The sequence below is a fragment of the Heterodontus francisci genome, chromosome 28 (genome assembly GCF_036365525.1).
Source record: "Heterodontus francisci isolate sHetFra1 chromosome 28, sHetFra1.hap1, whole genome shotgun sequence".
NCBI classification, from domain to species: domain Eukaryota; kingdom Metazoa; phylum Chordata; class Chondrichthyes; order Heterodontiformes; family Heterodontidae; genus Heterodontus; species Heterodontus francisci.
Genome location: NC_090398.1, coordinates 18,728,693 through 18,872,871, shown reverse-complemented (window position 1 = coordinate 18,872,871; position 144,179 = coordinate 18,728,693). Strand labels below are relative to the sequence as shown.

The following is a 144,179-nucleotide window of genomic DNA, read 5'->3' as shown; positions in this document are numbered from 1 at the left end:
CAGTCCAAGCCTGGATATTGTCCAGGTCTTGTTGCATTTCTACACAGACTGCTTCAGTATCTGAGGAGTCGCGAGTGGTGCTGAACATTGTGCAATCATCAGCGAACATCCCCACCTCTGACCTTATGATTGAAGGAAGGTCATTGATGAAGCAGCTGAAGATGGTTGGGCCGAGGACACTACCCTAAGGTACTCCTGCAGCGATGTCCTGGAGCTCAGATGATTGACCTCCAACAACCACAACCATCTTCCTTTGCGCTTGGTATGACTCCAGCCAGCGGAGGGTTTTCCCCTGATTCCCATTGACCTTAGTTTTGCCAGGGCTCCTTGATGCCATACTCGGTCAAATGCTGCCTTGATGTCAAAGGCAGTCACTCTCACCTCACCTCTTCAGTTCAGCTCTTTTGTCCATGTTTGAACCAAGGCTGTAATGAGGTCAGGAGCTGAGTGGCCCTGGCAGAACACAAACTGAGCATCACTGAGCAGGTTGTTGTTAAGAAAGTGCCGCGTGATGGCACTGTAGATGACACCTTCCATCACTTTACTGATGATTGAGAGTAGGCTAATGGGGTGGTAGTTGGCCAGGTTGGATTTGTCCTGCTTTTTGTGCACAGGACATACCTGGGCAATTTTCCACATTGCAGGGTAGATGCCAGTGTTGTAGCTGTACTGGAACAGCTTGGCTAGGGGCATGGCAAGTTCTGGAGCACAGGTCTTCAGTACTATTGCCGGAATGTTGTCAGGCCCCATAGCTTTTGCAGAATCCAGTGCCTTCAGTCATTTCTTGATATTACGCGGAGTGAATCGAATTGGCTGAAGTTTGGCATCTGTGATGCTGGGGACTTCAGGAGGAGGCCGAGATGGATCATCAACTCGGCACTTCTGGCAGAAGATTGTTGCAAAAGCTTCAGCCTTATCTTTCGCACTAATGTGTTGGGCTCCCCCATTATTGAGGATGGGGATATTTGTGGAGCCACCTCCTCCAGTTAGTTGTTTAATTGTCCACCACCATTCATGGCTGGATGTGGCAGGACTGCAGAGCTTAGATCTGATCTGTTGGTTATGGGATCGCTTAGCTCTGTCTATCGCATGCTGCTTATGCAGTTTGGCATGCAAGTAGTCCTGGGTTGTAGCTTCACCAGGTTAACACCTCATTTTGAGGTATGCCTGGTACTGCTCCTGGCATGCCCTCCTGCACTCTTCTTTGAACCAGGGTTGGTCTCCTGGCTTGATGGTAATGGTAGAGTGGGGAATATGCCGGGCCATGAGGTTACAGATTGTGGTTGAGTACAATTCTGCTGCTGCTGATGGCCCACAGTGCCTCATGGATGCCCAGTTTTGCATTGCTAGATCCGTTCAAAATCTATCCCATTCAACACGGTGATAGTGCCACACAACACGATGGACGGTATCCTCAATGTGAAGGCGGGACTTCGTCTCCACAAGGACTGTGTGATTGTCACTCCTTCCAATACTGTCATGGACAGATGCATCTGCGGCAGGCAGATTGGTGAGGACGAGGTCGAGTATGTTGTTCCCTCGTGTTGGTTCCCCCACCACCTGCCGCAGACCCAGTCTAGCAGCCATGTCCTTTAGGGCTCGGCCAGCTCGGTCAGTAGTGGTGCTACCGAGCCACTCATGGTGATGGACATTGAAGTCCCCCACCCAGAGTACATTTTGTGCCCTTGCCACCCTCAGTGCTTCCTCCAAGTGTTGTTCAACATGGAGGAGTACTGAGTCATCAGCTGAAGCGGGGGCGGTAGGTGGTAATCAGTAGGAGGTTACCTTGCCCATATTTGACCTGATGCCATGAGACTTCGTGAGGTCCGGAGTCGATGTTGAGGACTCCCAGGGCAACTCCCTCCCGACTGTATACCACTGTGCCACCACCTCTGCTGGGTCTGTCCTTCCGGTGGGACAGGATGTACCCGGGGATGGTGATGGCAGTGTCTGGGACATTGTCTGTTAGGTATGATTCCGTGAGTACGACTATGTCAGGCTGTTGCTTGACTAGTCTGTGGGACAGCTCTCCCAACTTTGGCACAAGTCCCCAGATGTTAGTAAGGAGGACTTGGCAAGGTCGACAGGGCTGGGTTTGCCGTAGTCGTTTGCGGTGCCTAGGTCGATGCCGGGTGGTCTGTCCGGTTTCATTCCTTTTTATAGACTTTGAAGCAGTTAGTTACAACTGAGTGGCTTGCTTGGCCATTTCAGAGGCATGTAAGAGTTAACCACATGGAAACTAAGGAGATGACAAATGAATTGAGGATGTATTTTTCACTGATCTTCACTATCGAGGATACAAGTAACATAAGAACATCAGAAAAAGGAGCAGGAGTAGGCCATTCAGCCCCTCAAGCATGCCCCGCCATTCAATAAGATCATGGCTCATCTGTCCCAGGCCTCAACTCCTCTTTCGGGCCTGACTCCCTGAGATTTCAAAAATCTATCTACCTCCTCCTTAAATCCATTTAGTGATCTAGCCTCCACAACTCTCTGAGGCAGAGAATTCCAGAGATTCACCACCCTCAGAGAAGAAATTCCTTTGCATCTCAGTTTTAAATGTGTGACGCCTTATTCTGTAATTATGTCCCCTAGTTCGAGATTCCCCCACCAGTGGAAACATCTTCTCAACATCCAGCATGCCAAACCCCCTCAGAATCTTATATGTTTCAATAAGATGAACTCTCATTCTTCTAAACTCTAATGAATAAAGGCATAACCTGTTTAGCCATTCTTGATAAGACAACCCCTTCATCCCAGGAATCAGCCTAGTGAACTTTTTCTGAACTGCCTGCAATGCTAGTATATCCTTCCTTAAATACAGGGACCAGAACTGCACACAGTACACCAGGTGTGGCCTCACCAACACCCTGTATAGTTATAACAAGACTTCACTATTTTTAAACTCTAACCCCCTGGCAATAAAGGCCAAAATTCCATTTGCCTTCCTAATTATTTGCTGCACCTGCATGCTAACCTTTTGTGTTTCATGTCCAAGAACACCCAGATTGGCGGCACAGTGGCGCAGTGGTTAGCACCGCAGCCTCACAGCTCCAGGGACCCGGGTTCGATTCCGGGTACTGCCGGTGTGGAGTTTGCAAGTTCTCCCTGTGTCTGCGTGGGTTTTCTCCGGGTGCTCCGGTTTCCTCCCACAAGCCAAAAGACTTGCAGGTTGGTAGGTAAATTGGCCATTATAAATTGTCACTAGTATAGGTAGGTGGTAGGGAAATATAGGGACAGGTGGGGATGTTTGGTAGGAATATGGGATTAGTGTAGGATTAGTATAAATGGGTGGTTGATGTTCGGCACAGACTCGGAGGGCCGAAGGGCCTGTTTCAGTGCTGTATCTCTAATCTAATCTAATCTAAATAGTTGTAAATCAGGAAATGGAAGGGAGGGAGGAACTCAATAAAATTACAATCACCAGGGAAGTAGTCCCGAGCAAACTGTTGGAACTGTGGACTGACAAGTCCCAGGGTCCTGGTGGACTTCATCCTAGATCCTAAATAGTGGCTAGGAAGATTGTTGATGCATTGGTTTTCATTTTCCAAAATTCCCGAGATTTGGCGAAGGTTGTATTAGATTGGAAAATAGTGAATGTAACTCCTTTTATTTAAAAATGGGAGGGAGACAGAAAGTCGAAAACAACAGGCCAGTTAGCTTAACATCTGTCTTAGGGAAAATGTTAGAAGCTATTATTAAAAATGTTACAGCAGGGCACATAGAAAAATTCAAGGTAATCAGGCAGTCAATATAGTTTTGTGAAAGGGAAATCATGTTTAACCAATTCGAGTACTTTGAAGAAGTAACATGTGCTGTGGATAAAGGGAAACCAGTGGATGTATTGTACTCAAATTTCCAGAAGGCATTTGACAAGGTGACGCATCAAAGGTTATTGCGGAAAATAAAAGCTCATGGTGTAGGGGGTAACATATTGGCATGTATAGAAGATTAGCTAGCTAACAGGAAACAGAGGCATAAATGTGTCATTTTCTGGTTGGCAAGATGTAACGAGTGGTGCGCTACAGTGATCAATGCTGGGCCTCAATGCTTTACAAATTATATAAATGACTTGGATTGGATGATGGACCCCTAGGTCTGGTTGCTATATTTGCTGATGACACAAAGATAGGGACAGAAAGTAAGTTGTGAAGAGGACAAAAGGTGACTACAAATGGATATAGCTAGGTTATGTGATGGGCAAAGATCTGGCAAATTAAGTAGAATGTGGAAAATGTGAAATTGCCCATTTTTACAGGAAGAATAAAAACAAAGCCTATTATCTAAATGGTGAGAGATTGCACAGCTCTGAGATGCAGAGGGATCTGGGTGTCCTAGTGCATGAAACGCAAAATGTTAGAATGCAGGTACAGCAATTAATTCAGAAAGCTATTAGAATGTTATCGTTTATTATGAGGGGAATTGAATACAGAGGTAGGGAGGTTTTGCTCCAGTTATGCAGGGCATTGGTGAGACCACATCTGGAATACTATGTACAGTATTGGTCTCCTTTTTGAAGGAAAGATGTAAATGCATTGGAAGCAGTTCAGAGAAGGTTTACGAGATTAATAGCTGGAATGGGTGAGTTGTCTTTTGAGGAAAGGTTGGACAGGCTAGGCTTGTATCTGCTGAAGTTTATAAGAGTAAGAGGCAACTTGATTGAAACATGTAAGATCCTGAGGGGTCTTGACAGGGTTGATGTGGAAAGGATGTTTCCTCTTGTGGGAGAATCTGGAACGAGAATTCACTGTTTAAAAATAAGGGGATGCCCATTTAAGACAGAGATGAAGAGAATTTTTTTCTCTGAGGGTCATTAGTTTTTGGAACTCTCTTCCTCAAAAGGCGGTGGAAGCAAGACTTTGAATATTTTTAAGGCAGAGGTAGATAGATTCTTGATAAGCGGGGGGGGGTGACAGGATCTTGGGGGTAGATGGGCTCAGCCTTGATCTTGAAGAATGTCGGAGCAGGCTCGAGGGGCCAAGTGGCCTCCTCCTGCTCCTAATTCGTATGTCCATGTAGGTACCAACGATATAAATAGGACTAGGAAAGAACTTCTACATAGGGAGTATGAGGAGCTCGGCACTAAATTAAAAATCAGAACCTCAAAGGTAAAAATTTCTAGATTATTAATCGAGCCACGTAGGATTAATAAGATTAGAGAGTTAAAAGCTTGGCTCAAAGATTGGTGTGGGAGAATTGGTTCCAGTTTGTGGGGCACTAGCACCAATCCTGGGGAAAGTGGGAGCTGTCCTGCTGGGACAAACGTTACCTGAATCCAAGGCCCAAAAACACTCCTTTCAGGTGAAGCAGCGATTTACTTGTCCTTCTTTCAATTTGGTATATTGTATTCGCTGCTCACAATGTGGTCCGCTCTGCATTGGGGAGATCAAACACAGATGGGGTGACCACTTTGCTGAACACCTCTGCTCAGTCTGAAAGCATGAGGGTCGTGAGCTTCCGGTTGCTTGCCATTTTAACACTCCCCCCTCCCCCCCCCCCCCCCCCCAGCCCCGACCCCTGCTCTCATGCCAACATTTCTGTCTTTGGCCTGCTCTAGTGTTCCAGTGAACATCAACGCAAGCTCGAGGAGCAGCACCTGATCTTTCGATTAGGCACTCTACAGCCATGCAGACTGAACATTGAGTTCAATAACTTCAGAACATGACTGGCCTTTTTAAAATATTTTATTTAATAACCCTGTGCCTGCTTTTCATGTGGTCTGAGCTGCTCATTATTCAGCTATTAACAGTCTCACTGGACTAATGCTTTGTCTTTCACCACAAGCATTAATACACTCTTTGCCTTTGTCCCAGGACAGCGTTGTTATTTCATCTCTCCTGCCCTATCAAACACCTTCCTCTTTGTTCTCTCCCACACACCCATCCCCTTCACTTGCTTCAAACCTAATTCTTTTCTAACCTTTACCAGTTCTGATGAAAGGTCACAGACCTGAAACATTAACTTTGCTTCTCTTTCCACAGATTCTGCCAGACTTGCTGAGTATTTCCAGCACTTTTTGTTTTTGTTTACCTGAACCATGCTGGGACCAGTGTTCCAGTGAGTCACATAACTAGTGAAGTAGAGAGGGCTTTAAACTAAATAGTGTTGGGGGGAGGGGGGGGTGGGATCATGTAGGGGAAGATTAACTAAATTAAAGGGAAATGACAAGACAATAGATCAAGGTAGCAACGAAGGTAATGATAATCAGAGTATGGTTGGAAGGGATAGTGATTGCAAACTTAAAAGTGTGCCAGCGGCTAGTGCCAGAGTTTACAAAAACAGTAAAAACAAAATGAATTAAAGGTTCTGTATCTGAATGCTTGGAGTACTTACAATAAAGACAGATGAACTGTCAGCTAAAATAGAAATTCATATGTTGGACCTGATAGCAATTAGAGAGACGTGGCTACAAGGAAACCAAAGCTGGGACCTGAATATCAAAGGGTATGTGACATTCAAGAAGGACAGGAAGATGGGAAATGGTGATGGGGTAGTTCTCTTAATTAAAGAGGGCATTCGTACTGTAGAGAGAGATGACCTTAGTTCTAAAGATCAAGATATAGAATCAGTTTGGGTGGAACTAAGAAACAGCAAGGGACAGAAAACATTGGAGGGAGTTGTTGATCGGCCACCAAACTGCATTGGTAATGTAAATCATAGAAAAAATCAGGAAATCAGAGGTGCGTGAAACAAGTATAATACAGGAATCATGGGGAATTTCAATCTACATATAGACTGGGTAAACCTAATTTGTACTAATGTTGTGGAGGAAAAATTCTTGGAATGTATGCAAGATGGTTTTCTAGAGCAGTACATTGAGGAACCAACTAGGGAATGGGCTATTTTAGATTGAGTATTGTGCAATGAGAAAGGGATAATTAAAAATCTTGGTGTAAAGGAGGCTTTAGGAAAGAATGACCATGACATGATAGAATTTTACAATCAGTTTGAAAGTGATGTTAAACAATCAGAAACTAGGGTCTTAAATCTAAACAAAGGAAACTATGAGGGGAAAATTGGCTATGGTAGATTTGGAAACTACGTTAAAAGGTATGATGGCAGATAGGCAATAGCTAACATTTAAAGAACTAATACATAGTTTACAACAAAGTACATTCTGTTCATGCAAATTAACCCAGCAAGGAAAGTGGTCCAACCGTGGCTAACAAAATAAATCAACGATTGGATTAGATCACAGGAAGAGGCGTATAAAGTTGCCCAAAAAAATGGTATGCCTGAGGATTGGGAGCATTTTCGAATTCTGCAGAAGACCAAGAAAAAGATTAAGGAAGAGGAAAAAAAAAATGAAAGTAAACTTATGAAAAACATAAAAATGGACTGTGAAAGCTTCTATAGTTATGTAAAGAGGAAAAGATTAGCAAAAACAAATGTGGGTCCACTACAAATGGAGTCAGGAGAAATTATAATGGGGAATAAAGAAATGGTAGAGAAACTAAACAAATACTTTGTGCCTGTCTTCATGGAGGAAAATACTAAAAACCTCCCAGAAATAATGGAGAATCAAGGGACTAGCGGAAACAAGGATCTGCAAGATATTAATATTAGAATTAGAACATTACAGCACAGTACAGGCCCTTCGGCCCTCGATGTTGCGCCGACCTGTGAAACCATCTGACCTACACTATTCCATTTTCATCCATATGTCTATCCAATGACCACTTAATTGCCCTTAAAGTTGGCGAGTCTACTAGTGTTGCAGGCAGGGCGTTCCACGCCCCTACTACTCTCTGAGCAAAGAAACTACCTCTGACATCTGTCCTATATCTATCACCCCTCAACTTAAAGCTATGTCCCCTCGTGTTTGCCATCACCATCCGAGGAAAAAGACTCTCACTATCCATCCTATCTAACCCTCTGATTATCTTATATGTCTCTATTAAGTCACCTCTCCTCCTCCTTCTCTCCAAAGAAAACAACCTCAAGTCCCTCAGCCTTTCCTCGTAAGACCTTCCCTCCATACCAGGCAACATCCTAGTAAATCTCCTCTGCACCCTTTCCAAAGCTTCCACATCCTTCCTATAATGCGGTGAACAGAACTGTTCGCAATACTCAAGGTGCGGCCTCACCAGAGTTTTGTACAGCTGCAGCATGACCTCGTGGCTCCGAAACTCGATCCCCCTACTAATAAAAGCGAACACATCATATGCCTTCTGAAAAGCCCTATTAACCTGGGTAGCAACTTTCAGGGATTTATGTACCTGGACACCAAGATCTCTCTGCTCATCTACACTACCAAGAATCTTCCCATTAGCCCAGTACTCTGCATTCCTGTTACTCCTTCCAAAGTGAATCACCTCACACTTTTCCGCATTAAACTCCATTTGCCATCTCTCAGCCCAGCTCTGCAGCCTATCTATGTCCCTCTGTACCCTACAACACCCTTCGGCACTATCCACAACTCCACCGACCTTCGTGTCATCCGCAAATTAACTAATCCACCCTTCTACACCCTCATCCAGGTCATTTATAAAAATGGCAAAGAGCAGTGGCCCCAAAACAGATCCTTGCGGTACACCACTAGTAACTAAACTCCAGGATGAACATTTGCCATCAACCACCACCCTCTGTCTTCTTTCAGCTAGCCAATTTCTGATCCAAAGCTCTAAATCACCTTCAACCCCATACTTCCGTATTTTCTGCAATAGCCTACCGTGGGGAACCTTATCAAACGCCTTACTGAAATCCATATACACCACATCCACTGCTTTACCCTCATCCACCTGTTTGGTCACCTTCTCGAAAAACTCAATAAGATTTGTGAGGCACGACCTACCCTTCACAAAACCGTGCTGACTATCGCAAATGAACTTATTCTTTTCAAGATGATTATAAATCCTATCTCTTATAACCTTTTCCAACATTTTACCCACAACCGAAGTAAGGCTCACAGGTCTATAATTACCAGGGCTGTCTCTACTCCCCTTCTTGAACAAGGGGACAACATTTGCTATCCTGCAGTCTTCCGGCACTACTCCTGTCGACAATGATGACATAAAGATCAAGGACAAAGGCTCTGCAATCTCCTCCCTGGCTTCCCAGAGAATCCGAGGATAAAACCCATCTGGCCCAGGGGACTTATCTATTTTCCCCCTTTCCAAAATTGCTAACACCTCCTCCTTGTGAACCTCAATCCCATCTAGCCTAGTAGTTTAAATCTCAGTATTCTCCTCGACAACGTTTTCTTTCTCTACTGTAAATACTGATGAAAAATATTCATTTAACGCTTCCCCTATCTCCTCTGATTCCACACACAACTTCCCACTACTATCCTTGATTGGCCCTAATCTAACTCTAGTCATTCTTTTATTCCTGATTTACCAATAGAAAGCCTTAGGGTTTTCTTTGATCCTATTCGCCAATGACTTCTCGTGTCATCTCCTTGCTCTTCTTAGCTCTCCCTTTAGATCCTTCCTGGCTAGCTTGTAACTCTCAAGTGCGCGAACTGAGCCTTCACGTCTCATCCTAACATAAGCCTTCTTCTTCCTCTTGACAAGTGCTTCAACTTCTTTAGTAAACCACGGCTCCCTCGCTCGACAACTTCCTCCCTGCCTGACAGGTACATACTGATCAAGGACACGCATTAGCTGCTCCTTGAATAAGCTCCACATTTCGATTGTGCCCATCCCCTGCAGTTTCCTTCCCCATCCTACGCATCCTAAATCTTGCCTAATCGCATCATAATTTGCTTGCCCCCATCTATAATTCTTGCCCTGCAGTCCCTGCCCATCGCTAAGGTAAACCTAACCGAATTGTGATCACTATCACCAAAGTGCTCACCTACATCTAAATCTAACACCTGGCCGGGTTCATTACCCAGTACCAAATCCAATGTGGCATCGCCCCTGGTTGGCCTGTCTACATACTGTGTCAGAAAACCCTCCTGCAGACACTGGACAAAAACAGCCCCATCTAAAGTACTCGAACTATAGTATTTCCAGTCAATATTTGGAAAGTTAAAGTCCCCCATAACCACTACCCTGTTACTCTCGCTCCTGTCGAGAATCATCTTCGCTATCCTTTCCCCTACATCTCTGGAACTATTCGGAGGTCTATAGAAAACTCCCAACAGGGTGACCTCTCCTCTCCTGTTTCTAACCTCGGCCCACACTACCTCAGTAGACGAGTCCTCAAACGTCCTTTCTGCCACCGTAATACTCTCCTTGATTAACAATGCCACACCCCACCCCCCCTCTTTTACCATCTGCTCTGTTCTTACTGAAACATCTAAATCCCGGAACCTGCAACATCCATTCCTGTCCCTGCTCTACCCATGTCTCCGAAATGGCCACAACATCGAGATCCCAGGTACCAACCCATGCTGCAAGCTCACCCACCTTATTCGTGATGCTCCTGGCGTTGAAGTAGACACACTTTAAACCAAGTTCTTGCTTGCCAGTGCCCTCTTGCGTCCCTGTAACCTTATCCCCTACCTCACTACTCTCAACATCCTGTACACTGGAACTACAATTTAGGTTCCCATTCCCCTGCTGAATTAGTTTAAACCCCCCCGAAGAGCACTAGCAAATCTCCCCCCCAGGATATTGGTACCCCTTTGGTTCAGGTGAAGACCATCCTGTTTGAAGAGGTCCCACCTACCCCAGAAAGAGCCCCAATTATCCAGGAAACCAAAACCCTCCCTCCTACACCATCCCTGCAGCCACGTGTTCAACTCCTCTCTCTCCCTATTCCTCCTCTCTTCGCTAGCACGTGGCACAGGCAATAACCCAGAGATAACAACTCTGTTTGTTCTTGCTCTAAGCTTCCACCCTCGTTGCCTGAATTTCTGCCTTAAATCCCCATCTCTCTTCCTACCGATGTCGTTGGTGCCTATGTGGACCATGACTCGGTGCTGCTCCCCCTCCCCTTAAGGATCCCAAAAACACGATCCGAGACATCACGTACCCTGGCACCTGGGAGGCAACACGCCAACCGTGCGTCTCTCTCGTTCCCACAGAACCTCCTATCTGTTCCCCTAACTATGGAGTCCCCAATGACTAATGCTCTGCTCCTCTTCCCCTTTCCCTTCTGAGCAACAGGGACAGACTCTGTGCCAGAGACCTGCACCCCATTGCTTACCCCTGGTAAGTCGTCCCCCGCAACAGTATCCAAAATGGTATACCTGTTGTTGTGGGAAACGGCCACAGGGGATCCCTGCACTGCCTGCTGGTTCCCTCTCCTTCCCCTGACGGTAACCCATCTGCCTACTTCTTTTACCTGAGGTGTGACTGCCTCCCTATAACTCCTCTCAATAATCCCCTCCGCCTCCCGAATGATCCGAAGTTCATCCAGCTCCAGCTCCAGTCCCCTAACGCGATCTGTGAGGAGCTGGAGTTGGGTGCACTTCCTGCAGATGCATTCAGCAGGGATACTCTTGGCGACCCTTACTTACCACATTCTGCAGGAGGAACATTCAACTGCCTTAACCTCCATTCCCACTATTCTAAATTCCCAACAAATCTACTGAAAAACCAAAAAAAAAGTCAAAACATGTTAGCTGTAAAACTGCTGTAAATGCTGCAAACTGGCGAGATCGATTTGGAGTGAGCAGAATCGGATATCAGGCATGGTGTATAATCGGCGGCTAATTCATTATCACCCAGTTATACCACTGGCCAATGTTCAAATTAGTCAGTTCCTTCAGCTTTGGAGGTTCCGCAACTAATAACGACTGATCCCATACCTAGCGACCAAACCCGCTTTCTTCCATTTACTTCCATTAAATGGTGCAGGCCCTCGTCCAAAGTTAAAATTATGTCCAGAATTTCCATCCGCTTAGCGGTGTACAGCGAAGTTAAATAACCTGCTAGTGTTATGACAATTAACATCCTGCAATGTGCTTCACGCAGCTCAACAAAGTTCAATGAAATGGTTAGTGTAGTCTGCAGCATCATGCAGTTAGAAATTGACTCTTTAAAACATTCCACAATTTAAACATAGTGAGATGTGATGGAGACATTGCTGATCTGTTGAGCTCCCGACTTTTATTCGTGTAATGTGATGAGAAGTATTTCAAAATGACTTTGACAGAAACATTTTGCCACAATAAATAATGATGTCCATTATTATGGTCATGTTGTGGTTATGTGTCTGGGCTGGCAATTCAGAGCTTTTGGCTAATAATCCAGAGAATGTGAGTTCACATCTCACCATTTCCAGTTGAGTATTTGCAATAAGTTTCAGTCTCGAAATAATAAAAATAATCAGCAAAAATGATCACGAAGCTGTCATATTGGTGAAAGTAAAGAGAAACGGTGGTCCTTGTCCGGTATTCCCTATGACTCCAGTTAACTGCTGTCTGAAGTTGTTGAGAAAGTCATTCAATTGTATCAAGGCAATAAGCGATCGACAATCAAGGCCAGCATTGGCAGTGACTTTCACATCCCATTGTAAATTGTTAATAAATCAAATAAACAAAAATAGCAAGTACACGGTCACAAATTCTCAAATATACCATGGGTCGCTTTCACTACAAAATATAATGATACACATGGCACGTTGGTGAACTTGAGTGCGTTAAGAGTAGAAAATCGACTTGAGCAGAGGTGCAAAATGGATTATTTCACATCGGCCGCTGGTGAATACCCAGCCCCATATTCAGTTCCACTGACTTCAAGGGAACGGTGTACGGTGTGGCAGGTATAACAAACGGCCAGTGCAACACTGCCCATACTGTGCTTCCATCCAAATGATTTTCTCCCCACATTTCAATTGATGTTGCTGATTTTAGGCGGTCTTTTTAAATACGAACACGATTCAACAGATGGTCTCGAAATGTAAACAGCGATTTCTAATCTCACATTCAGACATTCAGATAAAAATGCTTCCTCACCGCGCAAGCAGCAGGTTTTAGTTTCAACAAGTCCTAACGCAAAAATGTAATTGTTATAATAAAATACCAGGAGTGCCGATGGCTGAGAGGATGGGATAATAAATGGAACAATACAGTAATCATGGGGAATTCTAATCTTCATACAGACTCTGCAAACCACATTTGCAGGAATAATGTGGAGCATGAGTTCATGGTATTTATAAAAGATAGTTTTCTTGATCAGAATGTGGATGAACAAACTAGAGAAACTGCTATTTTGTATCTAGTATTGTGCAACGAGAACGAGTTAATCAATAAACTTGTAGTACAGAGATCTTTCAGAAAGGGTAACCGTGATACGATATAGTTTTAAACTGAGTTTGAAAGTGATTTCGTTAAGTCTAAAACTAAGGTCTTAAATCTAAAACAAAACAAATCACATAGGTACGAGGGGAGAGTTGGTAAAAGAAGATTGAAAAATATATGAAAAGGTATAATGATAGACAAACAATGGCTAGCATTTAATAGATGAATGCATAATTTGCAACAAATATACATTCCTTTATGGCATAAAAACTGTGGCTTAGAAGAGGAGTTGTTAGATAGTAATGGATCAAGGGAAGAGATTTGTAATGTTGACAAAAAGAGTATGAAGCCTGAGGATTGGCGGGGTGGGGGATTTGCAATTCAGCAAAGGATGATAAATAAATTGATAAGGAAAGAGAAAAGAGAATATGAGAGTAGTCTGGGTAGAGACACAAAAGAGATTGCAAAGATTTCGATAGGTATGTTAAGAGGAAAAGATTCTTGAAAGTAAACATTGGCCCATTAGAGACAGAGACAGGTGGCATTATGATGGAGAACAATGAATCAAGAGTCTAACATGAATGGGAACTTACAGAAATCAGTGTAATTACAGAAGTATCACTGGACAAATTAATGGGACTAGATGGTTAAAATACCCTACAGCTGACAACTTGCCTCCTAGGCCTTTAAAAGAGGTAACTCTAGAAATAGTGGATACACTGATTTTGATCTTCCAGAATTCCTTAGATTGTAGAAAGATTCGCAAGGATTAAAAAGTACCAAACATAATGCCATTTTTTAAGAGTACAGGAAGAGTGTAAATGGGCAACTATAGCCCCATAACTGGGCATCATTAGTAGTCAAAATTCTAGAATCTATTATTATGGACATTACAACTGGGCATGTATAAATCATAATATGAGGAAGCAGCTTCAACATGGATTTATGACAGGAAATTGTGTTTGACAAATCTCAGCTTTTGAAATATATAACTAGTAAGAGGGATAAGATGGGCGTAAACTATTTGGATTTTCAAAAATGATCTCACACAAAAGGTTACAACACAAAATTAGGACTCATTGAATTGTGGGTTAATATATTAGCATGGGTGAGCGCTGTTCATGGAAAGAAAACAGAGAGTAGGAATAAATGGGACATTTTCAGGTTGGCAAATTGTAACTAACAGGGGGAAACAAGAATCAGTACCTGGGCCTCAACTATTCACAATCTGCATTAATGACGTAAGGTCATAAGGTCATAAGAACTAGGAGCAGGAGTTGGCAATTCAGCCCCTCGAGCCTGCTCCGCCATTCAATACAATCATGGCTGATCTCATCTCCACCTCAACTCCAATTTCCTGCCCGTTCTCCACAACCCTTCAACCCTTTACTAATTAAAAAAACCTGTCTATCTCCTCCTTAAATTTACTCAATGTCCCAGCATCCACCGCACTCTGGGGTATTGAATTCCACAGACTCACAACCCTTTGAGAGAAGTAATTTCCCCTCATCTCTGTTTTAAATCTGCTAGCCCTTATCCTAAAACTATGACCTCTCATTCTAGATTGCCCACAAGAGGAAACATTCTCTCTACATCTACTTTGTCAATCCCCTTAATCATCTTATATACCTCAATTAGATCTCCTCTCATTCTTCTAAATGCCAGAGCGTAAAGGCCCAAACTGCTCAATCTCTCTTCAAAAGACAACCCCCTCATCTCTGGAATCAATCTAGTGAACCTCCTCTGATCTGCCTCCAATGCAACTACATCCCCCTCAAGTAAGGGGACCAAAACTGTATGCAGTGCTCCAGGTACGGTCTCACTAATACCTTGTACAGTTGCAACAACACTTCCCTACTTTTATATTCTATTCCATTAGCAATAAATGCCAAAATTCCATTTGCCTTCCTTATTATCTGCTTTACCTGCATATTAGTTTTCTGTGATTCATGCACGAGGACACCCAGATCCCTCTGCACCAAAGCATTCTGAAGTTTCTCTCCATTTAGATAATAATTTGCCTTTCTATTCTTCCGACCAAAGTGGATAACCTCACACTTATCCACGTTAAACTCCACCTGCCAAATTTTGGCCCATTCACCTAACCTATCCATATTCATTTGTACATTTCTTATTTATTTATTGCAACTTACTATTCCACCTATTTAAGTGCCATCTGCAAATTTGGCTATAGTACCTTCTATCCCTGAATCCAAGTCATTTAGATATATTGCAAATAGTTGGGGCCCAAGGACCGAACCCTGTGACACGCCACTAGTTACATCTTGCCAACCAGAAGAAGACCCATTTATCCTGACTCTCTGTTTTGTGTTGCTTAGCCAATCCTTTATCCAAGCTAATAAATTGCCCCTAACCCCATGTGATCTTACCTTGTGTTTTAACCTTTTGTGCAGCACCTTATCAAATGCCTTCTGGAAGTCCAGATAAACGACATCTACAGGATCCCCATTATCCACTTTACTTGTTACAGCTTCGAAGAACTGTAGCAAATTAGTCAAACACGATTTACCCTTCATAAAACCATGCTGACTCTGATGGATTGCATTTTGACTTTCTAAATGTCCTGTTATTACTTCCTTAATAATGGATTTTAACAATTTCCCAATGACAGATGTTAAATTAACTGGTCTATAGTTCCCTGCTCTCTGCCTCCCTCCCTTTTTGAATAAGGGCATTATATTAGCTTTTTTCCAATCCACTGGTACCTTTCCAGCACCCAAGGAATTTTGGAATATTATAACCAATGGATCCACTACCTCCACTGCCACTTCCTTTGGGGTGGCACAGTGGTGCAGTGGTTAGCACCGCAGCCTCACAGCTCCAGCGACCCAGGTTCAATTCTGGGTACTGCCTGTGTGGAGTTTGCAAGTTCTCCCTGTGTCTGCGTGGGTTTCCTCCGGGTGCTCCGGTTTCCTCCCACGTGCCAAAGCCTTGCAGGTTGATAGGTAAATTGGCCATTAGCAATTGCCCCCAGTATAGGTAGGTGGTAGGGAAATATAGGGACAGGTGGGGATGTGGTAGAAATATGGGATTAGTGTAGGGTTAGTATAAATGGGTGGTTGATGGTCGGCACAGACTTGGTGGGCCGAAGGGCCTGTTTCAGTGCTGTATCTCTAAAACTAAAAAAACTAAAACTAAAACACGAGGATGTAGGCCATCAGGCCCTGGGGACTTGTCTGCCTTCAATCCCAATAGTTTTCTCAGTACTTTTTGCCTAGTGATGATGATTTTTCTAAGTTCCTCTCTTCCTATAACCTCTGCATTTCCTGTTACCATTGGGATGCTACTAGTGTCCTCCACCACGAAAACTGTGGCAAAAAACCAAGTTAGTGTCTCCACCATTTCTGTGTTCTCCTCTATTAACTCCCCAGTCTCATCCTCCAAAGGACCATTATTCACTTTCGCTACTCTCTTACCTGTAATATACTGATTGAGAACCCTTAATTCTGACAATGCAAAATAATTACTTTGGTCAGGTTTAAAAATGTTCACTACGAAAATAACATTGTTATAATTTTGATGACCAGTTTACATTCAATCAATCATTAAATCCAATAGTAAGTGTTCAATCGAGAAATAGATGGAATACTGGGAAATAAGCGAATAGCAAAACTCAGCTTTTGGTTGCGACTTGTCCGTTTATTTTGACAGTTGGATATGAAATGCATATTACTTCAGTAACATGGCTGGCACAACAGAAACATGCAGTGTATTATCAATATAATGATGGGCAATAAACGCTGTCCGAGCCAGCGATGCCCGTATCCCATGAACGAATAAAAAAAATGACAGGGACCATAAAGATTGTTTTTTTCCGAGTTGGTGCTTTTGGCATGGACACTGTACACCAGAGAATGGTGGATTCTCTGCCCAGGATTTTCTGTCCATTAACCAATGGCAGCGCACCCGGAATTTGCTGATGTTTGTCACCAATACACAAGACTTGCAGATTGATAGGTAAATTGGCCATTGTAAATTGCCCTTCGTGTAGGTAGGTGGTAGGGGAATTGTGGGGATGTGGTAGGGAATGTGGGATTAATGTCGGATTAGTATAAATGGGTGGTTGATGGTCGGCACAGACTCGGTGGGCCAAAGGGTCTGTTTCAGTGCTGTATCTTTCTCTGACTCTTTGACTCTCAGGCTCACTGGCATCAGCATAAATTAAATAATCCACCACAGTGTACAGGGGAGGGGTGGTTCTGTGGTCCCGGCTGTGCAGTGCCCTAACCCGGCACATCTGTAGCTGGTCCAACCCACAAAATACAACCAGAGATCAGTTTATTATCATGCATTCCCTGCTGGGTGACAGTACTGAAAGGAACATATTCAAGTTCACTGATGAAACAAAGTTAAGTGGACATTAAGCGGTGAGCAGGAAGCAAAGAGGCTGCACAGGGATGTAGACAGATTGAGTGAGTAGGCAAAAACATGGCAGATGTAATTCAATGTGGCAAAGTCTCATGTCCTCCATTTGCTTCAGAAAAAAATGTTTTAAATTGTGAGAGACTGGGAAATGTTTGCAGTTAGAACGACCGAGGCATCCTTGTATATGAAGCATATAAAGTTAACTTGAAGGTACGGCAAGCAGGTAGAAAGACAAATTATATTATTAATATGACTATTGTTATTATTCTTTCATGAGATGGAAGCATCGCTGGCTAGGCCAGCAATCATTGTCCATCCCCAATTGTACTTGAAAACTGAATAGCTCACAAGGTCACTTCGGGGAGTGGGGACGCAGTTAAAAGTGAACCACATTTCTGTGAGTCTGGAGTCACATGTAGGCCGGACCAGGCAAGGCCGGCGGATTTCCTTCTCTTGAAGAACATATGTTTTATTTGGTTGCGAAGGGATTGGAGTATAACAGTAATGAAGTCTGACTAGGGCATTGATGTGGCTACACTTGGAATACAGTGTGCAGCTTTCGTTTACGTACCCAAGGAAGGAAATACTTGCCAAGAGTCAGAACAATTTATGTTCTCAAGTTAGGGTTCCTGGAATGAGAGAATTGTCTTATGTATTCTGCTCCAGAAAGCAAGTCGATGAAGTATAGAACTTGAATAGATCCTTAGGCATTTATATATTTATTTGCAGAGTTATATATTGCAAGCATACACCTCCTACCCCCGAAACTGTTTTAGTCTGTGTCCATTAATAGGGAGTTAAGTGAATCACTAATTAATGCTCACTACCTGCACACAACTAAACAAAATTAACATGCAATTAACACTATAAGCAGAGACTGAGTAGGCTGGGTTATCAGCCCTGGAGTTTATAAGCATGAAAGGTAAACGAATTGAAACAGATAACATTCTTAAAGGGCTTGAAAGGGTAAACGCTGACAAAATGTTGCCCCTGGCTTGTGACTCTGGAATACAGGGTCAACATCGCAGAATAAGGGCTCAGTTATTTATGACTGAGATGATGAGAAATGTCTTCATTCAAGAGTTGTGAATCTTTGGAATTCTGTAACCCAGAGAGTTATGGGTATTCAGTCGTTGAGTATAGATTGGAGGATAATAATGGAATTCAGGGTTTTGGAGGAAATGCTGGAAGGAGGAGCTGAAGTAGAAGATCAGCCATGATATCGTTGAATGGCAAAGGAGGGTCTAAGAGATAAATGACCTACTTCAGCTGTTCAATGTAAACCTGAGTTGTTCTGTGTGGCTTGGTTTCACAAGCGTTTTTTTCAGCACGGGCGCACTCACATGTTAGTTGCAACAAAAGGTCTGCATGGTACCTTTTAGGCTGCTGTATGGCGGGTGCAGGTTATTGCGAACATTTCCAGCTCCTATTACTTATGTTCTTATATTGCACACTTTCTGATCTCACTGAATCCATCCTCCCCGGGTTACACACTGTCTGATCTCACTGAGTCCATCCTCCCCGGGTTACACGCTGTCTGATCACACTGTGTCCATCCTCCCCGGGTTACACGCTGTCTGATCACACTGGGTCCATCCTCCCCGGGTTACACACTGTCTGATCACACTGGGTCCATCCTCCCCGGGTTACACACTGTCTGATCACACTGGGTCCATCCTCCCCAGGTTACACGCTGTCTGATCACACTGGGTCCATCCTCCCCGGGTTACACACTGTCTGATCACACTGGGTCCATCCTCCCCAGGTTACACACTGTCTGATCACACTGGGTCCATCCTCCCCGGGTTACACACTGTCTGATCACACTGGGTCCATCCTCCCCGGGTTACACACTGTCTGATCTCACTGGGTCCATCCTCCCCGGGTTACACACTGTCTGATCACACTGGGTCCATCCTCCCCAGGTTACACGCTGTCTGATCACACTGGGTCCATCCTCCCCGGGTTACACACTGTCTGATCACACTGGGTCCATCCTCCCCAGGTTACACACTGTCTGATCACACTGGGTCCATCCTCCCCGGGTTACACACTGTCTGATCACACTGGGTCCATCCTCCCCGGGTTACACACTGTCTGATCACACTGGGTCCATCCTCCCCAGGTTACACACTGTCTGATCACACTGGGTCCATCCTCCCCGGGTTACACACTGTCTGATCACACTGGGTCCATGCTCCCCGGGTTACACACTGTCTGATCTCACTGGGTCCATCCTCCTCGGGTTACACACTGTCTGATCACACTGGTCCATCCTCCCCGGGTTACACACTGTCTGATCACACTGGGTCCATCCTCCCTGGGTTACACACTGCCTGATCACACTGGGTCCATCCTCCCCAGGTTACACACTGTCTGATCACACTGGTCCATCCTCCCCGGGTTACACACTGTCTGATCACACTGGGTCCATCCTCCCTGGGTTACACACTGTCTGATCACACTGGGTCCATCCTCCCCAGGTTACACACTGTCTGATCACACTGGGTCCATCCTCCCCGGGTTACACACTGTCTGATCACACTGGGTCCATCCTCCCCGGGTTACACGCTGTCTGATCACACTGGGTCCATCCTCCCCCGGGTTACACGCTGTTTGCTCTCACTGGGTCCATCCTCCCCGGGTTACACACTGTCTGATCTCACTGGGACCATCCTCCCCAGGTTACACACTGTCTGATCACACTGGGTCCATCCTCCCCGGGGTACACACTGTCTGATCTCACTGGGTCCATCCTCCTCGGGTTACACACTGTCTGATCACACTGGGTCCATCCTCCCCAGGTTACACACTGTCTGATCACACTGGGTCCATCCTCCTCGGGTTACACACTGTCTGATCACACTGGGTCCATCCTCCCCGGGTTACACACTGTCTGATCACACTGGGTCCATCCTCCTTGGGTTACACACTGTCTGATCACACTGGGTCCATCCTCCCCGGGTTACGCACTGTCTGATCTCACTGGGTCCATCCTACCTGGGTTACACACTGTCTGATCTCACTGGGTCCATCCTCCCCAGGTTACACACTGTCTGATCTCACTGGGTCCATCCTCCTCGGGTTACACACTGTCTGATCTCACTGGCTCTGTCTTCACTGGCTTACACACTGTCTGATCTCACTGGGTATATCCCTCCTGGGTTACACACTGTCTGATCTCACTGGCTCTGTCTTCCCTGGGTTGCACACTGTCTTATCTCACTGGGTCTATCCCTCTCGGGTTACACACTGTCTGATCTCACTGGGCCCATTCTCCCTGGATTACACACTGTCTGATCTCACTGGCTCTGTCTTCCCTGGGTTACACACTGTCTGATCACACTGGGTCCATCCTCCCCGGGTTACACACTGTCTGATCTCACTGGGTCCATCCTCCCCGGGTTACACACTGTCTGATCACACTGGGTCCATCCTCCCCGGGTTACACACTGTCTGATCACACTGGGTCCATCCTCCCTGGATTATACGTTGTCTGTCTGTGTGTTACGCTTGAAGTTTTTTGTTCTCTCAAAGTCCATTCATCTGACACAGCTGTATTTTCACTCATAGAAGTGCAAATGTGTCATTTTCTGTAAACTACACACTAACCATACCAAATCCCATTCCCACAATGTCCCCTCTTTTCTGACCAGATTCAGCCCATCCCCTGGGGTTTATATCCCAGACAATGCTCTGTGTTCTGGCCCATTTCAGTTCATTCCTCTCGGTTTTATATCTTGGACCATCGCCTTTACTGGGATCTGGTTCAGTCCATTCCCTGGGCTTTATAGAAACCTAGAAGATGGAAAACATTATGGTTCTGAAGGAGACCATTCAAACCATAATGTTTTTGTGCCTTCAGAAAAAGTGTTATGCAGTATCAATGGCACTTTCCAGTTCTTGGTCCATAGCCCTGCTGGTTTCAGCACCTCAAGTATATATCCAGAAACTTACTGACCGAAAACCTGCTCACTGATGTCCTGCTTGGATTCTGCCAACACTGGTAAGCTCCAGACCTCATTGCAGCCTTGGTCCAAACAAACAAAAGAGTTGGATTCCAGAGGTCAGGTGAGAGTGACTGCTCCTGTCATCAAGGCAGCATTTCACTAAGTGTGGTAATAAGGGGCCATGGTAAAATATAAGTCAGTGGGAATCGGGGAAATCTATCCACTGCCTGATGTCATTCCTGGCATAAAAGATGTTTCTGGTTGTTGAAGGCCAATCATATTAGCCCTAGCACGTGCTGCAGGAGTTCCTCAGGGTAGTGTCCTACACCCAATCATAGTCTGCTGCTTTTGACCTTCCCTCCTTCATCAGGTCAGAAGTGGGGATGTTCGGTGATGATTAAAAAGTGCTCAATTCCATTCTCAACCATTCAGACACTGAAGAAGTCCATGTCCTGCATGAAGCAAAACCTGAACATTCCGACTTGGGCTGAAAAGTGTTCAGCAAAATTGTGCCACACAACTGGCAGGCAATGAGTACCTTCAAATTGAGAGAGTCTACCCATCTACCCTTGTCTTTCAATGAAATTACCATGGTGGAATCTCACACCATCAACATCCTGGGCGTTGTCATTGATCAGGAACTTAACTGGACCAGCAAATGACTCTCCTCCTGACTATCAAAACCTTTCCACTACCGAGAAGGCACAAGTCAGAAGTATGGATGAGTGCAGCTCCAACAACACTCAAGGAACACGACACCATCCAGGACCAAGAAACAGCCTGCATGATTGGCATCCAATAAACATTAACTCTCTCCACCAGCAACGCAACCTGCTTTTGTTGTGCATTATCTCCAAGATGCACTGCAACAACTCACCAAGGATACTTTGACAACACATTTCAAACCTGCGACCGATAGCAGATAAAGAACAAAGCAGACAGGCACATGGGAATAACACCACCTCCAAGTTTCCTTCCAAGCACACACTGTTCGCTCATTGTCACTGGGTCAAAATCCTGGAGCTCCCTATCAAACAGCACGATTGGAGTAACATATGAGTAACACGCGCTGCAGCAGTTCAAGAAGCTGGCTCATTACCACCTCCTCAGGGACAATTAGGAATGATTAAATAAACGTTTGACTTTCCAACCACGCCCACATCCCCTGAATGAATAAACAATGTCTGACTAAGTTATAACCTCAGAGGCTGGTTGCTGTTGTACTTAATGTCCAGCACTCTTGGATGTTCATAGAGACATGAGGTCATCGGGTTATACAGCACAGAAACAGGCCATTTGGCTCATCGTGTCTGTGCCAGCCATCAATTCTAATCCCATTTTGCAGCACTTGACCCGTAGTCTTGCATGCAACCACCCTCTGAGAGAAAAACATTTCTCCTGATCTCAGTTTTAAATGGGATGCCCCTAATTTTTAAACTGTGTCCCCTAATTCTAGTCTCCCCAACAAGTGGAAACATCCTCTCAGAATCCTCCCTGTCCAGTTCCCTCAGGACCTGAGATGTTTCAATTAGATCACCTCTCATTCTTCTAAACTCCAGTGGGTATGGACCCAACCTGTTCAACCTTTCCTCATAAGATAACCCCTTCATCCAGGAATCAGCCTAGTGAACCTTCTCTGAACTACTTCTGATGCAATTATATAATTTCTTAAGTAAGGAGACCAAGACAGTCCACAGTACTCCAGATGTGCTCTAACTTATGCCCTGAACAGCTGTAGCAACACTTCCCTACTATTCTCAAATTTGAAGTTGGTAAGAAGTCCTGAGATGTACTTGTTAAGATAATGTATCATTTAATTCAACATCACACAATAACAATTCTCATCAGTACTGTTACATCATCCAGGAGGCAGTGATACAGAGGTGAAGTTTAATAAAACATTTCCAAGTGGAAGTCATTATACAAATCCAGGTGAGTACAGGTAACAAGTCCGTTCATCGACCCCTCAGTTTCCTCAGGATGTTTCACAGGGTCATTGCACCTTTTCACAATCTCATGGTTTACAGTCTCAGGTGATTCCGTTTGAAAATTCAGTCCACAGTAAGGACACAATGTTTAATTTCCATGGTAACACCAGTACCTGCTCCCATGTTGGTGCCAGAAACACATTAAGTTCAGGATCCTTAAACACTACAAATGCTCACGGTCACCCAGACAGAACAGTGGGATTCCCGACTGGCACTTTCCCCATTTCTCCTCTCGCAGTGCTGACCCATCCTGGGTGCACCAGTTTCAGGAACCTCCCCAACAGGATACTCTCTCTGGGTGACCCCAGACACTGGGTATTGGTATCTATTGGACGGTGGGATCTATCCAAGCTGAACAGAGCCTGTCTCCATCCTGAACACACACAGGTTCACTTCCCAGCAGGGTCACTGGGTCCTGATACTGAGTGTGAACCCTGGATAATGTAATTCCCAAACTCAGGGATATTGAGTGTAATTACCAGTGTCCCACTGCAGCCCAGACTGAGCCCCACCCTGGACCCTTCCTGTCTGTACATTTCCCCAGTGCCCCATTGGGGAACATTCAGTCCCGGATATCCTGCAGAAGCAGCGCTGTGGGGCCGGATGGCTGAGTCACGTGACCCTGTTACTGGGCCTCTGATGTCACAATGGGAGATGACACTCGCTCAGCTCGAACCAGAAACAGTGAAACAGCCAATAGGATTTAAACCTGGAGCGCGGCCAATTAAAGGGGAAGGACAGAAAATTGGCCGAAAATGTTCATATAGAGAGACCAGTGATGTTTACAAATTGAAACGCTCACACATCCACATTCAGTCTGGGTCTTGTATCCTGCAGCGACTTCAACTGATTCACTCCATTTGAACTGAACTCATTCCCCCGCAACCTGAAACAGATTAAAGATTAAACAGGAAATAAACAGATTGAACAATAGTGTAAATAACAGGGAGACTGGGATTAATATTTCAATAATAATTAGAGATATTACTGATAAGAGTGACTGAATCCCATTTATATTTTATTTATTACATTAAACATTAACACAAACACTCACTGGATTCGCTCCAGACTCCTGCAGTTCAGTATGAGGCGGCGGAGAGCGGGGACAGATCGATCTGTGAAGGAGTTTGATCTCAGGTCCAGATACTTCAGTGACTGGTTTGTACTGAGAGCAGAGGCACAAGAATCTGTGAGACTGACATCCGATAGACTGGGGATCAGAGAGAGAAATAACAGGAATCAGTGTAAATCTCCAGTGTTCATTAATAACACTATTACTGATATTAATAAATAATAATTATATAATAATTAATAATATGAATTAGTAAAGATATTGAAAGATTCTTCACCATTTCCACAAAGTAGATGGGATTTGAACAAACTAAACAGGAAAGACTGGACTAAGAGCTGCAGCCAGGGAGAGCAGGTGAGAGAGAAATTCAGGCTGGAATACACAAGAATGTACAAGAGCAGCTTTAATGTTCAGCTATTTCAGTGAACCCTTCATTCATCTACTGGGAGCTCGATGGGGAGGAGCAGGTGGCCCGAGTGCCCATGAGGTGGTCGCCGAGACTCAGGACCACATTCCGGCCTCGGTCACCCTTCCACCGTCACAGCTGGGAGCCGGGAAAGAAGTTCCACCGTGAGCTGGATGGCGACCAGGAGGGCAGAGTCAGCCTGGAGGACGGCAACATGGAGGAGGTTGTGGGCTGGCCCGCTGGCCAGGGCCGCGACCTCCGCCGGACGCCTCCCCTCTTCCCTCCCTTCCCCCCTCGCACCCCCTTCCCCCCTCGCACCACCTTCCCACTCCCCTCCCCCTTGCACCCCCTTCCCCCCACACAACCACTGCCCCTCACTTCCCCCTCGCCTCCCCCCTCGCACCCCCTTCCCCCCTCGCACCACCTTCCCACTCCCCTCCCCACTCCCCTCCCCCTTTCACCCCCTTCCCCCACACAACCACTGCCCCTCACTTCCCCCTCGCCTCCCTCCTCGCAACCCTTCCCCCACTCCCTCCTCGCTCACCCTTCCCCCACCCCCTTCCCCCTCGCACCCCATCCCCACCCCCTTCCTCCTCGCACCCCTTCCCCCACCTCTTCCCCCTCACACCCCTTCCCCCACCCCCTCGCACCACTTACCCCACCCCCTCCCCCTCACACTCACACCCACTCCCCCTCGCACCCCCTCCCCCCTCGAGCCCTCTTCCCCCCTTCCCACTCGCACCCCCTTCTGCCCGCCTCAAACCAGGCAGCCCCTGGTCACTAAGGTTCTGTCCTGCCACAGTCCACTTGCTTCAATGGGTGCTTGGAGCTCAGGGTCATTGCCTGACAAGTGAACTGTAACATTGCACCAAACAGCACGACCAAAAAAAGGGAAAGAAGGTACTAGCCCTTCGTTTTGAAAACTGGAACGTCAGAACTATATGTCCTGGCCTGTCGGAAAACCTTACACAAACCAACGATTCTCGGAAGACCGCCATCATTGACAATGAGCTCAGTAGACTCAATGTAGACATTGCAGCACTTCAGGAGACACGCCTGCCTGCGAGCGGATCTCTAAGAGAGTAAGACTACACCTTCTACTGGCAGGGTAGGGATCCTGAAGAACCAAGACAACATGGAGTGGGCTTTGCCATCAGAAACTCTTTGCTCAGCATGATAGAGCCACCTTCAAATGGCTCAGAATGCATACTGTCCATTGGACTGCTCACTGTCTCTGGTCCAGTACACCTACTCAGCATCTAAGCTCCAATACTCTGCTCCCCACCTGAAGTTAAAGACCAGTTCTACAAGGAATTCCATAATGTCATTAGTAGCATTCCTAATACCAAACATTTGTTCCTGCTGGGGGACTTTAACGCCAGGGTTGGGGCCGACCATGACTCATGGCCCTCCTGCCTCGGGCGCTATGGCATTGGAAGGATGAATTAGAATGGACAGAGACTGCTGGAGTTGTGTATCTATCATAACCTCTGCATCACAAACTCGTTCTTTCAGACTAAACCGGCATTTCTTTCAAGCCAGCAAGGTCGATCTGGAACCTTTTCTGACACTTTTAGTAGAATGTGCATCAGCCAACAATGAACAATTATCTACATAACATTCAATGAGTATGTGATCTTCAGTAAACCCCTTGTATAGAATCTCACTTACAATATTTGACAAATAGAATCCCATATCCACTGTCTCCACAAGGGTCAGTGTGTCAATCAGCTGAAGTACTTTTAACAACCCTTTTTATTTTCGGAGCTTCCCAAGCTGAAGGACAGTATCTCCCATTTTCACCCATCAGTAATATTATGAAACCAGCTGCACTAGAATACCCATCAGGAAGATTAGCATGTGAACCATCGCTAAAAATGACTAGTTTCATGTTCTTTGGGTCACCTAGGGATGGGAACTTAAACACACATTTCTCCAGATTTCTCATCGGGACACAACCCATGTCCACATCTCCACTTCATTCTTCCACTGGTTATTTTTTATACTTATTTGTTTTGTGGGATGTGGGCGTCACTGGAAAGACCAGTATTTGTTGTCCATCCCTAATTGCCCTTGGGAAGGTGGTGGTGAGCTGCCTTCTTGAACCTCTGCAGTCTCTCTGGTGTAGGTACATCCACAATGCTGTTAGAGAGGGAATTCCAGGATGTTGATCCAGCAACAGTGAAGGAACGGTGATATATTCCCAAGTCAGGATGGTGTGTGGCCTGGAGGAAAACTTCCCACGCATCTGCTGCCTTTTCCTTCGAGGTGGAAGAGGTCGTGGGTTTGGAAGGTGCTGTTGAAGGAGGCATGGTGAGTTGCTGTAGTGCGTCTTGTATCTGGTACACACTGCTGCTATTGTCCGTCCCTGGTGGAGGGAGTGAATGTTTAAGGTGGTGAATGGGGTGTTGATCAAGTGGGCTGCATTTATCCTGGATGGTGTTGAACTTCCTGAGTGTTGTTGGAGCTGCCCTCATTCAGGCAAGTAGACAGTATTCTATCACACTCTTGATTTGTGCCTTGTAGATGGTGGACAGGTTTGGGGAGTCAGGGGGTTGACTACTCACTGTAGAATTTCCAGCCTCAGACCTGCTCTTGTAGACACAGTATTTATAATGCTGCTCCAGTTCAGTTTCTGGTCAATGGTAACACCCAGGATGTTGATAGTGGGGGATCCAGTGATGTTAATGCCGTTGAATGTCAAGGGGAGATGGTTAGATTCTCTCTTGTTGAAGATGGGCATTGCCTGGCACTTGTTTGGCATGAATGTTACTTAGCACTTATCAGCCCAAGCCTGGATGTTGTCCAGGTCTGGCCTCATGGGGACATGGACTACTTCAGTATCTGAGCAGTTGAGAATGGTAGATGGAATATAATGTAGGGAAGTGTAAAGTTATTCACTTTGGTTGTAAAAATAGAAAAGCAGAGTGTTTTTTAAATGGTGTGAAACTTGTAAGTGTTGATGTTCGAAGGGAATATATTTATACTCTCGCATTTCAACCTGTGTGTTAATAACCTTTGTATCTTTATGAAATGAGTCTTGTTTTATAATAAATTAATAATTTTGTTTATTATTAAAGAAACTTGGTTGGTAGATTTTTATTCAGAAACTGAAATAGATGAAGTATATAATTGGCTGTATCAGTAACTGGGTAAAACATTTAAATATATGTTGTGACCTGTGGAGAAGTGGAACTAGAGAAAGACAGTGCACTCCTCCATCCTCGCTCATAACACCAACCAGTGGAGAGTTTTCCCCCTGATTCCCACTAACTTCAATTTGCCTCGGGCTCCTTGATGTCACACTTGGTTAAATGCTGCCTCGATATCAAGAACAATCACTTTCACCTCACCCGGTCATATGGTTCAGATTCCGAGAACATCGGAGGGTAATCAAAGCCCAACAATTTACACTTGCTTTCGGCTATTTCTGATCATTGCTGCTAGGATTGTAGTTTTTTGTCTGTTATTTTTTTCGGAATATCTCCCGACAATGCAGAGCATGTGCAGATCGATCACTGACGTCATCACTGTGTCTGAACATTTGTCAGCTTGCCAGTATGGGTCTGTGCACGTGTGTGTCAACGTCACCACGTAATGACATCAGACGTAATAATGTCCGAGTGTTGCTTCACCCCTCAATGGCCGTGTTCACAATCTCTATCCCTCCAACAGTACCCCACTCCCTCCCACCATCACGCCTCAGTCGCTGCTTCTCTTCCTCACTCTCTCCCACTGTTCTCTCCCGTGCCCGCCTGCTCGTCACTCCCGACTACTCGCTGCTCCATCCTGCCTCGCTGCTAAATCCCCATCCACACCCTCCAACTACCCCGGCCATTTCTGCTGCTCCATCCCGCCACTCACTTCCTGCCGTTCTCACTTCTGTCACCCACACACACAGCCCCAGCACCCCCGCTGCTTCTCTGGGTGGTGAGGTGGGGATCGAGCAGCGGGAGGGAACAGCGAGCAGACGGGTACAGGAGAGAATGGTGAAATGGAGTGGTGAGCAGTCGGGAGTGGCAGGAGGTTGTGTGTGGGAGGGAGCGGGAAAGAGAAGCAGCAATCGCGGGAGGGAGTGGTGTATTTGACGGGGGGTGGAAGTGGTGATCGCTGCTATTGAGGGGTGAGGCAGTTCGGGTTCAATTGTTCTTGTTTTGTGTTGAATTGAGCAGCCTGACATCATCAGACTACACCGAGCTGTACACATGTGCAAACGGGCTCCTACTCTCTGCACGTGTGTGGCATTCCGCATTGCCAGGACTGGTTGGTGCATGGGCAGAAGATGTCATCACGTAACGCGGGGGAATGGGGAGAAAGCGGGGGAGGGGGCGGGGGAAGCGGGTAGAGAGTGAGGGGAGGGAAATGGGGGAGAGAGCGAGGGGGGAAGCGGTGTGAAAGGGGGGAAGGGGGAGAGAGCGAGGGGGAAGCAGGGAGAGGGGGAAGCGGGGAGAGAGCGATGGAGAGAGCGGGGGGAAAGGGGGAGAGATGAGGGGGGAAGCAGGGAGAGGGGGGAAGCGGCGAGAGAGCGATGGAGATAGCAGGAGGAAAGGGGGAGAGAGCAGGGGAAAAGGGGGAGAGAGCAGGGGAAAAGGGGGAGAGAGCGGGGGGAAAGGCGGGAGAGAGCGTGGGGGAAGGGGAGAGAGCGGGGGGGGAAGGGGAGAGAGCGGGAGGGAAGGGGAGAGAGCGGGGGGAAGGGGAGAGAGCGGGGGGGCAGGGGAGAGAGCGGGGGGCAGGGGAGAGAGCGGAGGGCAGGGGAGAGAGCGGAGGGCAGGGGAGAGAGCGGAGGGCAGGGGAGAGAGCGGGTGGCAGGGGAGAGAGCGGGGGGCAAGGAAGAGAGCGGGGGGCAAGAAAGAGAGCAGGGGGCAGGGAAGAGAGCGGGGGGCAGGGGAGAGCGCGGGGGGAAGGGGGAGAGAGCGGGGGGAAGGGGGAGAGAGCGGGGGGAAGGGGGAGAGAGCGGGGTGAAGGGAGGAGAGTGCAGGGGAAGGGAGGAGAGAGCGGGGGGAAAGAGCGGAGAGTGCGGGGTGAAGTGCGGAGAGTGCGGGGTGAAGTGCAGAGAGTGCGGGGGGGAGGTGCAATGGGGTGAAGAGGGTGGAGTGCGGAGAGGGAGAGTGTCGAGATGGGGGACTGCGGAGAGTGCGATGGCGGGAGTGCGGAGAGTGCGGTGGGGGGAAGTGGAGAGAGAGCAAGGTGGAGGTGGGAAGAGAGCGAGGGGGAAGCGGTGAGAAAGGGAGCGAGAAGCAGGGAGAGAGTAAGGAGGAAGGTGGGGGCGAGCAGCCCAAAGAACTTGGTGGCGGCGGGTGCGACTGCGACTGCGCACTCCTCCTCCCCACCTCCCCGGCCACTGACTGCAGGCTGCTCACACCCCGCTTCCTCCAACCTCGCCCACTCACTCCCTACTTCCCCCCTCCCACTCACACCCCCTTCCCTCTGCTCACCCATTCCCTCCCTGCTCCCGCCACCTGCACTCGACCTTCCTCACTCGCTCCCTGCTCGCCCCCAACCCGCTCCTCACCTCCCCTCGCTTCCCACTCCCACCCCCTCTTCGTTCCCCGCTCCCCACCCTCCCTTTGTTCCCCGCTCCCCACCCTGCCTTCGTTCCCCACTCCCCACCCTGCCTTCGTTCCCCACCCCCACTCTCCCCACTCCCTATCCCCTTGCTCCACACTCCCCACCCTACTCCCCATCACATCCCCCCTCCGCCCCTGCCCGTTCCTCCCCCCCCCGCCCAGTCCTCACCGCCCCCCATCCTCTCTCTGGCCACACGCTTCCCCACCCCGCCCACTCTCCGCTACTTCCCCCACCCGCTTGCCCCCCCCCTCTCGCCCCTTCCCCCCCCACACCCACTCCCCGCTTCGCCCGAGCTCCCTGTCCAGTGATTGTGTGCTGCCATGGGTTTAGGTTTCCTTTCTGTGATTATTTGAGCAGCGCCATCTTTATCCTGGCAGGTACCCGAACGCCACAGACAGTGACGTTTCAGTGCAGCAGGCTGCATTTACACATGTGCCAGTGCAGCGCCACCTAGTGGTTACATTGTCAGCAAACGCAGCCTTTTTTTCGTAGCCTTTGACCTTCACCTTGAGGCGCCCATTCTCTGTTATCATATTCTACTCTGGAAATCCAGTTGGTGAAGAATATTACTGGAGCTAATCTTTACTCAGTCTTACATTAATTTAGAGTTTAGCATTACAAACATACACCTCCTCACTCAACCACACCACAATATCAATAAGTGTCTCTTTATACATGCTCAAGTGAAACCCCAGTTACTGCCCACTACCTGAACACAATTAATATATAATTAGCACTTACTCCAGTCCCTGTATTTTGCAGTCCGGGTTCCTCAGAGCCTCAAACGGTAGTTTCACTCCTGAATCTCCCAGTTTATTATCACTCAGGTTCAGATCCGTCAGTGACCGCTTTGTACTGAGAGCGGACGAGAGATCTTCGATACAAGAATCTGTGAGATTGTTTCTTTCCAGCCTGGGATCAAAGATGGAGAAATAACAGGCATCAGAGTAAATCCCCAGTGTTTATTAATAACATTATTACTGATGGTGTTATTACTAGAGTAATATGTAGTGCTTAGTAATAACACCATTGCTGATACTAATAATAATGCACAGTGTTTATTAATAACACCATTACTGATATTAATAGCAATGTACAGTGTCAGATACCAAATTATTATAAACACAATCTCACACAGTCTGGTACTTACCATAGTTTCTGTATTTTACAGTCCGGGTTCCTCAAAGCCGCAGACAGTAGTTTCACTCCTGAATCTCCCAGTTTATTGGAACCCAGGCTAAACACAAACAGACAGAGAGTGAGAAACAAACTGAATCAAACCCTGGACCGGATACAATTCACTTTCTGTTGAATGTTACAGGAAATACTTAAAAAGCCTTGAGGAAATTAACAAACAGATTTTCCTTTCACTGACAATGAATCTCACACTGTAGAACTCCTCAGATATTCAGGAGCTGTCAATAAACATCAAAGAGGGAAGTAACAGGACAGAAGGTAGGTGATTGGTTGTTGAGTATTACAGTGTGTTTTTGTCTCTCCAAGTGACAGCATTTGAATAAAGTATTGCTTGGGGAAATAAATCTATTACTTTATTAAATTAATCAGATAAATCAATTATTTAATACATTTATTGTGAATTGTTTTTAAAGACCTAATTACATTTATTCAGGTTATCAATAAGCAAATTAATTATAAAAGACTAGAGATGACAGGGCAGGCTACGTGTTGGGACTGTAGGATGTGGGAGTTTGTGGATAGCGAGACTGTCCCACATTCCCACACCAGCAGGAAATGTCTCCGTCTTTTGTCATTCCAGCTCAGAGTCAATGGGCTGGAATGTGAGTTGGAGACATTCCCAAACATAAGGAAGGGGGAGGAATTTCTTCAGTTTTATCCAGAACACAGTCACAGCTCAGAGAAAATCACAGGTTCAAGAAGAGGGTGTAACCATTAGGGAGCAGCATGGTGAGGACTGAGGAGAGATTGAGAAGGAGGTTCCTCAAACACAGGTGTTGTCCAAAAGGTACAATGTACTTGTTACCTGTGAGGACAAGGAGAAAGACTGTGGGGAGGACAGTCACAATGTAGACCAAGGTACTGTGGCTCAGAAGACTGTCCAAGGGGGAAAAGAACAGAAGAGAATGTGGTAGTGATATCTTCTTTGGCCTCCTTGTCTCGAGAGACAATGGGTAAGCGCCTGGAGGTGGTCAGTGATTTGTGAAGCAGCGCCTGGAGTGGCTATAAAGGAAAATTCTACAGCGACAGACTCTTCCACAGGTGCTGCAGATAAAATTGGTTGCCGGGACTGTTACACAGTTGGCTCTCCACCTTGCGCTTCTGTCTTTTTTCCTGCTAAGTCTCTTCGACTCGCCACACTTTAGCCCCGCCTTTATGGCTGCCCGCCAGCTCTGGCGATCGCTGGCAACTCACTGCCACGACTTGTGATCACTGTCACAGGACATCATGTCGCGTTTGCAGACGTCGTTAAAGCGGAGACATGGACAGCTGGTGGGTCTGATACCAGTGTCGAGCTCGCTGTACAATGTGTCCTTGGGGATCCTGCCATCTTCCATGTGGCTCATTTGGCCAAGCCATTTCCAGCGCCGCTGGCTCAGTAGGCTGTATATGCTGTGGATATTGGCCGCCTCGAGGATTTTTGTGTTGGAGATATGGTCCTGCCACCTGATGCCAAGGATTCTCCGGAGGCAGTGAAGATGGAATGAATTGATACGTCGCTCTTGGCTGACATATGTTGTCCAGGCCTCGCTGCCGTAGAGCAAGGTACTGAGGACACAGGCGTGAAACACTTGGACATTTGAGTTCCGTATCAGTGCGCCATTTTCCCACACTCTCTCGGTAGTGATAAGGATTTCTATAATTAGAGGGATGGATAGTGTCCTCTGCAGACACGAATGAGAATCCTGTCGGGTGCGTTGTCTACAAGGTGCCAGGGTAAGGGATATCTTATGGTGGCAGGAGAGCAATTTGGAAGGGGAGGGAATAATCCAGTTGTCGTGGTCGATGTTGGAACAAACGACATATGTAGGAACCGGGAGGAGATCCTGCTGAGGGAATATCAGGTGTTAGGAGCTAAATTAAAAAGCAGGACCTCAAGGGCAATAATCACTGGATTATTTCCCAATCCACATGCAAATTGGCAAAGAAACAGTCAGATCAGGAGAATTAAAGTGTGGCTAAAGAGCTGGTGTGGGAAAGAGGGGTTCCTTTGGGGCGGCACAGTGGCGCAGTGGTTAGCACTGCAGCCTCACAGCTCCAGTGACCTGGGTTCGATTCCGGGTACTGCCTGTGTGGAGTTTGCAAGTTCTCCCTGTGTCTGCGTGGGTTTTCTCCGGGTGCTCCGGTTTCCTCCCACAAGCCAAAAGACTTGCAGGTTGATAGGTAAATTGGCCATTATAAATTGTCACTCGTATAGGTAGGTGGTAGGGAAATATAGGGACAGGTGGGGGATGTTTGGTAGGAATATGGGATTCGTGTAGGATTAGTATAAATGGGTGGTTGATGTTCGGCACAGACTCGGTGGGCCTGTTTCAGTGCTGTATCTCTAATCTATCTCTAATCTTTAAATGAAACACTGGCACCGGTACCAGCACAGGAAGGAATTGTACTGAGTTTACAGACTGCACCTGAACCAGGATGGGACCTGTATCCGAGTGGAAAGGGTAAATAGGGAGGTGGTAAAGGTTTTAAACTAATAAGACGGGACAGGGTGGGGGTGTGGGGGAGATGGGGAGGGATGAACAGAAAATGAAATCAGCCTGAATGTAAACAAATCAGAAAAGCGGAGTATTGGAAAGAAAAAAAAAGAGAGGACATCGAGGTAAATAGAATTATGGAGTGTGATTATAAAAAGATGGTTAAAAAAAGTAAGAGGAACTGTTATTACAACTGAGTTAAACTTTTCACACAGCAATACACACAGTGTAATAAAACAGGGGAACTGGAGACAATACTACATTGTGAGGAACCATATTAGGGATTACTGAGACATAGCTATGGAAAAATCTGGACTGAGCATTAAACATTGCAGGATATAAACTACTTAGAAAAGAGAGAGAGGAAATTGGGGAGGTGGAGTAGCTGTACTTAATACTGAAAACAATGGCAGGAGCAAAAAGTGACACGGCCATCAGCAAGACAGAAATAGAATCCACATGGATAAAGATAAAAGATAATAAAGGATCAACCACATTCACAGGGATAGTCTATGGACCACCTAATAGTGGAAGGAAAGTCAGGAAGAAGTATACAAAGAAATTAGGGAAATGAATAAAAAACATGGAATAATAATAATGAGGAATTTCAACTAACATGAGATTCATTGGCCAGAAGAGATATGTAAAGGAAATAAGGGAATGGAGTTCCTACAATGTGTACAAGACTCCTTTCTAACCCAATATGTAAGAAGCTCAACAAGGGAGGATTCCCTACTGGATCCAGTAATGGGGAATGAGCCAGAGGAGATAAAAGAAGTAAAAGTAGGGGAACATCGAGACAATAGTGAACATTAATATTATATACTTTAAGATAATAATTGAGAAGGAGGTAAGTATGACGAAGACCAGGGAATAGATTGGAGAAAAGTGGATTTTGAGGGGCTGAGAATAGAGCCGAGGAAAATAAAACTGACAACAATATTGTCAAACAGTGATATAGAACAGCAATGGGAAACATTTAAAACCATGTTCGACATAGTCCAGGAAAAATATATTCTGCTAAAAAGACAAGAACAAGTGAAACACTAATGAGTTACCATGGATAAATAAAGACATCAGATAAAGAAAAATGAGGTCTTGGAAAAAGACAGACATTAAGTATATGAGCAGCAGGGGAGAGCACGACAAAGAGATTAGAATTTTGTTTTAAAAAGGACAAAAGGGAACAATTAAATTATCAAGGAGCAAATAGTAAAATATTTTATTGGCATATAAATAAAAAAAGGAAAATCATGATGGAAAAGGGTCAATTATTGATGGTCAGGATTATATCACAACAGGCAATGATAGAGAAATGACAGAAATATTAAATAATGACCTTGCTTCAATATTTACCAGGAAAACAGGATAGGTGGACAGATTAGAAATCAGATAACAGCATTCAAAATAAAAAGGTGAAGTTTTAAATAAACTAATCAAACTCAGAGGATAAAAACCCCTGGTCCAAATGGATTACATCCACACATTTTAAAAGAATCTAGGGAAGAGATAGCAGAGACATTACTACACATTTTTAATCATTCTTTAGAGAAAGGTGTAGTGTCAGAAGACTGGCCGATAGCTAACATTATACCGATATTTAAGAAAGGAGATAGAACATGTACAGGGAACTATAGACCAGTTGGCTTAACATCAGTGGTAAAAAATAATGGAATCTCTACTAAAGGTGGGAATAGAAGAATATCTCGAAAACAAAGATATAATAATGAAAGGTCAGCATGGATTTAAAGAGAAAGTCTTGCTTAACCAACCATGTTGAATTTTTTGAAGAGGTGACAGAGAAAGTAGACAATGTTAATGCAGTAGATGCAATTTATCCAGATTTTCAAAGAGTCTTCGATAAGGTATCACAGAACAGACTAATGAATAAGGTCAGAGATTGCAGGATAAGGGAACAAGCAGAATGGACAGCTAGCTGGCTTCAAAACAGAAAGCAGAGAATAGGGATAAAGAGTAGTTACTCAGAATGGCAGAAGGTGGAAAGTGGTGTTGCACATGGATCAGTGCTGGGATCACTGTTTTACAATTTATATTAATGATTTAGACTTTGGAATCAAAAACACAATTTCTAAATCTTCAGATGGCATCAAACTTGGGGTTGGGGGGATAGTTAATCTGAGGAGGATAGCAACAAATTACATGAAGATACTCACAAACTTGCCGAATGGACATGTAATTGACAAATTAATATCAACATAGATAAATGTGAGACATCACATTTTGGAAAGTAAGGAGGTTACATATTACTTACAAAATAAGAATCTAAATGGGGCAGAGGAGGTAAGGGACCTGGGAGTACAAATACACAAATCACTAAAAGTAGTTACACAGGTTAACAGTAAACCAAGCACTAAGGTTTATTCCTAGGGGGTAGAATTGAAAAGTATAGAAGTTATGCTAAACTTGTGTCAAACCCTGGTTGGACCACACCTGGAATACTGCAGACAATTCTGTTCACAATATTATAAAAAAGATATGGAGGCACTGGAGAGGGTGCAAAATATTTACAAGGATGATACCAGAAATGTAGGGAATACCGATCAGGAGGGAATGAACAGGCTGGTCTCTTTTCTCTAAAAAGAGAGCAGGCTGAGGGGTGACCTAATAGAGGTGTTTAAAAGTATGAAAGGTTTCGATAGAGGAGATACAGAGAGAATGTTTCCACTTGTGGGGAAAAGCAAAACTAGAGGCCATCAATGTAAGATAGTCACCCACAAATCAAACAGTGAATTCAGATTGGTCAGTCCTGTATGATGTGTTACCTCCCTGGTACTGGGGTAAAGGACATCACGGAGAATGGGCTAAGTACATTCCAACAAGCTGGAAAGGTCGGGGAAACAAAGCCAGGGCTCCTTGGATAATGAGGGAGATAGAGAATATGACAAAATAAAAAAACAGTGTATGAAGCATGTCAGGTGAATTCTTCAAGCGCAAAGCAGGCCAAACACAATGGGCTGGATTTTACCGAGCCCCTGATTTCAGGCTCCATGGTGGGGAAGGCCGGAAGATGCTTCTGGCAGAGGCTCACCATGGAGCCCGACTCCGGGAGGGCCCGGCCTGATCCTCCTGGTGGTGACAAGGCTCTGTGACGGCACCCCTGTCGCTGGGCAACGGGACCTGCATTTAAATATTATAATGAATAGATTGAAATAAACTTACCTCGAATCTTCCGGGCCCACCACGATCTCCAGTGCAGCAGCCGGCACTCCCACACCTTCACTTCCCCGTCTGGGAAAAGCAGGCAGGACACTGGTGCGGGGTGGGGTGGGGGAATTAAGATTTTTCGTGTGGGGGGGGGAGCAGTGATGGGGGGGACGGGGTCAAATAATCATCATCAGTATAGGGGATTGTGGGAAGGGATGAACTTTAAACATTGTACAGTCTGGGGGGCAGGGGTGAAAGGTCACATTTCAAAGGTAAGTGTTGTGTGCAGGGAAAGGGCAAATAGTTAATGTAATTCTTATTGGGGGTGGGAAAGGGGCGTTACAATTTTATTTGGTTAATTTTGGGGGCGGGGATACTTCTTTAAAAATTCAAATTGGCGGCAGAACTGGCTGCCCTTGAAAGATGGCGGCAGTGCCTGTGCACAGATATCTGACACCATTGACGATGTCAGACAGCTCACCCTCTCCACGTTGTCGGGGGAGGCCGTACCGGCTATTTAAATGAGCTGCCGTGCGGGAGATTGCTGTGGCTCTGATGTGTGTGGTCATCTGAGAATGGAATGGCAGTTAACATAAAAGGGAACCCAAAAATCTTCTAATGGTTTGTAAATGGTAAGAAACATAGAAACACAGAAAAAGTACAGCACAGAAGGAGGCCATTCAGCCCATCGTGTCCGTGCTGGCCAAACAAGCAATCCACCTAAACTCATCCCACCTTCTGGCACCTGGTCCACAGCCCCGCAGGTTACAGCACCCTCGGTACATGTCCAGGTACCTTTTAAAAGAATTGAGAGTTTCTGCCTCCACCACCATTCCTGACAGTGAATTCCAGACACCCATCACCCTCTGGGTGAAAACGTTTCTCCTCATGTGCCCTCTAATCCTTCTACCAATCACATTAAGGGCTTCAGGGGGTAGTAAGATGTGGAGTGAGGACTCTTAGGGTCAAAGAGGGTGATATATGCTCAGAGGTGCAGGGCAAGGCTAGAACATGAAATGAATATTTCGTATCGGTGTTTACTATGGAAGTGGAATGTGACAAAATAGCGGTTGAAGTGGAGATGGTAGGGGTAATGGATGGGAGATATGGAAGGGCTTTCCCTAAACTTCCAATCTTCACCAAGATATGGGGAAGCTGCAAGAGGATTGGAGAGTGGCAGATGTGACACCCTTGTTCAAGAAAGTTTGTAAGAACATGTGTAGTAACTATAGAACAGACAGTTTAACTGTTGGGTCAGATTTTGGAACCAATGATCAGGGAAATTATTAACAGGTATTTGGAGAGGTTTGAGTTCATTAAGGAGAGTCAGTACGGATTTGTAAAAGGCAGATCATGTTTGACTAATCTAACTGAATGTTTTTAATGATGTAAGAGAGAAGGTTGATGAGGGGAATTCGGTGGACGTTCTCGATATGGATTTTAAAATAGCTTTTGACAAAGTTGCACATAAAAGGCTGGTTAATAAAAAAAAAATCGAGGTGCCTGGAATAGAAAGGTCAGTGTCAGCTTAGACAAAAAAACTGGTTTAAGGATGGAAACCAGTGAGTGGTGGTAAATGGTTGTTTATCAGACTACTGGATGATAGACATTGATGTTCCCCAAGGGTCAGTGCTGGTGCACTGATTTTATTTGTGACATTTCTAAATGACTTGAATGTTGTAACACAGTAAAATTTCAAAATTTACTGAACATTCCAAACTCTGAGATGGAGCAGACCGTGAGGATGTCACCAATCGACTGTAACAGGGCAGTGATAGACTAGTAATATAGGCAGACAAGTGGCAGATGGAATTTAATACAGTGAAGTGTGAGGTGATGCATTTTGGCAGAATGGGGAGGGAGAGGCAATATAGACTTAATGCCATAGTTCTAAAGAGTGTGGAGAGACAGAGGGACAATGTCTTCCCTAATCAGTACTGTCACCACACTTCCCTTTTATCCTTCCCTATCTTTACATCAGTTCTGATGAAAGGTCACAGACCTGAAACGTTAACTCTGCTTCTCTCTCCACAGATGCTGCCAGACCTGCTGAGTATTGACTGCACTTTCTGTTTTTATTTCATATTCCCACATGCTGTTTGTATTTGAAGTTCAACAAACTGATTCACCACACTTTGTGCTTATACACACATGTCTAAACATGTTTTTGTAATCCATGTAATCCTTCTTAATCTCTCTATCTCTGTAATCTCCTCCAGCCCCACAACTCTCCGAGATATCTGTGCTCCTCTAATTCTGGCCTCTTGTACATCCCTGATTTTAATCGCTCCACCATTGGTGACCTTCAGTTTTCTAGGCCCCAAGCTCTGGAATACCCTCCCCAGATCACTTTCCTCCAATAGGACACTCCTTCAAACCTACTTTTGACCAAGCTTTTGGTCACCTGATCTAATGTCTCCATATAAAGAAAAAGACTTGCATTTCTATAGCGCTTTTCGTGACCACCGGACGTCTCAAAGTACTTTCCAGTCAATGAAGTAAATAAAGAGTCTACAAAGAGATATAGATAGGTTAAGTGAGTGGGCAAACATTTGGCAGATGGAGTATAATGTGGGAAAATGTGTACTTGTCCACTTTGGCAGGAAGAATTGAAAAGCAGTATATTACTTATATGGAGAGAAATTGCAGAACTGCAGTACAGAGGGATTTGGGTGTCCAGGTTTCATGGAGATACCCAAGATCACGTCGTTGGCATCAGCTGGACCTCATCGTCACAAGGCGAGTCTCTATAAGCAGTGTCCAAATCACATGCAGCTTCCACAGTGCGGACGGTGACACCAACCACTCCCTGGTGTGCAGCAAAGTTAGACTCAAAACAAAGAAGCTACATTACTCCAAGCAGAAGGACCGCCCACGCATCAACATTAACAGAATTTCTTATCCACAGATGTTACATAAGTTTATAAATTCACTTGAAAAAGCCCTTCAAAACACTCCGACAGGGGATGCAGAGACCAAGTGGGCCGACATCAGAGATGCCATCTATGACTCAGCAATGACTACCTTTGGCAAACGTGAGAAGTAGAATGCAGACTGGTTTCAATCTCACTTTGAAGAGCTAGAACCTGTCATAGCCGCTAAGCGCATTGCACTGCTGAACTACAAGAAAGCCCCCAGCGAGTTAACATCCGTAGCAGTTGAAGTAGCCAGAAGCGCTGCACAAAGAGCAGCCAGGTGCTGTGCAAATGACTACTGGCAACACCGATGCAGACGTATTCAGCTGGCCTCCGACACCGGAAACATCAGAGGAATGTATGATAGCATTAAGAGAGCTTTTGGGCCAAATATCAAGAAGATCGCCCCCCTCAAGTCTAAATCAGTGGTCACGATCACTGACCAACACAAGCAAATGGACCGCTGGGCGGAGCACTACCTAGAACTGTACTCCAGGGAAAATGTTGTCATTGATTCTGCCCTCAATACAGCCCAGTCTCTGCCAGTCATGGATGAGCTAGACAAACAGCCAACAAAATAGGAACTCAGTGATGGCATTGATTCTCTAGCCAGTGGAAAAGCCCCTGGGAAGGACGGCATTACAACTGAAATAATCAAGAGTGCCAAGCCTGCTATACTCTCAGCACTCTATGAACTGCTTTGCCTGTGCTGGGATGAGGGAGCAGTACCACAGGACATGCGCAATGCCAATATCATCACCCTCTACAAGAACAAGGGTGACCGCGGTGACTGCAACAACTACCGTGGAATCTCCCTGCTCGGGATAGTGGGGAAAGTCTTCGCACAAGTCGTTTTAAACAGGCTTCAGAAGCTGGCTGAGCGTGTCTACCCTGAGGCACAGTGTGGCTTTCGTGCAGAGAGATCCACCATTGACATGCTGTTCTCCCTTTGCCAGCTACAGGAGAAATGCCGCAAACAACAGATGCCCCTCTACGTTGCTTTCACAGATCTCACCAAAGCCTTTGACCTCACCAGCAGACGTGGTCTCTTCAGACTACTAGAAAAGATCGGATGTCCACCAAAGTTACTAAGTATCATCACCTCATTCCATGACAATATGAAAAGCACAATTCATCATCGCGGCACCTCATCAGACCCCTTTCCTATCCTGAGTGGCGTGAAACAGGGCTGTGTCCTCGCACCTACACTGTTTGGGATCTTCTTCTCCCTGCTGCTCTCACATGCATTCAAGTCTTCAGAAGAAGGATTTTCCTCCACACAAGATCAGGTGGCAGGTTGTTCAACCTTGCCCGTCTAAGAGCGAAGACCATAGTACGGAAAGTCCTCATCAGGGAACTCCTCTTTGCTGACGATGCGACATTAACATCTCACACTGAAGAGTGTTCGCAGAGACTCATCGACAGGTTTGCGGCTGCCTGCAACGAATTTGGCCTAACCATCAGCCTCAAGAAACCGACACATCATGGGACAGTTCATCAGAAATGCTCCATCCATCAATATCGGTGACCACACTCTGGATGTGGTTCAAGAGTTCACCTACCTAGGCTCAACTATCACCAGTAACCTGTCTCTAGATGCAGAATTAAACAAGCGCATGGGAAAGGCCTCCGCTGCTATGTCCACACTGGCCAAGAGAGTGTGGGAAAATGGCACACTGACATGGAACACAAAAGTCCGAGTGTTTCACGCCTGTGTCCTCAGTACCTTGCTCTACAGCAGTGAGGCCTGGACAACGTATGTCAGCCAAGAGCGACGTCTCAATTCATTCCATCTTTGCTGCCTCCGGAGAATACTTGGCATCAGGTGGCAGGACCGTATCTCCAGCACTGAAGTCCTCAAGGTGGCCAACATCCCCAGCTTGTACACACTACTGAGCCAGCGGCCCTTGAGATGGCTTGGCCATGTGAGCCGCATGGAAGATGGCAGGATCCCCAAAGACACATTGTACAGCGAGCTTGTCAATGGTATCAGACACACCGGCCGTCCATGTCTCCGCTTTAAAGACGTCTGCAAATGCGACATGAAGTCCTGTGACATTGATCACAAGTCATGGGATTCATTTGTCAGTGATCGCCAGAGCTGGCGGACAGCCGTAAAGGCGGGGCTAAAGTGTGGCGAGTCGAAGAGACTTGGTAGTTGGCAGGAGAAAAGACAGATGTGCAAGGGGAGAACCAACTGTGTAACAGCCCCGACAACCAATTTTATCTGTAGCACCTGTGGAAAAGTCTGTCACTCTAGAATTGGCCTTTATAGCCACTCCAGGCGCTGCTCCACAAACCACTGACCACCTCCAGGTGCTTACCCATTGTCTCTCGAGACAAGGAGGCCAAAGAAAGAAAGATTACCTTCGCGGTCTGACTTTTTAACTTCCCCCTGAGCTCCTGAAAATCAGACTATAGGACCTCAATACCTGCCCTCTCTATGTCATTGGTACTGATGTGTACCACAACTTCTAGCTCGCTTCCTTCCCCCTGCAAACTATTCGACACTCTCTCCTTTACCCCGGCATTAGGGAGGCAACACACCATGTGGGACTCACAATGAGAGTTACAGAAATACCTGACTATGGAATCTCCTATAACCACTCTACACTTTGCTGTTCCCCCCTGTGCAGTCCCTTGCTCATTGGTGCCATGGTCTGGACTGCTCTCCAATGTGTTGTCATTCTCAGCAGTCTCCAATGGGAGGAGATGTTTCAGGTACAGGTTCAGTCCATTCCAACAAGGGTAAAAGTTAGTGGAACCAAAGCCAGGACTCCTGGGATGATGAACGAGATAGAGAATATACTGAAACAAGAAAAGGGTGTATGATTCATGTCAGCTGGATTCTTCATGACAGAACCAGGACAAATACAATAAGTTGAAAGGGGAAGTGAAGAGCAAAGTAAGACTGGCAAAGAGAGAAGATGAGAATAGAATGGCAGTTAATATAAAAGGGAATCCAAAAATCTTCTACCAGCATGTAAATGGTAAGAGGGTACTCAGAGGCAGGGTGGGGACTATTAGTAACTAAGAAGGTGATATATGTTTAGAGACACAGGGTAAGGTTAAAATACCTAATGAGTACTTTGTATTGGTGTCTGCTAAGGAAGATAATGCTGACAAAATAGCAGAAATGGAGATGCTGGAAGTAATGGACGGGTGAAAATTGCTCGGCCGGATGGACTAGAAAGGCTGGCTTTGCTTGGAGTGGATAGGTCGTCTGGTCCGGATGGCTTGCATCCCAGGTTGCTCAGGGAGGTGGGGTGGAGAGAGCAGAAGGGCTTGTTATAATCTTCCAATCTTCCCTAGATACAGGGGAGGTGCCAGAGGATTGGAAAGTGGTAAATATGACACACTGACTCAAAATAGGGTGTAAGGACATTCGTAGTAACTACAGGACGGGCAGTTTAACATCAGTGGTGGGTAAGGTTTTAGAAACAATAATCAGGGAAAAAACATTGATCAGCACTTGGAGAGGTTTATGTTAATTAAGGAGAGCCAGCATAGATTTGTAAAATCTATGAGCCTTGTTGTTTTTCAGAGTTGAGGATGGTAGACAGGAGTCAGTACTGGGACCACTGCTTTTTTGATATATACAAATGACTTGGATATTGGAATACAGAGTAGAATTTCAAAATTTGCCAATGATACCAAACTTGGAGATGTGGAAAACAGTGAAAATCAGGAGGCAAAAGGGAGGGAGGAATTTAAAACAATCACTCTCATGAGAGAAAAAGTAATGGGAATACTAATGGGACTAAAGGCTGACAAATCCCATGGACCTGATGGCCTGAATCCGAGGGTCTTAAAGGAAGTGGCTGCAGAGATAGTGGATGCATTGGTTTTAATCTTCCAAAATTCCCGAGATTCTGGAAAGGTCCCAGTGGATTGGAAAAAACACAAATATAACACCTCTGTTCAAGAAAGGAGAGACAGAAAGCAGGAAACTACAGTCCAGTTAGCCTAACATCTATTGTTGAGAAAATGCTAGAATCCATTATTTAAAGAGGTAGTAGCAGGACATCTGGAAAAATCACAATACAATCAGGCAGAGTCAACATGGTTTTGTGAAAGGGAAACCGTGTTTGACAAATTTATGAGAGTTCTTTGAGGATGTAACAAGCAGGGTGGATAAAGGGGAACCAGTAGATGTAGTGTATGTGGATTTCCAAAAGTTATTCAATAAGGTGCCACATAAAAGGTTACTGCACAAGATAAGAGCTCCTGGTATTAGGGGTGATATATTAACATGGATAGAGGACTGGCTAACTGACAGGAAACAGAGAGTCAGGATAAATGGGTCATTTTCAGGATGGCAAACTGTAACTAGTGGAATGCCACAGGGATCAGTGCTGAGACCTCAACTACTTACAATCTATATTAATGACTTAGATGAGGAGACTGAATGTATTGTAGCCAAATTTGCTCATGATATGAAGATAGGTATGAAAGCAAGTTGTGAGGAGTCTGCAAAGGGATATCGATACGTTAAGTGGGTGGGAAAAAACTGTTTGTGAGTCATGTACAAGGTCACCCAGGTCCCTCTGGACCACAGCATTCTGCAGTCTCTCTCCATGTAAATAATTTTATTCCTGATGGCAGATGGAGTATAATGTGAAAAATGTGAAGTTGTCCACTTTAGCAGGAATACAATTATTTACATGGAGAGAGACTGCAGAATGCTGTGGTCCAGAAGGACCTGGGTGACCTTGTACATGACTCACACACAGTCAGCATGCAGGAACACCAAGTAATTAGGAAGGCAAATGAATGTTGGCCTTCATTGCAAAGGGGATGGCGTATAAAAATAGGCAAGTCTTGCTACAACAGTACAGCGCATTGTTGTGTCCACATCTGCAGTACTCTGTACAGTTTTGGTCACCTTATTTAAGGGGGGGCACACTTGCATTGGAAGTAGTTCAGAGGTCACTAGGCTGATTCCTGAATGAGGGTGTAGGCCCTGAAAAGTTGGTCAAGTAACACTTTATACCCAGCATGCTCTTGGGCAGCTAAAGATAATTGCAGAACTTGCTGAAGTAAGCTAACAGACATGTTGAAGCTTGTGGTTAGGGATATGTGACCATTAGACTGGAGTGTTGAACAAGAAAAGATAAAAGAGGAACAGATATAAGGGAATGAACGGTGGTTATTGTAAACAAGTCTGGACTTCCGTCCAGGTGGCTAAATGGCTAATGTTGTCCAAAGATGAGATAATGCTTGAAGATTTGTGCAAAACAAGATCATGTGAGTCATGGATTGAACAAGGAGCCTTCAAAGAATATATAAGGGTTAAAACTGGAGGGTATTCTCGGCGAGAACCCGGGAACAACTCTCGAAGACAGGACCCTGAGTTTGGAGGCTCAGTGATCAACCGTGACAAGAGACTGATCACCTCTGTGTTGACGGGTAGTATCTTGTACAGGAAGTGAGACTTGTACTTATTTGGTGTCTAAATAAAACTGTTGTAAGCTTTTGTATGCTTTAAGTGATTCTAGTACTAATAAAGTGAAGAGGTTGAGTAGATTAGGATTATTTTCATTAGAAAGACAGAGGTTGAGGGGGGACCTGATTGAGGTGTACAAAATCATGAGAGGTATAGACAGGGTGGATAGCAAGAAGCTTGTTCCCAGAGTGGGGGATTCAATTACTAGGGGTCACGAGTTCAAAGTGAGAGGGGAAAAGTTTAGAGGGGATATGCGTGGAAAGTTCTTTACGCAGAGGGTGGTGGGTGCCTGGAATGCGTTGCCAGCGGAGGTGGTAGACGCGGACACGATAGCGTCTTTTCAGATGTATCTAGACAGATACATGAATGGGCAGGAAGCAAAGAGATACAGACCCTTCGAAAATAGGCGACATGTTTAGATAGAGGATCTGGATCGGCGCAGGCTTGGAGGGCCGAAGGGCCTGTTCCTGTGCTGTAATTTTCTTTGTTCTTTGTTTTTTGTATACGAGACTTTGGTTTCAGTGAATCTTTGTCTGTCACATCAGTTGATACCCTACAGAGAAAAAGGGTCAGTAAGGGGTTTGTCTGATGAGGAAAGGTTGAGCAAGTTGGACGTATACTCATTGGAGTTTAGAAGATTGAGATGTGATTGAATTGAAAAATATAAGATTCTGAGGGGACTTGACAGGGTAGATGCTGAGGGGTTGTTTCCCCTTGTGGGGAATGTAGAACTGGGGGGGGGAAGCAGGGAGTGGGGGAGCACAGTTTCAAACTAAGGGGCCTCCCATTTAAGACAGAGATGAGGAGGAACTTCTTCTCCGAGGGTTGTTAGTGTTTGGAATTCTCTTCCCCAGAGAGCAGTGGAGGCTGGATCATTGAATATATTCAAGGCTGAGTTAGACAGATTTCTGATTGATAAGGGAGTCAAGGTTTATTTGGGGCAGGCAGGAAAGCGGAGTTAAGACCACAATTAGATCAGTCATGATCTTAGTGAATGACAGAACAGACTCGAGGGGCTGAATGGCCTACTTCTGCTCTTATTTCTAATGTTCTTATGAGGATGATACCAATCGCCTGCATCAGGACATAGATAGGCTATCAGAATGGGCAGACAAATAACAGATGGAATATCATACAGAGAAGTGTGAGGTGATGCATTTGACAGAAGGGATGGGGAGAGGCAATATCGACTTAATGGCACAGTTCGAGAGTGTGCTGGAACTGAGGGACCTGGGGATTCATGTGCATGGGTCTTTGAACAAGGTAGGACATATTGGGAGAGTAGTTAACAAAGCTTATCGGATTTTTAAAATGATTTTCATTCATTCATGGGATGTGGGCATCACTGGCTATGCCAGCATTTATTGCCCATCCCTAATTGCCCTTGAGAAGGTGGTGGTGAGCTGCCTTCTTGAACCGCTGCAGTCCATGTGAGATAGGTACACCCACTGTGCTGTTAGGAAGGTAGTTCCAGGATTTTGACCCAGCAACAGTGAAGGAACGGCGATATAGTTCCAAGTCAGGATGGTGTGTGACTTGGATGGGAACTTGTAGGTGGTGATGTTCCCATGCATCTGCTGCCCTTGACCTTCGAGGTGGTAGAAGTCGCGGGTTTGGAAGGTGCTGTCGAAGGAGCCTTGGTGCTTTGCTGCAGTGCATCTTGGAGATGGTACACACTGCTGCCACTGTGCGTCGGTGGTGCAGGGAGTCAATGTTTGTGGATGGTGTGCCAATCAAACGGGCTGTTTTGTTCTGGATGGTGTCGAGCTTCTTTGTTCTGGATGGTGTCGAGCTTCTTGAGTGTTGTTGGAGCTGCACCCATCCAGGCAAGTGGAGAATATTCCATGACATTCCTGACTTGTGCCTTGTCGATGGTGGACAGGCTTTGGGGAGTCAGGAGGTGAGTTACTCGCTGCAGGATTCCTAGCCTCTGACCTGCTCTTGTAGCCGTGGTATTTATATGGCTACTCCAGTTCAGTTTCTGGTCAATGGTAACCCCCAGGATGTTGATAGTGGGGGATTCTGCGATGGAAATGCCATTGAATGTCAAGGGGAGATGGTTAGATTCTCTCTTGTTGGAGATGGTCATTGTCTGGCACCTGGATGGCACAAATGTTACTTGCCACTTATCAGCCCAAGCCTGGATATCGTCCAGGTCTTGCTGCATTTCTACACGGACTGCTTCAGTATCTGAGGAGTCGCGAATGGTGCTGATATCACGCGGAGTGAATCAAATTGGCCGAAGTCTGGCATCTGTAGTGCTGGGGACTTCAGGAAGGGGTCAAGATGGATCATCAACTTGGCACTTCTGGGTGAAGATTGTTGCAAATGTTTCTTCCTTATTTTTCATACTGATGTGCTGTGCTCCCCATCATTGAAGATGGGGATATTTGTGGAACCACGTCCTCCAGTTAGTTGTTTAATTGTCCACCACCATTCACAACTGGATGTGGCAGGACTGCAGAGCTTAGATCTGATCCATTGGTTATGGGATCGTTTAGCTCTGTCTATCGCATGCTGCTTATGCAGTTTGGCATGCAAGTAGTCCTGGGTTGTAGCTTCACCAGGTTGACACCCCATTTTGAGGTATGTCTGGTGCTGCTCCTGGCATGCCCTCCTGCACTCTTCATTGAACCAGGGTTGGTCTCCTGGCTTGATGGTAATGGTAGAGTGGGGGATATGCCGGGCTATGAGGTTACAGATTGTGGTTGAGTACAATTCTACTGCTGCTGATGGCTCACAGCGCCTCATGGATGCCCTGTTTTGCATTGCTAGATCTGCTTGAAATCTATCCCATTTAGCACAGTGATTGTGCCACACAACACGATGGACGGTATCCTCAATGTGAAGGTAGGACTTCGTCTCCAGAAGGACTGTGTGGTGGTCACTCGTACCAATACAGTCATGGACAGAAGTATATGCGGCAGGCAGATTGGTGAGGACAAGGTCAAATATGTTTTTCCCTCGTGTTGGTTCCCCCACCACCTGCCGCAGACCCAGTCTAGAAGCTATGTCCTTTAGTACTCGGCCAGCTCAGTCAGTAGTGGTGCTACCGAGCCACTCATGGTGATGGACATTGAATTCCCCCACCCAGAGTTCATTTAGTGCCCTTGTCACCCCCAGTGCTTCCTCCAAGGGATCTTGGGCTTCATAAATAGAAGTATTGAGTACAAAAGCAGGGAAGTTATGTAGCATCTTTATAAAGCTCTGGTTAGGCCACTACTGGAGTATTACGCCCAGATTTGGTCACCACACATTAGGAAGGATGTGAGGGTCCCTGAGAGGGTGCAGTGGAGATTTAGCAGAACAGTTCCAGGGATGGGGGATTTTTGCTACAAGGTTAGATTGGAAAATCTGGGGTTGTTCTCCTTACATAAGAATTAGTCGGCGGAGTAGGCCACTCAGCCCCTCGAGTCTACTCCATTCAATAGGATCATGGCTGATCTCCTGCCTATCCTCAATAACCTTTCACCCACTTGCGTATCAAGAATCTATCTACCTCTGACTTCAAAACATTCAAAGACTCTGCTTCCACTGCCTTTTGAGAAAGAAAGTTCCAAAGACTCACGAACCTGAAAGAAAAAAAAATTCTCATCTCTGTCTTAAATAGGCGATCCCTTATTCTTAAACAGTGACCCCTGATTCTAGATTCTCCCACAAAAGGAAACATCCTTTCCACATCCACCTTGTCAGGACCATCAGAATCTTATATGTTTCAATCAAGTTACCTCTTACTCTTCTAAACTTCCAGCGGATACATGTCCAGCCTGTCCAACCTTTCCTCACAGTACAACCCACCCATTCCAGGTATTACTCTAGTAAACCTTCTTTGAACTGCTTCCAATACATTTCCATCCTTCCTTAAATAAGGAGACCAATACTCTACACATTACTCCAGATGTGGTCTCAACAATACCCTGTATAACTGAAGCACAACCTCCCTACTTTTGTATTCAATTCCCCTCACAATAAAGGATAACATTCTATTAGCTTTCCTAATTACTTGCTGTACCTGTATACTAACTATTTGTGATTCATGCACTAGGACACCCAGATCCCTCTGCATCTCCGAGCTCTGCAATCTCTCACCATTTAGATAATATGCTTCTTTTATTCTTCCTGCCAAAATGGACAATTTCAGAATCACAGAATTGTTGCAGTGCAGAAGGAAGCCATTCAGCCCATCGTGTCTGCACCAGCCCTCTGAATGAGCAATTCACCTAATGCTATCCCCCCGCAAATCTTTCCTTTCAAGTATTCCCTTTTAAAAGTTATGATTGAATCTGCTTCACTGTCATTTCAGGCAGTGCAATCCAGATCACAGCAAATGACTGTGTAAGACTTGTATAAGACACTACTTCAGCCTCAGCTGGAGTATTGTGTCCAATTCTAGGCACCACACTTGAGGGAAGACGTGAGAGCTTTGGAGAAAGTACAGAAAAGATTAAAAAGAATGGTTCCAGGGATGAGGAACTTCAGTTATGAAGATAGACTGGGGAAGTTAGGACTGTTTTCCTCAGAGAAGAGAAGGCTGAGGGGTGATTTAATTGAGGTGTACAAAATTATGAGGGGCCTAGATAGAGTAGACAGGAAGGACCTGTTTCCACTAGCGCAGAGGTCAATTACCAGGGGGCACAGATTTAAGTGATTGGTAGAAGGATTAGAGGGACATGAGGAAAACTGTTTTCACCCAGAGGGTGGTGGGTGTCTGGAATTCACTGCCAGGAATGGTGGTGGAGGCAGAAACTCTCAATTCTTTTAAAACATACCTGGACTTGTACCTGAAGTGCTGTAACCTGTGGGGCTATGGACCAGTTACTGAAATGTGAAATTAAATTGGGAGGATAGTTTTCGGCCGACAGGGACATGACGGGTTTAATGGCCTCCTTCTGTGCTGTAATTTTTCTGTGGTTCTATGATCACATACATTCCTGGTCTGGTCCACCAATCACTGCACAAACCTGAGCTGGGAACCAAACACCTGAAGAATTTTGGATTTTTCGATGCCAGTTTTAAGGATTAATTACCTGCGAAAGGATCTGAGTTTGTTTCAGGTATTAATTTAACAAAGGAACTGTTAAATAGACTGATCAACAGCATGATGGTAAGGGTGACTGCATTCAAAATGTCTTATTCAGCAAACTGTCTAGAAAGTTAAAGATAAGACAGTTGCAAGGTTTTGAAAATCTGTGAGAAGCTCTTGTAAGCATCAGATGTTGTAGTTACAATCTGTTTGAAACTATGAGAAAGAGGGAGAGTGTGTGGAAAAGTATAAACTGTATTTTTCCAGTAAGATTATAAAACCAGGATTTCAGCAAGTTCGAGTAGACAGTTCATTAGGAGATCACAAAAACAATCCAACAGAAAACCACACGGGATGTCGATAGAGAATTCGGACTGAATTTTATCAGCAGCTAAGAAATCCCGTCGCCAGGACTGAAAGTGAGACCTGACCCCGTGCCGGTGGGTGACGGGACCTGACCCCCTGTCGGTGGGTGGTGGGACCTGACCCCGTGTCGGTGGGTGACGGGACCTGACCCTGTGCCGTTGGGTGATGGGACCTGACCCCGTGTCAGTGGGTGACGGGAACTGATCCCGTGCCGATGTATGGTGGAATCTGACCCTTTGCCAGTGAGTGACAGGACCTGACCCCCTGTCGGTGGGTGGTGGGACCTGACCCCGTGTCGGTGGGTGATGGGACCTGACCCCGTGTCGGTGGGTGGTGGGACCTGACCCCGTGTCGATGGGTGGTGGGACCTGACCCCGTGCTGGTGGGTGACGGGACCTGACCCCATGCCGGTGGGTGACGGGACCCGACCCCGTGTCGGTGGGTGACGGGACCTGACCCCGTGCTGGTGGGTGACGGGACCTGTCCCCGTGTCGGTGGGTGACGGGACCTGACCCCGTGCTGGTGGGTGACGGGACCTGACCCCGTGCCGGTGGGTGGTGGGACCCGACCCCGTGCCAGTGAGTGACGGGACCTGACCCCGTGCCGGTGGGTGGTGGGACCCGACCCCGTGCCAGTGAGTGACGGGACCTGACCCCGTGCCGGTGGGTGGTGGGACCCAACCCCGTGCTGGTGGGTGACGGGTCCTGACCCCGTGCCGGTGAGTGACGGGACCTGACCCTGTGCCGGTGGGTGACGGGACCTGACCCCGTGTCGGTGGGTGACGGGACCTGACCCCGTGTCGGTGGGTGACGGGACCTGACCCCGTGCCGGTCAGTGACGGGACCTGACCCTGTGCCGGTGGGTGACGGGACCTGACCCCGTGTCAGTGGGTGACGGGACCTGACCCCGTGCTGGTGGGTGACGGGTCCTGACCCCGTGTCGGTGGGTGACGGGACCTGACCCCGTGCCGGTCAGTGACGGGACCTGACCCTGTGCCGGTGGGTGACGGGACCTGACCCCGTGCCGGTGAGTGACGGGACCTGACCCCGAGTCGGTGGGTGATGGGACCTGACCCCATGCCAGTGGGTGACAGGACCTGACCCTGTGCCGTTGGGTGACAGGACCTGACCCCGTGCTGGTGGGTGATGGGTCCTGACCCCGTGTCGGTGGGTGACGGGTCCTGACCCCGTGCTGGTGGGTGACGGGACCTGACCCTGTGCCGTTGGGTGGTGGGACCTGACCCCGTGCAAGTGGGTTGTGGGACCCGACCCCGTGTCGATGGGTGGCGGTACCTGACCCCGTGTCGGTGGGTGACGGGACCTGACCCTGTGCCGTTGGGTGGTGGGACCCGACCCCGTGCAAGTGGGTTGTGGGACCCGACCCCGTGTCGATGGGTGGCGGTACCTGACCCCGTGTCGGTGGGTGGTGGGACCCGACCCCGTGCCTGTGGGTGGTGGTACCTGACCCCGTGCCGGTGGGTGACGGGACCTGACCCCGTGCCGGTGGGTGCTGGGACCCTGGAGCAGCATTTTAACAGAAGCAGCCAATTCAGACTTTAACTCTTTAACTCCGCCGGTGCCCGACAGGCAGGCAGACCTCGGCGATCGGGAGGAGGGGGAAATTCCTCTTCCATCGTTGGTGCTGTAGCCACGAGGGTGACCATTGTGTGCAGGAGGCCTCTTCATGGACCAAGAGCAGCCATAAAGGAGGATTTACCTGGCACTCTCCCCATATCAGCGAGGGTGGGAGGTGCTTCTTCATTAGGCACTTAATTGCCTCAATTGGCTGCCCGGTGGGTGGCAGTGCCACTGAGGTTCTCACTGCTGGTAAAATGCCATGGCACCAGGAAGGTTGTGAGGAGATCTGATAGAGATGTACAAGATTATGACAGGTTTTGATAAGGGAGACAAAGAATATTTGTTCCCATTAGCTGATGGTACAAGGACTGGACAAAGTTTAAGTTTTTGAGCAAAACATACATGAGGAGTAACTTTTTTTTGACAGTGAGAAACATAGAAACATAGAAAATAGGAGGAGTCGGCCATTCGACCATTCAACCCTGTTCCACCATTCAGAAAAGATCATGGCTGATGTTCTAATTCAGTACTCTGTTCCCACTTTCTCCCCATATTCCTTGATCCCTTTGGCACTAATATATCTATCTCCTTTTTGAATATATTTAATGACTTGGCCTCCACTGCCTTCTGTGGGAGAGAATTCCACAGGTTCACCACCCTCTGAGTGAAGAAATTTCTCCTCATCTCGGTTCTAAATGGCATACCCCGTATCCTGAGACTGTGACCCCTGGTTCTGGACTCCCCAGCCATCGGGAACATCCTCCCTGTATCTAGCCTGTCTTGTCCTGTTAGAATTTTATAGGTTACTATGAGATCCCCTCTCATTCTTCTAAACTCGAGTGAATATAGACCTAGTCAACCCAATCTCTCCTCAAACATCAATCCTGCCATCCCAGGAATCAGCCTAGTAAATCTTCTTTGCACTCCCTCCATGGCAAGAACATCCTTCCTCAGATAAGACCAAAACTTCACACAAAACTCCAGATGTGGTCTCACCAAGGCCCTGTATAACTGCAGCAAGACATCCTTGCTCCTGTACTCAAATCCTCTTGCAATGAAAGCCAACATACCATTCGTCTTCCTCACTGTTTGCTGCATCTGAATGCCTGATTTTCGCAACTGGTTTACAAGCACACCCAGGTCTCATTGCACCTCCCCCTTTCCCAATCTATTACCAGTCAAATAATCTGCCTTTCTGTTTTTACAACCAAAGTCGATAACCTCACATTTATCCACGTTACAGTGCATCTGTCATGCATTTGCACACTCACCCAACTTGTGCAAATCCATTGGACCCTTTTGGAAAGTCCTCACAGCTCACATTCCCCCTCCAGGTTTGTGTCGTCTGCAAACTTGGAAATGTTACATTCAGTTCCCTCACCCAAGTCATTAATATATATTGTGAATAGCTGGGGCCCAAGCACTGATCCCTGCGGTACCCCACTAGTCAGTGCCTGCAACCCAGAATAAGACCTGTTTAATCCTGCTCTCCGTTTCCTGTCTGTCAACCAATTCTCAATCCATGCCAGTATATTACCCCCAATCCCATGTGCTATAATTTTGCACACTAACCTCTTATGCGGGACCTTATCAAAAGCCTTCTGCAAATCCAAATACACCACATCTACTGGTTCTCTCTTATCTATTCTACTAGTTACATTCTCAAAAAACTCCAGTAAATTTGTTAAGCATGATTTCCCTTTTATAAACCAATGCTAACTCCAATTCCGTTTATGCTTTCCAGGTGTTCTGTTATCACATCTTTTATTATAGACTCTAGCATTTTCCCCACTACTGATGTAAGGCTAACTGTTCTGTAATTCCCTGTTTTTTTCCCTCCCTCCTTTTTTAAATTGTGGGGTTACATTTGCCACCTTCCAATCTGTAGGAACTGCTCCAGAGTCGACAGAATTTTGGAAAATGACCACCAATACATCCACTATTTCCAGGGCCAATAATGAGTAGGAATGACTTGGAACTCACTGCCTATGAGGGTGTTGGAAGTGGAGATGATCAAGGATTTCAAAAGGGAATGGGATCGGCAATTGATGGAAATAAACTTGCAGGGCTATGGGGATAGAGCAGGGGACTGAGTGAACTACAATACAGGGAGCTGGCATGGACTCAATGGGTCAAATGGCCTCCTTCTGTGACATAAAGACTCTCGAATGAGAATGTGGAACCTGCTACCACAGTAGGTATTTGTGGTGAATAGTTTATATACATTGAAGGAGAGTCTGGATAATCAGATGAGAGAGAAGACAATAGAGAGTTATGTTGATAGAATTAGATGAGGAAAGACGGGAGGAGGTTCGAGTGGAGCATAAATGCCTGCATGGACTGGTTGGGCCGAATGGCCTGTTTCTGTGCTATATATCCTATGTAATACAGTACTGTCTGTGTGAAGTCTTTAACTGTCCCTCAGTCTGGTCTCATTACCTGATGATCAGAATTACTCTCCTGGAGATTAGTGACCAGCCTCGTCATGTTTGGGGGAAATGGTCTCATTTCTGTCACTTCTTAAATCCTGGATTTTATGGGAATGGGGTGATTTCACCTGAATTAAATGATAAAACGGTGATTTCCTGTACTTTTTACTCTGTACAGTATATCTTCTTCTTCTTCTTTGGCCTCCTTGTCTCGAGAGACAATGCGTAAGCGCCTGGAGGTGGTCAGTGGTTTGTGAAGCAGCGCCTGGAGTGGCTATAAAGGCCAATTCTAGAGTGACAGACTCTTCCACAGGTGCTGCAGATAAAATTGGTTGTCGGGGCTGTTACACAGTTGGCTCTCCCTTTGCGCTTCTGCCTTTTATCCTGCCAACTGCTAAGTCTCTTCAACTCACCACACCACTCTGTATTAAATGCATTAAAGTAAATCCAGACCCTGAATTAAATGATAAAACGGTGATTTCCTGTACTTTTTACTCTGTACAGTATATCAATCTGTATAATACCTGGGGTGAGTTATATTGTGAAATGGTGCTAACTGCTGCTGTAAAATCCATTCCCCAGGACTTTGTATAACAAGGAGAATTGATTCTGTCCCATTGTAAGTTTTAAATGTGCCTGTGCTCCTATTTTACAGGGGAGGGGAGTCTCTCACTTTATTCCCCATTAAACTGGCACTGCATTTATTTCAAACATTAACTGATCCGACAGTTTGGGGGAATCTTTGGGAGTTCCCTTCCCGATTGGGGCTTCACACCAGGGGACAGATTATGGGTAATTCCCGGACTCAGGCTCCCGGTTTTTCCCAGGAGCTGCTGCTGTGAGGCCCCACCGCTGACCGGTGTGTGTCTGTACTCCGGGTTTAATACCCCACAACACGTTAGATTGGAACCTTTTTATCAGCAAGTTTAACCTCCCAAATGTCACTCTTTACTTAATGTTCAGGACTGTGAATAATTCTAAACATTTACTGCTAAAATAATTCCTGTTTTCCCAATACTCCCAATCCAGGAAATGTCTCCCTCGACACACACATCCTGCATGGGATTGGATTAAATATCTAATGTTAATTATTTAAACTCGGGTTTCTGTCCTGTTTCTAGTTAAAATGATGGATGTGGAAAATATTTGACATTAATTTTCTGTTCTGCTGGTTTATATTTTATATTTGCATTCTGCTGTCCAGCCTTATTAATAGAACAAAGAGAACAAAGAAAATTACAGCACAGGAATAGGCCCTTCGGCCCTCCAACCTGCACCGATCCAGATCCTCTATCTAAACATGTCGCCTATTTTCTAAGGGTCTGTATCTCTTTGCTTCCTGCCCATTCATGTATCTGTCTAGATACATCTTAAAAGACGCTATCGTGTTCGCATCTACCACCTCTGCTGGCAACGCGTTCCAGGCACCCACCACCCTCTGCGTAAAGAACTTTCCACGCATATCCCCCCTAAACTTTTCCCCTCTCACTTTGAACTCGTGACCCCTAGTATTTGAATCCCCCACTCTGGGAAAAAGCTTCTTGCTATCCACCCTATCTATACCTCTCATGATTTTGTACACCTCAATCAGGTCCCCCCTCAACCTCCGTCTTTCTAATGAAAATAATCCTAATCTACTCAACCTCTCTTCATAGCTAGCGCCCTCCATACCAGGCAACATCCTGGTGAACCTCCTCTGCACCCTCTCCAAAGCATCCACATCCTTTTGGTAATGTGGCGACCAGAAGTGCACGCAGTATTCCAAATGTGGCCGAACTAAAGTCCTATACAACTGTAACATGACCTGCTAACCCTTGTACTCAATACCCCGTCCGATGAAGGAAAGCATGCCGTATGCGTTCTTGACCACTCTATTTACCTGCATCGCCACCTTCAGGGAACAATGGACCTGAACACCCAAATCTCTCTGGACATCAATTTTCCCCAGGACTTTTCCATTTACTGTATAGTTCACTCTTGAATTGGATCTTCCAAAATGCATCACCTTGCATTTACCCTGATTGAACTCCATCTGCCATTTCGCTGCCCAACTCTCCAATCTATCTATATTCTGCTGTATTCTCTGACAGTCCCCTTCACTATCTGCTACTCCACCAATCTTAGTGTCGTCTGCAAACTTGCTAATCAGACCACCTATACTTTCCTCCAAATTATTTATGTATATCACAAACAACAGTGGTCCCAGCATGGATCCCTGTGGAACACCACTGGTCACACGTCTCCATTTTGAGAAACTCCCTTCCACTGCTACTCTCTGTCTCCTGTTGCCCAGCCAGTTCTTTATCCATCTAGCTAGTACACCCTGGATCCCATGCAACTTCACTTTCTCCATCAGCCTACCATGGGGAACCTTATCAAACTGAAGTCCATGTATATGACATCTACAGCCCTTCCCTCATCAATCAACGTATTCAATTCCTCAAAGAATTCTATTAAGTTGGTAAGACATGACCTTCCCTGCAAAAAACCATGCTGCCTATCACTGATAAGCCCATTTTCTTCCAAATGGGAATAGATCCTATCCCTCAGTATCTTCTCGAGCAGCTTCCCTACCACTGAAGTCAGGCTCAGCGGTCTATAATTGCCTGGATTATCCCTGCTACCCTTCTTAAACAAGGGGACAACATTAGCAATTCTCCAGTCCTCCGGGACCTCACCCGTGTTTAAGGATGCTGCAAAGATATCTGTTAAGGCCCCAGCTATTTCCTCTCTCACTTCCCTCAGTAACCATGGATAGATCCCATCCGGACCTGGGGACTTGTCCACCTTAATGCCTTTTAGAATACCCAACACTTCCTCCCTCCTTATGCCGACTTGACCTAGAGTAATCAAACATCTGTCCCTAACCTCAACATCCGTCATGCCCCTCTCCTCGATGAATACCGATGCAAAGTACTCGTTTAGAATCTCACCCATTTTCTCTGACTCCACGCATAACTTTCCTCCTTTGTCCTTGAGTGGGCCAATCCTTTCTCTAGTTACCCTCTTGCTCCTTATATATGAATAAAAGGCTTTGGGATTTTCCTTAACCCTGTTTGCTAAAGATATTTCATGACCCCTTTTAGCCCTCTTAATTCCTCGTTTCAGATTGGTCCTACATTCCCGATATTCTTTCAAAGCTTCGTCTTTCATCAGCCGCCTAGACCTTATGTATGCTTCCTTTTTCCTCTTAGCTAGTCTCACAATTTCACCTGTCATCCATGGTTCCCTAATCTTGCCATTTCTATCCCTCATTTTCACAGGAACATGTCTCTCCTGCACGCTAATCAACCTCTCTTTAAAAGCCTCCCACATATCAAAAGTGGATTTACCTTCAAACAGCTGCTCCCAATCTACATTCCCCAGCTCCTGCCGAATTTTGGTATAGTTGGCCTTCCCCCAATTTAGCACTCTTCCTTTAGGACCACTCTCGTCTTTGTCCATGAGTATTCTAAAACTTACGAAATTGTGATCACTATTCCCAAACTAGTCCCCTACTGAAACTTCAACCACCTGGCCGGGCTCATTCCCCAACACCAGGTCCAGTATGGCCCCTTCCCGAGTTGGACTATTTACATACTGCTCTAGAAAACCCTCCTGGATGTTCCTTACAAATTCTGCTCCATCTGGACCTCTAACACTAAGTGAATCCCAGTCAATGTTGGGAAAATTAATATCTCCTATCACCACCACCCTGTTGCTCCTACATCTTTCCATAATCTGTTTACATATTTGTACCTCTATCTCACGCTCGCTGTTGGGAGGCCTGTAGTACAGCCCCAACATTGTTACCGCACCCTTCCTATTTCTGAGTTCTGCCCATATTGCCTCACAGCTCGAGTTCTCCATAGTGCCCTCCTTCAGCACAGCTGTGATATCCTCTTTGACCAGTAATGCAACTCCTCCACCCCTTTTACCTCCCTCTCTATCCCACCTGAAGCATCAATATCCTGAGATATTTAGTTGCCAATCATGCCCTTCCCTTAACCAAGTCTCAGTAATAGCAATAACATCATACTCCCAGGTACTAATCCAAGCCCTAAGTTCATCTGCCTTACCTACTACACTTCTTGCATTAAAACAAATGCACCTCAGACCACCAGTCCCTTTGCTTTCATCATCTGCTCCCTGCCTACTCTTTCCCTTAGTCACGCTGACTTCATTATCTAGTTCCTTACAGGCTTTAGTTACTACCTCCTTACTGTCCACTGACCTCATTTGGTTCTCAACCCCCTGCCACATTAGTTTAAACCCTCCCGAAAGCGTTAGCAAAAGCACCCCCAAGGACATTGGTTCCAGTCCGGCCCAGGTGTAGACCGTCCAATTTGTAATAGTCCGACCTCCCCCAGAACCGGTCCCAATGTCCCAAAAATCTGAACCCCTCCCTCCTGCACCATCTCTCAAGCCACACATTCATCCTGACTATTCTTTCATTTCTCCTCTGACTATCACGTGGCACTGGTAGCAATCCTGAGATTACTACCTCTGAGGTCCTACTTTTTAACTTGGCTCCTTACTCCCTAAATTCTGTTTGGAGGACCTCATCCTGTTTTTTACCTATATCATTGGTGCCTATGTGCACAACAACAACTGGCTGTTCACCCTCCCCTTTCAGAATGTTCTGCAGCCAATCTGAGACATCCCTGACCCGTGCACCTGGGAGGCAACATACCATTCGGGAGTCTCGTTTTCGACCACAGAACCGCCTATCTACTCCCCTTACAATCGAATCCCCTATGACTATAGCCCTTCCACTCTTTTTGCTGCCCTTCTGAACAGCAGAGCCAGCCACGGTGCCATGAACCTGGCTACTGCTGCCTTCCCCTGGTGAGCCATCTCCCTCAACAGTATCCAAAACGGTATACCTGTTGTGGAGGGAGATGACCGCAGGGGACACCTGCGCTCCCTTCCTACTCTTTCTCTGCCTTTTGGTCACCCATTTCCTTTATCCCTCAGCAATCCTAATCTGCGGTGTGACCAATTCGCTAAACGTGCTATCCACGACCTCCTCAGCATCGTGGATGCTCCAAAGTGAGTCCATCCGCAGCTCCAGAGCCGTCATGCGGTCTAACAAGAGCTGCAGCTGGACACACTTCCTGCACGTGAAGGAGTCAGGGACATCAGCCGTGTCCCTGAGCTCCCACATTGAGCAAGAGGAGCATAACACGGGTCTGAGATCTCCTGCCATTTTTAATCTTAAGCTTAACTTAGTCTGAAACTTAGAAAAAAATGAAAAAGGAACGAAAAGTTTTTACCAATCACACGATAAAAAAGTAGAAAAAGCCTTACCTTATCTACACACAACCGAGTCCTTTTTTGATGATGATTTATTGTAATTAAATTATCAGACCCTTTCAGTGACCTGTATTTACTGATTCCATACAGATTGTAAAATCCCTGATGGTTCACAAGGATCCATTTTAGATTTTCCAGTCCTGGTGGTAAAACTAAACAATCCTCTTATTATTTGTCATCGTTGTGTCAAATCTGTTTCTCTCTGGTTCAACTGAACTGCAGCCGAAGGTTAACAGCTAAAACTGTGCAAGGTATGATGGGAAAAGTTGCCAGCTTTGCACAAGGAGAAGGAGCTGTGAAGCAGCTGAAGTCATTATTTTCCAGCCTGCTAGGCAGTGGGTGATAAAACATTCAATGAGACTGTGGGATGCTGTGATAACAAGGTTACAGATAAGAAGGAAGGCCAGCAGATGTATTTTGATTTTAAAACTAAGCAGACAGACGACTCCAGGCCCTGAGTGTACGTGACAAAGAACATTTGCGATGCTGGGAGAAACTGGATAAGAAGGGGAGGCTAGGAGCCCCGAAAGGAGAAGACCTGCAGGACCATCACGGAAAGGGAACCCTGAGTCCACTTCAGTGAAGAGAACCCATCAGAGGGAGACTGATTACCTCACCTCACAACGGGTAGTATTGAAGTCCAAGCCGTGAGTCTTGTGATTTATTGTAACAAGTAGTTTAACAAGTGAAATAACAAGTAGTTAAGTGATTTAAGTAACAATAAAGGTGTTTATACCAAGTGTCTCGTGCAGGTGTCTTTTGTCTGCCACGTCAGTTGACACCCGAGTTTGAGGGTCAACAGAACTGTTTCTTTCACTTCATTACTGAGCGACAACACAATCTGTGACTGTTCAACATTTCAACAGTTAGAGACAAATAAACAGTTACCTCAACTCCTGGAATTTGTGCAGTACGGGTCCCAGCCGCTGGAGTCCTTCACACTGAATGTTGCAGTCATATAGATTAATGTTTTTTATGGTATCACAGAAACCAATAATGTGTGACAGGACCGCACAGTCAATTGGGGTCAGTTGCAATCTATTAAATGTAAGTTTGTGCATAGATCCCACTGTGTCCTGAACCAGTGCTTTATTCTGAGACTCAAACAGGTAGTGCAATGTGTTCAGGAGCTTCCTTTTACCAGTTTCACTCTCTGTGTTTCCAATCTCTCCTTTAACCTTCTCCTTCACCCAGTCAATCACTTGGCAAGTTGTTTGATGAAGAAATGGACGCAGAAACTCCTCCAGGGGTCGAGCTGCCTGTGGGGAGGAGAGACCAGCGACAAAACGCAGAAATATCTCAAATCTCCCATCCTTCGTCCTGTGGGCATCACTGAGGAGTTTCCAGATGTCCCCGGGATTTGGAGTCAGGAATTGTGTGAGTGCGGCTACAAACTCTTGGATGGTGAGGTGCGGGAAGGTGTAAACCACACTCTGGACAGAATCATCTCTCTCCAAAAGTTCCATCAGGAATCCAGACAGGAACTGGGAAGGTTGCAGATTGTACTTGATCAAATCTCCATTTCTAAACACAATCTTCTTCCTGGAGACTCCTGTGAAGGCCATCTCACCGATCTTCAGTAACACATCACGGAAGTTTTCAATCTCTCGGCTATGGTTTTTCAGAATGTTGTAAATATAGTAGGAATATAGCTGGGTGATGGTCTTGGGAACTTGCTGCTGTTTCCTGTCTCTTTGTGTAAAGAAGGGACCCAGTGACAGACAGAGGATCCAGCAGTTGGAAGGGTTGTAGCACATGGTGTACAGGATCTCGTTCTCCTCCACGTGTTTGAAAACAGCTGCTGCCACCGTCTGATCTTCAAAAAACTTGTTGAAATATTCCTTCCGTTCATCACCAACAAATCCCAGGATTTCAGTCCAGACACTGATCTCAGCCTTTTCCAATAAATGTAATGCAGTGGGACGACTGGTCACTAACACTGAACATCCTGGGAGCAGCTTGTGTTGTATTAAACTGTACACAATGTCAGACACTTCACACCAGCATTCGGGATCTGTGCACATGTACTGAGGTTCTGTATTTCTCCGATTGTCACCAAAATCGATCGTGTCCTTGAATTCATCCAAACCATCAAATATAAACAGCAATCCCTCTGGATTCTTCCAGAGCTCTCCCAAAATATTCCCAAAGTAGGGATACTGATCCAGTATCAGATTCCTCAGGTTTATTCTACAGTTAATTGTATTCAAATCCCGGAATTTAAAACTGAAAACAAATTGAAAGTTTGGGTATATTTTCCCAGTGGCCCAGTCATAAACAATCTTTTGTACCATTGTTGTTTTTCCAATCCCCGGGACTCCACTCACAGCTGCTGAACTCCCAGATTTGGATTTTCCCCAGGAAAAACTGCAATGGAACAATTGATCAGTTCGGATTTTTTCCAGTTCTTTCCGGAGATGTTTCTCTCTCCACTCTTCATGGTCTCGGCCTCTTGCCAGCAGTTCATGTTCTACAAGTGTCCGATCTCGAACAGTAGAAATGACCGTTAGCTCAGCGTATCGATCAAGCAGCTGGAAAATCTTAACCTTCTCCTTTATTAGGATAGTGTTCACTCTCAGTGTTTCAGTTTGTACCCGGAGTGTTTCCTTGTGTTTCTGTTGAACATCTTCAATTAGAACAGACAGAAAGTGGTTTTCAATGTTAGCTGCACTGATGTAAAAAAAACTTCACTATCCAGTGAAATGTCACATTTAATTCACAGCGTTAATAGAGGTTCACATAGAAATTCAATCTCAGTTAATGGAAACCTCGCTTGAAAGTGAATGATGGCAGAAAAAAGTTTCAAATTTTCACCTGATTCTAATGTATACTGAACATGGAGATTTCTACAAAGGTGATAGTTTCCCTCTGATGGATAATTAACCCACCAACCCCTGCACATGTGCACATGCAGAAATGGCTACTAGCTGAAGGCCTGTCGATACAATTAATTAAAATTAGCACGGAGCATCGCAATTGCATTTTTTTGCACACCGAATCACTTTCTGGATTAAGTTTAAGTAACAATTACCAATAATAACAGTACTCATAATACAGGCAGTATAATAACTAATATATGTATAAAGACTAGGATGGGGTGACCATTTGGAACTCTTCAACCTCTAATTGGTCGATTTTGGTATCATTCATTTTAAATCATCACCACACTGGTTGGTGAGTACCTGTGAATGAATTGACCTTTCCCTCAGGCTGGGCTGTACCATTGCAAACTTCAAAATACTGGATCTAAGGGCATATGGTACTAGAATAGTGCCAAGTGCTTCTAGATGAATAGCCACCCTATGGTTAATACTAACAGATCTGCCCTCTGTTATAGGCATTTCATTACAAATCCACACATGATATTAGCTTTATGAAATTTGTCCCATTTTATTCCCAGGACTGGATCCAACAATGTCTCCTTCCTCATTAGGAGGAAACATACTGATCAACATAATTCTCCTGAACACACTTCAAAAATTCTTGATGAAAGGTACACAGATCTGAAACGTTAACTCTATTTTATTCTCCACAGAAGCTGCCTGACCTGCTGAGTAATTCCAGCATTTTCTGCTTTTGTTTTAAAAATTCTTTCCCTTCTCTGCCTTTAAAACGATCACTGCTTCATTCAATGAAGACATAGGAAATGGCATCAGAGATAGATTTGCATTGTTTGTGGGATGAGACATCAGATTTTGAAATTTTGATCTATATATGAACTGAATTCATCAAATTAATGCAAGAAAGTGACTCACAATGAATGAAAATATTTCATAATGGATAAACTGAAATTATGCAGTGAGCATTGCTCATGAAATTAATGATGATTTAGAAGGACAATAAATGAACAGTGCAAGTCGGTCTAAGGACAACTGAATATGTTTCCGTGGATACACTGAAAGGAGGGGTAAGCGTGTTCATCTCCAACAGGAGCTGGCTTATTTGAGACTGATAGCCTTTTTCTATTCTGAAGCATTCTCCTGTTATATCAAACATGCAACAAATAATTGTGTTGACGTAACAGTCCTTTCTGAACACCAATTAAAATCAAAAAGAAAGCTACTGCACACTTCACTCAGTTTAATGTTAGAGCAGAAAACCTTAACATTTCATTTCAACTGTCCTACTAATAATTCCATTGTGTTGTTTAATCTTGTTCTGAGTTTTCTCTAATGCAGTGCTGGAAATTAGAAAATATGTTTCTGTTAATCATTGACTTGAGTCTAAAAGGAACCATCATGGAGCAGAAGAAATTTCACAGCACATTTCAACTGGTTTGTTGCCAGTGGGAAAATAGCAAATACATTTCTCATCACCCAGAACAATATTTTCATTATATTCTTAGATTAATGGATTAATGTTCTATTGTGTTCACATCTGAGAGGAGATGAAAAGGATTCTGACTGGTCATTCTCTGCTGTGCAAAAAACACTACCTTACAGCAATGTGCACAGCTCATGTCTCCATATAATCTCGATGATAAAGCCACTGGATAAGGCGTAAAAAAAGAATCACGAGGATGATAACAAAACTGGTAGGTGATATTTGTCAAGGGAGACTGAACAAACTGGGGCTCTATTCTCTAGAAAAAAAAATAAGGATGAGGTTTCCCGAATCGAGGTGATTAATAATACGAATGAGGATTAACAGAGTAGACATAGAGAGGAGATTGCCATTTGTAAATGAAGATAGCCACCAATAAGTCCAATAGGTAATTCAGGAGAAATATCTTTAGCCAGAGTGTTTGCAATGTGGAGTTCACTACCAAAGGAGTAGTTCAGCTGAAGAGGGGAAGCTGGGAAGTGAAAAGGAATAAAAGGATATCGTCATAGCGTTAGAGGAAGATGGGTGGGAGGTGGCCCATGTGGGTGTTCCTTCATTCGGCCAAAATCTCATGCCATGACCAAAGATCAGTGATCTGCTCAGATTCATTCTTAAACATCCTTCATTGTAGAGGCTTGCTCAGCCATTTCAGAGGTGACCACATTGGTGAAGAGCTGGAGCTATATATCGACAAGACCTTCTTTACCGCTACCAATTGGCCTGCTTCTGTGCTAGACTACATTTAATTCTATTTTCTTTTTTCACATCTCTCCTCCTCTTTATTGTCAATCTATAGGATAGAGCTACAGGAGTCAATACTTCTGACTCAAGGTGCTATTATTTCCCTGTGAGTTGAGGGCACATGACAGGTGTGTATGGGGTTTCACAGTGTATCAGGATCCTGCCAGGTATGTATGGGGTTTCACAGTGTATCAGGATCCTGCCAGGTATGTATGGGGTTTCACAGTGTATCAGGATCCTGACAGGTATGTATGGGGTTTCACAGTGTATCAGGATCCTGTCAGGTGTGTATGGGGTTTCACAGTGTATCAGGATCCTGCCAGGTGTGTATGGGGTTTCACAGTGTATCAGGATCCTGCCAGGTGCGTATGGGGTTTCACAGTGTATCAGGATCCTGCCGGGTGTGTATGGGGTTTCACAGTGTATCAGGATCCTGCCAGCTGTGTATGGGGTTTCACAGTGTATCAGGATCCTGCCAGGTATGTATGGGGTTTCACAGTGTATCAGGATCCTGCCAGGTATGTATGGGGTTTCACAGTGTATCAGGATCCTGCCAGGTGTGTATGGGGTTTCACAGTGTATCAGGATCCTGCCAGGTATGTATGGGGTTTCACAGTGTATCAGGATCCTGCCAGGTATGTATGGGGTTTCACAGTGTATCAGGATCCTGCCAGGTATGTATGGGGTTTCACAGTGTATCAGGATCCTTCCGGGTGTGTCTGGGGTTTCACAGTGTATCAGGACCCTGCCAGGTGTGTATGGGGTTTCACAGTGCATCAGGATCCTGCCGGGTGTGTCTGGGGTTTCACAGTGTATCAGGATCCTGCCAGGTGTGTATAGGGTTTCACAGTGTATCAGGATCCTGCCAGCTGTGTACAGGGTTTCACAGTGTATCAGGATCCTGCCAGGTGTATGAGGTTTCACAGTGTATCAGGATCCTGCCAGGTGTGTATGGGGTTTCACAGTGTATCAGGATCCTGCCGGGTGTGTCTGGGGTTTCACAGTGTATCAGGATCCTGCCAGCTGTGTACAGGGTTTCACAGTGTATCAGGATCCTGCCAGCTGTGTACAGGGTTTCACAGGGTATCAGGATCCTGCCAGCTGTGTACAGGGTTTCACAGTGTATCAGGATCCTGCCAGGTGTGTATGGTGTTTCATAGCGTGTCAGGATCCTATACACAACATTCCGAAGTCAGTGGATTCAGTGAAGTATTTGCAAAGTCCATACATTTACAGCGTATATCAGAAACCAAATCTAAGATTTAAGATAAATGCAAGCAACTTTCAATCGTGTTTCTCCAGCCTCTGAACTTCTGATTCCCAGAAACAAACGGCGACAGTCGGATTCTGAGAAGTGAAATAGGATGTTTGAAATCTCCATGTCATCACTTACCTTTCAGGTGACTGGGTAATTCAGATAAACCTCCTGCGATGCGTGTATAATCAAATGAATCACAACCTGTTTAAATCAATTAATTTACATGAAATCAGATTTGTGTAATATCGTAAATTCTGCAGTGTTTGAATCTGAAGTTGAATTCAGTGTGTGATTTTACCATACCGAGTTCCTGTATATCTTTCAGTATTTTGTCCAACTTTGGTACTCCGTGACGCATTTTCACAAAGGATTCCCACATCACTCTTCGGACCCGAGAGCCTTTCTCCATCACCAGATTTAGGAGAAGTTTGGAACTGTCTGCCCTGTTTCCCTTCTCTGTGAGTTCAATGATTTTCTGTAAGTATAATGATGAATATATTGAGGAGGGGAGTGATCGCTGGACACTGAGAATGAAAAGATCCCAGCCTTTTTTTAATCACAGGAAACAGTCACTGGAGTACATACTGATCTATTCCGAACATGGGCTGAATATTCTGCAAGCGTCTTCGAGGGACATGAGAACAGAAGCAGGCCATTCTGCCCATCAAGCCTCTTCTACGATTCAATGAGATCATGGCTGATTGATATCCTAACCTCATCCACTCACCTTGGCTCCATATCCCTTAATATACGTGGCTCGCAAAAATCGATCGATCTCAGATCTTGATTAATTCATTCATGGAAAGTAGATGAAACCAAAATAGAAATCAGAAGTATTGTTCTGGAAGAGTGAGGAATCACTGATGCTCTGCAGTCGTTTCACTCGGATTAGTTTCCTCTGTCCTTCAGTCTCCAACATCGCATCAGATACTGAATAACAATATGATCCACTTGTTTCTCCTACTTACTTTCTGCTGTCACACTTTGGCTGCTGTTTTATTTCAGTAAATCACAATCAGAACTCAAGTGACAGAGAAGCATTGATTCTGAAGTGAGGGAAGCAGCTAGAAAACTGTCTAACTGATCACCACTGACTAATCAATACAATCACTGCTGATCTATTAGTCAGGAGAATTAACAATAAGGATGAAAAATCCAATTGCTTTTCCCCTCAGTCATTGAAACGTGTGTCACCCATTAGTTTACACACCCTCTGCCAGTTTGAAACCTCAGTCACTGGGAACATATATCTGGCACGAGGCACAAGCAGTCAGGACTTTCACCTACAGTTTATAGTAACATAGAGGCTTTAATGTGGAAAATTGACAGTAAGTGTGGGGCCCTTAGAGGATGTGAATGGGGAATTAATAACAGGGAAATGGCAGATAATTTAAACCAATATTTTGCATCAGTCTTCACAGTGCAGAACACTATAAACACCACATCAATAATAGATGAACAAGGTGTAAATGGGAGGGAGAAAGTTGTAACAATATCACGAGGGAAAAGGTGCTGGACAAGCTAATGGGACTAAAGGCAGAAAAGTCGCCAGGACCTGAAGGTCTGCACCCAAGGGTTTTAAAAGAAGTGACTGCAGAGATAGTGGAGACACTGTTCATAATATACCAAAACTCACTGGATTCCGGTAGGATACAAGCCGATTGGAAAACCGCTAATGTGACAACCCTATTCAAGAAAGGAGGGAGAAAGAAAGCAGGAAACTCTAGACCAGTTAGCTTAATGTCAGTCATTGGGAAAATGCTTGAGTCGATTATGAAGGAAGAAATAGCAGGACATTTAGAGAATCATTATGCAATCAGAGTCAACATGATTTTACGAAAGGGAAATCATGTTTGACAAATTTGTTAGAGTTCTTTGAGGATATGACAAGCAAAGTGGATAATTATTGTTGTGTAGTTGGATTTTGAAAAGGCGTTTGATAAGGTGCCACATAAAAGGTTATTGCACAAAATGGGAGCTCAGGGTATTGGGGGTAATGTGTTGGATTGGATTGAGGATTGACTAATACACAGAAGGCAGAGAGTCGGGATTATTGGGTCTTTCCCAGTTTGGAAAGTCATAACTAGTGGGGTGCAATGATCAGTCCTAGGGCCTCAGCTATTTACTATCTACATTAATGACTTAGAGGAAGGGACAGAGTGTATTGTATCCAAATTTGCTGACAATACAAAAATAGGTGGGAAGGCATGTTGTGGTGAGGACACAAAGAATCTGAAAAGTGATATAGATAGGTTAAGTGAGTGGGCAAAAACCTGGCAGATGGCGTACAATGTTGGAAAGTGTGAGGTCATCCACTTTGGTAGGAAGAATAAAAAGGCAGATTATTAGTTAGATGGAGAAAGACAACAAAATACTGCAGTACAGAGGGATCTGGGTGTTCTTGTACATGAAACACAAAAGGTTAGCATGCAGATGCAGCAAGTAATTAGAAAGGCAAATGGAATTTTGGCCTTTATTTCTAGGGGGTTAGAGTTTAAAAATAGGGAAGTTCTGTTACAACTGTACAGGGTGTTGGTGAAGCCACACCTGGAGTACTATGGACAGTTTTGGTCCCCGTATTTAAAGAAGGATATACTAGCAGTGGAGGCAGTTGAGAAAAGGTTCACTAGGCTGATTCCTCGGATGAAGGGGTTGTCTTATCAAGAACGGCTAAACGGGGTTAGACCTTTATTCATTGGAGTTTAGAAGAATGAGAGGTAATCTTATGGAAACATATAAGATTTTAAGGGGGCTCGACAGGGTAGATGTTGAGAATATGTTTCCACTAGTCGGGGAATCTCAAACTAGGGGACATAATTACAGAATAAGGGGGTACACATTGAAAACTGAGATGCGAAGGAATTTCTTCTCTCAGAGGATGGTGAATCTCTGGAATTCTCTGCCTCAGAGAGTTGTCGAGGCCAGGTCACTAAATGTATTTAAGGAGGAGGTAGATAGATTTTTGAAATCTCGGGGAGTCGAGGGTGAGGCAGAGCAGGCCCGAAAGCGGAGTTGAGGACTGGGACAGATCAGCCATGATCTTTTTTGAATGGCGGGGCAGGCCTGAGGAGCTGAATGGCCTACTCCTGCTCCTATTTCTTATGTTCTTATGTAATGTTATAGTACCAGTAATCCAGAGACCTGATTTCAAATTTCTGCAAGGCATTTTGTGAGTTTGAATTCAAATTACAATTTCTAACATCTGGAAATTTAAAAAAAAAATCTGGTAGCGATAAAGAAGATTGTTGTAAAACTGAATATCCTTTAGGTCTGGTCGATACGTGGCTCCGGTCCTTCACCACTGTGGTCGCCGCTGAAGTGGCCTAGCAAGCCTCGACAATGAAGGATTTTTAAGAATAAATCTGGGCCGGTCACTGATCTTTGGTCTTGGCATGGGATTTGGGTAGAATGAAGGAACACCCAGCCCAGTCAAGCCTGAAAAGTACTCCTCACTAACATCTGGGAACTCAAGCCAATGTGGCACAGGAGGACCACACATTTATCAAGCAAGTGTAACACACTCATATTTACAAAATCATATTTATTAGCCCCCATCCCAGAGTCCTTCATCAGAATCCTTGAGTATATCCTGTCCCATCGGCAGAGCAGACTGACCTGTGGTGGGGCACAATGGTATACATTCGGCGAGCAGTGACCCTGAATGTCCTCAACATTGACTCAGGACCCCACGTCACCTTGTCACTTCAGGGAAAATACGGGTAAGGAAATCTTTTTCTGATCACCACATACCGTCCTCCTTCAGCCAAAGATCAATACTCCTCCATGTTGAACACCACTTGGAGGATATCCAGTTTCCAGACAATTTTATTCACTCCACATGATATCATGGAAGGGGTGAGAGAAATAGACGCGGCAAAGTACATGGGTCCTGACAACATTCTGGCTGTTGTGTTGAAGACGTGAGTTCTGTAACTAGTTGTAGGTCAAGACAAGTTGTTCCAGTGCTGCCACATCACTGGCATCTACCTGATAATGTAGAGAATTACCCAGGTATGTTTTGTACATGAAAAGACTGACAAACCGAACCAGGGTCATTTACTATCCCAATTGGCTACTCACAATCATCAACAAAGTGATGTAAGAAGTTCTCACCAATGTTATCAAGAAGCACTTACTCACAAATAACCTGCTCACTGATGCTCAGTTTGGGTTCATCATAGCCACTCGGCTTCAGACCTCACTATGGACTTGGCCCAAACATGGACAAAATAGTTGAATTCCAGAGGTGAGGTGAAAGTGACATCAGCTACAACACTGGCATCTACCCGGCAATGTGGAAAATTGCCCAATTATATCCCATACACAAAAAAGCAGGACAAATCCAAACCAGCCAATTAACGCCTCATCTGTCTACTCTTGATCATCAGCAAAGTGATGGAAGTGGTCATCGATAGTGCTCAGCAATAACCTGCTCAGTGATGCTCAGTTTGGGTTCCGCCAGGGCCACTCAGCCTGACCTCATTACAGCCTTGGTCTAAACATGGACACAAGAGCTGAACTCAAGAGGTGAGGTGAGAGTGACTACCCTTGACATCATTTGACAGAGTATGGTAACAACGGACCCTCACAAAACAGGAGTAAATGGGAATCAGGGGGAAAACTCTACGCTGGTTGGAGTCAGACCTAGCACAAAGGAAGATGGTTGTGGCTGTGGGAGGTCAATTATCCCAGGACATCACTGCAGGAGTTCCTCAGGGTCGTGTCCTAGGCCCAACCATCTTTAACTGCTTCATCAATGAACTTTCCTCCATTAGAAGGTCAGAAGTGGGAATGTGCACTGATTGCACAATGTTCAGCACCATTCACGACTCCTCAGATACTGATGCAGCTCGTATCTAGACTCAGCAAGACCTGGACAATATCCAGGCTTGGGCTGATAAGTGGCAAGTAACATTTGCGCCACAAAAGTGCCAGAAAATGACTATATCAAACAAGAGAGAATCTATCCATCTCCCCTTGATGTTCAATGGCATTGCCATCACTGTATCCCCCACTATCAACATCCTGGGGGTACCATTGACCATAAACTGAACTGGACCAGCCACATAAATACTGTGGCTACAAGAGTAGGTCAGAAATGGCAAGTAACTCACCTCCTGACTTCCCAGTGCCTGTCCACCATCTACAAGGCACAAGTCAGGAGTGTGTTATGACCGAGGCGGGAGGACTGCATTGTTAACTCAGTCCCACTTCTCCACAGGTAACAGCATATCAATAAAGTTTCCTATTTACCGACACAGCCAATTAGATGTTCTATTTATCCCCAGAATAAAGAACTCCAACCAGGTTTCTTTAATAAACAGCAAAATTATCCATTTACTATAAAGCCAAGTCATAACCAATAATTAAGTTTATATATATACGAATTGAAATATTAAAGCTCCTTATTTTTTCCCTAGCCCTCACGCATATATATCCAAAAACTGGTTAACCAGGGAATAAAGGGATTTCTGTTCCCGACTGTTACCTAGAAAAATAAGGGGGAAAAGAAACTTATACTGAAGCAAAGAGTTGGAAGTCCTTTGCTTTGGCGAGGTGTCCCAAAGTTGAATAGATGGATGCCACTCAGAGTCTTTCCAGGCGAGATTGATAAACAGTCCGTTTTGGGTCAAGAAAGTCAACTGCAGAAGCTTCACATAGGTCTTCCATCAGGTGTGCAGCAACAAGTGTCAATTTTTACACATTCGGTTCAAATCTTTTAAAGATTCAAAGTTTCTGCAAAGATTCAGGACATTTTAAAACAGAGGATGCAAGAGTACAGCTTGACGCGGGGATTCTTCAGAGACAGGAGGAAATAGAAATCTGCAACAATTGAAATACAGGGTTTCTTCTCACGAGATGCAGGATTCCTTTTCAAAGAGAAAGGTGGGAAGTTTTTCTCCTCTCCAGGCAGAAACAACAACTGATTGTTTCAACAGTTCAAATTGAAACTAAACCTCCAGAAACAAGTCACATGACCACCATTAATCACTCCTTTGTCACTTGCTTGTCAACATCTGTCCCTTTAGGTTAGAAAACAATCCCCCTGTTGGGTTCTTTGTAAACAGATGTTTTCCAGCAAGTGTTTACATTCCACTCTCAGGTCAACTCAGTCCCAAACCATTTTTTCTTCAAAAAAAGACACAAAGTTCAGCCATCTCCAGATGTTTCAATGTCCATGAAATCATTTTTAGTTTTTCCTTAAATATAGATTCCCAAGTTTTTAACAAAAAATGGAACTCTTGTAACAAGTAGATGGATGCAGTTCCAGCAACATTCAAGAAGCTCAACACCATCCAGGACAAAGCAGTCCACTTGATTGGTACCCCATCTACCACTTTCAACATCCATTCCCTTCAGCACTGATGCACAGTGGCAGCAGTGTGTACTGTCTACAAGTTGCATTGCAGCAACTCACCAAGGCTCATTCGACAGAGCCTTACAAACCCACAACCTCTACCAGCTACCAGCTAAAAGAACAAGGGCAGAAGATGATTTCTTGATGTTCTGAAAATTATGGGAGAAAACACAATTGAAAAATTGCCATACAGATTCACTAGGATGTTACCAGGGATGTGGAGTTAATGTTAGAAAGGAGTTTGAGAACTTTGGGCTACTTCCATGGGAGGTGGAGAGATTAAGTGCGAACACACAAAAACATAAGAAATAGGAGCAGGAGTAGACCATGTCGCCCATCATTTCTGCTCCGCCATTCAATACAATCATGGCTGATCATAGGCTTCAACTCCACTTTCCCAGAGAGACCAAAAATCTGTTTATCAGACCAGCAAACTATCTACCTGAGGAGTTTCTGTAAGTGTTCAGAGTCTGAAGAATTATCAAATATTTAATGATATTTTACACTGACTGTCCTGAGAGCTGGTGGACCCGGTCCTTCCAAGCATCCCTATCCTTTTGTGTCTTTGCCAGTTGTTCATTTAATTGCTCTACTTCCCTTAATGCAAAGCAATCTGGATAAAGTTGGATGTATTTCATACAAGAATATGAATTCGGCCCCTCCAGCCTCCTCTGCCATTTGATAATGTAAGCCTTGAAAAATTATTCTGGTATTGTTCTATACCCAGCATGCTCTAAGGCAGCTAAGACAGATGCAGAACTTGCTGAAGTAAGCTTACAGACATGTCGAAACTTGTGGTTAAGGTACATGATTGCTGAACTGTGCAGACAAAGGGGAACAAATCAGTGACTGTTGAACGGTGCAGATAAAGGGGAGCAGATTAAGGGGAACAAACAATGGGTGTCACAAACAAGTCTGGACATCTGCTTAGGCAGCTAAACCACTAACGCTTGCTAATCAAAGATGAGCTAATGTTTGGAGCTTTATCTTAAAGACCATGCAAGACACAATCATATGAGTCATGTGTTGAGCAATGAGCCTTTAAAGAATATATAAGGGTTAACGCTTGAGTATATCCTCGGCAGGAACCTAGGAACAACTCTTGAAGGCAGGACCCTGAGTACGGAGGCTCAGTGATCAACCGTGACGAGAGATTGATCACCTCTGTATTGACGGGTAGTATCTTGGACAAGAAGTGAGACTTGTACTTATTTGGTGTCTAAATAAAACTGTTGTACTAAACTTCTCCTTGTCATAAGTTTGTATTCCGGTGTCTGGTGCCTGGGAGTTTGACATAATTGGAAAAGGGCTCAATCTTCCGATTCAGAGTTAAATTAGGCACGACAATAAGATCATGGCTGATCTGATTGCAGCCTGAGCTTTACTTTCCTGTCTAGCTGCTATAACCTTTGACTCCTTTGTCAATCAAGAATCTATCTAACTCAGCCTTAAAAGTTTTCAATGACCCAGCCTCCACTGCTCTCTGGGAGACAGAATTCCTTAGACTAACAAACCTCAGAGAGAAAAGAATTCTCCTCATCTGCATCTTCAGAATTCTGTAGTTGCGTGGATAAAAAGGAAGGCTGGAGTCTGGAGAGTGAACAGAAGATTGGCAATAGACTAGGGGGTGGGATTTTAACAGTAATGAGTAATGATGTCAAAGAAGGAAACTCTTGAGTCTGCGCAGTGAGCGAATGCGCATCGCGATGATGTCATCAGGCTCATGTTAGAGCTACCTTCACACTGGGAGTTGGAAGGTAAGTTAAAGGGAACATTGCGGTGGTCGGGTTAGGCTCGGGTCGGGCTCGGGGGCAAAAATGGAGGGACTCGGGCTGGGTCGGGCTCGGGTCGGGTTTTTTTGTGACTTGAGCAGGCCTTTAATCACCACTCATTCTTCTAAACTCCAATGAATGTGGGCCAAACCTGTCCAAACTTTCCTCATAAAATAACCCCTTCATTTCAGGAATCAGTCGAGTCAATCTTCTTCACCAATGCATGCTGTAATTTTTGGGAGTAAGTGGACGATATGATTAATTATTTTGGGGTGGTCCTGCATGTGCGATGACTTAAATGGGCCGCATAGTGTGTGGCCTGTGTAGAAACTTCCCAGTTGCTGTGTGGTTGCACAGCTTAGACAGAACATTGTTCATCACACATGAACTGATCAGAAAGCATAATTCAGTCTAATTAACTATTATCAAAACAAGAGAACAGAATGTTAGAAATCAGAATTCTGTAGTTGCGTGGATAAAAAGGAAGGCTGGAGTCTGGAGAGTGAACAGAAGATTGGCAATAGACTAGGGGGTGGGATTTTAACAGTAATGAGTAATGAACAGGAGGTTGGGATAAGACTCAGTTGCCCAGATTTTCCACTTGTGTGGGTAGCAGCAGATTGACCATCCATTAAATGCCGTGACAGATGATCATTTCCATTTACTTCTCTTCCACTACAGGGAAGTGACATAACATCACAAACTGCATGCATGCAATTTTCTAAAGTGCTGTCCCAGGGAGTAACACTCCACAGCAATTTCTATTCCCTGCATTGTGCCTCTGCCAAAGTTGGATATGACCCCCAGTGATGTATGGGGAGAAAAAACCCTGCAAGGCATCTAGTTTTCAATCCCCATAGTTTGATCTGGTTTATTACATTACAACCATTTTTGTTTCTGTTCTTCAAATTTCTCTCATTTTCTCTGCAGATAACTTTTGTCATTTTTCTGTTCCTTGATTTCCTTTATGTAATTTTCAAGTCAGTCAACTGATGACCTTCAGTCTTACTCCTGTCTGTTACCTCTGGTCTCTCCTTTTCCCAGTCCCACTAAAACATTTTCCCTTGTTCTCAGTCCACCCAGGAATTCTACCTGAACCATTCCTCTGTCCTTTGTACATGTATCGATGGATCTGCTGGCTATTTTCACCTCTTCATATCATTGTTTCAGATTCATAATATTCTCAGCTTTATCTATTTCTTTCTATTTTTTTCTCTTTTTTTCTAACACTCTATATTTCTAAGACTTGAAATTATGTTACTTTCGTGCTACTTAAATAATCCAAACTCATTCTGTGTCCCTCTCACTTACCCGATGCTCCTGTCCACTGAAATGTCTCTCGTATGTTAACAATGAGCTGACTCCATCCACTCCTTCTTCAATCGCCTGTTCTAGTCTGTCCCGGTAGAATTTTGTCAATTGGAACAGTTGGTAATCATCACACTTTGCCAAGAACTCAGGGACTGTGGAGTTTGGATCTGTGAACAAAAATGGAGAAAACTAAACACATTATCCACGTTCCATCCAGGCTGCAACATTTACTTTGCACTAAATGACTGACACCTCCTGAGAGTCACAGTAACAAACAGAAACGCTACATATACAGGATGTGCTACATTTCATCATGCTATCCCATCCTGTCTTAACAAAGCTGTATCTTAATGTGTTGGGAGATTGGGCTCATGACTGGCAAATGATGTTCAACTTGGATAAGTGTAGTGTTCACATTCATACAACATTCAAAGAAAAGTATTAAAAACAGTGGAGAAAGAGAGAGGTCTGGGAATTCTAGTGTGTCTATCTCTAACAGTAAACAAATAACGCTGTGAAGTGATAGTTAGGGCAAACAGTCATTGAGGTGCATACATAGGACAATTGATTATCAGACGAGGGATTCTATTTTGTCCTGGTACAAGACATTGGTCAAACCTCACTTGGGATTTTATTAAATTTGTTCTTGGAATGGGAGAGTCGCTGGCATTTATTGCCCATCCCTAATTGCCTTGAGAACAGGGTAACCAGTTTTGGGTTCCTCACATAAATAATAATATAAAAGCAAAAACTGCAGATGCTGGAAATCTGAAATAAAAACAAGAAATTCTGGAAATACTCAGCAGGTCTGGCAGCATCTGTGGAGGGAAAGGCAGAGTTAACATTTCAGGTCAATGACCTGTCATCAGAACTGGCAAAGATTAGAAATGTAACAGGTTTTAAGCAAATAAAGTGGGGGTGGGGAAAGAGATAACAAACGTGAAGGTGTCGATAGGACAGGGTCACAGAGAATAACTGACCAGAAGGTCATGGAGCAAAGACAAACGGTATGTTAATGGTGTGGTAAAAGACAAAGCATTAGTGCAGAGAGGGTGTTAATGGACAGAAAAATAGAATAGCCCTGGACCAAAGCACAAACATGAAAAAAAAACTGTGGACAGGTACATGGTAAAAAAAGGGATCATGTTCACAGGTTTGTCAAATACAACTTGGCGATATCCTCATCATCCCTTGTATCACAATGTTCTCACTATTCCAACCTGGATTAACAGATTTGACGAGTTTGCCCACAACATATGGAGGTTAAAAGGTCTCCAGTTATCCCCTCTCACCTCTCACTTTGTTTTTACAGAGACAACTGCTTGGTCTCTTTCAGCACCAACCCCAACACTGCACCCGCCACCCCAGCACTGCACCCCCACCCTCATCCCCCTTTTTTAATATCAAATGTGAATTGAAAAATTGTGGCAAGCATCTGTCCTATCACCTCTCTGACTTCCTTTAACAGCCGCGGTTGCATTATCACTGGTCCCAAGGACTTATCCACCTGGGCTATTTTGACCAGCTCTGAATCATTCCCTACAGTGACCTTTAACTACGGACCCGGGACCTCCTTTATTTCACCAACATTGTCACTTTCAGCATCACTTTTAGAATTTAAGGGAAATATTTCATATTGTTGCCAAACTGCACTGTCCACAGTTAGTTTCCCTTAGATCCTCCTGTAATTAACCCTAACTGCTTGCTGGCCTGTAAACCTACCAGGAATTGTGCTACTTCCCGACCTAAAGCTAAACTGTGTACATATGGATTCTAAATTAGCATAGCTCCCTGGGACATCATTATGTCCTAAACTTCTCCACATCTCTATGTCTTTCCTCAATAAGTCTACTTCTGTCACCAAGCTTTTATTCACAACTCTGTATGTAACTCGGTGTCAAATTGCGTTTGATAACACTCCTGTGTTTTAATACGTTTAGAAAGTCACATAAATACAAGTTTACGTTTGTGGAATGTTCATGTAACTCTTTAATCATACTGGCATCCATAACTATTTTTCACTGAGCCCTGTAAAAACACAGACCCTGTTTCAGATACTAGTTTAACTCTCTCATGCTTCTGACTTTGATTTATACATTTACAGACAACATTCAACATTCTCTCCAACTATTAGAATGTGAACACATTCTCATCTTACATTTTTTAAACCAAGTCACTTCATCACTCACTTCCCACTGGGAGAAGTGGCACAGTGGTAATGTCAGGCTAATGTCCTGGGGACATGGGATCAAATCCCACCATGGTAGCTGGTAGAATTTAAAATTCAATTAATAATCAAAAATCTGGAATTGAAAGCTAGTCTTGGTAACGGTGCCATGAAACTATCTACAAAATACTTAAACAGATAGACAGGGTAGATGCAGCTAAGATGTTTCCCCTGGGTGGGGAGTCTCAAACCAAGGGGCACAATTTCAAAATAAGGGGGAAGCCATTTAGGCTTCATTTCAGTGGAGAGAGTGCAGAGGGGATTCAGCAGAATGTTGCCTGGGCTGCAGCATTTCAGCTATGAAGAGAGACTGGATAGGCTGGGGTTCTTTTCCTTAGAGCAGGGGGGACAAATTGAGGTATACAGAATTATGAGGGAAATTGACAGGGTATATAGGAAGAAACTTTTTCCCTTAGCGGAGGTGTCAATAACCAGACAGCAGAGATTTAAGGTAAGGGGCTGGAGGTTTCGAGGGGATTTGAGGAAAAATCTTTTCACCCACTGGGTGGTTTGACTTTTTAACGCACTTCCTGAAGAGGTGGTAGAGGCAGGAACCCTCACAACATTTAAGTAGTATTTAGATGAGCACTTGAAAAGCTATAGCGTGCCAGGCTACGGGCCAAGTGCTAAAAAATGGGATTAGAATAGATAAGCTTGATGACCGGCACAGACAGGGTGGGCCGAAGGGCCTGTTTCTGTGCTGTATAACTATGACTCTAGGACAGAGATGAGGAGAAACTCCTTTACTCAGAGGGTTGTGAATCTTTGGAATTCTCTATTCCAAAGGGCTGTGAAAGCTCAGTCATTGAGTATGTTTAAAGCAGAGATTGACAGATTTCTAAATACCAATGACATAAAGGGAAATGGGGATAGTGTGGGGTAAAAGCATTGAAGTGGATGATCAGCTATGATCATATTGAATGGCAGGGCAGGCTTGATGGGCTAAATGGCCTACTCCTGCTCCTATGTTCCTATGTACCTGTAAATCTTCCTTTTTTCCTTCTAGCAACTTTCACTATTCAATAAAATTTCTGTCTTACTCCAATAGTTTTATTAATTCCACTCTTTAGTCTCAGATCTGGATATTTCCCACCTTCCCGTCACATCAGTTGATGCCCTTCCCACTGCTCCATTCATCTTTTGTGTGAAACCATTTTCTACTGGTCAGTTCAAATCATGACCGTCCCTTCTCTTCCCCCTGAACACACTCTAGTGCCCGAAAAACGTGAACCCTCACCCTCCTGATCGAGCCCTGCGGCCACACATTCACCTGCCTCATATTTACCTTAAGCAGCCCAGTGCGAAACAACCTAGAGATCATTACCTGGAGGGCCCACTTTTCAGATTAATACCTCAGTCTCAGTATTCCCTTGATAAACAAATGTCTGTCTGTGTCATTGGTACTGACCATGGGATATTTTCTGCTCTTCTTCCTTCCCCAGAGATGGTTTAAACATTGCAGGATGTTCCACCCTCTGGTACCAGGGAGGTAACTTATCAATCATCACCCGCTCAGGGCTGTAGAAGAATCTGTCTATTCCTCTGACTATTGAATCTCTCACCACTATCATTCCGCTATTCCTGTGTCCCACCTACATCTCCCCACCGCCGCACTCAGGGTGGCCCCCTGCTCCCTGGTGTGGCACTGTCGCTCAGGAAGCCCCTGCTCTGATTCATTGTCTCTATCCCCCTTACACTCCCCCATTCCACTGTCCCCAATGGACAGTGCCAGTACTCCCTCCACCTGTGACTGCAGTGACCTCTAGATGGTCATTCACTTCGCACTTTCTACTCAGCCCCTTTCCTTCTCCCCCTTCCTGTGTGAGGTGCAGCATCTTACACGAGATCTGGGCCCTTCTTCAAGACCAAAATTATACTTCAAAGAAGGTTGTGAACCTACCTGAGTCCATTCTTATTTTCACTGAAGATGTTGGATCTTCTCCCCTGTTTGAACCTTCAGCCTTGGCAGTGACAGGCGTTCCCGGATTCTCATGTGCTGTAATAAATACAATATTCATGGGAAAGTTAGACAGAAGTATGAAAATGAGAGGTAGAACGTTGCCTTGTTAAACCTGATATCAGTCCCTGCTCCCCGATCAGTGCAATACTTGTTAGCTCTGGGATCGAGTATTTCTGGAGTGTTACAATCAACTCTGCTCACCAGATGTGACACAGACAGCTTTTCATAAAATTCGTTCATGGGATGTAGGCATCACTGGCCAGGCCGTCATTTATTGCCCCTCCCTAATTGCCCTTGAGAAGGTGGTGGTGAACTGCCTTCTTGACCACTGCAGTCCATGAGGGGTAGGTGCACACTCAGTGCTGTTAGGAAGTGAGTTCCAGAATTTTGACCCAGCGACAGTGAAGGAACGGCGATAGAGTTCCAAGTCAGGATGGTGTGTGACTTGGATCGGAACTTGCATGGGGTGATGTTCCCATGCATTTGCTGCCCTTGTCCTTTGAGATGGTAGAGGTCGTGGGTTTGGAAGGTGCTGTCTAAGGAGTCTTGGTGTGGTGCGTTGCTGCAGTGCATCGTGTAGATGGTCCACACTGCTGCCACTGTGCGTCGGTGGTGGAGGGAGTGAATGTTTGCAGATGGGGTGCCAATCAAATGGGTTGCTTGGTCCTGGATGGTGTCGAGCTTCTTGAGTGTTGTTGGAGCTGCACCCATCCAGGCAAGTGGAGAGTCTTCCATCACACTCCTGACTTGTGCCTTGTAGATGGTGGACAGGGTTTGGGGAGTCAGGAGGTGAGTTACTCGCCTCAGGATTCCTAGCCTCTGACCTGCTCTTGTAGCCACAGTATTTATATGGCTACTCCAGTTCAGTTTCTGGTCAATGGATGTTGATAATGGGGGATACAGCGATGGCAATGCCATTGAATGTCGAGGGGAGATGGTTAGACTCTCTCTTCTTGGAGATGGTCATTGTCTGGCACTTGTGTGGCACGAATGTTATTTGCAACTTAACAGCCCAAGCCGGGATATTGTCCTGGTCTTGCTGCATTTCTACACGGACTGCTTCAGTATCTGAGGAGTCGCGAATCTTGCTGAACATTGTGCAATCATCAGTGAACATCCACACTTCTGACCTCATGAATGAAGGAAGGTCATTGATGAAGCAGCAGAAGGTGGTTGGGCCTCGGACACTACCCTGAGGAACTCCTGCAGTGATGTCCTGGAGCTCAGATGATTGACCTGCAACAGCCACAACCATCTTCCTTTGCGCTAGGTATGACTGTAGCCAGCTGAGGGTTTTCCCCCTAATTCCCATTAACTTTAGTTATGCTAGGGCTCCTTGACGCCATACTTAGTCAAATGCTGCCTTGATGTCAAGGGCAGACACTCTCACCTCACCTCTTGAGTTCAGCTCTTTCATCCATGTTTGAACCAAGGCTGTAATGAGGTCAGGAGCTGAGTGGCCCTGGAGGAACCCAAACTGAGCATCACTGAGCAGGTTATTGCTAAGTAAGTGCTGCTTGATGGCACTATTGATGACACCTTCCATCGCTTTACTGATGATTGAGAGTAGATTGAGAGTAGACTGATGGGGCGGTAATTGGCCACCTTGGACTTGTCCTGCTTTTTGTGTACAGGACATACCTTGGCAATTTTCCACATTGCTGGGTAAATGCCAGTGTTATAGCTGTACTGGAACAGCTTGGCTAGCGGCGCGGCAGGTTCTGGAGCACAGGTCTTCAGCACCATGATTCACGGCTAGACGTGGCAGGACTACAGAGCTTAGATCTGATCCGTTGGTTATGGGATTGCTTAGCTCTGTCTATCGCCTGTTGCTTACGCAGTTTGGCATGCAAGTAGTCCTGAATTGTAGCTTCACCAGGTTGACACCTCATTTTGAGGTATGTCTGGTGCTGCTCCTGCTCCTGGCATACCCTCCTGCACTCTTCATTGAACCAGGGTTGGTCTCCTGGCTTGAAGGTAATGGTAGAGTGGGGGATATGCCGGGCCATGAGGTTACAGATTGTGGTTGAGTACAATTCTGCTGCTGCTGATGGCCCACAGCGCCTCATGGATGCCCAGTTTTGCATTGCTAGATCTGTTCGAAATCTATCCCATTTAGCACGGTGGTAGTGCCACACAACACGATGGACGGTATCTTCAATGTGAAGGCGGGACTTCGTCTCCACGAGGACTGTGCGGTGGTCACTTCTACTAATACTGTCATGGACAGAAGCATCTGTGGCAGGCAGATTGGTGAGGACGAGGTCAAGTATGTTTTTCCCTCTTGTTGGTTCTCCCACCACCTGCCACAGACCCAGTCTAGCAGCTATGTCCTTTCGTACTCGGCCTGCTCGATGTGTAGTAGTGCTACCGAGCCACTCTTGGTGAAGGACATTGAAGTCCCCCACCCAGAGTGCATTTTGCGCCCTTGCCACAGTCAGTGTTTCATCTAAGTGGTGTTCAACATGGAGGACTACTGACTCATCAGCTGAGGGAGAGCAGTCGGTGGTAATCAGTAGGAGGTTCCCTTGCCCGTGTTTGACCTGATACCAGATCAAAAATCATTCGAACTCAACCATGAATATATTCAATGACCCAGCCTCCATTGCTCTCTGGGGCAGAGAATTCTAAAGATGAACAACCCTCTGAGAGAAGAAATTGCTTCTCATCTCTGTCATAAATGGGAAATCCTTTATTTTTAAACTGTGCCCCCTGGTTCTTGATTTCTTTTTTTTAAAATTTATTTAGAGATACAGCACTGACACAGGCCCTTCAGCCCACCGAGTCTGTGCCGACCAACAACCACCCATTTATACTAACCCTACAGTAATTCCATATTTCTTACCACCTACTTACACTAGGGGCAATTTACAATGACCAATTTACCTATCACCTGTAAGTCTTTGGCTGTGGGAGGAAACCGGAGCACCCAGCGAAAACCCACGCGGTCACAGGGAGAACTTGCAAATTTCGCACAGGCAGCACCCAGAATCGAGCCCGGGTCCCTGGAGCTGTGAGGCTGCAGTGCTAACCACTGCACCACTGTGCTGCCCCCAAGATGAGAAACATTTTGACTCTAAAATACACACAACATTCACTCAATCCTGTGTGTTTTGAAACAGAAACTGATCTCACTTCACAATCCATTACTCGGCCTCATGCTGGAGAATTGTTCCCCGTGGTCAGACTTTGTCAGTCTCAGTCTCACCATTTCCTGCCTCACCCTGTAACCTTTGTGTACTGTCTACAGGACCAGTGTTTCTCAGAGTAAATGGGACTTTCTCTTGCCTTTCTCCCCAGTTGATCTATGACAGCTGATTGAATGGGAAGGGTTCTCTCTGGTTGGTGGTCTCACAATCCTGTGCTGGTTCACCTGCTGTTGTTCCTCAGTCGACAATCCCTGCTTACTTCCAGCTGTGGACCTTTCTCATCACTCCGTCATTCACCAGGAGATCTAACTATAGCGGGGCAGAAAATGAGAATAACATTGTTTCCCTCAAGATAAATGCAATGTTCATTTGTTCTCTAAGGTTTAATAAAAAAGGTAACAAAATTAAATACAATAAATATTTCATTTAATAAACAGCCTCAAGTAGCTGTGCTCCAACATTCCAAGTCCCTTTAAAGCCGCAGCCACAGCATGTGAGAAACTAATTCTTCAGTCCCTTGTTCAAAGAGATCATGAATTCCATGTCTCCCGATAGTCAGTCCCTGGGTAAAGCCAGCTCATTTCTCATGTCTCAATCTTCAGTCCATGGTTAGATGCAGTTCATTCCCCATGACTCAAGGTTCAGTCCCCAGTTAGTAACAGTTCATTCCCCATGACTCAAGGTTCAGTCCCCAGTTAGTAACAGTTCATTCCCCATGTCTCAAGGTTCAGTCCCCAGTTAGTAACAGTTCATTCCCCATGACTCAAGGTTCAGTCCCCAGTTAGTAACAGTTCATTCCCCATGACTCAAGGTTCAGTCCCCAGTTAGTAACAGTTCATTCCCCATGTCTCAAGGTTCAGTCCCCAGTTAGTAACAGTTCATTCCCCATGACTCAAGGTTCAGTCCCCAGTTAGTAACAGTTCATTCCCCATGACTCAAGGTTCAGTCCCCAGTTAGTAACAGTTCATTCCCCATGTCTCAAGGTTCAGTCCCCAGTTAGGAACAGTCCATTCCCCATGTCTCAAGTTTCTGTCCCCAGTTAGTAACAGTTCATTCCACATGACTCAAGGTTCAGTCCCCAGTTAGTAACAGTTCATTCCCCATGTCTCAAGGTTCTGTCCCCAGTTAGTAACAGTTCATTCCCCATGACTCAAGGTTCAGTCCCCAGTTAGTAACAGTTCATTCCCCATGTCTCAAGGTTCAGTCCCCAGTTAGTAACAGTCCATTCCCCATGTCTCAAGGTTCTGTCCCCAGTTAGTAACAGTTCATTCCTCATGACTCAAGGTTCAGTCCCCAGTTAGTAACACTTCATTCCTCATGACTCAAGGTTCAGTCCCCAGTTAGTAACAGTTCATTCCCCATGTCTCAAGGTTCAGTCCCCAGTTAGTAACAGTTCATTCCTCATGACTCAAGGTTCAGTCCCCAGTTAGTAACACTTCATTCCTCATGACTCAAGGTTCAGTCCCCAGTTAGTAACAGTTCATTCCCCATGTCTCAAGGTTCAGTCCCCAGTTAGTAACAGTTCATTCCCCATGACTCAAGGTTCAGTCCCCAGTTAGTAACAGTTCATTCCCCATGTCTCAAGGTTCAGTCCCCAGTTAGTAACAGTTCATTCCCCATGACTCAAGGTTCAGTCCCCAGTTAGTAACAGTTCATTCCCCATGACTCAAGGTTCAGTCCCCAGTTAGTAACAGTTCATTCCCCATGTCTCAAGGTTCAGTCCCCAGTTAGGAACAGTCCATTCCCCATGTCTCAAGTTTCTGTCCCCAGTTAGTAACAGTTCATTCCTCATGACTCAAGGTTCAGTCCCCAGTTAGTAACAGTTCATTCCCCATGTCTCAAGGTTCTGTCCCCAGTTAGTAACAGTTCATTCCCCATGACTCAAGGTTCAGTCCCCAGTTAGTAACAGTTCATTCCCCATGTCTCAAGGTTCAGTCCCCAGTTAGTAACAGTCCATTCCCCATGTCTCAAGGTTCTGTCCCCAGTTAGTAACAGTTCATTCCTCATGACTCAAGGTTCAGTCCCCAGTTAGTAACACTTCATTCCTCATGACTCAAGGTTCAGTCCCCAGTTAGTAACAGTTCATTCCCCATGTCTCAAGGTTCAGTCCCCAGTTAGTAACAGTTCATTCCTCATGACTCAAGGTTCAGTCCCCAGTTAGTAACAGTTCATTCCCCATGTCTCAAGGTTCTGTCCCCAGTTAGTAACAGTTCATTCCTCATGACTCAAGGTTCAGTCCCCAGTTAGTAACACTTCATTCCTCATGACTCAAGGTTCAGTCCCCAGTTAGTAACAGTTCATTCCCCATGTCTCAAGGTTCAGTCCCCAGTTAGTAACAGTTCATTCCCCATGTCTCAAGGTTCAGTCCCCAGTTAGTAACAGTTCCTTCCCCATGTCTCAAGGTTCAGTCCCCAGTTAGTAACAGTCCATTCCCCATGTCTCAAGGTTCAGTCCCCAGTTAGTAACAGTTCCTTCCCCATGTCTCAAGGTTCAGTCCCCAGTTAGTAACAGTCCATTCCCCATGTCTCAAGTTTCTGTCCCCAGTTAGTAACAGTTCATTCCCCATGTCTCAAGGTTCTGTCCCCAGTTAGTAACAGTTCATTCCTCATGACTCAAGGTTCAGTCCCCAGTTAGTAACACTTCATTCCTCATGACTCAAGGTTCAGTCCCCAGTTAGTAACAGTTCATTCCCCATGTCTCAAGGTTCAGTCCCCAGTTAGTAACAGTTCATTCCCCATGTCTCAAGGTTCAGTCCCCAGTTAGTAACAGTTCCTTCCCCATGTCTCAAGGTTCAGTCCCCAGTTAGTAACAGTCCATTCCCCATGTCTCAAGGTTCAGTCCCCAGTTAGTAACAGTTCCTTCCCCATGTCTCAAGGTTCAGTCCCCAGTTAGTAACAGTCCATTCCCCATGTCTCAAGTTTCTGTCCCCAGTTAGTAACAGTTCATTCCTCATGACTCAAGGTTCAGTCCCCAGTTAGTAACAGTTCATTCCCCATGTCTCAAGGTTCAGTCCCCAGTTAGTAACAGTTCAATCCCCATGTCTCAAGGTTCAGTCCCCAGTTAGTAACAGTCCATTCCCCATGTCTCAAGTTTCTGTCCCCAGTTAGTAACAGTTCATTCCTCATGACTCAAGGTTCAGTCCCCAGTTAGTAACAGTTCATTCCCCATGTCTCAAGGTTCAGTCCCCAGTTAGTAACAGTTCATTCCCCATGTCTCAAGGTTCAGTCCCCAGTTAGTAACGGTTCATTCCTCATGACTCAAGGTTCAGTCCCCAGTTAGTAACAGTTCATTCCTCATGACTCAAGGTTCAGTCCCCAGTTAGTAACAGTTCATTCTCCATATCTCAAGGTTCAGTCCCCAGTTAGTAACAGTTCATTCCCCATGACTCAAGGTTCAGTCCCCAGTTAGTAACAGTTCATTCCTCATGACTCAAGGTTCAGTCCCCAGTTAGTAACAGTTCATTCTCCATATCTCAAGGTTCAGTCCCCAGTTAGTAACAGTCCATTCCCCATGTCTCAAGTTTCTGTCCCCAGTTAGTAACAGTTCATTCCTCATGACTCAAGGTTCAGTCCCCAGTTAGTAACAGTTCATTCCCCATGTCTCCAGGTTCAGTCCCCAGTTAGTAACAGTTCATTCCCCATGTTTCCAGGTTCAGTCCCCAGTTAGTAACAGTTCATTCCCCATGTCTCAAGGTTCAGTCCCCAGTTAGTAACAGTTCATTCCCCATGTCTCAAGGTTCTGTCCCCAGTTAGTAATAGTTCATTCCCCATGTCTCAAGGTTCTGTCCCCAGTTAGTAACAGTTCATTCCCCATGTCTCAAGGTTCAGTCCCCAGTTAGTAACAGTCCATTCCCCATGTCTCAAGTTTCAGTCCCCAGTTAGTAACAGTTCATTCTCCATGACTCAAGGTTCAGTCCCCAGTTAGTAACAGTTCATTCCCCATGTCTCAAGGTTCTGTCCCCAGTTAGTAACAGTTCATTCCCCATGTCTCAAGGTTCAGTCCCCAGTTAGTAACAGTCCATTCCCCATGTCTCAAGTTTTTGTCCCCAGTTAGTAACAGTTCATTCTCCATGACTCAAGGTTCAGTCCCCAGTTTATAACAGTCCATTCCCCATGTCTCAAGTTTCTGTCCCCAGTTAGTAACAGTTCATTCCCCATGACTCAAGGTTCAGTCCCCAGTTAGTAACAGTTCATTCCCCATGTCTCAAGGTTCTGTCCCCAGTTAGTAACAGTTCATTCTCCATGACTCAAGGTTCTGTCCCCAGTTAGTAACAGTTCATTCTCCATGACTCAAGGTTCAGTCCCCAGTTAGTAACAGTCCATTCCCCATGTCTCAAGGTTCTGTCCCCAGTTAGTAACAGTTCATTCTCCATGACTCAAGGTTCAGTCCCCAGTTAGTAACAGTCCATTCCCCATGTCTCAAGTTTCTGTCCCCAGTTAGTAACAGTTCATTCTCCATGACTCAAGGTTCTGTCCCCAGTTAGTAACAGTTCATTCTCCATGACTCAAGGTTCAGTCCCCAGTTAGTAACAGTCCATTCCCCATGTCTCAAGTTTCTGTCCCCAGTTAGTAACAGTTCATTCTCCATGACTCAAGGTTCTGTCCCCAGTTAGTAACAGTTCATTCTCCATGACTCAAGGTTCAGTCCCCAGTTAGTAACAGTCCATTCCCCATGTCTCAAGGTTCAGTCCCCAGTTAGTAACAGTTCATTCTCCATGACTCAAGGTTCTGTCCCCAGTTAGTAACAGTTCATTCCCCATGTCTCAAGGTTCAGTCCCCAGTTAGTAACAGTTCATTCTCCATGACTCAAGGTTCTGTCCCCAGTTAGTAACAGTTCATTCTCCATGACTCAAGGTTCAGTCCCCAGTTAGTAACAGTCCATTCCCCATGTCTCAAGGTTCAGTCCCCAGTTAGTAACAGTTCATTCCCCATGACTCAAGGTTCAGTCCCCAGTTAGTAACAGTCCATTCCCCATGACTCAAGGTTCTGTCCCCAGTTAGTAACAGTTCATTCTCCATGACTCAAGGTTCAGTCCCCAGTTAGTAACAGTCCATTCCCCATGTCTCAAGGTTCAGTCCCCAGTTAGTAACAGTTCATTCTCCATGACTCAAGGTTCTGTCCCCAGTTAGCAACAGTTCATTCTCCATGACTCAAGGTTCAGTCCCCAGTTAGTAACAGTCCATTCCCCATGTCTCAAGGTTCAGTCCCCAGTTAGTAACAGTTCATTCCCCATGACTCAAGGTTCAGTCCCCAGTTAGTAACAGTCCATTCCCCATGACTCAAGGTTCTGTCCCCAGTTAGTAACAGTTCATTCCCCATGTCTCTTCAGTTCCCAATTAGAGACAGTGCATGCAGTGAATGAGTAAAATTGGAAGCCACCAGCAATGAACTTGCTTTTCTTTTTTTGTGAATGGTAATTTACATGCACAACTGGACAATATACATTTACATGTCGACAACAAAATCGCTATGAGTGAAAATTAGAATCAGTAACTGAATGATTTAAAGTAGACTGCGTAATTAAATACAGCCTACACTTAGTCTGAAGAGGCATCAAATCACTATCTTTAGAAATATGAACAGTACTTGGGGAATTGGAGTTTGAGGATTTATCGGGATCACTCTCGAGATACAATAGATGTGATTGGGGAATTGGAGTTTGAGGATTTATCAGGATCACTCTCGAGATACAACAGATGTGATTGGGGAATTGGAGATTGAGGATTTATCAGGATCACTCTCGAGATACAACAGATGTGATTGGGGAATTGGAGTTTGAGGATTTATCAGGATCACTCTCGAGATACAACAGATGTGATTGGGGAATTGGAGATTGAGGATTTATCAGGATCACTCTCGAGATACAATAGATGTGATTGGGGAATTGGAGATTGAGGATTTATCAGGATCACTCTCGAGATACAACAGATGTGATTGGGGAATTGGAGTTTGAGGATTTATCAGGATCACTCTCGAGATACATTAGATGTGATTGGGGAATTGGAGTTTGAGGATTTATCAGGATCACTCTCGAGATACAACAGATGTGATTGGGGAATTGGAGTTTGAGGATTTATCAGGATCACTCTCGAGATACATTAGATGCGATTGGGGAATTGGAGTTTGAGGATTTATCAGGATCACTCTCGAGATACAACAGATGTGATTGGGGAATTGGAGTTTGAGGATTTATCAGGATCACTCTCGAGATACAATAGATGTGATTGGGGAATTGGAGTTTGAGGATTTATCAGGATCACTCTCGAGATACAACAGATGTGATTGGGGAATTGGAGTTTGAGGATTTATCAGGATCACTCTCGAGATACAACAGATGTGATTGGGGAATTGGAGTTTGAGGATTTATCAGGATCACTCTCGAGATACATTAGATGCGATTGGGGAATTGGAGTTTGAGGATTTATCAGGATCACTCTCGAGATACATTAGATGTGATTGGGGAATTGGAGTTTGAGGATTTATCGGGATCACTCTCGAGATAAATAGATGTGATTGGGGAATTGGAGTTTGAGGATTTATCAGGATCACTCTCGAGATACAATAGATGTGATTGGGGAATTGGAGTTTGAGGATTTATCGGGATCACTCTCGAGATACAATAGATGTGATTGGGGAATTGGAGTTTGAGGATTTATCAGGATCACTCTCAAGATACAATTGATGTGATTGGGGAATTGGAGTTTGAGGATTTATCAGGATCACTCTCAAGATACAATAGATGTGATTGGGGAATTGGAGCCTGTGGATTTATCAGGATCACTCTCGAGATACAATTGATGTGATTGGGGAATTGGAGTTTGAGGATTTATCGGGATCACTCTCGAGATACAATAGATGTGATTGGGGAATTGGAGTTTGAGGATTTATCAGGATCACTCTCGAGATACAATAGATGTGATTGGGGAATTGGAGTTTGAGGATTTATCAGGATCACTCTCGAGATACAATAGATGTGATTGGGGAATTGGAGTTTGAGGATTTATCGGGATCACTCTCGAGATACAATAGATGCGATTGGGGAATTGGAGCCTGTGGATTTATTGGGATCATTCTCGAGATACACTAGATGTGATTGGGGAATTGGAGTTTGAGGATTTATCAGGATCACTCTCGAGATACAATAGATGTGATTGGGGAATTGGAGTTTGAGGATTTATCAGGATCACTCTCGAGATACAATAGATGTGATTGGGGAATTGGAGTTTGAGGATTTATCAGGATCACTCTCAAGATACAATTGATGTGATTGGGGAATTGGAGTTTGAGGATTTATCAGGATCACTCTCAAGATACAATTGATGTGATTGGGGAATTGGAGTTTGAGGATTTATCGGGATCACTCTCGAGATACAATAGATGTGATTGGGGAATTGGAGTTTGAGGATTTATTGGGATCATTCTCGAGATACAATAGATGTGATTGAGGAATTGGAGTTTGAGGATTTATCAGGATCACTCTCGAGATACAATAGATGCGATTGGGGAATTGGAGTTTGAGGATTTATCGGGATCACTCTCGAGATACAATAGATGCGATTGGGGAATTGGAGTTTGAGGATTTATCGGGATCACTCTCGAGATACAATAGATGCGATTGGGGAATTGGAGTTTGAGGATTTAACGGAATCACTCTCGAGATACAATAGATGTGATTGGGGAATTGGAGTTTGAGGATTTATCGGGATCACTCTCGAGATACAATAGATGTGATTGGGGAATTGGAGTTTGAGGATTTATCGGGATCACTCTCGAGATACAATAGATGTGATTGGGGAATTGGAGTTTGAGGATTTATCGGGATCACTCTCGAGATACAATAGATGTGATTGGGGAATTGGAGTTTGAGGATTTATCGGAATCACTCTCGAGATACAATAGATGTGATTGGGGAATTGGAGTTTGAGGATTTATCGGGATCACTCTCGAGATACAATAGATGCGATTGGGGAATTGGAGTTTGAGGATTTATCGGGATCACTCTCGAGATACAATAGATGCGATTGGGGAATTGGAGTTTGAGGATTTATCGGGATCACTCTCGAGATACAATAGATGCGATTGGGGAATTGGAGTTTGAGGATTTATCAGGATCACTCTCGAGATACAATAGATGTGATTGGGGAATTGGAGTTTGAGGATTTATCGGAATCACTCTCGAGATACAATAGATGTGATTGGGGAATTGGAGTTTGAGGATTTATCGGGATCACTCTCGAGATACAATAGAAGCGATTGGGGAATTGGAGTTTGAGGATTTATCGGGATCACTCTCGAGATACAATAGATGTGATTGGGGAATTGGAGTTTGAGGATTTATCGGAATCACTCTCGAGATACAATAGATGTGATTGGGGAATTGGAGTTTGAGAATTTATCGGGATCACTCTCGAGATACAATAGATGCGATTGGGGAATTGGAGTTTGAGGATTTATCGGGATCACTCTCGAGATACAATAGATGTGATTGGGGAATTGGAGTTTGAGGATTTATCGGAATCACTCTCGAGATACAATAGATGTGATTGGGGAATTGGAGTTTGAGGATTTATCGGGATCACTCTCGAGATACAATAGATGCGATTGGGGAATTGGAGTTTGAGGATTTATCGGAATCACTCTCGAGATACAATAGATGTGATTGGGGAATTGGAGTTTGAGAATTTATCGGGATCACTCTCGAGATACAATAGATGCGATTGGGGAATTGGAGTTTGAGGATTTATCGGGATCACTCTCGAGATACAATAGATGTGATTGGGGAATTGGAGTTTGAGGATTTATCGGAATCACTCTCGAGATACATTAGATGTGATTGGGGAATTGGAGTTTGAAGATTCAATAGTGTAAGAAATTATTGATGAAGATAGAATCCTTTCAATCTTTGGATGTTTATATAAATGGGGTCAGTATAGATCAATAAGTTACTGACCAATTTCATCTAAAGAAACCTTCTTTACTGATCCATGATGAAGTATTTGGAGATAAATTCCAGGGCATTTCATTTACATAAACAGATATTTAACTGAAGCCGTGCACAATTGGTGGCCGAGGTGGAGCATGCTCACTGCCACTACTGTGTCAGAACTCTGCATCAATTAATGACCCTCAGTTAGTCCGCTCCTCCTATTGCCTACAATCAGATTGACAGCTCTTCCAATCAATCCGAAAACACGGAGCCCATAGCCCCGCTCACACCTTCGACCAGCACTGCGTTATGTTGCTTTTATTTTATTCTTTCATGGGATGTGGTCATCGCGGTCATGGCCAACATTTATTTCACATCCCTAATTGCTCGAGAAGGTGGTGGTGAGCTGCCTTCATAAACCACTGAAGTCCATGCGTTGTAAGTACACCCACAGTGCTGTGAGGCAGGGAGTTCCAGGATGTTGACACAGCGACAGTGAATAAATGGCAATAGAGTTCCAGGTCACTATGGTGTGTGACTTGGAGGGACGCTTACTGACGGTGGTGTTCTCATGCATCTGCTGCCCTTGGCCTTGTAGGTGGTATACAGTAAATAGAAAAGTCCTGGGGAAAATTGATGTCCAGAGAGATTTGGGTGTTCAGGTCCACTGTTCCCTGAAGGTGGCAACGCAGGTAAATAGAGTGGTCAAGAACGCATACGGCATGCTTTCCTTCATCGGACGGGGTATTGAGTACAAGAGTTGGCAGGTCATGTTACAGTTGTATAGGACTTTGGTTCGGCCACATTTGGAATACTGCGTACAGTTCTGGTCGCCACATTATCAAAAGGATGTGGATGCTTTGGAGAGGGTGCAGAGGAGGTTCACCAGGATGTTGCCTGGTATGGAGGGCGCTAGCTATGAAGAGAGGTTGAGTAGATTAGGATTATTTTCATTAGAAAGACGGAGGTTGAGGGGGGACCTGATTGAGGTGTACAAAATCATGAGAGGTATAGACAGGGTGGACAGCAAGAGGCTTTTTCCCAGAGTGGGGGTTTCAATTACTAGAGGACACGAGTTCAAAGTGAAAGGGGAAATGTTTAGGGGGGATATGCGTGGAAAGTTCTTTACGCAGAGGGTGGTGGGCACCTGGAACGCGTTGCCAGCGGAGGTGGTAGACGCGGGCACGATGGAGTCTTTTAAGATGTATCTAGACAGATACATGAATGGGCAGGAAGAAAAGAGATACAGAAGCTTAGAAAATAGGCGACATGTTTAGAGAGAGGATCTGGATCGGCGCAGGTTTGGAGGGCCGAAGGGCCTGTTCCTGTGCTGTAATTATCTTTGTTCTTTGTTCTTTGTTCTTTGGTAGAGGTAATGGGTCTGGAAGGTACTGTCAAAGGAGCCTTGGCAAGTTGCTCCACTGCATCTTGTAGATGGTACACACTGCCTCTATTGTGTGCCAATGGTGGAGGGAGTGACTGCTTAAGGTGTTGGATGGGGTGCTGATGAATCAGGTTGCTTTGTCCTGTATGGTGTCGAGCTTCTTGGGTGTTGTTGGGAGCTGCACTCAGCTTAGATTAACACCGGTCATAGACAGAATGTTTGAAACTACTATTAAAAATTTTATAGCAGGGCATTTAGAAACATTCAAGGTAATCAGGCAGAGTCAACATGGTTTTGTGAAAGGGAAATCATATTTAACCAATTTATAGGAGTTCTTTGAAGAAGTAACATGTGCTGTGGATAAAGGGGAACCGGTGGATGTACTGTACTTAAATTTCCAGAAGGCATTTAATAAGGTGCCACATCAAAGGTTATTGTGGAAAATGAAAGCTCACAGTGTAGGGGGGTAATAACATGTTAAGGTTATTATTGGCATTGAAAGAAGATTGGCTTGCTAACAGGAAACAGAGAATAGGCATAAATTGGTCATTTTCCGGTTGGCAAGATGTAATGAGTGGTGTGCCATCGGATCAGTGCTGGGGCCTCCACTTTTGCAATTTATATAAATGACTTGGATGAAGGGACTGAAGGTATGTTATCAAGTTTGCTGATGACATAAAGATAGGTAGGAAAATAAGTTGTGAAGAGAACATAAGGAGGCGACAAAGGGATATAGATAGGTTATGTGACTGGCTAAAGATCTGATAAATGGAGTATAATGTGGAAAAATGTGAAATTGTCCATTTTGGCAGGATGAATTAAAAAAAAAAGCATATTATCTAGATGGTGAGAGATTGCAGAACTCTGAGATGCAGAGGGATCTGGGTGTCCTCATGCATGAGTTTAGTACGCAGGTACAGCATGTAATTAGGAAAGCGAATGGAATGTTATCATTTATTGCGAGGGGAATTGAATACAAAAGTAGGGAGGTTATGCTTCAGTTATACAGGATATTGTGGAGACCACATCTGGAGTACTGTGTACAGTATTGGTCTGCTTATTTAAGGAAGGATGGAAATGCAGTGGAAGCATTTCACAGAAGATTTACTGGACTAATACCTGGAATGGGTGGGTTGTCCTATGAGGAAAGGTTGGACAGGCTGGACTGGAGTTTAGAAGAGTAAAGGGTGACTTAATTGAAATATATAAGATTCTGACAGTGTGGATGTAGGAGGAAGTTTCCTCTTATGGAAGAATCTAGAACTAAGGGCTACTGTTTAGACATAAGAGGTCGCCCATTTAAGACAGAGATGAGGAGAGGGTTGTGAATCTTTGGAATTCTCTTCCCCAAAAGGTAGTGGAAGCTGTGTCTTTGAATATTTTTAAGACAGAGGTAGATAGATTCTTGCTCAGCAAGGAAGTGAAAGGTTATCGGGGGTAGACAGGAATGTGGAGTTGAGGTTACAATCAGATCAGCAATGAGCTTATTGAAGGGCAGGGCAGGTTAGAAGGGCCGAGTGACCTACTCCTGCTCTTATTTCATATGTTTATCCCGGTGGGGGATGCAGCAATGGTAATGTCATTAAATGCCAAGGGGAGATGGTTAGTTTCTCTCTTCCTGGAGATGCTCTTTGCCTGGCACTTGTGTGGCGTCAATGTTACTTGCCACTGGAGCATGGCTACCCGACCCAAACCAGACAGGACCTGATGACGTGTCGGGGTCGGGTTGGGTCGTTCTTTCGGGTCTGGCATTTGGGCTCGGGTCAGGTCGCACCAGGTCGGACACACACTAACACTATCAGAGCCTTGCGTAACAACTGCTTACCCACTGTTTTTTTCAGGTTGTTTTTCTTCAGGTTTGCACTTGCTGATGTTCTATATTCAGTATATTCACACCTAATCTGTACTAATGCTTTGTCTTTCAAAACACCATTAACATATTGTTTGCCTTTGCTCCGTGACCTTTTGGTCAGCTATGTGGCCTGGTCCAATCTGCACCTTCTCCTTTGTTATCTCTTGCCCAACCCCCACCTCACTTGTTTATAATCTGTGACTTTTCTAATATTTGTCAGTTCCGAAGAAGGGTCACTGACCCGAAACGTTAACTCTGCTTCTCTTTCCACAGATGCTGCCAGACCTGCTGAGTGAATCCAGCATTTCTTGTTTTTGCTTGCGTAACAATTGTTTGTGAAACACTAGAAAACGCAGATCTTTTGAAGTGTGTTTCCTACTCTGCTTGGTATTTCAACTTACTGTGTACTAATCAATAAACGGTTCTTACCTACACTGTAGCAGAACTCAGGCCCAGGCTCATAATTATCCGGTTAGCCCTTTCTTACCCTTTCCTGATTCTAGGGGTGTTGAAAGTCTTTGCCATTTTAATCTAAATGAAATATTTACAATGTAATCAGTTGCTGCACTGTTATGTAATAAGATGTTTTTAATGAGTTCTATTTTTCATTGACACAAATTTAAATTTTTTGTGTTTAGTTTATCTCTTGGTTTCCCTTCGTGCTTTGTATTCTTGGTGACAAAAGCAGTTTAACAGCTTCAATCTGCATTAATAGGAACTTGGCCCTTTTCTTTAATTGCACAGTTTTCAAATGAATCGACTGCATCTCGTTAGGGGTTAGTAAGACTTCTCGTGCCTGCCTCAAAACATATTGTATTGAATAAAGAAAGTAAAGGAGGCTTGTGAAGTAAATTAAGAGATTTATAGGGGAAAGACAACGAATTAGGCTTTGAATTTGGAATATATTTAATTAATTGTCAGACCTGATAAATCACTGTTTTTAGTTTAATGTGGCCTCAGTGTTTATGGATAATTTATGAAATTAAGACGCATTTTTCATATACAAATCTGGGCATTGGTACTTAACAGTTGATATATAATTTTGAATATATTTTAATTCCTTTATTCATGTGACAAAGCGGTCGTAAATCAGTTAATATTTTTGTTTGCAAAATCTGACCTACTGGATTAAAATATTGAATCAAGGAGATACATTTCAAAGATTACTGGACTAGTAATCCAGAGACCTGGACTCAATCCAGTGACGGCAGGACGTCAAGGCAGGAAACACTCCGCACTGCTCTGCAGTGAATGATTCCATCGAAAGTAGAGTACCACCTCTTTAATATAGGAATGTATATTTTATAATTAATCACTCAGGACCTTCCTGGTCTCTGCATCTCAGCTGCTCACTGGATAAACCTGCAGCAAGTATTTCAACCTGTAAAGCAGGAGTCTAGGTCATGTATAATGATATTTTCTGAGCCTTCGGGCAATGCTGTGTTTATTTTAAGCAATACAGATACTGGTACAGTGTGGGATAACCTGTCTGGGCACAACTCCATGGGTTTCTGTTTAACTAGTGACCAAACAATCACTAACTTCTATGGTAACAATCTTCGGCTCACTACCTCCAGTACATGGCTCCAGTATTAATGTACTTTTTAAACAACCTTTCAAGTCCATTTACAGTTTTTGTTGTTTACCTGCACAAGCTTAAAAAGTAAAAAACAGAAGCTGGGTTTACTGAACATTCCGGTGGTCGGGTCGGGCATGGGAAAGAATGAAAGGACTCGGGCCGGATCGGGTTTCATTTACAGACCCGAGCAGGCCTTCACTTTCCACTTACCAGCCCAAGCCTGAATGATGTCCAGGTCTTTCTGCCCCGGAGAGAGATGCGACTGCTTACAGAACATCGGCACAGGTTCAACCATGATCGCCCATAGTACAACTCGAGGGTCATAGTACTGAGACGTTAACTCTGTTTCACTCTCCATAGATGCTGCAGGACCTGCTGAGCCTTTCCAACATTTTCTGATTATTATTTTGTTTAAATAATCGCTAGCAAAGCAGCCAGGCTCAAACACAGTCTGGCTTCCTCGAACACCCGGGATTTCCTGCACACACGCACTGTTCCTCCCTGCTGGTAATCCAGGCATTTCCAGTGACATAAACAAAAACAGAAAATGTTGGAAATTCTCAGCAGGTCAGACAGCATCTGTGGAGAGAACAGCAGAATGAGTATTTCAGGTCAATGATCTTTCATCAGAATCCAATTCACAGGAAGTATTAATAAACTAAATCTCACAAAGTCTTGGTAAAATATGTAGGTGGTAAGGAGCATCCACGGGCAGGACAGGTAGAGAGGAGGAAAGATTTAGGGAGGTAATTCCAGAGTTTAGGACCGAGGCAGCTGAAGACACTGCCCCAATGGTGAAAATCTGGAATGTAACATAATTTGAGGCATGCAGGCATCTCAGAGGATTGTGGGGTTGGAGGAGATTACAGAGATAGAGAGGGATGAGACCAGGGAGGGATCTGAATGATAAAGATAAATTTTAAATCAGAGCTTTGCTGGACAGGGAGACAATGTCGGTCAGTGAGCACAGGGTTGATTGGTGAACGGGACAAGCTGTGCATTAAAATACAGACAGCAGAGTTTTGGATGAGCTGAAGATTATGGAGGGTCAAGCTGGGATTCTGACCAGGAGACCACTGAAATACTTGAGTCGAGAAGTAACAACGATAAGGATAAATGTTTCAGCAGCTGATCAGCAAAAGCAGGAGTAGAGGTCGCCGATGTTAAGGAGGTGAAAATAAGCTGTCATGGTGATGCAGAGTATGTGTGGTCAGAAACTCAATTCAGGGTCAAAATGGACACCGAGGTTGGAAACAGTTCGACTCGGCCTCAGACAGTTGTCGGGGAGAGGGATGTTGCCAGTGGTTAGAGAACAGAATTTACATCATGGCCGAAGACAATGGTTTAGGTCTCCCCAATATTTATTTAATTCAAGTAAATTTATGCTCATCAAATACTGGATGTCGGACAAGCCATGTGAAAAATCTGTGGCTGGAATGAGAAGAGTCCTTCATTGCTAAAGGGATTGAGTTTAAAAGCAGAGAGGTTATGTTGCAGCTGTATAAGGTACTGCTGAGGCCGCACCTGGAGTACTGTGTGCAGTTTTGGTCTCCTTACTTGAGAAAGGATGTACTGGCACTGGAGGGGGTGCAGAGGAGGTTCACTCGGTTGATTCCGGAGTTGAGGGGGTTGGCTTATGAGGAGAGACTGAGTAGATTGGGATTATATTCATTGGCGTTCAGAAGAATGAGGGGGGATCTTATAGAAACATATAAAATTATGAAGGGAATAGATAAGATACAAGTAGAGAGGATGTTTCCACTGACAGGTGAAGCTAGGACAAGAGGGCACAGCCTCAAGATTAGAGGGAGCAGATTTAGGACTGAATTGAGAAGGAACTTCTTCACCCAGAGGGTTGTTAATCTATGGAATTCCTTGCCCAGTGAAGTAGTTGACGCTTCTTCAGTAAACGTTTTTAAAGCTAAGGTAGATATCTTTGTGAACAATAAAGGAATTAAGGGATACGGTGAGAGCGCGGGTAAGTGGATCTGAGTCCACGAAAAGATCAGCCATGATCTTATTGAATGGCGGAGCAGGTTCAAAGGGCCGGACGGCCTACTCCTGCTCCTAGTTCTTATGTTCTAAGAGAAACCTTTGACAGTGAGTGAAGATGATTATCTGGCGACTATTGTTCCGAGAGCATTGGAATCAGGAGAGGATAATCCCACCCAGTTAGACAACAGAGGAGAGGTGTTGCTGGAGGATGGTGAGTTCACCATGTCAAAATCTGCAGACTGGTCATGAAGGAACTTCACACAAACACAGTCACATAGGATATCATTTGTAACTTTAATAAGGGCCTGCATCAGTGCTGTGGTTTGGGCAGAAACCTGATTGGCAGTCACTCAAACATGGCATTCATGGAAAGATAGGCATGCATTGTGGATGTGACAACACATTCATGAGCTTGACAGGAAAGAGAGTTTGGAGATAGGATGGTAGTTTGCAACGACAGAGGGATCAAGGGTGTTTCTGTTGAGGAGAGGGTAATGACAACAGAAACAGAGGAGGACAGTTCCTGAAGGGAGGAAGCCATTAGCAATATCAACTGTAATCATGGAGGAGGGGAGTGGGGCAGCACAGTGGTGCAGTGGTTAACACCTCAGCCTCACAGCTCCAGCGACCAGAGTTCAATTCTGGGTACTGCCTGTGTGGAGTTTGCAAGTTCTCCCTGTGTCTGCGTGGGTTTTCTCCGGGTACTCCAGTTTCCTCCCACCACCAAAAGACTTGCAGGTTGATAGGTAAATTGGCCATTATAAATTGCCCCCAGTATAGGGAGGTGGTAGGGAAATATAGGGACAGGTGGGGATGTGGTAGGAATATGGGATTATTGTAGGATTAGTATAAATGGGTGGTTGATGGTCGGCACAGACTCGGTGTGCCGAAGGGCCTGTTTCAGTGCTGTATCTCTAAACTAAACTATAAGCTAAACTAACATGGGGACGAGGAAGGGAAGGAGGTGGTTATTTAAATATAATGGTGGAAGTATTTAAGTAATTACAGAAGTAGACCCATCTGAATCCCAGATGGAAAATATTTGGGGAAAACTGCATAAAAATTGATGTGTCCATTTCTCTACAGTAAAGCACAATGATTGTTCTCAGCATATTGCTGGTCTGGTCACTATCCTGATTCCAGCCCCAGAGTCACCGGGTAAGTCAGTGTTGTGGGTTCTGCAGGTAATGAACACACCCTGGGTAAAGATCAGTTGTACAAGGCAGTCATAAACACAACCTTCAGCCTGATCAGTTCAATCCTCCCCCGCCCTATTCTCTGGCACAGGGCTGAATCTGAATCGCACATCATCTCATTCAGATTGGATTGTCCTGATCCTTTAACCAGTCATTAAAATTACTTGCATATACAATCACTAAACTGCCCCCAAACTGTTCCGAAGACCCCACACTGAAACCATGTTCGGTAGCTGGAATCAAATCTTTATCCTGAATTCGGTTTCATTGTTCACCATAAATCCTCTATTATCAAACTATAAACGGGCAGAGTCCGCAAGGGACGAAGATTGTGGTTAGTTTATTGGGATCAAACTTCATAGAGAAGGGCAAAGTGAACAATCTGATTTAACATGGCATTTATTTGGAATTACCTTTCCTTTAGATCATGAGCTGTTTCTTGGAGCTGATTCTAATTTACCAATAATGCGATATAGAATCCTAGCTGTATTAAGCTCAGAATCAGGCATTTTACAAAGTTCTTCCGTCGCCTCTGCCTCCAGGCTCACTTCTTTGACCAGGAGTCCTCCCCCCGACCAGCAGACCCATTCACCTGCCTCCAGCATTCTCCCTCTACCTGGACCCCTCCCCCTGGCCTCTTACTCGCTCTTGATCGCTTCATTGAAAACTGTCGGCGAGACATTGGTCATCTCAATTTCTCTGCCCCCCTCACTCACTCACTCTAACCTGTCCCCCTCTGAACTTGAGGCACTCCGTTCTCTCAGGTCTAACCCCGACATAGTCATAAAACCTGGAGGTGGTGCTGTTGTCGTATGGCGTACCGACCTCTACCTTGCAGAAGCTCAATGCCAACTCACGGACACTTCTTCCTACCTCCCTCTGGACCATGACCCCACCACCGAACATCAAGCCACCGTCCAAAGGACTGTCACTGACCTCATCTCCTCTGGAGATCTTCCCTCTGCAGCTTCCAACCTCATAGTCCCACAACCCTGGACAGCCCACTTCTACCTCCTTCCCAAAATCCACAAATGGGACTGTCCCGGCAGACTCATTGTGTCAGCCTGCTCCTGCCCCACTGAACTTATTTCTTCCTATCTAGACTCTATCTTTTCTCCGCTGGTCCAGTCTCTTCCCACCTACATCCGTGACTCTTCTGACGCTCGACGTCATTTTGACAATTTCCAGTTTCCTGGTCCCAACCGCCTCCTCTTCACGATGGACATCCAATCGCTCTACACCCCCATCCCCCACCAGGATGGTTTGAGGGCTCTCCGCTTCTTCCTGGAACAGAGGCCCAACCAGTCCCCATCCACCACCACCCTCCTCCGCCTGGCTGAACTTATTCTCACATTGAACAACTTCTCCTTCAACTCCACACACTTCCTGCAAGTAAAAGGTGTCGCTATAGGTACCCACATGGGTCCTAGTTATGCCTGTCTTTTTGTGGGATATGTCGAGCATTCTTTGTTCCAGTCCTACTCAGGCCCCCTCCCCCAACTCTTTGTCCGGTACATTGATGACTGTATTGGTGCCGTTTCCTGCTCCCGCCCCGAACTAGAAAACTTTATCAACTTTGCTTCCAATTTCCACCCTTCTCTCACCTTTACATGGTCCATCTCTGACACTTCCCTTCCCTTCCTCGACTTCTCTGTCTCCATCTCTGGGGATAGGTTGTCTACTAATATCCATTATAAGCCCACCGACTCCCACAGCTACCTCGACTACACTTCTTCACACCCTACCTCCTGTAAGGACTCCATTCCATTCTCCCAGTTTCTCGGTGTCCGACGCATCTGCTCTGATGATGCTACCTTCCATGACGGTGCTTCTGATTTGACCTCCTTTTACCTCAACCGAGGATTTCCCCCCACTGTGGTTGACAGGGCCCTCAACCATATCCGGCCCATTCCCCGCACCTCTACCCTCACCACTTCCCCTCCCTCCCAGAACCGTGACAGGGTTCCCCTTGTCCTCACTTATCACTCCATCAGCCTCCATATCCAAAGGAACATCCTCCGCCATTTCCGCCACCTCCAGCGTGATGCCACTACCAGTTGCATCTTCCCCTCCCTTCCCCTGTCAGCATTCCGAAGGGATCATTCCCTCCGCGACACCCTGGTCCACTCCTCCATTAACCCCACCACCTCGTCTCCATCCCATGGCACCTTCCCCTTCAATCGCAGGAGGTGCAATACCTGCCTATTTATCTCCTCTCTCCTCACTATCCCAGGCCCCAAATACTCCTTTCAGGTGAAGCAGCGATTTACTTGTACTTCTTTCAATGTAGTATACTGCATTCGCTGCTCACAGTGTGGTCTCCTCTACATTGGGGAAACCAAGCGCAGACTGGGTGACCGCTTTGCGGAACATCTCCGCTCAGTCCGCAAGCAGGACCCTGAGCTTCCGGTTGCTTGTCATTTCAACACTCCGCCCTGCTCTCATGCTCACACCTCTGTCCTGGGATTGCTGCAGTGTTCCAGTGAACATCAACGCAAGCTCGAGGAACAGCATCTCATCTACCGATTAGGCACACTACAGCCTGCCGGACTGAACATTGAGTTCAATAATTTCAGAGCATGACAGCCCCCCATTTTACTTTCATTTTTAGTTATTTTTCTTCTTTTTTTTTACTTTTTTACAATCTTTTTTTTTGCATTTATTTCATTTCATCTTAGTTTGTTCAGTTTGCTTACCCACTGTTTTTTTCAGGTTTACACTTGCTGCTGTTCAATATTCAGTGTACTAACAACTAATCTGCACGAATGCTTTGTCTTTCAACACACCATTAACATATTGTTTGCCTTTGCTCCGTGACCTTTTGGTCAGCTATGTGGCCTGGTCCAATCAAGACCTCCTTTGTTATCTCTTGCCCCACCCCCGGCTCACTTGCTTATAACCTGTGACTTTTCTAATATTTGTCAATTCCGAAGAAGGGTCACTGACCCGAAACGTTAACTCTGCTTCTCTTTCCACAGGTGCTGCCAGACCTGCTGAGTGGTTCCAGCATTTCTTGTTTTTATTTCAGATTTCCAGCATCCGCAGTATTTTGCTTTTATCCTTTGTATCATTGGCTGGCTAGTATTGCAAATTTACCTTTTCATTTCATTAAAGTAAAGATTTGGCAGTAGATTCAATTAATTGTGAGACTGAAAAACTGAAATGTTCATGAATTTCAGAATTATAATTTCCATTTAGTATTGCTGAAAATAGAGACATGTTGTTGAAGCTTTTCATCTTTTACTCATCAGGACAACAGGTTCAAAATCCTGGAACTCCCTTCCTAACAGCACTGTGGGTGTACCTACCCCAAATGGACTGTAGCGGTTCAAGAAGGCAGCTGATCACCACCTTCTCAAGGGCAATTAGGGATGTGCAATAAATGCTGGCCTGACCAGTGACGTCTACATCCCATGAATGAATAAAAAAAAATTCAAAATAATACCAATGCAAGGGAAAGAAGTAACTTTACACTGTCTGGCAAGACAGTGCTGATTGATTGGTAGAGGTGTTGCCACGGAGAATGCAGCAGTTTATGGTGACTGACAGTTAACTGATAAGCTTTGATTGAAATTTAAACCAGGCAGCTTGACTCTGATTGGTCAATACATTGCCCTGATGGATGAACCAGTGAATGGCTGTCGCTTATTTTGTTTAGCTGAAACAGGATCAATGTGTGTATGTCTGTAAAGAATAGGCCCCTGTGCATTGATATGCGTTTTTATCCAGTGCATGCAAATGTGCCACACTGCAAATCCGACTTCCAATCTTAAGTTCGTTGTCAGCATAATTCTTAGCACACTGAGCATTATTTAGCAAATGGTGTCTAATCACGGAATCACATCTAATGTGAGACACTTTGTTTTGAGTTTTGAATGCACGGGCTGGTTGGGTATGGCCTGTACCTTGCCCTTTGTGAACAGTGGAAGGGACATGTTGTTTGATAAGATCTGCCAGTCTTTGCAACGTAAGACCTATATACCTAGCATCACACTGGCATTGAATTTCATATATCACATTACTCATTTGTGAGATAGGCAGGTGAAGATAGATGTTTCACATTGCTACTCTGCAGTAGTAACACGTGTGGTGTTCACCACTAACAGGATGCTGCCATCAAACCGAAAAGACATCCTGTTTCTCCTGATTTTACCTTCCCGCCTCACCTACAATAATCTTAATTCCCTTCATTTCATCTTGCATGGTTGCTGATTCTGCTCCTGTATCCGTTTGCTCCCCAGCTCTTTATTTGATTCCCTTTCCAAGTCGGATCACTATCCCTGCTCCCCTCTCCATCCTGCTGAAAGTTGGATTTCCCATCCATTGCAAAGGATTCATCAAAGTTATTCAAAGTCTCTGCCAAATGTAGTTACTGGTTGGGAAAATGATACCTACAATACTGGGCGAGCAATTGGTTAATATTCCTCTTCAATATTACTTTAATTTTTGCTTACACATCTTTTTTTACTTATCACTCGACTCCTCCGTTTGGATCTATCTTCTCTGTCCTCCCGCCCTGTACAACATGGTCCTAATAATATTAAATGGCATTGAAATTACTAATCTTTTAACCATTGTAACAGTGACTGCAAGTCTCCCAGTTCTTTCTGTTTGTTGTTCCGAAGGGAAATCGGGTTCCTTTGCCTGAATAATTTCTGTATCATCAATGCAATTTTAATGTTCACCATGAAACCTGCTGCTGTTTATAATCTTTCCCACATAAACTGTCGTCTTCCAACTCAGTTCTTCAATTCCTTCAAGCCAAGGAACTAACCCTGATTCTGTGGATCCATGAACATGCTTATCCTGAAATAAATGGAGCAACAGCCCGTGAGTTTAAAAGAGAAGTGCAAACTGCCAAGTAAGTAATCCTCTTTTAACTCTTTGAGAGATTGTCACCCTCACAGAGTCACTGTCCCGCCAATTCAGTTCACTGCACTTGATATTAAGATGACGCTGAAATGGTGGAACACAGTGAATACTCTGGGTTGTGAATACATTCCACCAGTAGCAGCTGAAGAGCTGAACATCATAACAAGCTGTCTGAGCCAAGCAATTCCAAAGCATCTGACACTGGCATATTGGACAATATAAAACATTAACCGGCTGTATCTTATCCACAAAGTCTAAACATATCACCCTATCAGCCATCTCACAATGATCAGCAAAGTGATAGATGAACTCATCAATAGTGCCTTTAAATGTCAGTATTGACCCAACAATAAACTGGTTGTGGGTGTTCAGTTCATATTGCACCTGAAATCTTCAGACTTATTCACAAATGCAAGAGTTAAATTCCAGAGAAATGGTGATTGCAATTCCCCCTTAACAAGGCAGCATTTGACTCACTTTGGGAATGAAGAACCCGAACATCCTGAACTCTATATGGATTAAAGAGTGCCCCCACCTGCAATCCCGTAACCACCCACCTCTCCACTCCCACTACCCCATACCCCCTCCCCCAAACTCAGGGCTGGAAACTTTGAATTTCGGTGATAGGGGTTATGTTGAAGAATCCTGGACTCTAACTTTATCGTCATTACCATTTCATACAGTAGAAATCAATGCAGGAGTTCCTCAGGGTAGTGTCCTGGGCCCAACCATCTTCAGCTGCTTCATCAATGACCTTCCTTCAATCATAAGGTCAGAAGTGGGGATGTTCGCTGATGATTGCACAATGTTCAGCACCATTCGTGACTCCTCAGATACTGAAACAGTCTGTGTAGAAATGCAGCAAGACTTGGACAATATCCAGGCTTGGGCTGATAAGTGGCAAGTAACATTCGCGCCACACAAGTGCCAGGCAATGACCATCTCCAACAAGAGAGAATCTAACCATCTCCCCTTGACATTCAACAGCATTACCATCGCTGAAACCCCCACTATCAACATCCTAGGGGCTACCATTGACCAGAAACTGAACTGGAGTAGCCATATAAATACCATGGGTACAAGAGCAGGTCAGAGACTAGGAATCCTGAGACGAGTAACTCACCTCCTGACTCCCCAAAGCCTGTCCACCATCAACAAGGCACAGGTCAGGAGTGTGATGGAATACTCTCCACTTGCCTGGATGGGTGCAGCTCCAACAACACTCAAGAAGCTCGACACCATCCAGGACAAAGCAGCCCGCTTGATTGGCACCCCATCTTCAAACATTCACTCCCTCCACCACCGACGCACAGTGGCAGCAGTGTGTACCATCTACAAGATGCACTGCAGCAATGCACCAAGGCTCCTTAGACAGCACCTTCCAAACCCGTGAACTCGACCAACTAGAAGGACAAGGGCAGCACGTACATGGGAACACCACCACCTACAAGTTCCCCTCCAAGTCACACACCATCCTGACTTGGAACTATATCGGCGTTCCTTCACTGTCGCTGGGTCAAAATCCTGGAACTTACTTCCTAACAGCACTGTGGGTGTACCTACCCCAAATGGACTGCAGCGGTTCAAGAAGGCAGCTCACCACCACCTTCTCAAGGGCAATTAGGGATGGGCAATAAATGCTGGCCTGGCCAGCGACGTCCACATCCCGTGAATGAATTAAAATGAAATACATTTAAACGTTATTTACAACAGTACAATGTTAGCTGGCGAGATTATATTTTGAAGTTTTTTTTATTAAACAGTGCTGCTTCCAGTAAGTTAATTTCTGAATAAAACAATTCTTTCTAACTCGATCTATTATGGATATTACAACTAATCAATAACTTTGATCAACTATGCAGAGAAAAGACAACGAGTCCATTCGGGTACATATAATTGTGTTCAGTAAATTCAGGGTCCTTACCTTGTGCTGTGTCTCTTGATTGCAGTTCCAGACTGTCTGGTGGGTTCGAGTTGTGTGTTCTGCATGCACCCTGGTTAGAGATTAATTCCACATTTCAGTCATAAAGATGACCTTCAGACTTTTCATTACAATACAACATGCCCTGTTGTTTGGAGCAAGGAGAATCTGAATGCCACACGGTCTCATTCAAATTCGAACTGAATCACTGATCTTTTATCTCATGTCATGGATTCTGTGTATGGTAACAATGTCTAAATACCACCTCATCTGTGAGTGTGGTGGGAGAAGATTCGATCAAGGTTTTCACAAGGGAATTAGATTGTTACCTGAACAGGAAGAATGTGCGGTGTTACAGGGAGAAGGCACGGGGGTGATATTAGGTGAATTGTTCATTCAGCGAGCTGGTGGCGACATGTTGGGCCGAATGGCCTCCTTCAGCGCTGTAACGATTCCGTGGTTCAGAAGACCCCACAGAAATAGGGTGTTTCCGATTTCATTGTTCACCACAAAGCCTGCTTATTATCGGACTATAAAAAGACACAGATAGCAAGGAATAAAGATCACGATTCTTAGAATCAAACACCAGAATAAAATGCACAGCCAACCAATCATTGTAATTTATTAACAAAAGATCAATGATTATAAAATTCAGCAGACAGTCTTCAGTTCATTGATCAACCTTGATCAGAATGTTCACCCCCATGAGTATTATACTCCAAGTCTCACTTACTGGAACTGAATCAGCAAATGTGTGTCATAAATAAGTGAAACAACTGTAACATTGAATAATTCCCTATTATTGGTCTGACTGTAAATTTATACTTTAATTTCATTTTTAAAAATTCTGACATGATTCAATTCATTGCGTTTCAAGGAATTTGAAAATTAATTTCTTGCTTAAAATTATATTTCTCCTGACTCCCCCATGTCTAATTCCCTTTCCTCTGTCTCCGTGTTACTCCTTGCAGGTTTGTCTACCTATTATGGTCCTAACTTCTGAAGTTTTCATTCCTCCCTCACCTCCTACAATCCTAATTCTCCCATAGAACCAGAGAAAAGTTAAGGCACAGAGAAAGTCCATTAAGCCCATCGTGTCTGCACTGGCTGAAAAAAATCTAGTTTCCCAATCTAATTCCACCTTCCAGCACCTGCTCCGTAGTCTTGCTGGTTGCAGCACTTCATGTGTAGGTCCAGGTACCTTTCAAATGAGTTGGGAGTTCCTGCCTCCACCACTGATCAGGGCAGTGAATTCCAGATACCCACCCCCCTCTGGGTGAAAATGTTTATCATCAAGTCAACTCTAATCCTTCGACCAATCATCTGAAATCTGTGCCCCCTGGTAATTGACGTCTCCGCTAGGAGAAGCAGCTCCTTCGTGATAACTCTGTCTAGGCCCCTCATAATTTTGTACACTTCAATTAAGTCATCCCTCAGCCTCCTCTGTTCTGAGGAAAACAACCCTCCCTATCCAATCTTTCCTGTTAGCTGCAACTTTCAAGCCCGGGCAACATTCTTGTAAATATCCTCTGTATTCTCTCTCGAGCAATTATGTCCTTTCTGTAATGTAGTGACCAGAACTGTACACAATACTCCAACTGTGGCCTAACCAGTGTTTTATACAGTTCCAGCATTACATCCCTGCTTTTGTATTCTATACCTCGGCCAATAAAGGAAAGCATTTCATATGCCTTCTTCACCAATCTATCTCCCTGTCCTTCCACCTTCAGGGGCCTGCAGACATGCACTCCAAGGTCTCTCACTTCTTCTACCTCTCACGATATCCTCCTGTTTATTGTGTATTTTCTTGCTTTGTTTGTCTTCCCCAAATGCATTACCTCACACTTCTCCAGATTGAATTCCATTTGCCACCTTTCCGCCCACTCAACCAAACCATTGATATCATTCTGGAGTCTACAGCTATCCTCTTCACTATCAATTACATGATCAATTTTTGTGTCACCTGTGAATTTCCCAATCATGCCTCCCACATATCAGTCCAAATCATTAATATATACCAGAAACAGCAAGGGGCCAACACTGACCCTTGTGGAACGCCACTGGAAACTGCCTTCCATTCCAAAAACATCCATCGACCATTACCCTTTGTGTCCTGTCACTGAGCCAATTTCAGAAACGATTCTCAGTGTCACATTGTAATGGTTGACCTGGATAAAGTTCCACACGCCTGTTCACTGCCTTTGTGCCAAGTTCCACTGGCTCCCAGTCCACCAGTAAATTGGTTTGAAGATTTTTGCCTGCATATTACAAACCCTTCTTGCCTGATTCCCTCCCTCTTTCATTAATCCCTTCCAGTCATACATCACTGTACATACTCTCCGCTCTTCCGGATGTTCCTGTGGAACAAAATTATTCCTCATTCACCACAATCTCTGCTCCAAACTCAGCAAATATTAGTCAAGAAACTATAGCTGGGACATCTGGAGCTCTTTGGAGCATAGGGACAACAGTAGAGTCATAGAATCATCGAGTTATCCAGCACAGAAACAGGCCCTTCGGCCCATCGTAACCGTGCAACCATGAAGCCTATCTATTCTAATCCCATTTTCCAGCACTTGGCCCATAGCGTTATATGCCATGACATTTCAAGTGCTCATCTAAATACTTCTTAAATGTTGTGAGGGTTCCTGCCTCTACCACCTCTTCAGGCAATGTGTTCCACATTCCAACCACACTCTGGGTGAATTTTTTTCCCTCAAATCCCCTCTAAACCTCCTGCCCCTGACCTTAAATCTACACTCCCTGGTTATTGACCTCTCCGGTAAGGGAAAAAGTTTCTTCCTATTTAACCTATCAATGCCCCTCATAATTTCGTATACCTCCATAAGGTCCCCCCTCAGCGTTCTATGCTCTAAGGAAAATAACCCTCGCCGATCCAGTCTCTCTTCATATCTGAAATACTCCAGCCCAGGCAACATCCTGGTGAATCTCCTCTGTACCCTCTCCAGTGCAATCACATCCTTAATATAATGTGGTGACCAGAACTGTACACAGTACTCCAGCTGTGGCCTAACTAGAGTTTTATACAGATCCATCATAACCTCCCTGCTCTTATATTCTATGCCTTGGCTAATAACGACAAGTATCCCATATGCCTTCCTAACCACCTTATCTACCTGTGCTGCTGCCTTCAGTGATCTATGGACACTTACACCAAGTTCCTTCTGACCTTCTGTACTTCCGAGGGTTCTACCATCCATTGTATATTCCCTTGCTTTGTTAGTCCTCCCAAAATGCATCACCTCGCACTTCTCAGGATTAAATTCCATTTGCCACTGCTCTGTCCATCTTACCAGCCCATCTATATCGTCCTGTAATCTAAGGCTTTCCTCCTCACTATTTACGACACCACCAATTTTCATATCATCTGCAAACTTACTGATCATACCTCCTATATTCATGTCTAAATCATTAATGTACACTACAAACAGCAAGGGTCCCAGCACTGATCCCTGCTATACACCACTGGTCACAGGTTTCCAACTGCAAAAACAACCCGCGACCATCACCCTCTGCCTCCTGCCACTAAGCCAATTTTGGATCCAATTTTCCAAATTGCCCTGGATCCCATGGGCTCTTACCTTCTTAACCAATCTCCCATGAGGGACCTTTTCAAAAGCCTTATTGAAGTCCATATAGACGACATCAACTGCTTTACCCTCATCTGAGCACCTAGTCACCTCCTTGAAAAATTCATTCCGGTTAGTTAGACATGATCTCCCTGTGGCAAAGCCATGCTGACTATCCTTGATTAATCCCGGCCTCTCCAAGTGGAGATTAATCCTGTCCCTCAGTGTTTTTTCCAATAGTGTCCCTACCACTGATGTTAGACTCACTAGCCTGTAATTACCTGGTTTATCCCTGCTCCTCTTCTTGAATAATGGTACAACATTTGCAGTCCTCCAGTCCTCTGGCACGCCTCCTGTGGCCACAGAGGATTTGAAAATTTGTGTCCGAGCCCCTGCAATCTCCTCTCTTTCCACACATAGCAGCCTTGGATACATTTAATCTGGGCCTGGGGATTTATCCAATTTTAAGCCCGCTAAAACCGCTAATACTCCTCCCTTCCAATGCTAATTTGTTCAGGTATATCACAATCCCCCTCACTGATCTCTACACCTACAGTAGGTCATTCAGGCCTTAGAGCCGTTTCTGCCATTCAATTTGATCATGGCTGATCACTCTATATAACTGCCTTTGCCCAATAATCACAGAATCACAGAATTGTTAGGGCACAGCAGGAGACCATTCAACCAATAATGTTTGCACTGGCTCTCTGAGTGAACAATTCACTTAGTGCCATTCCCCCGCCTTCTCCCCATAACCCTGTGTATTCCTCCTTTTCAGATAACTATATAATTCCCTATTGAATGTCTTGATTGAACCTGCCTCCACCGTACTCTCTGGCAGTGCATTTCAGATCATAACCACTCGCTGCATGAAAACATTTTCCCTCGTGTCACCATTGTTTATTTTTGCCACCTGCCTTATGTCTGTGCCCTCTCATTCTTGATTCTTTCAGGAGGGGGAACAGTTTTTCCCCATCTACTCTGTCCAGAAGACTCATAATTCTGAATATTTCTATCAAATCTCCTTTCGGCCCTCTGTTCTCCAAAGAAAACAGTCCCACCTTCTCCAATCTCTCTTCGTAGGAAGAAAGTAAAGCTGGTAGCAGGAGGCAGAAAAGTAGCAAGTGACATTCAAAGGCAGGAAAAACAAAGGTGAGCATCAACTTGGCTTAAAATGCAGAATAATGTCAAGAAGCACACAGCATTTGCAACAAGGTAGAGAATTTAAAGGGAACTGAATATTCAGGGATGTTCAACATGTAGGAAGGAAAGTCAAAAAGGATACAGAGGTGGTATTGCACTGAAAATAAGGGATGGATTCAGTACATTAGTCAGGGAGGATCTCAGATCAGAAGAACTAAATGTGGAATCTGTTTGGGTGGAGCGAAGAAACAGCAAGACATTGATAGGAGTTGTTTATCGGCCACCAAACAGTAGTGGTAGTGTGGGACATGGTACTAATCAGGAGATTAAAGAAGCATGTGGCATAGTAATATAGTAATCATGGGTAACTTCAATCTGCATATGAAACATAATGAGCACTACTGCTGTGGAGGATGAGTTTCTGGAGTGTATTAAGGATAGTTTTCTAGAGCAGTATGTTGAGGAACCGACAAGAGGACAGGCTATTTTAGATCTGGTTTTATGTAATGAGACAAGGATAATTGATAATCTTGTTGTAAGAGAACCTTTAGGGATGAGTGACCATAATATGATAGAATTTTACATTATGTTTGAAAGTTATGTAGTTTAATACGAAGCCAGGGTGTTTAATTTGAACAGAGGAAATTATGAAAGTACGAGGGCAAATTGACTGAGGTGGATTGGGAAAATACATTAAAAGGTATGACAGTACATGGGCAATGGATAGTCTTTAAAGAAATATTACATAATTTACAGCAACTATAAATTCCTTCAAGGTATAAAAACACAAAAATAAATGCAGTCAGTGGTGGATAAGGAAGTAAGTTAAGGATTGAATAAGATTAAAAGAAAAGGCTGCACCTGAAGTACTGTGTGCATGTTTGGTCCCCTTACCTTCGGAAGGATATTACTGCCATAGAGGGAGTGCAACGAAGGTTCACCAGACTTGTTCCCAGGATGGCGGACTGTCCTATGAAGAAAGATTGGGTAAACTGGGCCTGTATTCTCTAGAGGTTCGAAGAATGAAAGGTGATCTCATTGAAACCTACAAAATACTTAAAGGGATAGACAGGGTAGATGCAGCTCAGATATTTCCCCTAGTTAGGGAGTCTCGAGCCAGGGGACATAATTTTAAAATAAGGGGGAAGCCACTTAGGACAGAGATGAGGAGAAATTTCTTTACTCAGAGGGTTGTGAATCTTTGGAATTCTCTACCCCAGAGAGATGTAAATGCTCCGTCGTTGAGAATGTTTAAAGCAGAGATTGACAGATTCCTAAATAACAATGACGTAAAGGGATAGGAGGATAGTGTGGGAAAAGGGATTGAAGTGGAAGAGCAGTCTTGATCGTATTGAAAGGCGGGGCAGGCTTGATGGGCTAAATGGCCTACTGCTACTCCTATGTTCCTATATAAATGAAGTTCTTCATCCCTGAAAACATTCTTGAATCTTTTCTGCACTTTCTCCAATGTATTCACATCTTTCCATATATATTGCGCCCAGAACCTGATGCAATAAACCAGCTGAGGCCAAACTAGTGTATTATTACAAGTTCAATATAACCTCTTTGCACTTCTACTCATTGTCCCTATTAATAGAGGCCAGCATTCTGTATGTTTTAATTGGTCTCAATCTGTCCTGCCACCTTTAATGACATATGCATATATACAACCAGGTCCCTCTCTTTCTGCACCCCCTTTAGAGTCCTTCCCTTTACTTTATATTGTCTTACCATTTTCTTCCTACCAAAATGAATCACTTCACTTTTCTCCGCATTGAACTTCATCTGCCATGTGTGTGGCCATTCCACCAGCTTTTCCATGCCGTTTTGAAGTTCTACACTATCCTCCTCACATTTCAACAATGCTTCCAAGTTTTGTTTCAGCTGCAATTTTGAAATTGTGCCTGTTCACCAAGATCCAAGTCATTAATATATCAGGAATAGCAAGGGTCCCAACATTGACCCCTGGGGAACTCCACTACAAACCTTCATCCAGACAAAAAACATCCATTAACCACAACACTTTGTTACCTGTCCCTCATCCAATTTCCTACCCATGTTGCGACTGTCCCTTTTATTCCATGAGCTACACGTTTGCTCAAAGGTCTGCTGTGTGGCACGATATCAAACGCCCTTTGAAAGTCCATGTATACCACATCACCAGCATTGCCCTCATAAACTCTCTGGGTTACACACTGTCTGATCACACTGGGTCCATCCTCCCTGGGTTACACACTGTCTGATCACACTGGGACCATCCTCCACAGGCTACACACTGTCTGATCACACTGGGACCATCCTCCCTGGGTTACACACTGTCTGATCTCACTGGGTCCATCCTCCACAGGCTACACACTGTCTGATCACACTGGGACCATCCTCCCTGGGTTACACACTGTCTGATCTCACTGGGTCCATCCTCTCCGGGTTACACACTGTCTGATCACACTGGGTCCATCCTCCCCGGGTTACACACTGTCTGATCACACTGGGTCCATCCTCCCCGGGTTACATACTGTCTGATCACACTGGGTACATCCTCCCAGGGTTACACACTGTCTGATCACACTGGGTCCATCCTCCCCGGGTTACACACTGTCTGATCACACTGGGTCCAACCTCACTGGGTTACTCACTATCTGATCACACTGGGTCCATCCTCCCCGGGTTACACACTGTCTGATCGCACTGGGACCATCCTCCCATGGGTTACACACTGTCTGATCGCACTGGGTCCATCCTCCCCGGGTTACGCACTGTCTGATCACACTGGGTCCATCCTCCCCGGGTTACACACTGTCTGATCACACTGGGTCCATCCTCCCCGGGTTACACACTGTCTGATCACACTGGGTCCATCCTCCTTGGGTTACACACTGTCTGATCACACTTGGTCCATCCTCCCCCGATTAGGTCAATGACCTTTCCTCATTTCTATTGTATCCGTCTCTCTCAACACCAAATTTAATTTGTTCAATGTACTCTGTGCGTTTGTATTGAGAATGCTTATTTTGGATTTTGACCACACCCCCTAACCTGTGCTTCTGCTCCACTAATTTAATAACACGTTTATTCCTTTCTCCCCATTACATTTCTTCACATTTTTTTTGTTTTCCCTTAACCTACAGTGCCTGAAGCACAATTTCGAACTGTTCCTCTAATCTCTTCCCTTTCATTTGCTTTTGAACTATTATTGATAATTAATTGTATTCCTACCTTTTCTACCAGATCCCTTCCCTCCATTTACTCAGTTAAAGTCCTTGTTACTGATTTGGTTACTGGTGAGGTTTCAGCTGGAGTATTGTGTACAATTCTGGGCACCACATTTCAGGAAGTACTTGGAGGGGATACAGAGGAGATTTACCAGGATGATACCAGGGGTGAGGGATTTCAGTTACATGGTGAGATTGGAGAAGCTGAAATTGTTCTCTTTCGAGCAGGGAAGCAGATTGAATAGAGATATTAAACATTGAGAGATTGTGTTTGAGTGAGTCTGCAGAATCTGTTTCCTCTGGCAAGTGTCAGCAACCAGAGATCACAGTTTTAAAATAATTGACAATCCTCATCACTATCCGCAACTCCACCAACCTTTGTGTCGTCCGCAAACTTACTAATCAGACCAGCTACATTTTCCTCCAAATCATTTATATATACTACAAAGAGCAAAGGTCCCAGCACTGATCCCTGCGGAACACCACTAGTCACATCCCTCCATTCAGAAAAGCACCCTTCCACTGCTACCCTCTGTCTTCTATGACAGAGCCAGTTCTGTATCCATCTTGCCAGCTCACCTCTGATCTCGTGTGACTTCACCTTTTGTACCAGATTGCCATGAGGAACCTTGTCAAAGGCTTTACTGAAGTCCAAATAGACAACATCCACTGCCTTTCCTTCATCAATCATCTTCGTCACTTCCTCAAAAAACTCAATCAAGTTATTGAGACATGACCTCCCCTTCACAAAACCATGCTGCCTCTCACTAATAAGTTCGTTTGTTTCCAAATGGGAGTAAGTCCTGTCCCTAAGAATCCTCTCTAATAATTTTGCTACCACTGATGTAAGGCTCACCGGCCTATAACAGGGCGGCACAGTGGCGCAGTGGTTAGTACCGCAGCCTCACAGCTCCAGCGACCCGGGTTCAATTCTGGGTACTGCCTGTGTGGAGTTTGCAAGTTCTCCCTGTGTCTGCGTGGGTTTTCTCTGGGTGCTCCGGTTTCCTCCCACAAGCCAAAAGACTTGCAGGTTGGTAGGTAAATTGTCCATTATAAATTGCCCCTAGTATAGGTAGGTTGTAGGGACAGGTGGGGATGTGGTAGGAATATGGGATTAATGTAGGATTAGTATAAATGGGTGGTTGATGGTCGGCACAGATTCGGTGGGCCGAAGGGCCTGTTTCAGTGCTGTATCACTAAACTAAACTAAACTAAATTTCCTACATTGTAGAGGATAATGAATGTAAAAGAGTCAAATCTACCACTTCAGTATTTAGGGCATTTTCTACCCCTAAAAACATTTCAGAAATCAATCTGTGCATCACGTCACTATTTAAAGTCACATGATTTATAACATTACATTGCAGAATAATGTTAATAGTGGTAAATGTCCTCACCTCCTACAGTGCTGACTAGTCAGGTGCTGGCACCCTGTGAGATATGGTAAATATATTCAAATAGAAACACCAACCAACATGGACAATGTCACTGTTCATAGTGACTAGAGGAATCACATCGAGATATATATTATATATATATATTCATAAATTACCATAATGTAATATCAAAGTACAACAAATCAAAACATGAAATATAAATCTGTGAATAAAATAATACTTTCCTAGCACACTGTGTAAAACCGAGTGAAGGATCATTTAATTCTGTTTCATATTTCCCTGCAGAATATTCACAAGCTCAGAACGGTGTACTGCACCTTAGACAGGTTATATCTTTTTATCCATTTATTTATAACATTTAGAAGGTTGTGGGGTGATTTGATTGAGGCTTTTAGGATTTTGAAATGGATTGAGAGAGTAGACAGAAACTTTTTCTGCTCGTTGGGAATCTAGGACAAGGGAACATAACCTGAAAATCAGAGTCAGGCCATTCAAGAATGAACTAAGGAAAAACATTGTCTCTCAAAGGGTGGTGGAAATGTACAACTCCCTCCCATAAAAGGCAGAACATCCTAGCTCAATTAATCATTGCAGATCGAGATCAATAGATTTCTGCTGGGAAAGTTTATTAAGTGATTATGAAGCCATGATGGGTGGATGGAGTTAGGATACAGGTCAGACATGATCTTATTGAATGACAGAATAGGGTCGAGGGGCTGAATAGCCTACTCCTGTTCCTGTGTTCCCAATGAGGCTGGTATTTCACTGTACTGTGAGAGTAAATCTTACCAAAGGGCTCTCCCAGTGCAGAGTGTGGGCCAATGGGAGCCTGTCTGGAACTGGATTGTGGAGATCAGCAGGACTCACTGGATTTCACTGGGAATCTGTCTGTGTCACATGTGATGTGGAGAGTTTATAGTAACACTCGGGAAATGCTCGATCCCAGAGCTAACAACTATTGTACTGATGGTGGAGGAGGGACTGATATCATGTTTAACAAGGCAACGTTCTCATTCTCATTTTAATATTTCCATCTAACCCGCCTATTAATATTATATTTTTTACAGAGCATCAGAATCTGGAAGTTGGTCACCAACATGACTGAATGTTCATAGAGGAAAGAAGATCCAACATCTTCAACAAGAATGAAAATGGACACAGGTTCAGAAAATACTTAACACTATTACTGATACTAATATGAACTGTAAATTATTGGGAACATGATTACAAATACTAATATAGGTTATTATTTGTCATATTATTACGAATAATAATGTATGGTTTTAGACATCCAGTTGTTATAAACATAATCTACACAGTCAGGTAATTACCGCAGTTTCTGTATTTTACAGGCTGGGTTGGTCAGAGCCTCAGACAATAGTTTCACTCCTGAATCTCCCAGTTTATTGAAACCCAGGTTCAGAACCATCAGTGATCGGTTTGTCCTGAGAGCAGAGGCGAGATCATCAGCACAAGAATCTGTGAGATAGACTTTAGTTAGCCTGGAGATCAGAAAGAGATAATATTATAATGATCAATCCTAGTCTTTGTTAATTACAGTATTACTGATAATGTACAGTGTTTATTCATAACACAGTGAATGATACTAATAACAATGGATGGTGTTAGATATTGAGTTATATTAAACACAATCTCAAACAGTCAGATAATTACCACAGCTTCTGTATTTCACAGGCCAGGTTCCTCAGAGCTGCAGATAATAGTTTCACTCCAGAATCTCCCAGTTTATTGTAACCCAGGTTCAGGAACTTCAGTGACCGGTTTGTACTGAGAGCAGAGGCAAGATCCCCAATGCAAGAATATGTGAGACCGACATTAGTCAGCCTGGGTTCAGAGGGAAAGAGACAGGGATACGATGAATCATGATGAATCCCAATGTTTGTTAATGACACTCTTACTGAAACTAATAACAATGTACAGTGTTTGTTAATATTACTGATACCATTAATCATTGGGTAGTTTCAGATATTCAGTTATTCTAAGCACAGTCTCACATAGTCTGGTACTTACATCAATTCCTCTATTCCACAGTCCGGCTTCCTCAAAGTGACAGACAGTAGTTTTATTCCTGAATCTCCCAATTTATTATTACCCAGGTCCAGAACCGTCAGTGACCGGTTTGTACAGAAAGTGGAGGTTAGATCCTCGGCAGAAGAGTCTGTGAGACCGTTTTCATTCAGACTGCCGATCAGAGAGAGAAATAAAAAGGGAAACAGAGTGAGAGATTTTTTTAGCATAAATATCTGGAGTTTATTATTAAAATTATTAATAAAATAATATTCAGTGTTTATTAATGAAAATATTACAGATACTAATAACATGGTGTTCATTAATATTGTGCAGAGTCAGCCATCCAAGTATTATAAACACAATCTCACACAGTCTGGTTCCTACCCCAGTTCCTGGATTTTGCAGTCCGGGTTCCTCAGAGCTGCAGACAATAGTTTCACTCCTGAATCTCCCAGTTTATTGATCCCCAGTCTAAAGACAAACAAAGAATGAGACACAAACTGAATCAAATCCTGAATCTGAGACAACGTTTCTCTGTTGGATACAGAAAAAAAACACAGAAAAACCTCAGGAAAATTAATCGCCTGATTTTCCTGACACTGGCAATGAATCTCACTTTGTCTGACTCCCCATATATTCAGGAACTGTCAGTAATGTACTTATTAAATGTATTTATTAAATTAAGTACTGTCTATGTGAAGCATTTAAATGTCACTCAGTCTGGTTTCATTCCCTGAGCAGAATTACCTTCCTGGAGCTCAGTGACAGCCTGGTCATGTTGAGGGAAAAATGTCTTATATCTGCAGGTCCTTTCCCGGATATTATGGGAATGGAGCAATTTTTACCCAATTAAATTAGGGGTGACTTCCTGCAGTATATATTCTGAGCATCATAATAATCTGTATAATATTGCGGAATGAGTTACATGTAGAAACGGTGCTAGCTGCTGCTGTAAAATACATCTTCCAGGATTTTTTGTAGCAGGAAGAGTTTATTCTCTCTGTTGCAAGTTTTAAATGTTTCTGTACTCTAAAGTACAGGGGAGGGGAGTCTCACTTTATTCCCCATTGAACTAGTGCTGCATTTATTTCTGGTGTAACCAGTCTGACAGTTTTTGTGGCATTTTTGGAAGATCCCTCCCCACATGGGGCCTCTCACACACACGGGGGAGGTTATGGGAAATTCCTGGGTTCACTAACTCCGGTTTTCAAAAGGGAATTGAACAATTATCTGTAGAGAAAAACTAAATGCAGGGCTATATGGAAAGGGAGGGGGAGTGAAAGTAACTGAGTTGCTCTTGCAGAGAGCCCGCACAGAGGCAAAGTGCCAAATGACCTCCTTCTGTGCTGTAACTATTCTATGATTCCTACACCTGGTGAAGAGAGTGGGATGCTTGGACACATGGACTGCTGCAGTTATTTCAGTCTATGTGGTAATAACAGTAAGGAGCAACTTCTTCAATGGGCATATCTTAGTCAATATGAAAAACAGTTAATTAAATGATCAGACTCTCACTGACCTGTATTAACCGATAAAGACTGTAACATCCCTACTTGTTCACAAGGATCCATTTTACATACTCCAATTCTTAGGGAATTACTGACTGATCCTCTTATTAATTGTCATATTTGTATTGAATTTACTACTCTCCGATTTAACTGAACTGTTCATTCCCCTTCATTATGGAGCAACAACACAATCCATGACTGCTCCACAATTCACCCAACAGTTAGAGAAAAATAAACTGTTACCTCAACTCCTGGCATTTATGCAGTACGGGTCCCAGACACTGGAGTCCTTCAATCTGAATGTAGCAATTCTCCAGATCGAGTTCTTTCAATGTTTCACAGAGTCCAATGGTCTGAGACAGGACTGCACAGTCAATCAGCATCAGCCGCAATCCACTAAATGTAAGTGTTTCCACAGATCCCACTGTAGTGCGAGCCAGGATTGTACTCTGAGACTCAAACAGGTAATGCAATGTATTCAGGAGATTCCTTTTACCTGTTGCACTCTTTCCAATCTCTCCTTCACCCAGTCAATCACTCGGCAAGTAGTTTGATGAGGAAATCGACCCAGAAACTCCTCCAGGGGTCGTGTTGCCTGTGGGGAGGAGAGACCAGCAACAAAACGCAGAAATATCTCAAATCTCCCATCTTCCTCACTGTGAGCATCACTGAGGAGATGCCGGATGTCCCTGGGATCTGGAGTCAGGAATTGTGTGAGTGCGGCAACAAACTCTTGGATAGTGAGGTGTGGGAATGTGTAAACCACACTCTGGACAGAATCATCTCTCTCCAAAAGTTCCATCAGGAATCCAGACAGGAACTGGGAAGGTTGCAGATTGTACTCGATCAAATCTCCATCTCTAAACACAATCTTCTTCTCGGAGACTCCTGTGAAGGCCATCTCACCGATCTTCAGTAACACATCACGGGGGTTTTCAATCTCTCGGCTATGGTTTTTCAGAATGTTGTAAATATAGTAGGAATATAGCTGGGTGATGGTCTTGGGAACTTGCTGCTGTTTCCTGTCTCTTTGTGTAAAGAAGGGACCCAGTGACAGACAGAGGATCCAGCAGTAGGAAGGGTTGTAACACATGGTGTACAGGATCTCGTTCTCCTCCACGTGTTTGAAAACAGCTGCTGCCACCGTCTGATCTTCAAAAAACTTGTTGAAATATTCCTTCCGTTCATCACCAACAAATCCCAGGATTTCAGCCCAGACACTGATCTCAGTCTTTCCCAATAAATGTAATGCAGTGGGACGGCTGGTCACTAACACTGAACATCCTGGGAGCAGCTTGTGTTGTATTAAACTGTACACAATGTCAGACACTTCACACCAGCATTCGGGATCTGTGCACATGTACTGAGGTTCTGTATTTCTCCGATTGTCACCAAAATCGATCGTGTCCTTGAATTCATCCAAACCATCAAATATAAACAGCAATCCATCTGGGCTGTTGCAGAGCTCTTCCAAAATATTCTGCATGTATGGATAGAAAAGCAATATTATGTTCCACAGGTTTATTTTGCAGTTGATAGTGTTCAACTCTCGGAATTTAAAACTGAAAACAAATTTTTTGTTTGGGTATATTTTCCCAGTGGCCCAGTGATGGACAATCTTTTATACCATTGTTGTTTTTCCAATCCCCGGGACTCCACTCACTGCTGCTGAACTCCCAGATTTGGATTTTCTCAGGGAAAAACTGCTCTGGAACAATTGATCAGTTCGGATTTTTTCCAGTTCTTTCCGGAGATGTTTCTCTCTCCACTCTTCATGGTCTCGGCCTCTTGCCAGCAGTTCATGTTCTACAAGTGTCCGATCTTGAACAGCAGAAATGACCGTTAGCTCAGCGTATCGATCAACCAGCTGGAAAATCTTAACCTTCTCCTTTATTAGGATAGTGTTCACTCTCAGTGTTTCAGTTTGTACCCGGAGTGTTTCCTTGTGTTTCTGTTGAACATCTTCAATTAGAACAGACAGAAAGTGGTTTTCAATGTTAGTTGTATTGATATAAAAACAACTTCTGGATATCATTTCACTATTCTGTGAAGCATTACAAGATTTAATTCACAGCTTCACTATCGGTGAATTTAAAACTCAGTTCTGGATACCTCACATTATCTGGGTTTTGTGTGCATTAACAGAGGGACAGACTGTGCATTGTGAAATTGCTCCTGTTTCAGGGCTCGTATAGTTTATCTGGTGTATTACCTGCTCCTCAATAGACATCTGATAACAGGTAAAGGTTACTGCCAGTACAAAGATACATAGGGAATTCCAAAAATGATTCAATTCATGAAAACTTGATCAGATAAGGGTGGGAACATTTGACACATTTTGTTTGGGCAAGAGACTTGAGTATTGAAATGTTTTAATTGAATTCATTACATTAGAGAAGGAAACAAGCTCACAATTCCCAAAATAATTAATAGGTGAAAAATGAAAGTTTGAATCAGAATGGACATCAAGGTAATTTTATACCCAATGGATAGTAGAGCAGGTATACTGGGGAAAGACACGAAAGGGGCAGTGTAAGTGGTTAATGACAATAGAAATAAAACCAGAAAATGCTGGAGAAACACAGCAGGTCTGACGGCACTTGTCAGTTTTGGTCCAATGACCTTTCATCAGAACCTAAGTAACAGTGGAACGTTTTTCTGTGGATGCACTGAGTGGAAGAACACAGGGATTCATCTCTGACAGGGACAGGCTTTTTGTGCTGAATGAACTTTTCCTGTCCCTAATCATTTTTGTATTGTGTTTCAGAAATTGTGAAGTTTTTCAGCAGTTTTACACAGACATTCATTGAATATGTTTTAATAACAGCCCATCATATCACCGATTCGAAATAGCATTTGAACTCCAACCCTCTTCACTTTAATGTTAAAGCAGAAAATATTTGCAGTTCATTTCAGTTGTTTTACCAATAGTTATACTCTGTTGTTTCATTTTGGTCTTAGTTTCCCATATTGCAGGTTTGAAAATTAAAAAAGATAAAAGCAAAATACCGCGGATGCTGGAAATCTGAAATAAAAACAAGAAATGCTGGAACCACTCAGCAGGTCTGGCAGCATCTGTGGAAAGAGAAGCAGAGTTAACGTTTCGGGTCAGTGACCCTTCTTCGAAACTGTGCAAAATGGAATAAATTTTGAACATATCTAGCAACAAACATTAAAGATAGTATCAAACGTTAACTCTGCTTCTCTTTCCAGAGATGCTGCCAGACCTGCTGAGTGGTTCCAGCATTTCTTGTTTTTATTATTGAAAATTAGAAATATGCCTTTGTTAGTCATTACATTGGGTCTAAAAAGAGTCCTGAATTAAAAGGGTACTTCTTTGCGTGGAATAAGGTTTTCTCTTGCCCTATAATTGGGAAAGCAGTCAATATCTTTCTCATCATCCTGGACTTTGCCTTTTTCTCATATTTCTTGATGGATTAATGTTCTATTGTGTGGACATCTGTAAATCTCAGATCAGATCATATACTTCCTGATGCCTTCTGCTGCTCTGTGAAATGATAACATTTTAAAGTTTCACATTTCTGCAGCTCGTTCCCTATAGGTTATGTTGATATCTGCCTCAAGAAAATGCTCTTTACTTGTGAGCCCCAAGTGCATTTGCATCACATAGGAGAATTCTAGCAAAAGTAATTGAATATACTACCATATTTCCATTGGATTTCATAGTGTATCAGGATCCTGCCAGGTGTGTATGGGGTTTCACAGTGTATCAGGATCCTGCCAGGTGTGTATGGGGTTTCACAGTGTATCAGGATCCTGCCAGGTGTGTATGGGGTTTCACAGTGTATCAGGATCCTGCCAGGTGTGTATGGGGTTTCACAGTCTATCAGGATCCTGCCAGGTGTGTATGGGGTTTCACAGTGTATCGGGATCCTGCCAGGTGTGTATGGGGTTTCAGAGTGTATCAGGATCCTGTCAGGTGTGTATGGGGTTTCACAGTGTATCAGGATCCTGTCAGGTGTGTATGTGGTTTCACCGTGTAGCAGGATCCTGCCAGGTGTGTATGGGGTTTCACAGTCTATCAGGATCCTGCCAGGTGTGTATGGGGTTTCACAGTGTATCAGGATCCTGCCAGGGGTCTATGGGGTTTCACAGTGTATCAGGATCCTGCCAGGTGTGTATGGGGTTTCACAGTGCATCAGGATCCTGCCAGGTGTGTATGGAGTTTCACAGTGTATCAGGATCCTGCCAGGTGTGTATGGGGTTTCACAGTGTATCAGGATCCTGCCAGGTGTGTATGGGGTTTCACAGTGTATCAGGATCCTGCCTGGTGTGTATGGGGTTTCACAGTGTATCAGGATCCTGCAAGGTGTGTATGGGGTTTCACAGTGTATCAGGATCCTGCCAGGTGTGTATGGGGTTTCACAGTCTATCAGGATCCTGCCAGGTGTATATGGGTTTTCACAGTGTATCAGGATCCTGCCAGGTGTGTATGGGGTTTCACAGTGTATCAGGATCCTGCCAGGTGTGTATGGGGTTTCACAGTGTATCAGGATCCTGCCAGGTGTGTATGGGTTTCACAGTGTATCAGGATCCTGCCAGGTGTGTATGGGGTTTGACAGTGTATCAGGATCCTGACAGGTGTGTATGGGTTTCACAGTGTATCAGGATCCTGCCAGGTGTGTATGGGTTTCACAGTGTATCAGGATCCTGACAGGTGTGTATGGGTTTCACAGTGTATCAGGATCCTGCCAGGTGTGTGTGGGGTTTCACAGTGTATCAGGATCCTGCCAGGTGTGTATGGGGTTTCACAGTGTATCAGGATCCTGACAGGTGTGTATGGGTTTCACAGTGTATCAGGATCCTGCCAGCTTTGTATAGCGTTTCACAGTGTATCAGGATCCTGCCAGGTGTGTATGGGGTTTCACAGTGTATCAGGATCCTGCCACGTGAGTATATGGTTTTGCAAGATCTAATGAAGAACATCTCGATTAAGGGAAATAGTTCAATGTCCACATACCTACAGGGTATTTTGTAAGTCCTGTAAATTATAATTGAACCTCTGCTGAATAGTTAAGAACGCAGGACAAATCCAAATGACACCCAAACCTATTTCCCCAGCCTTTGAGCTTCTGATTTCCAGATTCCGACAGCTTCTAAACAAACAGTTAGATTCCAGTATTTCTGATTCTCCAAAGTGTTATAACAGAGTTGAGCTTACGACTACACATCCACTTCATCATAAACACCACTTCTAACTCCATAACATTGCCAAACTCTGCACCTGCCAGAGCTTATCTACTGCTGAAACCCTCATCCATACTTTTTCTGCCCTTAGATTTGACTAGTTGAAAGCTCTCCTGTCCGTTCTCCCATCTTCCACCCTCCCTAAAGTTAAGGTCATCCAAAACTATGTTTATGGCGTCCGAACACAAACCAACTCCATTCACCTATCACAACCCTGCTCGCTGATCTACATTGGCGCTCAGTTGAGCAACTCCTCAATTTTAAAATTCTCATACTTGTTTCCAAGTCCCTCCAGAGCCTCTCCCCTCCCAATCTCTACAAACCCCTCCAGCTCCACACCATCTGTAATATCTGTGCTCTTCTAGTTATGGCCTCTTCATCCCCAATTTTAATTGCTCCTCCATTATTGGCCATGCTTCAGCTGCCTCATCCTTAAGTTCTGAAATTCCCTCCCTTTGCCTCTCGACCCTCTTTCCTCCTTTCAGATAGTCCTAAAAACCTACTTTTTTACCGAGCTGTTGATCATCTGCCCCAATAGCTCTTTCTGTGCCACCATGTCACATTTGTTTGAGAATGCTCCTGCAAAGCGCTTTGAAATATTTTACTACATTAAAGATGTTGTGTAAATTCAGTTGTTTGAAATTGCCATTTCTTCACTTACCTTTCAGGTGCTTGGGTACATCAGATAAAGCTCGAGTGATAATCATGTAATCAAATGGCTCAGAACCTGTTTAAATTAATTACATTTCATGAAATCAGATTTGTGTAATATTATAGTAAATTCTGCAGTGTTTGAATCTGAAGTTGAATTCAGTGTGTGATTTTACCGTACCGAGTTCCTGTATTTCTTTCAGTATTTTCTCCAACTTTGGTAACCCGTGACGCATTTTCACAAAGGCTTCCCACATCACCCTTCGTGCCAGAGAGCCTTTCTCCATCACCAGATTGAGGAGAAGTTTGGAACTGTCCTCCCTGTTTCCCTTCTCCACGAGCACAGTGACTTTCTGTAAGGAATATTAATGCATAGATTGAGGAGTGGAGTGAAAGATAAACACGGGGAATAAGTAAAGGATCTGCTCAGTGACAGTAAAACAATCACTGGGCCATGTATTGATTTATTTTGAACATGGTCTGAACATTCTGTAAACATCTTGATTTAGTCATTAACAATAATTCAATCAGATGAAACTAAAATAGAGATCATCGGTAAAAACAGACAATGTTGGAAATAGGTCATCAGCATTGTTGAGAGAGAAAGGAAGCTAATGTTTTCGGTTCAGTGACTTTTCGTTGGAACTAGAAACGTACAGAAGAAACAGGTTTTAAGTATGTACAGAGACAGCAAAAGGATGGGGCAGATGAGGAAAGTACACAAGGGAATGTGTGTGATAAGGTGGAAGACAGATAGAAATCAGATATGTCGTTCTAGGAGAGGGAGGAATCACAAACAAATTGGAGTAATTTTAATGTGATTCATTTTATCTGTCCTTCAGTATCCAACACTTGTGGCAGAACTTGTATCTCAAGGATTGGCCTTCACAGCCATCAGCAAAGGTGCACGAAGAGCAGACATCCCACCTAAATGGATTGTTTGATGTGTATCCAACATCTTTAGTAGATGGAAGGATGTTAACCAATATCCAACATGACAGCAGATTACTGATTGACAATATGATCCATTTACTTCTCACATGTACTTCCTTCTGTCACACTTTGTGATTTACTTAGAAATAAAACAGCAGTGAATCAGAATTCCAATACCCAGGAAGGGACATTTCTGAACTGAGGGAAGCAGCTGGAAAAGTGTCTGAAAAATTTCCAACTAATCGAAATAACCGCTGTTGATTTATCGGTCAGGAAAATTGATCAATAATAATCATGATGAAAAATGCAATCACTCCAATCAATTTTCCCTCAGTATTTGAACTATCTGACACCCATTATTTTACAGTCACTGCCAGTTTGAAACCTCAGTAACTGGGAATACTCAGGATATTATTCAGCAAATCTTACATTTATAAAGAGGCTTCAATGTAAAAGAACATCGATTACGGTGGTGAGCTGGTTATGTTACTGGACGTGTAATCTAGTGAAGAGAGTTTTTGGTGGTATGTGAATTCAAATTCAAATTTCAAATAAAAATATTTAGAAATAAAAGGCTGAGATCAGTAAAGAATATTGTTATAAGACCTGGTATCCTTTAGGTCTGATCTCTATATGACTGCAGTTCTACACCAATGTGGTTATCTCTGAAATGGTTTAGCAAGCTGCTACAATGGAGAAGAATCTAAACAGATGGAACACTTGGCTGTGACCTCGGTGATGGATTTGGACGTGATAAAAGAACACCCAGCCGAGTCAACCCCGAAAATTTCTCCTCTTTGATATCTGGTACTTAGACCAAAATGGGGAGAAATGGACCATATATTTGTCAAGCAAGAATGTGACAATCATAATTATAACATCATATTTATTAGTCAACGTCCTAGACTCCTCCATCAGCAGCAGAAGCAGCATGTGATAGACAGAGCTAAGTGATCACAGAACCAATGGATCCAGTTAATTCTCATCAGTCCTGTTACATCCTGTTCCAGAAGCTGCTGAAAAATTAACCAAACATGGGAATGGAAATCTCCAATTGATGATCAGCCATCACCTTTTCTAAGCTGATGAATCAATAATTCCCCATATTGAACTCAACTTGAAGGAACAACTGAGAGCAGCAAGTGTACTGATTGAAGTCCAGGTTGCACAATTTAATGGCCAGTTTCTGGACAAAACAAATGCTAGGGGTCCCGACAGTATTCTGGCAGTAGCTTTGAAGATTTGTGCTCTGGAACTAGCCCTTGCTCAATCCAAGTTGTTTCAGTACAGCCATAACATTGACATCTACCTGACAATATGGAGAATTGCTCAGTTATGCTCTGTACACACAGAGCAGGATAAACCTAAGGTGGCCAAGTACCGTCCCAGCAGCCTACTCTGAATCATCATCAAAGTCATCAATAGTGTTATCAAGCAGCACCTATTTAACAATAACCAGCACCAATCATTTGCAGACCTTATTACAGCCTTGGTCCAAACAAGGACAAAAGAGCTGAATTTCAGACATGAGGTGAAAGTGATTGCCCTTGAAATCAAGTCAGTATTCCACTGACTGGAACATCAAGGAGCCCGAGTATATCTGAATTCAATGGAGATAATGGGGGAAAGCTCGCCAGTGGATTGAATCTAATCTTCTACAAATAAAGATCGTTTTGTTTGTTCAAAGCCATTCATCTCAGCACTAGGACATCCCTGCTGGAGTTCAATGGGGCAGCGCCCTTGGCCCAACCATCTGCAACCACATGCAGAAAGAACTGAGCATGACCGAGGCTTCGGCTGACAAGTGTCAGGTAGCAATTGCATCACACAAAGTGCAGGCAATTACCACCTCAAACACAAGAAAGTAGAACCACCTTCCTCCTTCATTCATATTGTTATCCACATCACACCTAGTCTAATCCAACCTCAGCTACCACTGGGGGGGATAGGGATGGGGGTGGAGGGGTCGTGATCAGGAGGCACAAAAGGCCAGAGTCAGAGGAAACTGTGATTTGCAATTGCACCACAGAGGTTATAGGGCTGGAGGAGGATACAGACATAGGAGTTTGAGAACAGGACTAATAGCTGAGTGGGACAGGGAGCAAGCAGGAGTTTTGAATGAGCTGAACTTAATGGGGCTGGAGGAGGGGAGGCTGGTCAGGGAATAATATAAGTAATTGAGTCTAAAGGTAACAAAGATAAGGATGAGGGTTTCAAAAGCTGAGTGGAGACGGCAATGTTATGGAGGTGGACATATGATGTATTTATGATAAAGCAAATATGGGATCAAAAGCTAAGCTGGTGAGCAAATAGGAGGTTTAGGTTGGAAACAGACTGGTTCAGTTTCAGAGAGTGGACAGAAAGTGGGAAGAAACGAAATGACGTGGAGACAGAGTTTGTATTGGCAGCAGAAGACAATGACTTCAGGCATCCCAATATTTAACTGCAGGACATTTCAAGCTCAATAAATGACAGGAGCTAAAAAAAAAAGATAGATTATAAATAGAGAAAGAAAAATGGGCCTCATTTTGCAACGAACGCCAGTCATTTAGTGCCTTGTCCATAGACATTTGGTTTCTGTAATAGGAGTTCTTCTCAGTCAATTCTGGAAAAAGCACAGCACCCTCTTCATTGAGAATCTGGGAACAGTATCAATCTGACCAGCAAGTGTGCATCTTCTCAAACAATCAGATTGAAGAATCATTAATGAGCAGGGGAGAGTCTGAACCAGCAAGTGTCAGTCGGAATATTCAATTCAGCATCAAATCAGACACAGATAGCGGAATAAAGAGAGGGAATGAAAGATTAGCTTCAGAAAGAGAGAGAAAAGAGACAGAAAGAAAATATTAAAACTTTTTTGTTATTATTTTCTTAAATCACCAACAATAACTTAAATCTGAAGGAATGAGACTTCACACTTGTTCAAGTTCATTTTTGGTGCTGAGTTTGTTTGACAGTAATTAAGGTTTATCAAACTGTTAGAAAAATACCTGCACTGGAACGGACAAGCCTGAACTTTTTCTGGCGAGTTTAATGTGTCTATATCAGGTAACACCAGGCAGTTCAATGTATTTCACTGGGGAGTACCTTGGTGACAGACCGTTCTCGCTCAGCTTTTGCAGGAGCAGGACATCTCTGAGAGTAACTTCTTGATCTTCGCATTGAACTGGGCATGTGCTGTCGCCAGAAGTTACTGTCTAATTTAATACCAGTGAGCGCATTTAGCCCAACCATTATTTCTACCGCAAACTGCAGCCGATTGTAAAATAAAACACGAAGCTGCCAATATGTCATTTTCCAGGCACTCACTCTTTAAGCAAAACAAATCAGAAATCAATCTATTCAGGTGAACTGACAGAAAGTTACAGAGTTACAGATTGAGCTCAATATCCTGTTTGTTCTGTGTGAAAGACCATCCACAAGAAGAGCACAGAGACAGGTCATTGCAGACTGGATGATCTTGATTTCCGGATATAAACCTCCGGGATGTGATGGTCCTTTACAAAAACACAGGTTCTGGAAATGTGCTCAGTTGTGTCGTTTCTGAACACGCCATCGATGGAAAACAGAAGCAATGGGAAAATCACTGCACAAATTCACTAGCTTGTGATCAGAACTATTGGAGTTACTGTTGTAGAGAGGGATTTGAGAACTTTGGGCTCATTCCACTATAGATGAGCAGATTCAATGAAAAATTCATGCACATCTTCAGATTCTGAAGAGTTATGATCAAATAAATAAATGGTAGCGGATGCCCGTCCATTATACACTCTGCTCGGTGATCAAATCCATTTACTTCTCTTCTGTTAAAGGGAACTGGATGCCCGTCCATTATACACTCTGCTCGGTGATCAAATCCATTTACTTCTCTTCTGTTAAAGGGAACTGGATGCCCGTCCATTATACACTCTGCTCGGTGATCAAATCCATTTACTTCTCTTCTGTTAAAGGGAACTGGATGCCCGTCCATTATACACTCTGCTCGGTGATCAAATCCATTTACTTCTCTTCTGTTAAAGGGAACTGGATGCCCGTCCATTATACACTCTGCTCGGTGATCAAATCCATTTACTTCTCTTCTGTTAAAGGGAACTGGGAGAACATTACTGGCTGCTTGCTCGGAATTTCCTAAAGTGCTGTCTCGGGGAGTGACGCTCCACTACAAGTTCTACCGCCCAGATTGAGCCTCCACCAGAGTTGGAATTGACCCCGGTAATCTGTAGGGGAAAATAAACCCAACACAGCATCAGGCTTTCAATCCCCACAGTTTGTTTCTGGTTAGATTCTCTGATTGAGGTTCATACATTTTATCTTATTTAACATTTTTTTTTTGTTCTTGAAATGCCTCTAAATAACTCCGCAGATAATTTTTGTCATCTGCCTGTTCCTTAATTCCCTTGAAGTATTTTCCATATCAATTAACTGATGACCTTTCCTCCACCTCTCATCTGTTTCCTCTGCTCTCTGCACTTCCCAGTTCCACTGAAACTGTCACCCTTTGATTTCATTCCACAGAAGAGTTATACCGGAACCGTTACCAGCCCTATGGACAGATACTGATGGATCTTCACCTCTTCATATTGTTTCAGATTCAGGATGTTTACAATTTCTCTTCTGCAACATTCTATGATTTGAAGATCTGATATCCTGTCAGTTCTGTGATGTTTACATCGTTCAAACTCATTCTGTGTCTCTCCCACTTACCCGATGTTCTTGTCCACTGAAATGTCTCTGGTATGTTAACAATGAGCTGACTCCGTCCACCCCTGCTTCAATCGCCTGTTCTAGTCTGTCCCGGTAGAATTTCATCAACTGGAACAACTGGTAATTGTTACACTTTGTCAAGAACTCAGTAATTATGGAGTTCGGATCTGTGAACAAAAATGAGAAAACTAAACTCACTATCAACTTTCTATCAGGACTGTTACAGTTCTTTTTACACCAAATGGCTCTTTGATCAATGTTTCTATATGTGGCTCGGTGTTACATTTTGTTTGATAGCGCTCTTTCAAGAAGTGACCGGGAATGCATGACTACGTTAATGGAATTAAATACAAGTGGGTTTTTGTTGTTGATGCACTGTCCTGGAATTCTTTAACACGGGGGAGTTCGTAACTGTTTGTTATAAAAAGTTATAACCAGTATTTCACTCGGATTTCTGTGGATGCCGAAGACCTCACTTAGAAACTAGATCATATCTCTCATGCTTCTGACTTTCCAATGAGTTCGGATTACTTTGTAATTTCACATAGAATCACAGAATGATACGATACAGAATGAGGCCACTCAGCCCATCGTGTGTGTGCCGGCCCCGTGCGAGAACTATCCAATTAGTTCCCTTCACCTGCGCGTTCTCCAGAGCCATAACTCTTTCCTTTAAGTATTTATCCAATTGCCTTCTGAATGTTATGGTTGAATCTTCTTCTATCACCCTTTCAGGCAGTTTATTCTAGATCGTAACAATGTGCTGTGTAAAACAATTGTCTCCTCATGTCGCCTCTGGTAATTGTCTGCTACATACACAACACTCAACCCTAACTCCAATTTTTGGGGATATTGTAACATTTTCGTCGTTGCTTTTTGTTTAGTAACAAGTGACTTTATCTCTCACTACTTCAAAACCACCTTCCTTATTTCCTGCTAGTAAACTTTCAATACTATTTGTTCCTGCTCCAATTGTTTTTTTAAAATTACAATCTCGTTTCGTCAGCTGATGTCCTTCCCACTACTTCATTCACCTACCGTGTGAAACAACTGTTGTTGGTCGGTTCAGATCGTGCTCGTCCCTTCCCATTCCCCTGAACTCACTCTAGTGCTCTAAGAGATTGAACACTGCTTCCTGCTACAGCCATGCAGGAGCTCATTAATTTGTCTCATATTTCCCTCCTTTAGTGGCCCAGTGAAAACAATCAGACATCTCCATCTTAAATCTTAATTGGAGTTTTCTGTAACGGTTTGAGACAACGGAGTCACTTGCTCGGCCATTTCAGAGGGCAGTTAAGAGTCAACCACATTACTGTGAGTCAGGAGTCACAGGGAAACTGGACTGGGTAAAGACGGCAGATTTCATCCCTTAAAGGACATGAGGCAGCCAGATGGGGTTTTACAGCAATCTGGTAGTTTCATGATCATCATTACTGAGACTAGTTTTTTATTCCAGGTTTATTAATTAATGGAGTTTAAATTTCCCCAGCTGCTATGGTGGGATTGGAGTTTGTGTCTCCAGAGCATCAGTCAGAACTCTGGATCACTCGTCCAGTAATATCACCATTATGCTACTGTCCCCTAGTATGTGCTAGTTACAAGATGCACTTCAGCAACTCACCAAGGCTCCTTTGACAGCACCTTCCAAACCCGCAACCTCTAACACCTAGAAGGACAAGGGCAGCAGATGCATGGGTCTGTCACCACCTGCAAGGTCCCCTCCAGATCACACACAATCCTGATTTGGGACTATATCGCCATTTCCTTACTGTCACTGGGTCAATATTCTGGAACTCCCTCCCTAACAACACTGTGGGTGTACCTACATCACATGGACTGCAGGAGTTCAAGAAGGCAGCTCACCACCACCTTCTCAATGGCAATTAGGGATGGGCAATAAATGCTGGCCTAGCCAACTATGCCCACATCCCAAAAACAAATGAAAAAAGGTTTCAAGACGATGGCTCACCGCCATCTTCTCAAGGATTATTAGAGATGGGGAATAAATACTGACCTTGCCAGCCACGCTCACATTCCAAGAATGAATAAAAAAAAGTTTTAATAATTCCTCGATAAACTTACCTCTCTGAGTGACATCGCTTCCAACCTTTGGCTATTTTCCAATCTCCAACCACTTGTTCCAGAAAGTTCTTCCCTCTAGCACCAAGGAGGTAACTATCAGGACCTGCTCAGGGCTGCAGAAGAGTCTGACTATTTCCCTGACTATTGAAACTCCCATTACTGTCACTCTCCTATTTCAATTCCACGCCTGCCTCTCAACCCGTCTTACTGGAAATCCTGAGGAAATCCCTGTTCCCAGTTACTGTCTCTATCCACAGTACAGTCATCAATACCGGGTACCTATTGGACGGTTCCAGTACTCAGGCTGTACCTGCACCTGTGACTGCGATACCCATCTAGATGGTCGGTCACTCACTGCCCTCTTTCTGCTCAGCTTCTGCCCGGATGTCTCTACTTGTGTGGGCTGTACATTCTCACAGGTGACCTGGACAATTTGTCTGGACAGAACTTATATTTTAAAGAATTTTGTGAACCTACCTGTGTCCATTCTCATTGAAGATGTTGGATCTCCTTCCCTGTTTAAAACTTCAGCCACAGTGGCGACAGGGATTCCCAGATCATGATGCTCTGTAATAGACACAATATTAATAGGATGGACAGACATATATTAAAATGAGAACTAGCATGTTGACTCCTTAGACATGCTATGAAATCCCTCCTTCCCCATCTGTACAACAGCTGTTAACTCTGGGATCAGGCATTTTGTGAGTGTTACGTTCAACACTTCACACCAGATGTGACACAGACAGCTGCCCAGTGAAATCCAGCGAGTCCTGTTGATCTCTACAATTGAGTGCCCGCTGGCCGAGACTCTACACTGGGAGTGTTCCTTGGCAAAATTTACTCGGACAATGCTGGCCAGCACCAACCTTTGTTGCTGATGTAGGAAATATCCTGCAGGAAAATACGTAGTGAGGTAATCATTGATTTATTCATTAATCCTTCATTGAGTTTTACACAATGAACTATTTTGGCATTAAATTTTGTTACATTCTGAATGTCATATGCACCATATATACAACATACAGCAGATGCAATTTCTCCTTCTCTCTATGTGCAGTGACATTGTCCCTATGTTAAGGGACATTTTCCGAAGTCAGTATCTGTTTTTGAGTGCACTTACATAATCTCTCATGTTATCAGCATTTGACTAATGAACACTGTAGGAGGTGAGAATACTTACCACTGTTCTACTAACATTAACATTGATATCTATTTGCCATACAGTAAATTTAAACTGTTAATTGAAGCACCCTATTTATTTTTGTACATCTTTAGAGATTCTGAACTCTCAGAAAATTCTATAAATGTTATAGATTTGTCTGCAGTTTTACAGAGTGAGCTAGTTGTTCTATTCTGTGTTTCCCACCTGCACAGTGAGTTTGAATGTGTTGGGTGTGAGTGTGATTGTGTCTTGAGTGAGAAACACCTTTGATGACTCCAGAAGTAGTGATGCAGGGACAGTAAGAGGCGCCATTGGGAGAGGCCGTGGTTACGACTGGACAGCTAAGTAGTGGAACCGAGTGAGGGATGACCCATTGAACTAAGCAAAGGAGAAGATGCATTAGAGGAAGATTTTCTTCTTGACCATGGCACATGTTACAGAGAGATGGAAAAGGTTGAGGAGGGCTAATATAATAAGCAAACAGGATGTCACTTGTAATGTTAATAAGTGTATTCCAGTATGGGTGGCATTGGGAAGTGACAGCAATTTCAGGGATGTTGGAGTTGGAGACTGGATATATAGTTATATTATTACTGGTGATGATGAGGTCTCATGGGGGCCACCCTGCCGCTCGGCAATGGCAGCAAAATGTCAATATTTAATTGTATTTAAATAAATGGATTAATTACTTACCCAATCCCACTGTCCATCCCGGTGTGATATTGGCGCCGGTGGCCGGCACTCCCTCGCCTTCGGATCCCTGTCTGGGGAGCTGATGGGGGACACAGGGTGGAGGGGGGGGGTGGTGGTTGGGGAGCAGGGAAGTGTTTGGGTGATGGTTGGGGACGGGGGAATCAAACTTGTCTGATGGTATTGGGGGTGTTGGGAAAGGGTAATGTTTAAAGTTTATAAACTTTGGGGGGGGGGGGGGGGTTGGGTGGGGACGGTCAGGACCACAAGATAAGGGTTTTTGGGAAGAGGGCAAGTAATGAATCTGATCTTCATGTTGGGGGAGAGGATCGGGATAACCTTATTTATTTTTTAAAAATTAAAAAAAAGATTAAATTAAATGGAAGGGCTCGAAGCCCTTTAAAAATGGTGCCAGTGACTGGTGCCATTTCCGGGGACGGATTGCCCACTCCGGCCATTTAAATGAGCTGCCCCCTTTAATATCACAGTGGTTCCCTGATGTGCGATCCGCTCATAGTTTATGTCCACCACCAATTACAGCGGCGGACATTTAAAATCCAGCCTCCTGTGCAGTGACATTCTGGAACCTGACACTTGGTCTTCTCGGCCCTGTGCAGCAAGGCTTTAACCGGGAACCTGTCAGCTCACTAACACTATGCAGCAAGTCTCTAATCTGGTACTGTGCCTCACAAACCCTGTGCAGTGAGACTCTCTCCTGGCACTTTACCTCACTCAGACCTTCTGCACTGAGACTCTGTAATCAAGCTCTTATCCTCACAGACTCTGTGCAGTGAGACTCTAAACTGGTTCTTGTCCCATGACCCAAAGTATTTCCATCCAGCTGTTTGGAACATCTCAGCAAAAACTTGTTAAAGATAAGACTCAACTAGATCATCTAACTCGGTCTTACCTGGGGGTCCAATGCACAGGCACTAAAGGACTCTGGGCTTGTATTGTGGCAAATTGCAGCAGAGCCTTGTTTCTCGGTGTGGCCCAGCTGTACTCACACAGGAATGGGGGACACTCAGCTGAATGAAACATTGTTTCCAAATCGCTCAATGACTTTGCTCCTCCCTATCTCTCTCACCATCTCCAGCCTGTAAGACTTTGAGATTTCTGCACTCCTCCAATTCTGACACCTTGGTCATCAATGATTTTAATCGCTCCACAATTGGCGGCCGTGCCTTCAGCTGCCCGGGCTTTAAGATTTGGAGTTCCCTCCCTAAACCTCTGTGCCCCTCTCTCCTCCTTTAAGACACTACTTAAAACCAACCTCTTTGAGCAAGTTGTTGGTCAGGTCTCTTAAATATCTCATTATGTAACGTTTTTGAGAAGGGCCTTGGGAGGTTTTGCTGGACAAAAGGTGCTATACGATTGCAACATGTTGTTTGAGTATGTGTATAATTAAAGGTACATGCAACAAACCAAACTGGCCTGGCTGTCAGCCTTATCACAGAATCACAGAATTGTTACAGCACAGAATTCAGCCCATCGTGTCTGCACAGGCTCTACGAGTGAGCAATTCACTGAGTGCCAATGCCCGCCTTCTCCCCATAACCCTGTACATTCTTCCTATTCGCTGTGGTTTCTTTTGCCAATTCCCTTACATCTGTGCACTCTCGTTCTTGATCCTTCCATGAATGGGAACAGTTTCTCTCTATCTACTCTGTCCAGACCTCTCGTGATTTTGAATACCTCTATCAAATATCCTCTCAGCCTTCTCTTCTCCAAGGAAAACAGTCCTAACTTGTCCAATCGATTTTCATAAACGAAGTTCCTCATCCCTGGAACCATTCTCATGAATCTTTTCTACACTCTCTCCAATCCCTTCGCATCTTTTCTGAAATGCGACACCCAGGACTGGACGCTATACTCCAGCTGAGGTCAAACTAGTGTCTTATGCAGGTTCAACATAACCTCCTTGCTGTTGTAATCTATGTTCCTATTAATAACGCCTGGGATACTGCATGCTTTATTAACCTCTCTCTCAACCTGTCCTGCCAGCTTCAATGACTTGTGCACCATATACACCTACGTCCCTTTGTTCCTGCATCCCCTTTAGAATTGTACCCTTTATTCTATATTTTCTCTCCATGTTCTTCCTACCAAAATAAAACACTTCACACTTCTCTGTATTGACCTTCATCTGCCACTTGTCCACCCATTCCACCAGCTTGTCTATGTTCTTTTGAAGTTCTAGACTATCCTCCTCACAGTTCATAATGCTTACATGTCTTATATCATCTGCAATAAGGGGAGGCAGTGGCATAGTGGTATTGTCACTGGACTAGTAACCCAGAGACCCAGGGTATTGCTCTGGGGACATGGGTTCAAATCCCACCACAGCAGAAGGTGGAATTTGAATTCAATTAATAAATCTGGAATTAAAAAGCTGGTCTAATGATGGCCATGAAACCATCGTCGATTGTTGTAAAAACCCATCCGGTTCACTAATGTCCTTTAGGGAAGGAAATGTGCTGTCCTTACCTGGTCTGGCCTACATGTGACTCCAGACCCACAGCAATGTGGTAGACTCTTACACACCCTCTGAAATGGCCTAGCAAGCCCTCAATTGTACCTAACCATTACAACATCAATAAAGAATGGACGGAACTGTCTTCTTAACAGCACTGTGGGTGAACCTACCCCACATGGACTGCAGCGGTTCAAGAAAGCAGCTCACCACCACCTTCTCAAGGGCAATTAGGGATGGACAATAAATGCTGGCCTGGCCAGCAACACCCACATCCCATGAACGAATAAAAAAAACTTTAATTGTGCCCTGCACACCAAGGTTTAGGTCATTAATATATGTCAGGAAGAGAAAAGGTCCTCACACAGATCCCTGGGAAACTCCACTACAAACATTCCTCCAGCCTGAAAAGCATCCATTGACCACTACCCTCTGTTTCCTGTCACTCAGTCAATTTTGTATCCATGTTGCTACTGTCCCTTTTATTCCATCAGCTATAAGTTTGCTCACAAGTCTGTTGTGTGGCACTGTATCGAATGCCTTTTAGAAGTCCATGTACACAACATCAACAGCATTGCCCTCATCAACCCTCACTGTTGCCACTACACAAAACTCCAGCAAATTCGTTAACATTACTTTCCCTTAACAATTCCATGCTGACTTTCCTTAATTATGCCATATTTCTCCATGTGAATATGAATTTTCTCCTGAATTATTGTTTCTGGAAGTTTTCCCACCACTGATGATAAACTGTCTGTCCTGTAGTTGCTGGGCTTATCTTTGCATCCTCATTTCCTATCTTTCCTGAACACCGTGTATCCAGGAATATTTAATACACAGATCTGCCCTCCTTAGAGCTAGCTCTCAAATTTATAAATTTCCAATCCTCTGCCACCACCCGAGAGTAAGGAAGACTCGAAAATTATGGCCAGGGTCTCTGCAATTTCCCCTCTCACTTCACTCAGCATCCTTGGGTGCATCTCACCCAGTCCTGGTGCTTTATCAGCTGCAAGTATATACCGACTATCTAATATCTCCGCTTTATCAATTTTAAATCCTTCTAGTGTATTAATTACCTCCTCTTTCACCATGGCCTGTGTAGCATCATCTTCCTTGGTAAAGACAGATGCAAAGTATTTATTTAATTCTTCAGCTATGCTCTCTGCTTCCCTGTGTCAATCCGCATTTTGGTCCCTAAATGGCCCGACTCCTCCTTTTACCAGCCTTTTACTATTTATATGCTAATAGAAGACTTTGGTATTCCCTTTTATGTTAGCTGCCAGTCTCTTTTCATACTTTTTACTTTTCATACATGTTTACTTTTCTTACTTAATTTTTCACTTCCCTCTGAAGCTTCAGAATTCATCCTGGTTTTCCACTATATTATCTACCTGATATCTGTCATAAGCATGCTTCCTCTTCATCTTCATCTGTATCTCTTTTGTCATGCAGGGATTTGTTTGTCCTACCTTTCCCTTTTGAGTAAATATATCTTGACTGTGCCCAAACTATCTCTGCTTTGAAGGTGGCCCACTGTTCAGCTACTGTCTTTTCTGCCAACATTTGATTCCAATTAACTCGGCCCAGATCCATTCTTTCCCCTTTGAAGTTGGCTTTCCCCCAGTTAATTATCCTTACTCTCGACTGCTCTTTGTTCTTTCCCTTAGCCAACCTAAACCTTACGATACGGTGATCTAAATGTTCTCCTATTGACACTTGATCCACTTGGTCCACCTCATTCCCAATAGCCAGATCCAGCAGTGCCTTCCTTCTCCTTGGACTGGAAGCATACTGCTGTAGAACATTTTCCTGAACACACTCTAGGAACTCTTGCCCTTCTCCACCCTTTACACTACTGCTATCCTAGTCTATTTTGGATAATTAAAGTCCCGCATTATAACTGCTCTACAATTCTTGCACCTCTATAATTCCCTTACAAATGTGTTCCTCTACCTCCTTTCCACTAGTTGGTATAGACCACTATAGACTTGACCAAGCAATGTAATTTCACCTTTTTTTGTCCTTATCTCCAGCCACATGGATTCTGTCCTTGACCCCTCTTGGACCCCTGAACTCCTTCCCCTTTTCTTCATTTCCTTTCTTTCCTGAACACCATGTAACCAGGAATATTTTACACACACTCCTTCCCTCCTCTGAGCCAGGTCTCTGTTATAGCCACAACATCATATTTCCACATGGCAATCTGCACCTGTAACTCACCAATCTTATTATCGAACATTACAGGTACAATCTTCTGCTTAAGTGCAAGAAATGCCGCATCTATCACTCTTTAAAACAATATATTTCATCACTGTAGCTCAACCTGTTGAGACAATTCCTCTGGCGAGCAAAGATGTCACCTTCACATGGAGTGCCAAGTGTCAAGAAAAAGCTTAAACAGAGTTAATGATGATTGATTTGCTGATCTCAAAGTCCAGCCTCTAGTTTTGACTTTCAAGGCCACCTGTGAGGAATGTTTAAACATGTCAGCTGAGGGATGAACAGATTTAAATGGGGTTTCCATGACTCCGTCCCTTTTAATTACCACTGTGGTCACTGAGGAGATGCAGGACAAGCAGTGACTACAGGGATGCCTGAATACTTTCACTCTGTTGTTGACTTAGAATCAGATGCTTGAATTAAAAATCTGTGCGTAAATAAATCTATAATCATTAAACTTTAGTGACGGGACCCTCGTATATGTTGGTAATTTGAGTAGTGGCCTTTTCTGTCAAGATTGGTGATCAGGATCCCCCTATCTGTGGGAGGTGAATTCAGCCAGCAACCAGTTTCCATCTTCAATATTCTGACATTTGTTTCTATCCAAGGCGAGAGGCCGCTCTGTTTTGTTCCAGTCAGTTTCACAAATTGCCTCAATAGCATCAACTTATTTTAGCAAAAACACAGCCCCTGCTTCATTCTCAAACCTAACTGAGATTGGTTCTTAGCTGGCTGAAACTGACTTTGCTTCCTTAAACAGTAATTTATCATTATAAATAATCTGGGACAAATGTTACCTCTGCACTTGCTGCGCTGCTCTGACTGAATCACCATTAGTCTGATTTGTGGAGTTAGTTATTATATAAAGATTAGTAATTCGTTTCCCCTCTCTATGAGAAAGGTGCTTTCAGCTTGAAACAGGTAGGAGGGCGCCTTCACCAATCTTTATATCAAAGTAACGACTCAAATTAACAACAGGTAGGAGGCCGCATTACTAATCTTTATTTAATAACTAACTACTCAGATTACCAACAGGTAACAGCACCATGGGAACTTTAACAAATGTGATGAACTTTCCTGCAACAAGAGAAAAAGGAACATTTATAACTAACTTTGTTAACAGTTGGAGTGACAGTAAAACCTGAAATTGGTTCAATTTGAATGAACAGAAAGGAATCTGCCCTGACCTGAAGGAACTGAGGAGGGTTTGAGTTCAAATCCATCCTGAGGACTGGTAACAGCTTTTACACAGAGGGCGGAGTTCTCAATCCTACAGAACAAGGATCAGATAAAATTAACCATTTGTGACTTGTTAAAATAATTCAAAAGAACTTCTACCTGTTCGTTTGTAGTGAAATAACAAGAATATAACTCGCAAAATAGAGAGACAGAAAATCCTTTCAATCGATTTAAAATATTCCTCATGTTTGTTCCTCTCTAAAGGGAGAGGCTGCTGCTGTATTTTCCAGGTAGCTTGGTATTTACAGTTCATTAACATGTACTATTGTCCAGTTTTAAAAACCCCAAGGCCCTACTGTATTCTCCGACCTAATTCCCATCATTTCCTCACTGAGTTAAATTGACATCGTCCCGCTAAAATAATAATGAATTATTGTCATTGAAGAGGGTCAGTGTTTATCTTCCAAGTTACTCTGATGTTGTGACTGGATCGTGTTCATTCCATCCTCAGGTAACCAGAGACTGATTTTCCTGAAGTGATAACCTGCCTGTTCCAATGTGTGAACCGTTTACTGAGCTGAGTTATGTTCAGTCTGACCTCCTGGCCCCGCCTTTGATCAGTTACATTTTAAAAAATATACGGGGCAATAAAAGCTTCAATTGTGATTAAATAAAATAAATCGTGCGGAGTTAGAAAGTGCAGCTTCACAACCTTACCTAAAATTGGAAGGATGTTGTATTGGAGAGGATGGGTTAAATGCCCAGAGTTCGTGTTGCTGTTTTCTGTCTCACAAGTGCTCATAAACTGTGTCTATGGGAGACTGGTGGAGACCGGGGGTGGGCTTTATCCTGAAATCCCCGGTATAAATGGACTGTCCGCAGTCACAGTCACAGTCACCGCACGGTCTGAGAATAGATACAAACCCGGTGCTGCAGAACATATCAGACTGCGGGAAACAGGCTTTAGAGAAGAGGAGTCAAGGAAGAAATGAAAGAATAAAACATAAATGAATCTGACCTTGATCCCGCAAGGATTTTCTATTTCTGTGCAGATTTTGTCACGATTATCCTTGGTATTCCATTACAACCAATCAGCTATGAGCTCTTTGATTTATTTTAGCAAGTCACAAATTGGGAATTTGATCTGATTCTTGTGTGATTCATATCTCTGCTTTCTCTGAGAAAGCTGCTGCCAGGGCTCAGAATGGATTATTATATAAAGATCAAGAATTCGTTTCCCTCTTTCTGTAAGAAAGCTGCTTTCAGCCTGAACGGGTTTCGATCGAAAATATTTCTCAAGTTTGTTCTTTTTAAAGGGAGTGACCTCTGTATTTTTCCATCCAGTTTGTCATTAACCACCTCTTCAATATAAACTACTGTGCAGCAAAAACTCAAGTCCCTGCTCTATTATCCACGGAATTCATATCCTTCCCTCTTTGAGTTAAATTGTCATTGCCACATTAATTGACAAGTTATATCTCCCGAGTCGATCTGATGCTGAGACTGGATAGTGTTCAGTCTGGTGTCAGGTTAACCAGAGGCTGATTTTCCAGGTGCTCGGCAGTGAGCGATAATCTGCTTGTGTGAATGTGTGAGGCGTTTACTGAGCTGAACCTCTGATCCCACCTTTCATCAGTTAAATTAAAATGTACAGGGTAATGAAAGTTTCAGTAAGTGATAATATATAAAAAACACAAAAAAAAATCACACGGTGTTAGAGGGGCCCAGGTCCCCAAATCTATCCCCGTTCCGAAGAAGGGTCACTGACCTGAAACGTTAACTCTGCTTCTCTTTCCACAGATGCTGCCAGACCTGCTGAGTATTTCCAGCATTTCTTGTTTTTATTTCAGATTTCCAGCATCCGCAGTATTTTGCTTTTATTACTCCCCCAACTCTATCTGTCTGAAATGCAAATTCTAAACCAGTAAACGCTGTTACACTGGTTTGGATTAAATCTCCAGTGCTCGTTTTGTTGGTTTGTCTCGCAACGGTTCATAAAACGTGTCCACGGGGAGACTGGTGGAGACCGGGATTGGGTTTATTCCTGAAATCCCCGGTATAAAATGAACTGTCCGGCAGTTACAGCCACCGCAAACTTTCAGAATAACTGTAAACCCTGCGCTGCGGAATATACCAGACTGTGGGAAACTGCGGCAAAAAGGAAGATTAAAGAGAGAAATTAAAGAATAAGATAGGAATGAAACTTACCTTGATCCCGCAAGGATTTTCTGTCTATTTCCGTGTAGAGTTTGAGACTTTTGTCCTTGTTATTTCATTAAAACCAATCAGGTAGAAATTTCTGGAATTGTTTTGTGAAGTTACAAATTGGGAATTTGATCTGATCTTTATTGTGTGAAATTCAGTCACCCTCCACCCTCTGTGAAAGCTGCTGCCAGGATACAGGATGGATTTCAATTCAAACATTCCAGAACATGGTACAGACCTTCCTGCTTACATTAAATTGAACCTGCTTCACAATTCATTGCCGTTTAAACTGTTAACAAAGTTAGTTAGAAATGTTCCTTTATCTCTTGTTCCAGGAAAGTTCGTTAACACTGACGCTTTTGCTAAAGATCCCGCAAATTCTAAAATAAGGAAGCATTACTGGACTAAGATGGGTTTTCAGTCTCGAAAATGTTCATACATTTGTCTGTGGAGAGACTGCTGGGGACTAGGAGTAGATTCAGTCCTGAAATACCCTGTGTTATATGGACTGACTGCTGTCACTGTCTGATTCCGCACTCACAAAATAACTCCACTCAGAGCAGAGGAACA

The 144,179-nt window shown here is 44.3% G+C and overlaps 3 protein-coding genes across 11 annotated transcripts; all 3 read right to left on the bottom strand.

The window, feature by feature from the left end:
• Positions 1-23,318: 23,318 nt before the first annotated feature.
• Positions 23,319-107,716, bottom strand: LOC137385112 (NACHT, LRR and PYD domains-containing protein 3-like). 6 transcript variants are annotated; one of them, XM_068059895.1, is made up of 13 exons: positions 107,548-107,716; positions 107,222-107,291; positions 105,111-105,231; positions 83,634-83,803; positions 80,286-80,381; positions 76,159-76,325; positions 67,021-67,192; positions 66,853-66,918; positions 61,284-63,021; positions 31,656-31,742; positions 31,247-31,417; positions 24,514-24,669; positions 23,319-24,345 (listed from the first exon to the last, which is right to left on the bottom strand). In XM_068059895.1, the coding sequence occupies exons 5-13, from the start codon at positions 80,293-80,295 to the stop codon at positions 24,258-24,260; spliced, it is 2,655 nt and encodes an 884-aa protein (XP_067915996.1). In that variant the 5' UTR covers positions 80,296-80,381; positions 83,634-83,803; positions 105,111-105,231; positions 107,222-107,291; positions 107,548-107,716; the 3' UTR covers positions 23,319-24,257. The 6 variants fall into 6 exon arrangements, 5 of the variants coding, with proteins under 5 accessions (XP_067915996.1, XP_067915995.1, XP_067915999.1 ...); XM_068059894.1 differs by lacking the exon at positions 105,111-105,231; XM_068059898.1 differs by lacking the exon at positions 105,111-105,231 and having other exon boundaries at positions 83,719-83,803.
• A 10,239-nt stretch (positions 107,717-117,955) lies between these two features.
• Positions 117,956-121,585, bottom strand: LOC137385244 (NLR family CARD domain-containing protein 3-like). The gene is made up of 7 exons (XM_068060228.1): positions 121,464-121,585; positions 120,667-121,127; positions 120,343-120,619; positions 118,976-119,062; positions 118,592-118,762; positions 118,235-118,405; positions 117,956-118,039 (listed from the first exon to the last, which is right to left on the bottom strand). Coding segments are annotated over exons 1-7 (1,290 nt in total). The 3' UTR covers positions 117,956-118,038.
• LOC137385113 (uncharacterized) lies at positions 121,586-142,660 on the bottom strand. Of its 4 annotated transcripts, none has more exons than XM_068059901.1 (7): positions 142,122-142,660; positions 141,413-141,495; positions 134,155-134,244; positions 131,596-131,762; positions 126,140-126,311; positions 125,969-126,034; positions 121,586-122,061 (listed from the first exon to the last, which is right to left on the bottom strand). In XM_068059901.1, the coding sequence occupies exons 3-7, from the start codon at positions 134,168-134,170 to the stop codon at positions 121,721-121,723; spliced, it is 762 nt and encodes a 253-aa protein (XP_067916002.1). In that variant the 5' UTR covers positions 134,171-134,244; positions 141,413-141,495; positions 142,122-142,660; the 3' UTR covers positions 121,586-121,720. The 4 variants fall into 4 exon arrangements, with proteins under 4 accessions (XP_067916002.1, XP_067916003.1, XP_067916004.1 ...); XM_068059902.1 differs by having other exon boundaries at positions 142,423-142,660; XM_068059903.1 differs by lacking the exons at positions 141,413-141,495; positions 142,122-142,660 and adding an exon at positions 136,443-136,769.
• Positions 142,661-144,179: the final 1,519 nt, after the last annotated feature.

Coding starts and splice junctions, on each gene's coding strand:
- LOC137385112 (XM_068059895.1), bottom strand. Junction 31,418..31,655: donor TGTAAAATACAGAAACTATG/GTAAGTACCAGA, acceptor CTTTGATCCCAG/GCTGGAAAGAAACAATCTCA. Junction 24,346..24,513: donor AGGAGTCTGGAGCGAATCCA/GTGAGTGTTTGT, acceptor AATCTGTTTCAG/GTTGCGGGGGAATGAGTTCA.
- LOC137385244 (XM_068060228.1), bottom strand. CDS start 121,585: ATGCAGAATATTTTGGAAGAGCTCTGCAACAGCCCAGATGGATTGCTG. Junction 120,620..120,666: donor ACCCCTGGAGGAGTTTCTGG/GTCGATTTCCTC, acceptor GACTGGGTGAAG/GAGAGATTGGAAAGAGTGCA. Junction 118,763..118,975: donor TGCAAAATCCAGGAACTGGG/GTAGGAACCAGA, acceptor TCTGATCGGCAG/TCTGAATGAAAACGGTCTCA.
- LOC137385113 (XM_068059900.1), bottom strand. CDS start 130,185: ATGACATATTGGCAGCTTCGTGTTTTATTTTACAATCGGCTGCAGTTT. Junction 126,035..126,139: donor GAAAGAAATACAGGAACTCG/GTACGGTAAAAT, acceptor TAATTTAAACAG/GTTCTGAGCCATTTGATTAC. Junction 122,062..125,968: donor TGTACCCAAGCACCTGAAAG/GTAAGTGAAGAA, acceptor TTCTAATTGAAG/ATGTTCAACAGAAACACAAG.